Source organism: Phyllobates terribilis, unplaced genomic scaffold (assembly GCF_046119375.1).
Source record: "Phyllobates terribilis strain yellow unplaced genomic scaffold, ASM4611937v1 Scaffold_856__1_contigs__length_602872, whole genome shotgun sequence".
Taxonomy (NCBI): Eukaryota; Metazoa; Chordata; class Amphibia; order Anura; family Dendrobatidae; genus Phyllobates; species Phyllobates terribilis.
In genome coordinates, this window is record NW_027363616.1 from 285,060 (window position 1) to 429,238 (window position 144,179).

Here is a 144,179-nt window from a genome sequence, read left to right on the forward strand (position 1 = left end):
TAATCTTGAAAAGTAGGCAGTGTGTATAAAAAATACACAAAGATGATACAAACAATATGATATATACATTAACATAAAATCAAAAAGATAATAAAAGAAAAGTGTTAAACCTGTGTCAGAGAAATAGCTCAGAGCTTAGCGCAAGGAAGCACTCCTTAGAAGAACTCCTTAGGAAAACAGATACAACTACAGCAAGCTGTACCTTCCAGGACTGACCAATGACCAAAATCCAAGCTCTGATTTAATAAGATCACGGTTACACCCACATACCTTCTATTGGTGAGCTCATATGAGGACTTGTCATAGGTGTGCTAGATCTTTTAGAAGTTTATGAGTCCCCAACTTTCAGGATATCTTCGCCCATGGAGGTCTCGGGCGGGAAATATCATGGTCATGTTTTCTATCATGATTTTACCTTTCTATAGAGATGAAACATGGCATGGATAGCATTATCCATCTAAGCGATATTAAGTTGGGGGTGTTCGGCTGGCCTTACAATGATGTAAGTGAATGCGTTATGATCGTCCCTTTGCTACGATGTCGAAAATACATTTCCCATGAATATTGGATCGATGCAAACCCCAATATTCATCACTGACCACAGTCTTCAGAGTGTCTGAGACAAGTCCTTTGAAAAGAGGAAGCCCTTGCTTCGGAAATGTACTTATCCGCCTCTGAGTATGCAAATTCTAGACTTGTTGGCTGGTTCTCATCAGATTCTTTGTTGAATTTACCTGACCACTGCAGGAGGCCATACGTCAATAGAGGTTGAAGTGTCAGCTCTTTCTCATTTTTCTAGTTATAATCCTATATGTTCAATGTGAGGGTGATATGTCCCCTCTCCAGAGATGTCTTTTTGGATTTTACAATTTTTCTTTACCACAGGGTGCAAAATTACCCTCCCCACCCCCAACCAGGATCAAACTGGGGTGTCTGGGGGCCCAATAGGAATTGATTCTAGGGGCCCACACTACAGCTGTATATGAAAACCTGTTAGCCATTATCTCGATTATAGTGGAGCGTCGGCTGTAAAATACAGGAGGTTCCTGCACCTCTTACTGTGCGATACCATAACTGGGATGTACAATTACGGTAATTTGCAGTAAAGGACTTTGTTGGTGAAAACAAGTTATGACCATAGGATCCACAGGAGAAGTGATAACTCCATAGGATCCACAGGAGAGGTGATATCTTATTGGTCAGTGATTGATTGGTCTGACCATTTGGGACTGTACCGATTGGAAGAATGGGGAATTTTTATCCCTGACAGGGCACTTTTATTCCTATTGTAAAATGGAGCGGCAGATCGGGTGTGTCATCTTCTTTGCCAGAAAAAGCCAAGTGCAGTGCTCATATAAAATACATATAATACAGACTGTCTTTGATGTGAGCTCAGGAGCAATGATGGGAGTGTTACAGATTCCCCTTTAAAAAGGACCTTTTGCTGACAGCCACTTCACATGGAAGCTCTGTGCTTGGCTCCTGCTCTGCATCCTTTCTTTTCTACCTATTAGCAGTGAAATATTGATTCCTTCACACCAAAGGCTGGGTGAAAGTACACAGAGAAGCTTAAAGTGCACTCAGGCATGACCAGAAGCAAGCATCAGAAGGAGCAGAGTCCAGATAGTGGGCCTTCCAACATGGCGCCTCCTCCCCCACACCAGCCAGAGTGAGAGATGCTGAGGCTGCTGCAGCAAAGCTGGGGAGATTTGCTAGACTGACCTTAGATTCTGACCCTTCAGATGATTTACAACCTGATCAGGTATGCTCACAGAGGAAGAGAGATACAGAGACTGTGCAGGGGAGGCAATGTGGCACCACTCTCACAGCAACAGTTAAACAGAGAAGTGCAGGAAATGCAGAGCACTAACAACACCTATGGAGAAGTCAATGATTCTGGGCAAGAGCCTACACGACGAGATGTTTTCTCTGCTGGAAAATCCTGTAGCTTCTCATTAGAAATTCTCAACAAACACATGGGAGGGCTCAGAGAGGACATTAATCTCATCAGACAAAACATGAAGAAAATAAACAGCCGAGTCAATGAGTTGGAGGAAAGAGTGAGTTCTGTTGCGGACCAAATGCCTACTATACATAAATGTCTCAGGAGAGGTCTTCAGAATATCAATGCCCTTCTCAAGAAGGTTGATGACCTAGAGAATAGGCATCGGCGAAATAACATACGTTTAGTCGGGGTTCATGATAAAGCGGAGGGTCGTAATTCAGTTGATTTTTTTTTAATCCTGGCTGACTACAATGTTCGGCAAAGACACTCTCTCTCCATTTTTTGCAATTGAAAGAGCTCACAGAGTTCCTACACGTCCTTTGCCACCGGGTGCTCCACCAAGACCTGTACTCATCAAATTACAAAATTTTAAAGAGAGAGACCTTATCCTACGAAAGGCCAGGGACCACTCTTCACTTACCCTTGATGTAAGGAAAATATCTATTTATCCTGACTTTTCAACAGAAGTTCAGAAGAAGATGGTCAAGTTCTGGGATAGAAAAAGGAGGCTCTGTGAAAAGCAAATTTCCTATTCTATAATCTACCCTGCTCGGCTCAAGGTGGAGTTCATATGTTTGACTCCCAGATGCTTTATCATGAATGGATGCCAAAAAGAGATCTCTGCGAAGTGGAGCTGGATGAGAGACTCCTCCTTGAGGAGGTTTTCTCCAAGCACTTTTCATATACCATTATGAAAAAATGCCTATCCCTGAATCTATTCCGTTATTCTATTATGAGCGGGAAATGTTGAGCTATGATGAGTTATGTACCTCCCTTATTGTACATACAAAGTATTCTTATTTTGTGAGTGGAGCATCTGTGGAGAAAATCTCTTTTGACAGAAAACTTCATCCACTATACATTTACTTTCAATTATTTGGGTATTTTTCTTGTTTTTGGTTTCTCTTCATCAACTATAAGTTCATGCTCAAAACTTATAATTCTGCTCTCCACCCGGCTAAACAAGTCTACTTTACCACTCTCATCACATCTCTAGCCAACAATCCTAAACGACTCTTTGAAACCTGTAACGGGTCTGGGAGGTGGAACCTCTGAGCTACTATACAAAGGGGCAGTCCTTGTAAGGAAGCGGGTGACTCCCAGGGAAAGCGGGCAGGCAGTCACGTCAAGTGACAGGGACAGTCTCTGGGTAGAAGGGCAGGAGGTCACGGCGAGTGACAGGGACAGTCTCTTGACAGGCGGGTGGTCACGGCAAGTGACAGCAGGATAAGAGTCTCTAGACAGGCGGGTGGTCACGGCAAGTGACAGCAGGGTAAGAGTCTCTCGACAGGCAGGTGGTCACGGCAAGTGACAGCAGGATAAGAGTCTCTGGACAGGCAGGTGGTCACGGCAAGTGACAGCAGGGTACCCTCACCTACTGTATCCTCACCCATCCCTTGTAGACTGTGAGCCCTCGCGGGCAGGGTCCTCGCTCCTCCTGTACCAGTCGCTGACTCGTTTTGTTAAGATTATGTAAATGCTTTTGTTATGTATATCCCTATCACATGTAAAGCGCCACGGAATAAATGGCGCTATAATAATAAATAATAATAATAATAATAATAATAATAAGAGTCTCTGGACAGGCAGGTGGTCACAGCAAGTGACGGCTAAGCCTCCAGGTAGGCTAGCAGGCGGGTAGCAGGTGAGTGCTCCCAGGTGAGCGGGTAAGAGTCTCTGGACAGGCTGGCAGGCAGGCAGGTATCAGGCAGGTATCTGGCAGGTGCTTCCTGGTCCGCGGGCGGACTGATCCATAGACAGACTGGCAGGTGCTGGTAGGCAGACTGTTGACCGCAGGATTGCAAGCAGGTAGTCAGGTATCAGGCAGGTATCAGGCAGGTATCTGGCAGGTGCTTCCTGGTCCGCAGGCGGACTGATCCAAAGACAGACTGGCAGATGCTGGTAGGCAGACTGTCGGACCGTAGGATTGCAAGCAGGTAGACAGCACTGGAAAACAAGCTGGCAACGGGACCTGAGGGCTGAAGCCGAGTTGAAAGGCTTTGCAACAACAATGCTCGGGCACCTCCATTTTGGAGGAGGTGCCTTATATATGGTGAGATCCTCCGGCCATTGGCCGGGGACTCCTTAGGACGGCGCGCGCGGCCCCTTTAAGAGAGAGGGAGGGCGCGCACGCCCTAAGCAGAGTGACCGGGAAGCAGCGCGCGCTGCCATCAGAGCGGGAGGAGAACGCCAGGCACGGAGAGGTGAGGGGAACGGCGTCCCTGCCTAGCAGGAGGCAGGGACGCCGACGCTACAGTACCCCCCCCCCCTTTAGGCCCCCCCTTTTTTAGGCCAGAGAGAAATTTATCAAGGATGAGAGAGGCATGGATGTTCTCCCGGGGCTCCCACGTTCTCTCCTCAGGACCAAACCCCTTCCAATCCACTCGAAAAAAGGTCTTTCCTCTTACCCTTTTGGTGGCCAGAATGTTCTCTACCTCAAACTCGTTTTCAGCGGAGCAGGAGGCGTACCTGTAGACTTGGAAAAAGAGTTAAGTACAACGGGTTTGAGTAGAAATACATGGAAGGAGTTAGGGATCCGCAAGTTGGCCGGGAGTTTCAATTTATAGGCCACCGGGTTGATTTGTTTGATAACTTCCAGTGGGCCGATGAACCGAGGCCCTAACTTGTAGGAAGGAATCTTGAGCCGGACATATTTGGACGAGAGCCAGACTTTATCTCCAGGACGGAATTGTGGCGGATCCAGACGTCTTTTGTCAGCCTGTTTTTTCATCCGCTCGGATGACTGAAGAAGTGCGGATCTGGTACTTTCCCAAATGGAGGAAAATTCGCTAACAAGAGATTCCACAGCCGGATTGTCCACCGAGGTGGAGACGGGAAACGGGATCTGAGGATGCTGACCGTAGACTATAAAAAACGGGGATTTGGAGGAAGATTCGCTCTCGTGATTATTGTAGGATAATTCAGCCCACGGTAAAAGATCCACCCAGTCGGAATGGTGAGCATTAACAAAGTGCCGGAGGTAACTGGTTAAAATTTGGTTGATCCGCTCTACTTGACCATTGGACTGTGGGTGATAAGCATAAGAGAAGTCCAAGGTGACCCTCAGCAATTTACACATGGCTCGCCAGAAGCGAGAGGTGAACTGAACTCCTCGATCGGATACGATGTGGAGAGGAAGACCATGAAGACGGAAAATATGATGGATAAAGTCTTTAGCCAACTCAGATGCAGACGGGAGGCCCGGCAGGGGAATGAAGTGAGCCATCTTACAAAAGCGGTCAGCGACCACCCAAATGACCGTACAACCGGCAGAGACAGGGAGGTCCGTTATAAAGTCCATGGCTATATGCTGCCACGGGGCAGCAGGTACAGGAAGAGGCAGGAGGTGGCCGGCTGGCAGGTGTCTAGGAACCTTGTTGTGGGCGCAGGACGCACAGGCTGAAACAAAGTCTATTACGTCCTTGTGCAGGGTAGGCCACCAGTAATGCCGGGTAATAAGCTGGAGGGTCTTTTTCTGACCAGCATGGCCAGCTAGCTTAGACGAATGTCCCCAGTGTAGGACTTTCTCACGATCAGGTACTGTTACGAACGTCTTACCGGGTGGAAGACGATTTAGATTCACGGGGGCCACCTGCATTACTTTGGCGGGGTCAATGATGTGCTTAGGCTCCTCCTCTAGATCAGAGACCAAAAAGGATCGGGACAAGGCATCAGCTTTGATGTTTTTGTCTGCCGGGTGAAAATAAAGAATGAAATCAAAGCGGGCGAAGAACAAGGACCACCGGGCTTGGCGCGGGTTAAGTCTCTGGGCACTCTGGAGGTAAGCCAAGTTCTTGTGGTCCGTGTAAATTATTACCGGGTGAAGAGCCCCCTCGAGCAGGTAACGCCACTCCTCCAGTGCCAGCTTAATGGCTAATAATTCTCGGTCTTCTATAGAATAATTGCGCTCAGAAGAGGAGAAGAGTTTGGAGAAGAAGCCGCAGGTTACCATTCTTCCGGAAGACGACTTTTGGGTGAGTACCGCTCCGGCTCCGGAGGAGGAAGCGTCTACTTCTAGGAAGAATTGTTTGTTGCCGTCCGGACGATGCAGCACAGGGGCAGAGGAGAAAGCTTGTTTCAAGGAAAGGAAGGCCTCCAATGCTTCGGGCGGCCATTCTTTGGGATTAGCGCCCTTACGGGTGAGCGCAGAGATAGGGGCAGTCCGGGAAGAGAAGTGCGGAATGAAGAGGCGGTAGTAGTTGGCGAAGCCCAGGAACCGCTGAATAGCCTTCAACCCCTCCGGTCGGGGCCACTTCTGGATGGCAGACAGTTTCTCTGGATTCATTCGTAGGCCGGTCTGAGAGATTATGTAGCCCAGAAACGGAAGCGAGGTCTGCTCAAAGAGGCACTTCTCATATTTTGCATAGAGGTGGTTCTGCCTGAGCCTGAGCAGGACCTGACGAACGTCCCTCCGGTGTGTGGGAAGATCCGGAGAGAAGACCAAGATGTCGTCCAGGTACACCACCACGCAGGAGTAGAGAAGGTCACTGAAGATGTCATTGACCAACTCTTGAAAGACGACGGGAGCATTACAGAGACCGAAGGGCATTACGAGGTATTCATAGTGGCCGTCCCGGGTGTTGAATGCCGTCTTCCATTCATCCCCCTGACGGATACGGACCAGGTTATACGCCCCACGGAGATCCAGCTTGGTGAAGATTCTAGCACCCCTCAGACGGTCATATAATTCAGGAATGAGCGGAAGGGGGTATTTATTTTTCACAGTGATCTGGTTAAGGCCTCTATAGTCTATACAGGGACAGAGTGAGCCGTCTTTCTTTTTGACGAAGAAGAAGCCTGCTCCCGCCGGGGAGGTAGATTTCCGGATAAATCCCCGGGCCAGATTCTCCTCGATATATTCAGACATGGACCGGGTTTCAGCAGCGGACAAAGGGTAAATACGCCCACGGGGAGGAGTAGCGCCGGGTATCAGGTCGATTGGGCAATCGTATGGTCTATGAGGGGGTAATGTCTCTGCTTCTCTTTTGTTAAAGACGTCCGCATAAGACCAATAGGGAACCGGTAGGCCGGGTAGATTGGCTGGGGTAGGAGAAGGACGGGCAGGACGAACGGGAACTAAACAAGTCTTATGGCAGTCCTGCCCCCAGCGAAGGACTTCTCCGGTCTGCCAATCAAGCACGGGTGCATGTCTCTGGAGCCAAGGTAGGCCTAGCAAGAGGGCGTGAGAGAGTCCAGGCAGAACATGGAAGAATATGCTCTCAGAGTGCAGCATTCCCACCTGCAGAGTTATGGATTCTGTGATGAATCGGATGGGATGCGGTAAGAGACCCCCATCCACGGAGGCGACAGATAAGGGTACAGCCAGAGGTTTGGTGGGAATGCGGTATTTCTCTACCAGGGACTGAGAAATGAGATTTCCGGTAGCTCCAGAATCAAGTTGAGCAAGTTCAAAGTAACGGTTCTCCCCGCAGATGATAGAGACCGACAGCATCAGAGAAGGAGAGGATTTATTCTTGTCTAGGACGACCTCTCTGAGCGATCCTAGACACAGGCGTTTCCCGACCTCTCCGGACAGGAACGGATCCGGTGCTCCTAACTACCACAGTAGAAACAGCTCCCCTCGGCACGGCGAGACTCTTGACGGGTTTTGACCATCTTGGTTTGGTCGACCTGCATGGGCTCTGGCGAGTTCGCCCGGGGAGTTACAGAGGAAGAGACGGGATTCAGAAAAGTAGGAGCAAGGCATGGAAACCTCCTCTCACGGGTGACCTCTTTGGTGCACTCCTGGAACCGAATGTCAATCCGGGTGGCAAGTGTCACTAAGTCATCGAGAGTGGTAGGAATGTCCCGACCGGCAAGTTCATCTTTAATCCGGCCGGACAGGCCCTCCCAGAAGACGGAAACCAGTGCCTCATTATCCCAGGCAAGCTCGGAAGCAAGGGTACGGAACCATATGGCATATTGGCCCACGGTGAGACTCCCTTGACGGAGGTGTAGCAGAGATGAGGCGGATGAGGTCTTTCGTCCTGGTTCGTCTAAGACTTTCCGGAAGGCCGTGAGAAAGGCTGGCAGGTTGGATACCAGGGGGTCTCCTCTCTCCCATAGAGGATTTAGCCAAGCCAGTGCCTCCCCAGTGAGATGGGACATGATGAAGGCCACCTTGGCTCGGTCAGTGGTGAACTGGTATGCCAAAAGTTCAAAGTGCAGGGTGCACTGGTTAATGAAGCCCCGTGCCAGGCCGGGATCTCCACCAAAATGAGGCGGGGCGGAAAGGCGTGGATCGGGAAGGGATGCCATGGTGTTGATGGGCAGCGGCGCTGCCGGAGTAGTAGTTGTGCGGGTGGAAGCAGCTCCCGATGAGGCGGTCAGTGTGTCCATGCGGGAGTTAACACTACGCAGGTGGCCCACGATGGAGTCCTGTTGGGACCGCTGACGGGATAGTTCATGACATAGGTCCGAGAGCGAGGGAGCTTGGGTGCCACCGGGTTCCATGGCCCGAGCAAACTGTAACGGGTCTGGGAGGTGGAACCTCTGAGCTACTATACAAAGTGGCAGTCCTTGTAAGGAAGCGGGTGGCTCCCAGGGAAAGCGGGCAGGCAGTCACGTCAAGTGACATGGACAGTCTCTGGGTAGAAGGGCAGGAGGTCACGGCGAGTGACGGGGACAGTCTCTTGACAGGCGGGTGGTCACGGCAAGTGACAGCAGGATAAGAGTCTCTAGACAGGCGGGTGGTCACGGCAAGTGACAGCAGGGTAAGAGTCTCTCGACAGGCAGGTGGTCACGGCAAGTGACAGCAGGATAAGAGTCTCTGGACAGGCAGGTGGTCACGGCAAGTGACAGCAGGGTAAGAGTCTCTGGACAGGCAGGTGGTCACAGCAAGTGACGGCTAAGCCTCCAGGTAGGCTAGCAGGCGGGTAGCAGGTGAGCGCTCCCAGGTGAGCGGGTAAGAGTCTCTGGACAGGCTGGCAGGCAGGCAGGTATCAGGCAGGTATCTGGCAGGTGCTTTCTGGTCCGCGGGCGGACTGATCTATAGACAGACTGGCAGGTGCTGGTAGGCAGACTGTTGGACCGCAGGATTGCAAGCAGGTAGACAGGTATTAGGCAGGTATCTGGCAGGTGCTTCCTGGTCCGCAGGTGGACTGATCCATAGACAGACTGGCAGATGCTGTGTTAAATGGTTAATTATGGAAATTCATTTGGAATGTTAATCGATAATCATTTTTCTGAGTTCTATGCCTCAGCCATCGTGTCTAGTTGACATGCGCTATTTGTGTGTGTATTTTTGGTTCACTACCATATGTAGAACAGGTGTCCATACGACTGGCTATAAAAGCCCATGGTACAGAAAGGGGGGGCTCTCTTGCTCTTCCCACCCCACAAGAAGAATCTTCATGCTGAGAAGCAGATGACATGTAGGCCTGGACACGTGCTGGACAAAGACATGATTTACCAGCCAGGATCCAAGGAAAGATGGGTGAATCTCAACAATTAAGCTAATTATGGACAATTACTTTATAACTAATTATTATATGTACCTGCTGCAATCTGATTCTTTTTAATGGACAATCCAAGAATAAATAGATACATTTTTTTATAAGAATATCGTGATATTGATACTTTGAGAAGTCCTCAGTAGAAAAAATAATACAGAGAAGAGTATTATTTTACATGCTGGTAGGCAGACTGTCGGACCACAGGATTGCAAGCAGGTAGACAGCACTGGAAAACAAGCTGGCAACGGGACCTGAGGGCTGAAGCAGAGTTGAAAGGCTTTGCAACAACATTGCTCGGGCACCTCCATTTTGGAGGAGGTGCCTTATATATGGTGAGATCCTCCAATGGCCGGGGACTTCTTAGGACGGCGCGCGCGGCCCCTTTAAGAGAGAGGGAGCGCGCGCGTGCCCTAAGCACAGTGACCGGGAAGCAGCGCGCGCTGCCATCAGAGCGGGAGGAGGACGCCGGACACGGAGCGGAGAGGTGAGGGGAACGGCGTCCCTGCCACGCAGGAGGCAGGGACGCCGACGCTCCAAACTCCCTCCTGAGCTCTAAAGTACAGACCCCCGTCACCAACCTTAGCACTGATGATCTGGCCACTTATTTCCTGCAAAAATCAATCATATCTGTCAAGACATTTTTACACAATCCCCTCAGATTCTGGATTCCCTTCCCTCCCGCACCTCAAGTTCACTTTCCATCTTCGAGCTGGTCACAGAAGAAGTAGTGACCAGACTCCTCACTTCTTCCTGCCCTACAACCTGCAACAGTGACACTATTCCCTCACAGCTCATTCAGTTCCTTTCCCCAGCTGTCACTGTGGAGGTTTCACCAATTTAAGATACACTAGGTAACTGCTCTCCTCCTAATTAAAGATGTCCGAGTGAATGCAAATCAACCAAATTTGCTAATATGGTTGAAAAACTTCACTCAGAGACTAAACCACGCAAAATGACATACTTTATTATGTAGACATGGGGTTATATAGTATTCTACTTCTAGGTGGGATTAGTAAAATTCATTGCTCCTTCTGATAACTTGGCACACTGCAATTTGCTCATCCATGTATCTCCTGGCCTCAGTAACACCTTAGGAATTCTGATGGGAGGGGTGAAGTCGTGTCTCAGCAGCACGATCAATTATTTTGCGGAAGCGCTGCGTTTTCGCCGCCATTGACTTGCATTGGAACGCAAGGAATCCGCATCACTGGATCTGTACATGCGCATTCCATGCGTTTCAATGTGCGGATGGTACCCGGGTCTGGAGAAGAGGAGACTCTCCTCCGGACCCAGGTACCATAGTACCTGTAAAAAAAGAATAAAATAAAACATAAATATTATACTTAACTTCTGATGGCCCCCGGTGTGCTTGTCTTGGCTTGCCGGCAGATCGCGGTGGACTCAAGGACCTGCGCTGACGTCATTTAGTCATGTGACGGCAGGTCCTTCAGTGTACCGCGAATTGCCGGCAAGCTGAGACGCATCGGATAAAGACACCGGGGGCCATCAGAAGGTAAGTATGACATTTATTTTTTATTTTTTAACATTCTTTCTGACACACTATATAAATCCATGCCGTTTGCATGGATTTATATAGTGTGACCAAGTTGTCAAGCACTTTCCAAGTGATGTTAAAATCGCTTGGAAAGCGCTTTTCAATGCGCATGCGGAAATGCATGTGAAGAAAGCTTCACATCCGCTTGTCTCTGGCAGGAAAAACGCATGTAAAATCCGCATGTACAATCCACATGTAAAATCCGCATGTACAATCCGCACATACAATCCACATGTAAAATCCGCATGTACAATCCACATGTAAAATCCGCATGTACAATCCGCATACATTTTTTCTGCCAGGGAGATGCAGAAACGCTCAGGAAAAATCCGGAGCATTTCTGCATCGTGGGCACATAGCCTGAGAACAGAAACTGTTATATATCATTAACTATTAACATAATCAATGTGCATATACACATTTGCATACATACATACACATAGATTATTCCATCATCTCTATATTAATTCACACTGATTAGGTAATCTATTAAAATAAACAAATTGATTTTCTATAATATATATATTTTACCTTGACATCACTACCCACCTAACTAAAATATTTGACCTCTCTCTTTCTTCAGGTATCTTTCCCTCCTCACTTAAACATGCCATCATAACCCTTTTACTGAAAAAGCCATCCCTGGACCAGAACTGCACTGCTAACTACAGACCGGTCTCTAATCTTCCCTTCATCTCTAAACTCCAGGAACGCCTGGTCCATTCCCGCCTAATCCGCTATCTCTCAGATAACTCTCTTCTCGACCCTTTACAATCCGGTTTCCGCTCCTCACACTCTACTGAAACTGCCCTCACTAAAGTCTCTAATGATCTACTAACAGCTAAATCTAATGGTCACTACTCCCTGCTGTTTCTCCTGGATCTCTCTGCCGATTTTGACACTGTAGATCATCAGCTCCTCCTCACTATGCTCCGCTGTATAGGCCTCAAGGACACCGCTCCCTCCTGGTTCTTCTCCTACCTCTGACCACTCCTTCACGGTATCTTTTGCCGGCTCTTCTTCCTCTAATCTTCCTCTTACTATCGGGGTTCCACAAGGATCAGTCCTAGGTCCGCTCCTCTTCTCCTTGTATACAGCTCCTATTGGACAAACCATCAGCAGATTTGATTTCCAGTACCATCTCAATGCTGATGACACCCAACTATACACCTCTTCACCTGACATCACCCCCACTCTAATACAAAATACCAGTGATTGTCTGTCTGCTGTCTCTAACATCATGTCTTCCCTCTATCTGAAACTGAATCTCTCCAAAACTGAACTCCTTGTTTTTTCTCTCTCTACTAACCTACCTATACCTGACTTTTCAATTTTCTTGGGTTGCGCCACCATAACCCCCAAGCAGCAAGCTCGATGTCTTGGAGTCATATTTGACACAAAACTTTCCTTTATCCCCCATATACAATCATGTAATGCAGGTGCGGGAATACAACGCACAGAGACACAAGGCGAGAACAGTCTGAGATGAAAATAAACAATTTTATGCAACAGGTATTCTGAACAAGGGATTAGTAACAAGGGTAATGAACAGTAATTCAATATATCAGCAAAAGGCAAAATCTCTCAAAATAAGACGCAGTCTCTCAAAGTAAGGTGAAGCCTCTCAAAGTAAGGTGAAGTCTCTTAAGTAAGGTGCAGTCTCTTTAGTACGGTGAAGTCTCTTAAGTAAGGCGAAGTCTCTTAAGTAGGGTGATGCCCTCAGTCATGGGAGACACCACGTAAGTTCTTTAACTGTACATTTGGCCCTAGCGGGGGTCACCGGTTATTCCCGCTAGGCCGTGAGTCTCTTCCGCATAAATTCAATTAGATCATGTTGTGCTCCTTTAGTCCCAACCGTTCCCCTCCCAACAGTGAACAGTGGAAGTGACGGCCCTGTTCACGTATGCAGCTCCTCCGCTTCCGCTGGCGTGACTTTCCTGGGGCAACCATCTCTCAACTCATCTCTGCTTGGCTGTTGGAGGCAGTCTCTCGAGCCTTGGATAGGGGGGTCCAGGCCTCGTCTGTCGGCGGGCAACGTCGGGTTCCGCGAACTCACTCAGCACAGCAATCAGGTTCCTAGTCTCCTCAGCAGGCACAGCACTCAGGTAACATCCGCGAGATATCCGGAGCTCTTTTACCGGTGCCCGGCTGTGGCACCTCACAGGCATCTGGCTTAGGCCTGTCATGCAGGGTTTCTCAGGATGCAGGGAACACGTCTGCTCCTTTCTGCTGCTTGGCGCCAAAGACCCCGCAGGTTTTGCGCGCTGGCCTCTTATTTTCCGGAACTCCTTCCTGGAAGTCACCTGATCAGGTCCAGCGTCTGAACTTGCTCTCCCTGCAACTTCCCTTGAATATCTTGGTTCCGCTTGACTGCGTCTGGCCAGTAGATGGCAGTCTCTTTCCATCCTTGAAACATCATGTAGAAGTTCTTTTACAAGCTCTCTTGACTGGGCTACATTCCAACCTCCTTTTTGCTTGCCAGTCCTCGGGCGAGTGGGCTTCTCGCAGAACTGATGCCTCCTTCCAGGCAGTGCAAGCTCAGACAGGAGTTGGGCACACTCCTGCGTTTTCTGTTGGATTTGAGACCAGATGAACTCTTCCTGAGCATACCGGTTAGGAGGGATTCCGGCATTAGCCCGCTCAGTTCTGCGGAGCTCTTCTTGCGGAGTTGACTCCGGGAGATCCGAGGAATCAACCACTGGGGATTGCAAATCATTTCCCGACTCATTTGGAATTCCACTCGGGGTTGGCATCAACGGTTCTGACGGACCCAACTGCATTGTGGCCCATCCTTCTTCATCCCCTAAGGTTCCTGCATGTGGCACTTCAGCCAATACGTCTGGGGGCCCAACTCCGTTACAGACTTCTGCTTCAGAGGAGCAAGATCGCAGCATATTATGGTGCAACACCCTGGGTGTCGCGGCGTCATCCCCTTCGGGCCTAACCTCGTAGACTGGGTTGTCTGGGTGAACTTTCTCCACCACCCGATATGGTATCGCCTCCCAACGATGGTCCAGTTTACTTCCAAATCATTTAGCCCTCACCAGCACTCGGTCTCCTGGCTGAAGTGATCCACCTGTCGTTGGGGGCCGAACTGCATGCTCTACTTCCTGAAACTTCTGAGCAACCAGTCTTCTCACTGTATGGAGCCGACGCCGGTGTTCTCGAATCCAGGTACTTGGTCTACCGCCCGGGCCGGGGTCTACTGAGTCTAGCTCCAGTTCAGTGATTTCTCGGCCACTTCTTCCAAACAGCAACATGTAAGGGGTGTAGCCGGTGGTCGCATGAACTCGATTATTATACACCCACACCAGCTCGGACACATATTCGGGCCACTTCATCTTTTTGTCCACTTCCAGCGTTCGCAACATTTGCAACAGGGTTCGGTTAAAGCGCTCGCATGCGCCGTTCCCTTGCGGGTGGTAGGGCGTTGTTCGGGAACGGTCGATTCCATAGATGCGGTACAACTCATCCATCACTCGCCCTTGGAAGCAGGCCCCCTGGTCAGAATGTAGCATCCAAAAAAGGGGGAGCAGGAGAATCTATATCCAAAATGTCAGCCACATCTATATTGACACGAATTTCCAAAGAAGGGAGCCAGAGAAAGAGCTCTTAATGAAAATTTATATTTATTATTTTATAAATAGACAACCATAAAAGAGTTTACATAATATTAGTGGTGACTGGTGAAAGAAGCAGAACCAGATAGGCAGATGAAAGAAGCCAATAAAAGGAGACCATCCCCCCCATAGAAGAGTGTCACAGAAATCAGTAAATAATTATATATAGAGGTATCTATATATACCCAATGACAGATTGCCAACAGAATGATAATCTAGTAGTAAGATACTGTCAAATCCTGATCTATTCGACCATGGAGTATAATATAGTCAAGCGCTGATCTCATTAATGCAGAGTATATCAGTATTTGAAATGCAGTCTGCAAATAAGCAAGCAAATGTGTTAAGTTCCTATATAGAGGAAGTGGAAGAACTATCAGGGATAGACAGTCATGAGGCAATCGTTATGCAATTCACGTTTAGATGCATGCACTAGAACCATATGACTCTAATATAATACATAGATATAGTGATAATTTTTACCTTGTGACATGTTCTATGTGCTATGCACGCTCTGCCAGGAGGGGGCTTATAGCGCGCCTCGACGCGCGTTTCGCCTGCGTGGCTTCGTCAGGAGGCGTGGCTATGAGTGTGTGGGTGGGAGTATAAATATGATCCAACTATCCAGTCCAGCCAATCAGCGTCCTGCATTACAAATGCTCTGCCCTTTCCTGCAGCCGGGCGTGTTCTGGGCAAGCCATGCATAGCAGAGAGTGAATGACTCATCCTGCTGCCCTGGCAACCCAGGCCCGTCCCAGACGCTAGAGGTATGCAGGTGTAGAATGCTTAGAGGAACTGCCGATTAGAGGAAGCAAGTCTGACAGAAGCGGAGATCAAGGACATACATCCCAACAGCAGATGGGTGGCCAGTCCGGTGGTATTGGGGACATCCCTGGTCTCCCCTCTGTCAGGCTAGTCAGAAAGATAAATCCATAAGGGTAAGTAAGCTTCCAACTATCTAAAAAGATGTGTACAAGAATAGTATGGCATACTGATCTATTCTAATGGTTCAAATAGAGCCACAGGGTAATTGGCAGATCTAATACTGCTGCCTAGATTTATAAAAAATATCCTAAGGTAGCAGTAATACGTACAGATCATAGTAATAACAGTGCAGCTGCTGGCTATAGAAGTTGTAACTTGTAAAGTACTTACACCATGCAGTATGTGCAGATCATGGTAGTATCAATATAGCTGCCAGTTATAATAGTCATGATCTGTGAGGTGCTTACACAATACAGCATGTGCAGATGCCAGTAATACCAGCACAGCTGCCAGCCATAATAGTTACGATCTGTGAGGTACTCACACCATACAGTATGTGCAGATCACAGTAATACCAGCACAGCTGCCAGCTATGATAGTCATGATCTGTAAGGTATTTATACCATGCAGCATGTGCAGGTCACATTGATATCAACATAGCTGCCAGTCATAATAGTTATAGCCTGTAAAGTGCTTATACTCTGTGCATATACATACGGTGGTCTCTTATATAATCATTAAATATACATATAATAACATGTACATTCACAGGTTCTGCACAGTAGGTGGAGTTGTCTGATACATGCCAGGAGCCAATAGCAGTACAGTAGATTCTTGTATAACGATATTAGTATTAGATGTTGTAGATCGGCATATTCCCATCGTCTTTGAGGCCGGATAACATCAGATGAATCATAAGGTCTATGATGAAGAAGACAATGCAGTTAAAAAACATAGACTAGTATGTACAGTTTTATACCAAAACCCACTGTTAAAATAAAAATATTTGAACTCTTTAGACTAAGAAGGGCTTGAAACTCACGCTTTCGTTAAGTCCTCTATGGGCTATTGTATCCAATATTATTATTCATCGTGTTTCCCTCTGCAGTAGCTTTTGCTATAGATTACCTTCTCTAATTCCGAGAGATATGTGATCGATACCGCATACCACCGTGCCCTTGGGATTGCTTTGATGAACTTCATAATAATGTTTCGGGATGGTTTTCAATAGGAACGAATCCGAGCATGTACTTGCATTTTTAATATCTCGGATATGTTCCTGAATGCGAATTTTTAACGATCTTGTGGTCATCCCCACATAGATCAATCCACAAGGGCAGGTGAAGTGGTATACTACTGCTTCAGTATCACAGGATATATGATGTACAATCTTGTAGGTTTTATCACTACTGGAATTCTGGAATTCCATAGTTTTGGGAATATATTTACAGACTGAACATCTGCCGCAAGAGAAGCTACCCCATGGTGGGCCTCTGCTGCCGAAGATAAACCGATTTCCTGGGGGTATGTAATGACTGTTGCAAAGTAAGTCTCCCAGTGTTTGCGATTTCCGCCAGGTGATCAGTGGGCAACCTGCCAAGTTACTGCGCAGATCCTTATCAGTGAGGAGGATTGGCCAATGTTTCGAAAGGATGTCTCTGATTGAGCGCCAATTTGCATTAAATGTAGAGATAAATCTAGGCGTCATGTCTGATTGGCTATCCCTTGATCTATTATGTGGCCTAGGTGATGTACTGAGCAATATCTGTCTGGAAGTATTCTTGGCCCTGGTTAGCCCCTTATTGATGTCATGTTGTCTATATCCTCTATTGCGAAATCTCGTAGTAAGATCTTTTATTTGATCCTTAAATTTCTCCTCATTGGAACAGATCCTTCGTGCCCTCAGGAATTGTCCTATGGGTATAGAGCTTTTTAATTTAGGGGGGTGGGATGAAGTAAAGTGGAGTAATGAATTGGTCGATGTTTCCTTACGGAAAATATCTGTGTCGATAGTACCGTCTGAGTTTCTGGAAATGAGTAAATCCAGAAAGTCAGTCTTCACCTGACTATATTTCCATGTCAGCTTGATGTTAAACTCATTCATATTTAGACATGCCAAGAAGTTCTCCAACTGTGACGTGGAGCCCTGCCAGATGAAAAGCACATCATCAATGTATCTTGACCAGAGGATAACATCATCATGTCCTGGTGTGTTCAGGACCGTTTCCCTCTCCCACAGCCCCAGGAACAAATTCGCATATGAGGGCGCACAGGCCGCTCCCATTGCGGTGCCCTGGAGCTGTAGGAAGGGGCGGTCCTTGAACACAAAATAATTGTGAGTGAGAATAAATTTTAATAACCTCACTATGAATTTAATCAATTCTGGATCCAAATTAGTCATGCTTAAAAAGAATTCTGCAGCTGCTATCCCCTGATCATGCTGTATAGACGTATATAGGGACTCCACGTCACAGGTCACCAACCACATATCCTCCTCAAGTATAACCCCATCTAGTCTTCTAAGGACATCAGTAGTGTCCTTAAAAAATGAGGGAAGGGTCTCAACGCATTGTTGCAAATAGAAATCTACGAAACTACAAATAGGTCCACAAAGACCCCCCATGCCTGAGACTATGGGTCTACCAGGGGGGCAGAGGGGGTCCTTGTGGACCTTAGGCAGCAAATAAAAAGTGGGATTTACCGGAAAGTCGGGTACTAATGCCTCACCCATTTTTGGTGTAATAATGGATGATTCCATCCCGTCGTCAATCAAATCTTTAAGTTCTCTACGAAAGATATTCACTGGAATGTTTGCCAATTTTCTATATTTCTCAGTGCAGTGAAGTTGTTTGAAGGCCTCTGCCTCGTACATCTCCACCGGCCAGACAACAACATTGCCGCCCTTGTCTGCTCTCTTGATAACAATATTTTTCATTTTCTGTAATTCCTTTATTGCACGACGTAGGTGCGGCGACAGATTATCATAATAGATCTTATTGTCTAATTTTGAAAGGTCTTCTCGTACTAGTTTCACAAAAATTTCAATTTGTGAGCAGGCGGACAAGGGCGGGAAGGCGCTGGAGCGCCGGTGGAGGTGCACGGGAGTAGGTAAAGATGTCTGCATAGTTTGTTCCACCTCCAGTGACTCTAAATCTCTCAGGGCCTGTGCCTCTGTAGGTGAAAGACCCACTGGTGCCGAATTGAAGTGTTTTTTGAAAATTAGTTTTCTGGCAAATAATTCCAGGTCTTTAATTGTCGTAAAGTAGTCATATCTACTCACAGGTGAAAATGAGAGTCCTTTTGATAGTACCTCCGATTGTGCACTAGATAGAGAAATTTTAGAAAGGTTTATTACCTTCAGAATTTCTTGGTTCTTTTTTCTCTGAAGTTGTACGGACGATTTTTCATTTTTGTGGCTGGAGTTCTTATATATGGATGAGTTGGGATGGAAGTATCCTCTATATTTGTTAGAGGACGTTTGTCTAAAAAACGTCCTGCACCACCGCCACATTCTTCTTCAGATATATTAGAAGTACTGGAAATGGAGTAAGTGCGAGATCTAATTTTACTTTTAGATTTCCAGCGGTAAATATTATTGGATTGGTAGTCACTCAGGTCTCGAGTGTATTTTTTCGTTTTGGCATTTTGAATCTCAGTCTCCCACTTGTCAAGCTCTTCCTCGAGTGCTTGATTAAAATTTTTTACATTCGTCTGGTGTTAGTGACGCGCCCCCTGGGCCATATTCTTTTAGGGGGAATATCCGGAGCCGGATCAGATGGGGGTTGTAGTCTTCCGAGTGGCTGTGACCCGGTCCGTGCCCAGGGTGTCAAACTGAGTTGTATGTGGCAGTCCTACAGATGTTACTAAGTTCTTAATGTCGACTACGCCACCCGTTGTGTTGCGGTCACTATGGCCGCCGCTGCAGCAGGGTCCGCTGAGGCTGATGGTGCAGGTGCAGCTTGTGATGATATAACCCCCAACGGGTGGGGTATAGCCTCAGGGGGATCAGGTGCAGAGGATGGGGGTTGTGGTGATGCAGTGTAGACGGCAATCAGAGACAGAGTCGGGTTATGCAGTTTAGGATGTTTACTCACTGCTGATGTTCCGGTCACTCCAGCTTCGAGTGACCTCCCGAGCCGTGCTGCGTCCACCAGGTTCTGGATCCAGCCAACCCCCAAATAAGTCCGGAGCGTGACCCTGAGCTCTCCTTCTGTCCTTTCCTCTGGCCGTCCCCACTAGAGATCCACCCAGGTCCAGCTCCCTCGGGCCTTCTGTTGGGAGACCCTTGGCCTTGGGTTCCCTGACCCTCCACGTGGTGTGCCTTCGTGGTGGATGTGGTGGGTGGCCGTGGCAAACGCTGCCCACGGCCTCCGGTCTCTGGCTGGGGTGTGTTTTTGCCCCCACCAGCTTGGGTTCCGGTACCCTGTGCCGACTCTTCACCCGGGGATTTAAGTTGGGTTCTTGGAGTCCTTTTCTTCTGTTTCCCCCTCTGGGTCTCTCTTTCTCCTCTCTCACTCTGGGTCTCTCTTCTCCTCCGCTCGCTGACTTTCTCTCTGCAACTGACCCTGTTCTTAGTTGGTGCCCACCTTATATACACCCTCTATGTGTGAGCTCAGGTGACCAGCACCCAATGAGCTCCTATCTTTACCCAGGCTGCTCCCCCTATCTGCCCCTACACTACTTGGGATGTTCCACCCCCCTCCCACTCCAGCCAGGAACAGACTCGGTCGTACCTGCACATTTCTAAGTGGGAGTACCGTCGGTCTGCTCCTCGGAAATGGGATGTGTGTAGTGCATGCAGCCTACCTAGCTCAGGTCCACACTCCATCCTTACCCGGGAGTGGAATATCACACCTCTGGGTTGAGGTGCAATACCCCTGTAGCAGCCGAATCCTCAGGGTGCTACATTAGTGCTGTTTGCAATTTTTCACGGATACCATCTATCTCCTTCTCTAGCGGTTCAAGGGCCTTTTTATCTAGGCCAATAAGGAGCTCCAGAAGTGTTTTGGAACAATTTGAAAGTGTATCCTCCCATTTGGTGATAAACGTTGGGTCGTCAGTTTCCAGAGTGGGGAACAGTTGAATACGTAATCCTCTCGGTAGGATATCCTTCTGCAGGTAGTTTTCTAATGCGGCCTTATTCCACCATATTTTAATACGTTTTTTAAGTAATTCACGAATTTTAAGTTTCAAGTCCTTAATATCACAGGTCTCCTTTTCACTAGTCAGCCTCTCTCCAAAAACCACCCCGAGTTGATTAACCCGGCTTTGTCACGTTTCCTATAATCCATATACCCTGTTGAGGTTTCTGCAATCACAATAAGTATGACACCTATTAAATTATCTCTTAACTAAAACATAGCATCCAAAAAAGGGGAAGCAGGAGAATCTATATCCAAAATGTCAGCAACATCTATATTGACACGAATTTCCAAAGAAGGGAGCCAGAGAAAGAGCTCTTAATGAAAATTTCTATTTATTATTTTATAAATAGACAACCATAAAAGAGTTTACATAATATTAGTGGTGACTGGTAAAAGAAGCAGAACCAGATAGGCAGATGAAAGAAGCCAATAAAAGGAGACCATCCCCCCCATAGAAGAGTGTCACAGAAATCAGTAAATAATTATATATAGAGGTATCTATATATACCCAATGACAGATTGCCAACAGAATGATAATCTAGTAGTAAGATACTGTCAAATCCTGATCTATTCGACCATGGAGTATAATATAGTCAAGCGCTGATCTCATTAATGCAGAGTATATCAGTATTTGAAATGCAGTCTGCAAATAAGCAAGCAAATGTGTTAGTTCTTCCACTTCCTCTATATAGGAACTTATCAGGGATAGACAGTCATGAGGCAATCGTTATGCAATACATGTTTAGATGCATGCACTAGAACCATATGACTCTAATATAATACATAGATATAGTGATAATTTTTACCTTGTGACATGTTCTATGTGCTACGCACGCTCTGCCAGGAGGGGGCTGATAGCGCGCCTCGACGCGCGTTTCGCCTGCGTGGCTTCGTCAGGAGGCGTGGCTATGAGTGTGTGGGTGGGAGTATAAATATGATCCAACTATCCAGTCCAGCCAATCAGCGTCCTGCATTACAAATGCTCTGCCCTTTCCTGCAGCCGGGCGTGTTCTGGGCAAGCCGTGCATAGCAGAGAGTGAATGACTCATCCTGCTGCCCTGGCAACCCAGGCCCGTCCCAGACGCTAGAGGTATGCAGGTGTAGAATGCTTAGAGGAACTGCCGATTAGATGAAGCAAGTCTGACAGAAGCGGAGATCAGGGACATACATCCCAACAGCAGATGGGTGGCCAGTCCGGTGGTATTGGGGACATCCCTGGTCTCCCCTCTGTCAGGCTAGTCAGAAAGATAAATCCATAAGGGTAAGTAAGCTTCCAACTATCTAAAAAGATGTGTACAAGAATAGTATGGCATACTGATCTATTCTAATGGTTCAAATAGAGCCACAGGGTAATTGGCAGATCTAATACTGCTGCCTAGATTTATAAAAAATATCCTAAGGTAGCAGTAATACTAATACGTACAGATTATAGTAATAACAGTGCAGCTGCTGGCTATAGAAGTTGTAACTTGTAAAGTACTTACACCATGCAGTATGTGCAGATCATGGTAGTATCAATATAGCTGCCAGTTATAATAGTCATGATCTGTGAGGTGCTTACACAATACAGCATGTGCAGATGCCAGTAATACCAGCACAGCTGCCAGCCATAATAGTTACGATCTGTGAGGTACTCACACCATACAGTATGTGCAGATCACAGTAATACCAGCACAGCTGCCAGCTATGATAGTCATGATCTGTAAGGTATTTATACCATGCAGCATGTGCAGGTCACATTGATATCAACATAGCTGCCAGTCATAATAGTTATAGCCTGTAAAGTGCTTATACTCTGTGCATATACATACGGTGGTCTCTTATATAATCATTAAATATACATATAATAACATGTACATTCACAGGTTCTGCACAGTAGGTGGAGTTGTCTGATACATGCCAGGAGCCAATAGCAGTACAGTAGATTCTTGTATAACGATATTAGTATTAGATGTTGTAGATCGGCATATTCCCATCGTCTTTGAGGCCGGATAACATCAGATGAATCATAAGGTCTATGATGAAGAAGACAATGCAGTTAAAAAACATAGACTAGTATGTACAGTTTTATACCAAAACCCACTGTTAAAATAAAAATATTTGAACTCTTTAGACTAAGAAGGGCTTGAAACTCACGCTTTCGTTAAGTCCTCTATGGGCTATTGTATCCAATATTATTATTCATCGTGTTTCCCTCTGCAGTAGCTTTTGCTATAGATTACCTTCTCTAATTCCGAGAGATATGTGATCGATACCGCATACCACCGTGCCCTTGGGATTGCTTTGATGAACTTCATAATAATGTTTCGGGATGGTTTTCAATAGGAACGAATCCGAGCATGTACTTGCATTTTTAATATCTCGGATATGTTCCTGAATGCGAATTTTTAACGATCTTGTGGTCATCCCCACATAGATCAATCCACAAGGGCAGGTGAAGTGGTATACTACTGCTTCAGTATCACAGGATATATGATGTACAATCTTGTAGGTTTTATCACTACTGGAATTCTGGAATTCCATAGTTTTGGGAATATATTTACAGACTGAACATCTGCCGCAAGAGAAGCTACCCCATGGTGGGCCTCTGCTGCCGAAGATAAACCGATTTCCTGGGGGTATGTAATGACTGTTGCAAAGTAAGTCTCCCAGTGTTTGCGATTTCCGCCAGGTGATCAGTGGGCAACCTGCCAAGTTACTGCGCAGATCCTTATCAGTGAGGAGGATTGGCCAATGTTTCGAAAGGATGTCTCTGATTGAGCGCCAATTTGCATTAAATGTAGAGATAAATCTAGGCGTCATGTCTGATTGGCTATCCCTTGATCTATTATGTGGCCTAGGTGATGTACTGAGCAATATCTGTCTGGAAGTATTCTTGGCCCTGGTTAGCCCCTTATTGATGTCATGTTGTCTATATCCTCTATTGCGAAATCTCGTAGTAAGATCTTTTATTTGATCCTTAAATTTCTCCTCATTGGAACAGATCCTTCGTGCCCTCAGGAAATGTCCTATGGGTATAGAGCTTTTTAATTTAGGGGGGTGGGATGAAGTAAAGTGGAGTAATGAATTGGTCGATGTTTCCTTACGGAAAATATCTGTGTCGATAGTACCGTCTGAGTTTCTGGAAATGAGTAAATCCAGAAAGTCAATCTTCACCTGACTATATTTCCATGTCAGCTTGATGTTAAGCTCATTCATATTTAGACATGCCAAGAAGTTCTCCAACTGTGACGTGGAGCCCTGCCAGATGAAAAGCACATCATCAATGTATCTTGACCAGAGGATAACATCATCATGTCCTGGTGTGTTCAGGACCGTTTCCCTCTCCCACAGCGATCAGTTGATAGTCGGGGGTCAGGCAGTGAACACCCTCAGCAATCAGCTGTGTTTTGCTGGACGTAGTGGCCTCTCCAGGACACATGTGGTATTACATGGTGCTCTTTCAAAATAATATGTAATATGTAATACATGATATCTTGAAGTCTTCCAGAAGAAGATATTGGCAGACAGGTAATGACTTATTACCTACCAGCCATTGTCTCCTTTATCACTCGCTAGTTCTTATACACATTTAGATGATTTCACATCTTCGTTAGAAGCCGTATTAGGAACCTCCATCGCAGATTTTATCATATAGGACGAGTTCTCAACCAACAGCTATTTGGCCATTGTTCACATAAAGTAAACCTATGTTATATACAGCAATATGCAGCAGGATACACGAGATCCAGGGAAATATCCAATCGCCAGAAATGGGGTCAGGAATGGTATGTGTGGCCTCCTCATCCCCCCAATCCTGGTATGCATGGCCCCCTCATCCCCCAATCCTGGTATGCATAGCCCCCTCATCCCCCAATCTTGGTATGTATGTCCTCCTCACCCCCCAATCCTGGTATGTGTGGCCCCATCACTGCACACACAAAAAATAAACACTTATACTCACCTTCCTTCCTCACCTCTGCTCCAGAGCTGCTGTGTTCTGTCTGCCAGCATCTCATGTTGGTATCTGAGCAGCGCGCGCTCTCAGTTGCCTAGGTGAGCTGCTGCTGCTGACAGCATATTCACTCCTCTCCACGCCGGGACTATGAGCGTTGACAAGCGTGAATATGCATTCTCTTTGGTAGCGGGCACTGTAAGCAGGAGCCACGGCTCAGCGCTCCTCCGTGCCCGCTACTAAAGAGAATGAATATTCCCTCTTCTCCACGCCCATGGAAGTGGAGAAGAGGGAATATTCATGTCCCTTTAGCAGCAGGCACACGTGGTAGCTACAGCAGCCGCTACTGCGTGTGCCCGCTCCTCCGCCACCGCAACCTCCCACCCCCCCAATACTCACCTATCCTCCTCGCTCCCCCGAGGCTCACGGGCCCCATAGCAGTGGTGTGGCCTGCCACCATTGGCGGTACGCCACTGATTATGGCTTACAGACAATGAAATCACAAAAGTCATTATCTCAGTAAATTAAAATACTTCATAACATCAGCTTGAAAAATGTTTTTAAAATCCGAAATGTTGGCCTACTGAAATGTATGTTCAGTAAATGCACTCAATACTTGGTCAGGGCTCCTTTTGCATCAATTACTGCATAGTGCGGCGTGGCATGGAGGCGATCAGCCTGTGGCACTGCTGAGGTGTTATGGAAGCCCAGGTTGCTTTGATAGCAGCCTTCAGCTCGTCTTCTTTGTTGGGTTTGGTGTCTCTCATCTTCCTCTTGACAATACCCCATAGATTCTCTATAATAGATTCTCTATGGGGTTAAGGTCATGTGAGTTTGCTGACCAATTAAGCAGAGTGATACTGTTGTTTTTAAACCAGGTATTGGTACTTTTGGCAGTGTGGACAGGTGCCAAGTCCTGCTGGAGAATGAAATTTCCATTTCCAAAGAGCTTGTGGCAGAGGGAAGCATGAAGTGCTGTAAAATTTCCTGGTAGACGGCTGCGCTGACTTTAGTGTTGATAAAACACAGTGGACCTACACCAGCAGATGACATGGCTCCCCAAACCATCACTGATTGTGGAGACTTCACACTAGACCTCAAGCAGCTTGGATTGTGGCCTTTCCACTCTTCCTCCAGACTCTGGGACCTTGATTTCCAAAGGAAAATTGGAACTCTGGGACCTTGCGGATGGTGTCAATGACTGCCTTCTTGGCATTTGTCAAGTCAGCAGTCTTCCCCATAATTGTGGAACCTACTGAAACAGACTATGGGACAGTTTTAAACACTTAGGAAGCCGTTGCAGGTGTTTTTTGTTAATTATTCCAATTTACTGAGATAATGACTTTAGTGTTTTCATAGGCTGTAAGCCATAATCGTCAACATTAACAGAAATAAACACTTGAAATAGACCTCTCTGTGTGTAATGACTCTATATAATATATGAGTTTCACTTTTTGTTTTGAAGAACTGAAATAAATTAACTTTTTGATGATATTGTAATTTAGTGAGATGCACCTGCATATGATGACTGTTGCCCCCAGTGTAATATATGCGGTGTCTATTTTGGGATATTTTAGTATACCCATGATGATACTATAGACAACCATTATACCTGGAATGGCCCCTTCCTTGCGTGCCTTGCTTTTTTTTGCTTACATGTCTAACAATCACATATGTGTTGTGTCCCTTCCCCCATCATCCTATTGCTGAATAAATATTATAGATTTTATACTCACTGGCCTCCTTTGATGGTCTTTTACCCTACGGGGTTTTCTCTCATATATGGACTCACTGTGTGGTGGTGATGGTAGAGGACATTATGTAGCAGGATCATTTTGGCCTTGTATAGTAGTAATTTTGGTAATATTGGTCTTTGTATAGTGTATTTTAGATTAGTAACAGTGGTATACTGTAATTATATATGTATAAATCCTCTTTTAAGTGGCAGGGAGGTTATATGGGGAAAGATGTACTTTGGGGTTGGGGTCCCTGATCTCTTAGGACCCCAGCAACGCTCCTGCATTGGGGAAAAGCAGGGTCTGGAGGCCACTTTAATATCATTATTTTATGGATATGACACCAAAGAAACTAATTAAGTGCTTTGCAAAGTGCCATAATTTTCACAATTCTGGAAAAAAATTGTAAGTTTAGTTCCACTATAAGTGATGTTAATTCTGTTATGAGAGCTAACCTTCTGAAACAGTTTATCAATGCGGTGTGTGAATTGTCACATTAAGCTTTGCTACATCTATACATAGTGAAGTTCAGGGTCAAAATGCTGCAGGTCCCATCTCTTCTACAGAACAATCCCATGGAAATAAAGCTGATCATTTTATCAGATGGGATCATTAGAACTTACCTGGTTGGATCCTTTGTTTCTGGTGGTTTCTTTCCCAGGTCGTCATTAAGGCCCTTTACAATAAGCTCCAAAAACTCATCGGACTTTCTGAATCTTTCAAGCGTTTTCTCAATCACAGAAAGGAGGCGCTTATCCCGGCAGAAGAGAATCACAGATATATTGTTCTACATCTTCCAGATGTTTGGATTTATTACAGACTAATGATTAATCTCGCATGAAGAATGATAATATTATAACAGATCACAATTTTGGGGTAAAATTATTCAATTTAAAAAAAAAAAAAATATATATATATATATATAGCAATTACATTATTCTGACAAGACCAATTTTTTGTTTTTTTCCTCCCCTTTTTCCCAAAAAATATAACTTTGTTTTTTCATTAACATAGACGGAGGGCTTGTGTTTTGTGGGACTAGTTGTTGTTTGGAATGACAACATTCAATTTAGCACATGAAGTATTGAAAAATGGGGGAAAAAATCAAAGTAAGGTTATTATTATTTTTTTTATGAACATTTAAAAAAAAAAAAGTGGTTTGTGAGACCATTTTCATCTTGCGAAGACCTAATTTTATAAAATGATCCCATTGATGGAGTTGTCGGCTTTTTCTTGTGGAGCGATCAGTAGTTACAAGTTTCTGATTGCATTTTTGGGAGGGAAGTAGAGAGACCCAAAAACCACAACCACAACCATGGCGCTTTACTGTCCTTTACAGCATTGACCCGACGTGTAATAGATTTATATATAATGAAAGATTGTACTTATGTCAATGCAGAGGAAACAAATATTGTTTTACGCTTTTTCTTTTTTATAGTTGGCCAGAAAACCGCAGAACCTTAAGCAGAAAATGACATGAATAAGAACATCTGCCCGGCTTGTACCGGATCCGGGGGTGTTACGTACAAGGCGAAGTTCCCAGAATAAGGATTTGCTTCATTTTGGTGCAGAGTTTCTAGTAGTTTCTGGTTACTACTGTTACAGGCAGATGCCGTCTGCATAATACAGCCAGCAGCGCCTCAACCCCCTCCATGCATGTGGACCCCGGCACAAACACTCCGGTACATCCTTTTATGCTGAGACATTAATAATTCTACAATTATCACACACAACTTATATACAGAAACCTCCCAACCATCCCCGATCCAATGGGACTGTCCGGCTGTCGCTGGAGGTCGGGGCTATGTCCTGACGAGCTGTGTTCTGTCAGGACAGTCCGTGTAGTACAAGAATGTCTCATGCCGTGCACGCTGCTGTGATCGCTCCTGGAGAGGGGCAGCATCCGCTCCGTACGCCTCGTACACGACCGGCTCCGCTCCGTACACCTCGTACACGCCTGGCTCCGCTCCGCACACCTCTTACACGCGTGGCTCTGCTCCGTACACCTCGTACACGCCCGGCTCCGCACGCCTCGTACACGCCCGGCTCCGCTCCGTACACCTCGTACACGCGCGGCTCCGCTCCGTAGGCCTCGTACACGCCCGGCTCCGCTCCGTACGCCTCGTACACGCGCGGCTCCGCTCCGTACGCCTCGTACACGCGCGGCTCCGCTCCGTACGCCTCGTACACGCGCGGCTCCGCTCCGTACGCCTCGTACACGCGCGGCTCCGCTACGTACTCCTCGTACACGCGCGGCTCTGCTCCGTACACCTCGTACACACACGGCTCTGCTCCGTACACCCCGTACACACACGGCTCTGCTCCGTACACCCCGTACACACGCGGCTCTGCTCCGTACATACGCGGCTCCACTCCGTACACCTCATACACACACGGCTCCGCTCCGTACACCTCATACACACGCGGCTCCGCTCCGTACACCTCATACACACGCGGCTCTGCTCCGTACACCTCATACACACGCGGCTCTGCTCCGTACACCTCATACACACGCGGCTCTGCTCCGTACACCTCATACACACGCGGCTCTGCTCCGTACACCTCATACACACGCGGCTCTGCTCCGTACACCTCATACACACGCGGCTCTGCTCCGTACACCTCGTACACACGCGGCTCCGCTCCGTACACACGCGGCTCTGCTCCGTACACCTCGTACACACACGGCTCTGCTCCGTACACCTCGTACACACACGGCTCTGCTCCGTACACCTCATACACACACGGCTCTGCTCCGTACACCTCGTACACACACGGCTCTGCTCCGTACACCTCATACACACACGGCTCTGCTCCGTACACCTCGTACACACACGGCTCTGCTCCGTACACCTCGTACACACACGGCTCTGCTCCGTACACCTCGTACACACGCGGCTCTGCTCCGTACACCTCGTACACACGCGGCTCTGCTCCGTACACCTCGTACACACGCGGCTCCGCTCCGTACACCTCGTACACACGCGGCTCCGCTCCGTACACCTCGTACACACGCGGCTCTGCTCCATACACCTCGTACACACGCGGCTCTGCTCCGTACACCTCGTACACACGCGGCTCTGCTACATCCACACTGTAAACCCCTCCTGACCCCACACATAAACTTCAGCTCATCCAGCACCATGACAACCAGCACAGCAGAGTCCTGCATCCACTGAGGCCCCTGATCATGTGACCCCTGACTCCTCCCCTCCTGTGACCTCATCACAGCTCCTGTGCGCACAGAGCAGCCATATATGTGGTGGCGGCTCTGCAGGTGGAGGTATGTGGAGACCCCCATTACTGGGCGCAGGGGGCATTAACCCCTTCAGCACCGAGACTCTTTTGGGGTCTTGTGTTGCCCCTTTATAAGAATCATGAGGTTTTTGTTCTGTTTCCTGTAATAGATACATACGACCCAACTATGGAGACAGGAAGAGGGAGGAAACGTATTGTTCTCATAGTACAGGACCCCTTTACTGGCCCCACAGTGTAATGCCCCCATTATGCCCCTTATTCAGGATGTATGATGCCCCCACACAGTGTAATGCCCCCATTATACCCCTTATGCAGGATGTATGATGCCCCCACACAGTGTAATGCCCCCATTATGCCCCTTATGCAGGATGTATGATGCCCCCACAGTGTAATGCCCCCATTATGCCCCTTATGAAGTATGTATGATGCCCCCACACAGTGTAATGCCCCCATTATGCCCCTTATGCAGGATGTATGATGCCCTCACACAGTGTAATGCCCCCATTATGCCCCTTATGCAGGATGTATGATGCCCCCACACAGTGTAATGCCCCCGTTATGCCCCTTATGCAGGATGTATGATGCCCCCACACAGTGTAATGCCCCCATTATGCCCCTTATGCAGGATGTATGATGCCCCCACACAGTGTAATGCCCCCATTATGCCCCTTATGCAGGATGTATGATGCCCTCACACAGTGTAATGCCCCCATTATGCCCCTTATGCAGGATGTATGATGCCCCCACACAGTGTAATGCCCCCATTATGCCCCTTATGCAGGATGTATGATGTCCCCACACAGTGTAATGCCCCCATTATGCCCCTTATGCAGGATGTATGATGCCCCCACACAGTGTAATGCCCCCATTATGCCCCTTATGCAGGATGTATGATGCCCCCACACAGTGTGATGCCCCCATTATGCCCCTTATGCAGGATGTATGATGCGCCCCCACAGTGTAATGCCCCCATTATGCCCCTTACACAGTATGTATGATGCCCCCACACAGTGTAATGCCCCTTATGCAGGATGTATGATTCCCCACACAGTGTAATCCCCCCATCATACCCCTTATGCAGTATGTATGATGCCCTCACACAGTGTAATGCCCCCATTATGCCCCTTATGCAGGATGTATGATGCCCCCACACAGTGTAATGCCCCCATTATGCCCCTTCTGCAGGATGTATGATGCCCCCACACAGTGTAATGCCCCCATTATGCCCCTTATGCAGGATGTATGATGCCCCCACACAGTGTAATGCCCCCATTATGCCCCTTATGCAGGATGTATGATGCCCCCCACAGTGTAATGCCCCTTATGCAGGATGTATGATGCCCCCATTATGCCCCTTATGCAGTATGTGTAATGCCCCCATTATGCTCCTTATGCAGAATGTATGATGCCCCCCACAGTGTAATCCCCCCCATCATACCCCTTATGCAGTATGTATGATGCCCCCACAATGTAATGCCCCCATTATGCCCCTTATGCAGTATGTATGATGCCCCCACACAGTGTAATGCCCCCTTTATGCCCCTTATGCAGGATGTATGATGCCCCCACACAGTGTAATCCCCCCATTATACCCCTTATGCAGTATGTATAATGCCCCCATTATGCCCCTTATGCAGTATGTATGATGCCCCCCCCACAGTGTAATGCCCCCATTATGCCCCTTATGCAGGATGTATGATGCCCCCACAAAGTGTAATGCCCCCATTATGCCCCTTATGCAGTTTGTATGATGCCCCCATTATGCCCTTTATGCAGTATGTGTAATGCCCCCATTATGCTCCTTATGCAAAATGTATGATGCCCCCCACAGTGTAATGCCCCCCTTATGCCCCTTATGCAGTATGTATGATGCCCCCACACAGTGTAATGCCACCATTATGCCCCTTATGCAGTATGTATGATGCCCCCACACAGTGTAATGCCCCCATTATGCCCCTTATGCAGTATGTATGATGCCCCCACACAGTGTAATGCCCCCATTATGCCCCTTATGCAGTATGTATGATGCCCCTACACAGTGTAATGCCCCCATTATGGCTCTTATGTAGTATGTATGATGCCCCCCACACAGTGTAATGCCCCCATTATGCCCTTTATGCAGGATGTATGATGCCCCCACACAGTGTAATGCCCCTTATGCAGTGTGTATGATGTCCCCACACAGTGTAATGCCCCCATTATGCCCCTTATGCAGGATGTATGATGCCCCCACACAGTGTAATGCCCCCGTTATGCCCCTTATGCAGGATGTATGATGCCCCCACACAGTGTAATGCCCCCATTATGCCCCTTATGCAGGATGTATGATGCCCCCACACAGTGTAATGCCCCCATTATGCCCCTTATGCAGGATGTATGATGCCCTCACACAGTGTAATGCCCCCATTATGCCCCTTATGCAGGATGTATGATGCCCCCACACAGTGTAATGCCCCCATTATGCCCCTTATGCAGGATGTATGATGTCCCCACACAGTGTAATGCCCCCATTATGCCCCTTATGCAGGATGTATGATGCCCCCACACAGTGTAATGCCCCCATTATGCCCCTTATGCAGGATGTATGATGCCCCCACACAGTGTGATGCCCCCATTATGCCCCTTATGCAGGATGTATGATGCGCCCCCACAGTGTAATGCCCCCATTATGCCCCTTATGCCGGATGTATGATGCCCCCCACAGTGTAATGCCCCCATTATGCCCCTTATGCAGGATGTATGATGCCCCCCACAGTGTAATGCCCCCATTATGCCCCTTACACAGTATGTATGATGCCCCCACACAGTGTAATGCCCCTTATGCAGGATGTATGATTCCCCACACAGTGTAATCCCCCCATCATACCCCTTATGCAGTATGTATGATGCCCTCACACAGTGTAATGCCCCCATTATGCCCCTTATGCAGGATGTATGATGCCCCCACACAGTGTAATGCCCCCATTATGCCCCTTCTGCAGGATGTATGATGCCCCCACACAGTGTAATGCCCCCATTATGCCCCTTATGCAGGATGTATGATGCCCCCACACAGTGTAATGCCCCCATTATGCCCCTTATGCAGGATGTATGATGCCCCCCACAGTGTAATGCCCCTTATGCAGGATGTATGATGCCCCCATTATGCCCCTTATGCAGTATGTGTAATGCCCCCATTATGCTCCTTATGCAGAATGTATGATGCCCCCCACAGTGTAATCCCCCCCATCATACCCCTTATGCAGTATGTATGATGCCCCCACAATGTAATGCCCCCATTATGCCCCTTATGCAGTATGTATGATGCCCCCACACAGTGTAATGCCCCCTTTATGCCCCTTATGCAGGATGTATGATGCCCCCACACAGTGTAATCCCCCCATTATACCCCTTATGCAGTATGTATAATGCCCCCATTATGCCCCTTATGCAGTATGTATGATGCCCCCCCCACAGTGTAATGCCCCCATTATGCCCCTTATGCAGGATGTATGATGCCCCCACACAGTGTAATGCCCCCATTATGCCCCTTATGCAGGATGTATGATGCCCCCACACAGTGTAATGCCCCCATTATGCCCCTTATGCAGGATGTATGATGCCCTCACACAGTGTAATGCCCCCATTATGCCCCTTATGCAGGATGTATGATGCCCCCACACAGTGTAATGCCCCCATTATGCCCCTTATGCAGGATGTATGATGTCCCCACACAGTGTAATGCCCCCATTATGCCCCTTATGCAGGATGTATGATGCCCCCACACAGTGTAATGCCCCCATTATGCCCCTTATGCAGGATGTATGATGCCCCCACACAGTGTGATGCCCCCATTATGCCCCTTATGCAGGATGTATGATGCGCCCCCACAGTGTAATGCCCCCATTATGCCCCTTACACAGTATGTATGATGCCCCCACACAGTGTAATGCCCCTTATGCAGGATGTATGATTCCCCACACAGTGTAATCCCCCCATCATACCCCTTATGCAGTATGTATGATGCCCTCACACAGTGTAATGCCCCCATTATGCCCCTTATGCAGGATGTATGATGCCCCCACACAGTGTAATGCCCCCATTATGCCCCTTCTGCAGGATGTATGATGCCCCCACACAGTGTAATGCCCCCATTATGCCCCTTATGCAGGATGTATGATGCCCCCACACAGTGTAATGCCCCCATTATGCCCCTTATGCAGGATGTATGATGCCCCCCACAGTGTAATGCCCCTTATGCAGGATGTATGATGCCCCCATTATGCCCCTTATGCAGTATGTGTAATGCCCCCATTATGCTCCTTATGCAGAATGTATGATGCCCCCCACAGTGTAATCCCCCCCATCATACCCCTTATGCAGTATGTATGATGCCCCCACAATGTAATGCCCCCATTATGCCCCTTATGCAGTATGTATGATGCCCCCACACAGTGTAATGCCCCCTTTATGCCCCTTATGCAGGATGTATGATGCCCCCACACAGTGTAATCCCCCCATTATACCCCTTATGCAGTATGTATAATGCCCCCATTATGCCCCTTATGCAGTATGTATGATGCCCCCCCCACAGTGTAATGCCCCCATTATGCCCCTTATGCAGGATGTATGATGCCCCCACAAAGTGTAATGCCCCCATTATGCCCCTTATGCAGTTTGTATGATGCCCCCATTATGCCCTTTATGCAGTATGTGTAATGCCCCCATTATGCTCCTTATGCAAAATGTATGATGCCCCCCACAGTGTAATGCCCCCCTTATGCCCCTTATGCAGTATGTATGATGCCCCCACACAGTGTAATGCCACCATTATGCCCCTTATGCAGTATGTATGATGCCCCCACACAGTGTAATGCCCCCATTATGCCCCTTATGCAGTATGTATGATGCCCCCACACAGTGTAATGCCCCCATTATGCCCCTTATGCAGTATGTATGATGCCCCTACACAGTGTAATGCCCCCATTATGGCTCTTATGTAGTATGTATGATGCCCCCCACACAGTGTAATGCCCCCATTATGCCCTTTATGCAGGATGTATGATGCCCCCACACAGTGTAATGCCCCTTATGCAGTGTGTATGATGTCCCCACACAGTGTAATGCCCCCATTATGCCCCTTATGCAGGATGTATGATGCCCCCACACAGTGTAATGCCCCCGTTATGCCCCTTATGCAGGATGTATGATGCCCCCACACAGTGTAATGCCCCCATTATGCCCCTTATGCAGGATGTATGATGCCCCCACACAGTGTAATGCCCCCATTATGCCCCTTATGCAGGATGTATGATGCCCTCACACAGTGTAATGCCCCCATTATGCCCCTTATGCAGGATGTATGATGCCCCCACACAGTGTAATGCCCCCATTATGCCCCTTATGCAGGATGTATGATGTCCCCACACAGTGTAATGCCCCCATTATGCCCCTTATGCAGGATGTATGATGCCCCCACACAGTGTAATGCCCCCATTATGCCCCTTATGCAGGATGTATGATGCCCCCACACAGTGTGATGCCCCCATTATGCCCCTTATGCAGGATGTATGATGCGCCCCCACAGTGTAATGCCCCCATTATGCCCCTTATGCCGGATGTATGATGCCCCCCACAGTGTAATGCCCCCATTATGCCCCTTATGCAGGATGTATGATGCCCCCCACAGTGTAATGCCCCCATTATGCCCCTTACACAGTATGTATGATGCCCCCACACAGTGTAATGCCCCTTATGCAGGATGTATGATTCCCCACACAGTGTAATCCCCCCATCATACCCCTTATGCAGTATGTATGATGCCCTCACACAGTGTAATGCCCCCATTATGCCCCTTATGCAGGATGTATGATGCCCCCACACAGTGTAATGCCCCCATTATGCCCCTTCTGCAGGATGTATGATGCCCCCACACAGTGTAATGCCCCCATTATGCCCCTTATGCAGGATGTATGATGCCCCCACACAGTGTAATGCCCCCATTATGCCCCTTATGCAGGATGTATGATGCCCCCCACAGTGTAATGCCCCTTATGCAGGATGTATGATGCCCCCATTATGCCCCTTATGCAGTATGTGTAATGCCCCCATTATGCTCCTTATGCAGAATGTATGATGCCCCCCACAGTGTAATCCCCCCCATCATACCCCTTATGCAGTATGTATGATGCCCCCACAATGTAATGCCCCCATTATGCCCCTTATGCAGTATGTATGATGCCCCCACACAGTGTAATGCCCCCTTTATGCCCCTTATGCAGGATGTATGATGCCCCCACACAGTGTAATCCCCCCATTATACCCCTTATGCAGTATGTATAATGCCCCCATTATGCCCCTTATGCAGTATGTATGATGCCCCCCCCACAGTGTAATGCCCCCATTATGCCCCTTATGCAGGATGTATGATGCCCCCACAAAGTGTAATGCCCCCATTATGCCCCTTATGCAGTTTGTATGATGCCCCCATTATGCCCTTTATGCAGTATGTGTAATGCCCCCATTATGCTCCTTATGCAAAATGTATGATGCCCCCCACAGTGTAATGCCCCCCTTATGCCCCTTATGCAGTATGTATGATGCCCCCACACAGTGTAATGCCACCATTATGCCCCTTATGCAGTATGTATGATGCCCCCACACAGTGTAATGCCCCCATTATGCCCCTTATGCAGTATGTATGATGCCCCCACACAGTGTAATGCCCCCATTATGCCCCTTATGCAGTATGTATGATGCCCCTACACAGTGTAATGCCCCCATTATGGCTCTTATGTAGTATGTATGATGCCCCCCACACAGTGTAATGCCCCCATTATGCCCTTTATGCAGGATGTATGATGCCCCCACACAGTGTAATGCCCCTTATGCAGTGTGTATGATGTCCCCACACAGTGTAATGCCCCCATTATGCCCCTTATGCAGGATGTATGATGCCCCCACACAGAGTAATGCCCCCATTATGCCCCTGTAATCAGGTGACAGGATACAACACACAGGTAAACAGAAACCCTTTAATTGTATGTTACTTTACTGACAAGGATGTTGGTCCGGACACATATAGGCCATTATGGTCTCCGGCGTGGAACACATAACTACGGTCATGAGCAGTCACGGGTACGAGTGGCGCGGCGGCAATCAGTTTATTTGGTGTTTCAGTGTAAAGCGCGTCACTTCCGGACATTCACACTAGGGGGTGGATATTATTGTAGACAGACTGCATTCCATATATCTTATGACAATTCACCTCTAGGAATGGGAATGGGTCTCCTAGTCTGGGAAGGGGTTTTGGATGAAGTGGGATATTTATACATGGACACCTGGCTATTAGACGCACTATGCTGAATATCATGAATTATCATCCCTGTATCAAGCCTCCTGATGAACCTGTTGGGGAAACGCATCGAGGCGGATTATTGAACCGTTCTCTGATGACTATCATACCCTTTCCTTTATATATACCTGGAGACATATCTGATCCTATTTAATTTATCAGTGTATTTTTTATATGTATATCAGCATTAACTAGAGCTTCTGAGGTACAGCCACCAGTGACCGGGGGCACCATTGTTGAGGGTGCTAACCTCCGCAGCTAGGCAGTATCAGCTTTGTTTAGGTATGGGGTAGGGTAAGGTAGTGACTGTATCAATTATTCAGCAGCATCATTGTTTACATCTGTTTATATACATCCACAGAAAGCCATTGAGCTTGTAATTTTGCTAGCTTTAAGTATATATATATATATATATATATATATATATATATATATTAGTTCAGTTTTCAATGCATATATTTAAAAAGGGTTTAATATTTTATTTTAGGGGGGTTTTCCCACAGTATGGCCCCCTACACACACAACATGGTACCATCCACCCCACCAACTACCCCACAACTAATGAATGAATACTCACTGAGCCCCATTCTTGGTGCAGATACTAATGAACCCAGGATCTATGAGATATTATTTACCACACAATAGTTGGCAGGGGCGTATCATTCATAACGGAAGCCCTTGCGGCCTGTATGGTGCCCATGAATTGACACGGCTCAGCACTGAGCACACTCTCCTTATCCATCATCACAATTTCAGTCATATCCACGTTCCTATGACAATGATACCAGTGAATAGAATAGTAAATCAGGGAGTTGAAAGCTCCAAGATGCACCATTCATCCTTCACCTGTGAGTACTGAGGCTCCGTGCAGTGCAGGCGCAATGGCGTCACTACATCACACCTGTAGTACGGCGCCTCAGTACTCACACTGCACACACCGGAGCAGCGCACCTCAGGAAAGGGGTTGGTTGAATAGTGTGTGTGTTTTTTTTTTTATATATCAGTAATTGTGGGGGCATCATACTGTGTGGGAGCCCTCATTCTGGGCTAGATGGGCACACATGAGAACAATTTCCTGGTGATGAGTCAGATAAGGATAAGTGAGAAATACAGTCCATCTGGTTGCAGACTTGAATTGATGGTGTTGTGTGCCAGGAGTGGAGACATCAAATAGTATGTTCTGAAGGAAAGCAAAGATATAATGGCAGTGTGAATCTGGATTCCAGGCAGGAAGCATAGTGGAGACAAAGAGCAGGATAAGGTCCTTATCTCAGGCCAGGATGCCTGCTTAGATGGTACAGAACTTTGCCCTGAGTGAACAGTAGGTCTAATTAAAGGAGATTAACCCCATTACGTTCAGTGACGGGGATAGCCCATCATGGCCGGGTGCTAGTTCGTGCACCAGGATGGGTTATCCCCTCACAGCATGGTCTCACAAGTATTCTACAAAGGTATAATGTACTGCAATGCTAGTGCATTGCAATACATTATACCTGTGAAAAAAGTGAATTTACCTTATCGGGACTAAGTAAAAAAAATGTTAAAAAATAATAGCAAAATATATTACACTAATAAATACACATTTTTATGTAAAAAAAAACAAACAAAAAAAGTAAACATATTTGGTATCGCTGTGTCCAGAATGACCAGTGTCACACTAGTTAACCCCTTCAGTGAATAGCGTAAAAGCCTTTTCATCATACTGCTGGAATAAAACACGATCAAAAAGACAGATGTAAATAAAAATGGCACCGCTAAAAACGTCATCTTGTCCCGTAAAATTCAAGCTGCCATACAGCTCCATCAGCCGAAAGATTAAAAAGTTACAGCTCTCAGCATACAGCGATGTCAAGATAAAAACTTTTATAGAAAAAATAATTATGTAAAAGCGCAAAAACATAAAAATAATTACATAAATGAGGTATCTCTATAATCGTACTGACCCGAAGAATAAAGCTGCCTTATCAGTTTTACCACACAAGTAACGAAAAAAAAAACAATTCCTGAATTGTTGGTTTTAGTTCATTCTGCCTCCCCAAAAATCTGAATAGAAAGCAATAAAAAAATGTAATTTTCCCGAAAATTTTACCAATAAAAACATTAACTTGTCCCGCAAAAAACAAGCCCCTACATGACTCTGTCGGCAGAAATATGGAAAAATTATAGCTCTCAAAATATGGCAATGCAAAGACTAGTTTTTGCAAAAAAAAAACATTTTTTAGTGTGTGACAGCAGCCAATCATAAAACCCAATATAAGTCTGGTATCACTGTAATCACACCGACCAAAGAATAAAGTTGCCTAATTACTTACACTGCACAAGGAACAGCGTAAATAAAACCAATTATTCACCTGCTGTTGATTTGTTCATTCTGCCTCCCAAAGATCTCATTAAGGCTCAGTCATTCATTTATCCGGCACTCTGCGCTGAGCGCTTACACCGGGGTTTCCGTGTAAATCTCTGAAATAAATGATTCAGACTGAACCCCCGGTGGAAGATTCCCTGTAATGAGGCAAATGGAGGCACTGTGGACGTCGTCTGACCTATGATTTGGCGGTGTCCTTCTTTTTAGCCGTAGATAAAAGCGCGGTCAGCCACAGTTTTGTGCACCTCTGAAAAGAAGGACAACGCTGAATAGAAAAAAAATACAGTAATTCACCAGACGGAGTCCAGAGTAACTCTGCTGCCTCATCTCATTATAGTGAATGGATCTCTCGGGGATTTCATCTGAATAACATCATTCTGAGATTTAGATGGAAACACCAAAGTAAGTGCTCAGCGTAGAGTGCTGGATAAATGTTATCCAAAATGTTATGTAAAATATTCCCAATTAAAGCTTCACCTAAAAAGCCCCCACTCAGGTACGTCATGTATTAATGGAATTATAGGGGGCTTCCACGTTACTGGTAGTACAAAGGCTCTGGAGAAGCGAAATGGCTTCTCGCCCCCCTCCCCTCGCCAAAAGAAATTCAGCAAATTCTGCGCTCCCAAATCCCCCCTCCCTTCTGAGCACCACAGTGTGTCTTAACCTCATTTAGCGTCCACGTGTTTGGCAGGGGTATGATTTCCAAAATGGGGTCACTTGAGGGGGGATTCTGTCCTTTTAGCACTTAGGGGCTCTGTATATGGAGTCCGCAAACTATTTTAGGACAATCTGCCCTCCAGCAGGCAAATAGCTCTCTGTCCCTCCCGAGTCTCACTGTGTGGCTAAGCAGTACTGTACAGCCACATATGAGGTATTGCCACGTTGAGCAGAAATTGTGTGACACATTTTGGTGCCATTTTTTTTTTTACCAATTTCCCCATGCGAAAATGTAAAATCTGGGGCTAAAACAAAATATTTGTGGTAAAAATGTAATTATTTTTTCCTTCACTGCCCAATGGTATAAAATTCTGTGATATACCTGTGGTGTCAATATGATAACTGCACCCTTAGACGAATTCATTGAGAGGTGTAGTTTGTAAAATGGGGTCACTTATGGGGGATTCTGCTGTTTTGGCACCTCAGGGGCTCTGCCAATGTGACATGGCATACTCAAACCATTCCAGCAAAATTTGAACTCCAAAATGGCGCTTCTTCCCTTCTGAGTTTTGCACTGTGCCTCAAAGGTAGTTTTCGACCACACATTGTATATTGGTGAACTCAGGAGAAATTGCATAACAACTTTTGAGGTCCATTTTTTCATGTTACCCTTGTGATAGTAAAAAATTTGGGACTAAAAGATCATTTTTGTAGAAAAAAATAGACATTTCATTTTCACAGCTCTACGTTATAAACTTCTGTGAAGCACCTGGGGGTTCAAGGTGTTCACCACACATCTAAATATTCCTTGAGGGGTCTAGTTTCCACAATGGTGTCACTTGTGGTATGTTTCCACTGTTTAGGCACCTCTTTTAGAACTTTTGTTTTAACCCCTTAATGAACGCCGATGCGCATTAAAACTGCTGTCGTTAAGGGGCTTTATTCCCTCATTGCCGTTTTAAAACTGCAATTGGGAATAAAGGAATATTGCCACCCGGCGGTGGCAATTCGCGTGGGTGTCAGCTGTATGTGACAGCTGGCACCCTGCAGTATCGGCCCCGGACGGTTTTGCAACCGATCAGGGCCGAGTAAACCCTTAAATACAGCTGTCAATTGCGACAGCAGTATTTAAGTTGTTACAAGGGGGTCACAAGGCCCCCTTTGTAACCTTGAGACCCCCGCGATGAAAATTGCCGGTCACGATGGTTACCATGGTACCCTGAGGTCATGTGATGACCCCAGGGTACGGTGGCCTTTGAGATCCAGCTATAAGCTGACTACACTACACGAGTACTGCAGTGTATGAGACCAGTGATAAAAATAAAAATTATACATGTCCCACAGTGAAAAAAGAAAAAAACGCACACGTCACAAAAAGCTGTTTCGCCATTCAAAACACAGCGTTTATGATAAAACAAAAATAAACAAAAAAGTACACATAAAATTGGTATCGCCGCGTCCGGAACGGCCCGCTCTATAAAACTGGCACATTATTTATTCCTTATGGCAAACACCATACTGACTCACAAAAAATTGAATTAAAAGCAATCAAAAAGTTATGTAAAAAAAATGGTAAAAGTGAAAACGCCAAACTGCAAAAAACAAGCCCTAGAATAGCTAATTCGGCAAAAAAATAAAAGTTACAGCTCTCAGAATATAGCGACAAAAAAACTAGTATTTTATAAAAAAAAAACAAAAACATTTTTACTGTGTGATGGGGGCAAAAGCTTAAAAAATATATATACAGTATATATAAATCTGGTATTGCTGTAATCGCACCGACCCGAAGAATGATCTGCCCTATCACTTTTACCACACAGAAAACGGCGAAAAAATTAAAATAAGAACTATTCTTGTACTGCTGTCTATTTGTTCATTCTACATTACAAAAATCGGAATAAGGCTCAACTCACATTTCTCCTGCGCTCTCCACTGAGAGCTTACGTCTAGGTTTCTGTGTTAATTCCCCAATACCACGATTCAGACCAAACCCCAGACGGACCCACTTACTTATGAGGCTGATGGAGTCACTTTGGACTGGTCTCTGATCCAGGGTGTCCCATTATTTAGGACGTCTTTTTAGCACACAAGTGTGGGCAACCACAGATCTTTGCACGCCTAAAAAGATGGAGACCACCGGAGCAGATGCCAAACAGAGCCCAAAGTGTCTCCATCTGCGTCGTTATGGTGGGTGGGTCTATTGGGGGTTTCGTCTGTATCTCATTTTTGTGGAATTTACACGGAAACCCCACGGTAAGTGCTCAGCGTTGAACACGAATGTGATCCCAGCCTTATTCTGGAAGCGATCAAAAGATTTTATGCGTCCCAAAATGTTACCAATAAAAACCCCTAATTTATCCACACAAAACCAGGCTCAAGTCCGTCATCTGTCACTGAAACTATATGGGGTTCCCACGTTACTGGTAGAACAAACTGAAAAGCGACATGGCTCTCTTCCCCCTCAAATTAAATCCAGTGGCCAGATTCTGCTCTCCCAAATCAAAATGCCCCTCCTTCTGAGCCCCACTGTGCCTAAACCCCAATAAGCAGCCACATGTTTGGCATTGTTATAGTGGGAAGAGAGCACTTGACAGTTTACATGCCGCGTATCGCCAGAAGCACAAGCTGGGCACAATGTATGGGGGCGCTACAATATATGGGGGCGCTACACTGTATGGCGGCACATTGTGTGGGCACTAATCTGGCAGTTTTGCAATTCTCCAAAAAAAAAAAAAGCCTGGCATGGATGTTACAAAATAGTCACTGTAGCCGTAGATGAATTCATTGAGAGGTGCAATTTCTACAATGGGGTTACTTTTGGTTTTTTTTCTGTTGTTCTAACACCTTCAGAGGTCTGAAAATGTCGCCCGCAAACTATTCTAGCAAAATCTGTGCTCCAAAAGCCAAATAGCGCTCCTTCCTTCTCAACCCTGACGTGTGGCCTAAAAGTAATTTCTGACGACATAGGGGGCATCACCGCGTTCGGAAGAAATTGTGCAATAAATTATGGGGTCCAGTTTCACCTATTAACCCTTGTGTACCTGAAAATTTGCAACAAATACAATTATTATATTTTTACAATTAAAATGTCATATTTCCATGTTTCAGTGTTATAAAATTCTGTGAGGCACCTATGAGTTCAAAATACTCACTACACCCCTAGATGAATTCCTTAGGCAGTGAAGCTTCAAATATGGGTTCACCTGGGGGGTGGGGGGTTTCTGCTGTTTTCGCATGTCGGGTGCTTTCCAAATGCGACATGGCATTCACAATTTATTCCAGACAAATAGTTCTTTCCTTTCCTAGCCCTGCCATGTGCCCAGACAGAAATTTTTGACCACATATGCAGTATCATCGTGAAGTAGCGTAAGAAATTATGGTGTCCATTTTCACCTATTATCCATTGTGAAAATTACAAATTTGAAGCTAAAACAATATTTTGGTGAAAAAAAAATTAAAATTTTCCATATGATGACCTAATGTTATAAAATTCTGTGTAGTACCTGTGGGTTCAAAATGCTCACTACACCCCTGGATAAAATCCTTGAGGGGTCTAGTTTTCAAAATGGGATCACTTGTTGGGGGTTTCCACTGTTTAGGGCTCTCCAAACGCGACATGACACCCGCAGACCATTCCATCAAAGTCTGCATTCCAAAACGTCACTCCTTCCTTCTGAGCCCTGCTGAGCGCCCAAACAATAGTTTTCCTCTATATATGGGGTATCCGCGTACTCATATGAGATTGAACAACAAATTTTGGGCTCCAATTTCTCCTGTTACCCTTGTGAAAACAAAAAATTTGGGACTACAATTACATTTTTGTGGAAAAAATAGAATTTTTTATTTTCACTGCTCTACGCTCTAAACTTCTGTGAAGTACCTGGGGGTTAAATGTGATCCCCACATATCTAGATACAGTCCTTGAGGGGTGTAGTTTCCAAAATGGGGGCACTTGTGGGGGGTTTCCATAATTTAGGCACATCAAGGGCTTTCCAAACGCGACATGGTGTCCGCTCTTATTTCCAGACATTTTTGCTTTCAAAAAGTCAAACAATGTTCCTTCCCTTCCGAGCCCTGCCGTGCACCTAGACAGTGGTTTTCCCCCACATATGGGATATCGGCATGCTCAGCAGAAATTGCACAACAAATTTTGTGGTCCATTTTCTATTGTTACCCTTGTGAAAATAAAAAAATGTGGGTCTGAAGTAAAATTTTTGTGAAAAAAGTTAAATGTTTACTTTTTCCTTCCATGTTGCTTCAGTTCATTTGAAGCATGTGACATAATGCTCTGATTTAAGGGCATAAGAATTCAAAGTTTGAAAATTGCTAAATTTTCGCCAAGTTTTCATTTTTTTTTTTTTACAAATAAATGCAGATCATATCGAATAAATTTTCACTATCGTGAAGTACAATATGTCACTAAAAACAATCTCAGAATCAGTGGGATCCATTTAAGCGTTCCAGAGATATTGCCTCATAAGGTGACACTGGTCAGAATTGTAAAATTTGGCTTGATCATTAAGGTAAAAATTGGCTCCGTCATTAAGGGGTTAAACAACTCTCCTTAGTGCGATCATACAACATACAAGCCTCTGATTGCTCAGATGATGCGCTGTACTTCTGTAGTGCCGTATATTATCCCTGCTCATCAATGTAATACTAACGGCCCCATACACATGAGATAAGTGTTGGCTGAATGGTCATTTGGCAGACAGGTATCTCTTCCATCTTCTCCATACACACAAATATTCCAACTTTCCTGAGGTCTGTATGAGAGAGTCGCCTCTGTACTCCTCTATTGGAAGATTATCTACAGGAAGAACAAACGGATTAGCCTCTGAAATTCAGGATGCCAGATCCTTCTCTGCCCTGACATCATCTGTCGGGAGGCCCCCAAATACAACATATAGTCAACCAAACCCCCGAAATCAGTGCTTTCATGCAACTTTAGTCTAATGTGTATGTGGATGTTAAAAAATAACTTATTGGACGCTGCCTCTGGCCCGGCCTAATTGACTTTTGTACATTGCCGGCCCAGACACCATTATTGGTCATTTAAGTATCTTAGTAACTAGACAGCCCCATACTATCGAGTACTTGGGGGAGGAGGGGCATTCAGCTGAACTCTGTCACACCTTAGATGCCATGTTTGCTTTAACCCCTCCTTGCACATAGCGTGCTAGAGGAAACTTAATGGTTTTAATTCACTGACGCCAATAGCCTCAGGGAAACATATCTCCCGTCCAGCACTTTACCAGTGACTTTGTCACATATCCCCCTCCCCTGCACAAAGCCGGGGTTTTTGGCACCTTCACTTGCTAAACAGGGAAATCTGGACAGGGCATCTGCATTTCCATGTAGATTCCTGGGCCTGTGCTCTACATGAAAATTAAAGTCTTGGAGTGTTAGGAACCACCTAGTTACCTGGGCATTGATCCCCTTTCTTTCCCTCATCCATCTCAGGGGTGCATGGCCTGTAACTAGCCCGAATTTTCGGCCTAACATATAATATCTTAGGGTCTCAATGGCCCATTTGATGGCCAGGCACACCTTGTCTACGATGGCATAGTTCTTTTCACAGGAGGAGAGTTTCCTACTCCAGGAATAGGACTGGATGTTCGTCCCCATCTATTTCCTGGGACAACACGGCTCCCAAACCGACCTCGGAGGCATCAGTCTGAACCACGAACTCCTTAGTGAAGTCAGGTGCTACTAAGGCTGGCTGCTTACATAGGGCGAGCTTCAACTCCTGGAATGCCATCTCCGCTAGTGTTGAGCAAATTTGTTCGGCATTTCAGTTTCGGGTTCGTGTTCCGGCTTGTTCGCGCCAAAAATTCGGCTCCGCCCATTAACATCCCTGATTTGCCACGCTGTCACGCCAATAACATCTGCATGACAGCGTGGCAAATCAGGGATGTTCATGGGCGGAGCCTATTTTTTGGCGCGAACAAGAAACCCGAAATTGGAATGCTGAAAAAGTTTGCTCAACACTAATCTCCGCTTCAGGGGAACACTTGGCCATCGATATTTTCGTGCCTTTAAGAAGATCAGTCAGGGGGACGGTTATCATGGGGAAATTTGGGATTAATTGCCGATAATACCCCACAATTCCCAGAAACGAATGAACTTGCTTGCGGGCAGTTATGGATAGCCTCCATCTTCTTTACTTGCAGCTTTATTTCGCCCCTTCCGACAACGTAGCCCAAGTATTTTGCCTCTTTCTTCCCAATTGTGCACTTCTTTGGGTTTATCGTAAACCCTGCTTTCCTAAGCACATCCCGTACCAGCCTGGACCTTCTGTAAATGACTTCCTCAATCCTGGCTGAAGATTACGATGTCATCCAGGTAAGCTGCAGCATACTTCTTATGAGAGACTAGGATCCGGTCCATGGCCCTCTGTAAGGTAGCTGGGGCTCCCTGCAGACCGAACGGCATCCTGGTGTACTGAAAGCACCCTTAATGAGTAGAGAAGGCCGTTTTCTCCTTGGCACTTGGGGAAAAGAGAATCTGCCAGCACCCTTTCGTTAGGTCCAGGGTAGTGATATTGAGAGGCTAGGGACAGCCAGATATAAGATCATCGACGCAGGGCATCGGATACGCGTTGAACTTTGACACCTCATACAGCTTCCTGTAATCATTACAGAGCCGTAATTTTTCATCTGGCTTCGGCACCAGGACAATGGGGCTGGACCAACCGCTCTTTGACTCCTTGAATGACGCCCAGGCTCAACATTCTCCTCACCTCTTAATGAATGCGATACGACATTTGATTCACCCTTACATTAAGCTCTGTCAGGATTTCATGTTCGTCCACCTGTGTACAACCTGGCAGCTATGAAAACAGGTTCTGGTTCCGCTGAAGTAGCTCTCGGCACTATTGCTTCTGGGCCGGTGATAGTGTCTCTGCCACTGTGACATCGTCAACTTGGGCTTCAGGATGGGCCCCCAGGCACGTAGCTTCCACTGGCTCCCTGTCTCGCCAAGGTTTAAGCAGGTTAACGGGGATATACTGGATATGACTTCCTTCTTCCTGGTTGGTGGACCTTGTAGTTGATGTCACTCAATTTTTCCACCACCTCATATGGCCCTTGCCACTTGCCAGGAATTTACTTTCCACCGTAGGGATCAACGCCAACACCCGGTCTCCAGGGCTAACTTGCCTCAGTCTCGCCGACCGATTATAGACCCTTGCCTGGGCCTCTAGGGCTTAAAGGAGGCTTTCTCTTACAATTGGCATCACCCTCACGATCCGGTCTTGCATGTGGGCCACATGCTCGATGATGCTCCAATGGGGTGTTACCTCTGCTTTCCAGGTCTCTTTCGCAATGTCCAGTAGTCCCCGAGGGTGTCGTCCATAAATCAGCTCGAAGGTTGAGAACCCAGTAGAGGCCTGGGGAACTTCCCTAATGGAGAATAGAAGGTAGGGGAGTAGGCAATCCCAGGCTCATCCATCTTTCTCCATGACCTTTTTAAGCATGGACTTTAAGGTCTTGTTAAACCTCTCCACCAGGCCGTCCGTCTGCGGATGGTGCATTGCGTAATCTGTAGAGCCTTACACAACTCCCTCATCACCTTCAACATGAAACGGGTTCCCTGGCATGTCAGGATCTCCTTTGGCAGGCCCTCCTGGAGAAGATGTGTACCAGCTCTCGGGCTATACTCCTAGCAGAAGAGTTTCCCAATGGTACCGTCTTTGGGTACAGTGTTGCATAGTCCAGCACAACCAATATGTATTGGTGACCCCTGGCAGACTTAACTAAGGGCCTTACAAGGTCCATGGCAATTCGGTCAAACGGGATCTCTATAATGGGTAACGGAACCAGGGGACTCCAGAAGTCAGACACGGGAGCAGTTAGCTGACAATCAGGGTAAGACCGGCAGAAATTAACAATGTCTCGGTGACACCCAGGCCAGTAGAACCTCTGCAAGACCCGCTCTTGGGTTTTGCCTACTCCCAGATGCCCCCCTAAGACATTCGAATTGGACAAATCTAATATCCTATGTCTATAGGGACCCGGCACCAACAACTGCTCTATCACTTCCCATCTTGGTTTAGTGACCCGATAAAGCAGCTCGTCATTTAAGGTGAAATACGGGAACCTGGTGTCAGCCCCCGGGTCTTGGGCAACCCCATTTATTACAGTCACATTGTCAAATGCACCTTTTAACGTAAGATCCTGCATTTGTGCTGTACCAAAATTCACACAGGGGGAACTCATCTTACTCTGGCTGTAATGGTGATTCTTCGTGGACGAACCGGATCCGGTCTGAGCTAGTGGGCACCCCTACCTTTCCCCACAAGTCCCAGAACAGCCAGAATCCCACCCGATTATAACCGGGTGTAACAAGCCCTCAACCACCCCAACCTCACAGTTAGTTTTTATTGTCACTCGGGCAACGGGGTAGTCCTTGGCATCCCCGTAGATACAGCGGACGCGCACGTACTTCCCTGGGATCAACTGGTGGGGAAGTGTAGCCTTTACCAGGGTCACCAAACTTCCTGAGTCCAGGAGTCCCGACACTAACACACCATTTATTGTTACAATACACGACTGGGGCCCCTCACAGGGCTGATAGTCCACACTGCAGGTGGGGTAGGCATTGTATGAGCAGCGTCTTCCTATGCTGCAGTCCATCTGCTCAGAGGACAACTGGCAGTTATGTGTCCAGGAGTTCGACACCTCCAGCAGATCATGTCTTTCCCAGCGGCCTTTGGCAGCCCCTCAGCAACCCCTTGGGACATTGGACTCCCACCACTCGTGGCTCTAACCCCCCCTCCTCTTTTGGGACTCTGGCTCCCCCTGAGTACCCCAGTATGGGGATGCAGCACCACCCGGCTTCCTTGGGGTCCTCTCGACCACCTGGTATCTATCTACAAGACTGACCAGGTCATCCGCATTCCGGGGGTCTCCCTGGGCAACCCAGGTCTGCATGGGCCTAGGTAGGGAGTGCACAAATCTGTCCATGACAACCCGCTCGACTATCTGGGCTGGAGTGGAGGACTCCGGCTGCAACCACTTCTGCACGAGATGGAGGAGATCGAACATTTGGGAGTAAGGGGGTTTATCACCGCAATACGTCCAGTGGTAGACCCTTTTTTTGAGTTTAATATACTCCTGGGCATCCTGCAAGGCCAGGTCGTAATAAGCCTTTTGGGGCTCACCATTCAGATAGGGGGCCAACACCTCCGACCACTGCCCCGGTGGTAGCTTCTCCCGCTCTTTCACCCGCTCAAACACAGTCAAAAATGCCTCCACATCATCGCCCGGGGTGATTTTTTTTGCATGGCGCGCCTTACCACTTTCCGGATGCTCGAGTCATCACCTGGAGTTGGGGGAGGGGCTGTCGGCCTTCCACGAACCACCTCTGCGAGCAATTCCATCTGCTGCTGCTGTCAGAGCTGGTCCTGTTGGTGCTGCTTCTGCTGTTGGTGGATCTGCTGCAATAGTAGCTTGCTTGTCTCCTGCTGTGCTATCACAAGATGCTTGACCAGGTCCTCCATACTGTCGGTCTTCATTTCCTGATTTATGGCCGCCTTTACCCAGGACATGTGGTTTGTCCTCATCCGTTACACGTGCCTCCTGGGGATCTTGCCCGCACTTCTACCGCCACCTGTGGTAGATTACTTACTTGGCTGCACACGGAGGTAGACACAGATACGCCGTCTCTTTAAATCTTTGGTTGATTTATTATAATTCTGCATAAACCAAACTTTAGTCCATAAAAATAAACATAGCTGGCTGAGCAAAACAGGAAAACAAAGCAAAAATGGTAACACATAGGACATTGTCCTTGGAGTAACAGGGATTCGTCTGCTGAGAGTTCAGCAACTTTGCATGGTTCAAACACAAGCTTACTTCTCCAGACATTGAACTCTGAATGCCTCAGCTGGCCAAGTGTTTAAACCTCCCCCAGACCACACCCTGGGGAGGAGATATGGAGAACAACCCCCTGCCGCTCTATTGTGGTTCTCATAAAAACATGCCCTTTGGAAATGGAGATTTAACCCCTCCTTGCACATAGCGTGCTGGAGGAAACTTAATGGTTTTAATTCACTGATGCCAATAGCCTCAGGGAAACATATCTACCCTCCAGCACTTTACACAGTGTTAAAAAGTAACTTTTTGCATGCTTTTTTTTTCTTTTTACAAGAATTGTTGGTGCCAATTTTTTTTTTTTTTAATATATTCTTTTTTATGTATTTTTTTTGTAATATAAGAAAGCCTAAGCCCAGAAATAAACCCCATAAAACACTGTACATGGAGACTTTGGTATCAAATAACTCCTGTCTTGGTGTTCTTACAAACAAGCTTTTATAAATGCCTCAAACTTCTGAGTGTGAATCAGACCTGAGATCTAACGAGATAGAAGATTACAGTCCGGGGAAGACAAGAAACATATAGACGGCCGGAGGTGATGTAGTCAGTGACGGACTCTGGCCAAATACGTTTATAGAGCCTTAGTAGAAGATGAATATGTCGTCCTCATCATGAAGTAGTTATTTCTCATGTCGTGTAATGAATATCTCCTGCAGTATTACTAATGCTAATTCGGTAAATGAGAAGAGAATTAGCAATAAGGAAGATGAGTCTTTGAGAAAGGTATTCAGCTGCCGACTCCGAGGAAGAAACTGCTTGTTGTCTGTGGCCTAAAATATATAGTTTTTATTACTAGATGTAAAGAAGAAAACTAAATACTGTAAAAAAAAAAATCTCAAATGTTTCCCTTTATTTTCTCCAGTAATTGTATTATTACACAGGATTTTTATGACTTTACATTGGCTCATCATCTTCTCATTCAGGTCTCTACAATATCAGATCCTCTCAGTGAATATCTTCTACATAAGAGAATTTTCCTGATTTACCCATCAAACATGGATATGAACAGAGACAAGATGGCTGAGAAAATATTACACCTCACCCTAGAGATCCTCTTCCGTCTTACTGGAGAGGTGAGAGATTCTGATGATGTCACATTACATCATTCTTATCTATGGGAATAACAGATGGACAGAACTGGAGAGGTGAGGACTCTGGAAATGTCTGTAGTGAGATTTATTAATGTGTCTCTCCATAACCAGGATTACACAGTAGTGAAGAAGACCTCTAGTGAGCGCTGTCAGGACCCTGTGTCTGAGGGATGGGGAAGACCCCTGAGCCCAATCACAGGACCTCCATCTCACCCCCTGATACATGAGGACATCAATAACCAGAAGATCCTAGAACTCACCTACAAGATGATTGAGCTGCTGACTGGAGAGGTGACACTGCTGGGAATGCTGGGACATTATACAGTAATGCTATGGAGGGATCGGGGGGGTGACGGTATCATTGTATGTGTCAGGTTCCTATAAGATGTCAGGATGTCGCCGTCTATTTCTCCATGGAGGAGTGGAAGTATTTAGAAAGACACATAGATCTGTACAAGGACATCATGGTGGAGGTTCCCCAGCCCCTCACATCACCAGGTAATAGACAGGACTAAATACACACAGCCTATAATTATCTGTATGTAAAGAGTGAATTCAATCCCTGTATGTGTTTCCTCCAGATCTATCCAGTAAGATGACAACACCAGAGAGATGTCCCCGTCCTCTTCTTCCTCAGGACTGTAAACAAGAAGATCCCAATGTTCCTGAGGATCATCAGGTAGATGGAGAGAAGGTGTCATGAGATCTCCCCTATGATGTGTAGACGGCTGTGAAGGTCTTGTGCTCAGTCTTGTTTTATCCACCAGTATTATATGTTTTATACTTGTGTAACGAGAACGGTGGAGATGGCAGGATTATATTTATATAAATATTTGTTTCAGGGTGAAGATCTGACCCATATTAATACTACAGGGACATATGTGAGAGGTGATGAGCGGTGTAAAAAGGAGATTCCTACATATGACTACCCAGGTGAGTAGTAACCACTAAATGCAGAGAAGTCACAGATTCTTCTCAGTCACCGGCTGTGGCTGGTTTACCAATCATGTAGTCCGGCCATGTCACAAACGTGTGATCACCATTTTGTATCTAGACCAAAACATTCTCCTCCACGAAAAACTTTTTAAATGACTTTGGGCATTGAAACCCCTTTTCTATAGAACTTGCAACTTGGAAGATCCACCTACCCCCTGGGATTAGATGATGCTGACCGTTACCTGTCCAGATCTGTAAACTACAAAGCCAAAAGGCAGTGTACGTAGAAAGTGCTGACAAGTTAGAAAATCACTCACAGAAAAATATTATGATGGGACTGTAAGAGAAAGCGGAGGGTAATGATGCTGTTGGCTTCCTAGAACCCTGATAACTTATTACACTGTGTGCAGAATTATTAGGCAAATGCGTACTTTGCTCACATGATACTTTTTATACATGTTGTCCTACTCCAAGCTGCATAGGCTTGAGAGCCAACTACCAATTAAGTAAATCTGGTGATGTGCATCTCTGTAATGAGGAGGGGTGTTGACTAATGACATCAACACCCTATATAAGGTGTGCTTAATTATTAGGCAACTTCCTTTCCTTTGGCAAAATGGGTCAGAAGAGAGATTTGATTGGCTCTGAAAAGTCCAAAACTGTGAGATGTCTTGCAGAGGGATGCAGCAGTCTTGAAATTTCCAAACTTTTGAAGCGTGATCACAGAACAATCAAAGTTTCATGGCAAATAGCCAACAGGGTCACAAGAAGCAAAAAAAAAAAGGTGCAAAATAACTGCCCATGAATTGAGGAAAATCAAGCGTGAAGCTGCCAAGATGCCATTCGCCACAAGTTTTGCCATATTTCAGAGCTGCAACGTTACTGGAGTATCAAAAAGCACAAGGTGTGCGATACTCAGGGACATGGCCGAGGAAAGGAAGGCTGAAAAACGACCACCTTTGAACAAGAAACATAAAATAAAACGTCAAGAATGGGCCAAGAAATATCTTAAGACTGATTTTTCAAAGGTTTTATGGACTGATGAAATGAGAGTGACTCTTGATGGGCCAGATGGATGGGTCAGAGGCGTGATCAGTAAAGGGCAGAGAGCTCCACTCCGACTCAGACGCCAGCAAGGTGGAGGTGGGGTACTGGTATAGGCTGGTATGATCAAAGATGAACTTGTGGGACCTTTTCGGGTTGAGGATGGAGTGAAGCTCAACTCCCAGACCTACTGCCAGTTTCTGGAAGACCACTTCTTCAAGCAGTGGAACAGGAAGAAGTCGATATCGTTAAAGAAAAAGATGATTTTCATGCAGGACAATGCTCCATCACATGCATCCAACTACTCCACAGCGTGGCTGGCCAGTAAAGGTCTAAAAGAAGAAAAAATAATGACATGGCCCCCTTGTTCACCTGATCTGAACCCCATAGAGAACCTGTGGTCCATCATAAAATGTGAGATCTACATCGAGGGAAAACAGTACACCTCTCGGAACAGTGTCTGGGAGGCTGTGGTGGCTGCTGCACGCAATGTTGATCGAAAACAGATCAAGTAACTGACAGAATCTATGGATGGAGGCTGCTGAGTGTCATCATAAAGAAAGGTGGCTATATTCATCACTAATTATTTTTGTTTTTGCATGTCAGAAATGTTTATTTCTAAATTTTGTGCACTGATATTGGTTTACCTGGTGAAAATAAACAAGTGAGATGGGATTATATTTGGTTTTTATTAAGTTGCCTAATAATTCTGTACAGTAATAGTTACCTGCACAAACAGATATCCTCCTAAAATAGCCAAATCTAAAAAAAAAAACCACTCCAACTTCCAAAAATATTAAGCTTGGATATTTATGAGTCTTTTGGGTTGATTGAGAACATAGTTGTTGATCAATAATAAAAATAATCCTCTAAAATACAACTTGCCTAATAATTCTGCACACAGTTTAGATAAATCTGCTCATATGGTCCCTGCAAGACCAGGTCCAGTCTTTATGACCAAACCTCGCTATTATGACCGACAACATTTGTCCAAAATTTTGAAAATGTAGCAATTTTCAAGCTTTGAATCCTTGTGCCCTTAAATCGGAGAGTTAAAATCACAAAATAGTTAATAAATAACATTTTCCACATGTCTAATTTACATCAGCTCGATTTTTGAAGCTAAATCTTTTTTTCTGTTAGGGAGCTATAAGGGTTAAAAGTTAACCAAGTTCTAATTTTTCCACCAAAATTTACAAAACCATTTTTTAGGGACCACATCACATTTGAAGTCACTTTGAGGGGTCTATATGAAAGGAAATACCCAAAAGTGACACCATTCTAAAAACTGCACCCCTCAAGGTGCTCAAAACCACATACAAGAAGTTTATTAACCCTTCACATGCTTCACAGGAACTGAAGCAATGTGGAAGGAAAAAATGAACATTTAACTTTTCTTGATAAAATGCTTACTTCGGACGCAATTTTTTTATTTTCACAAGGGTAACAAGAAAAAATGGACCACAAAATTTGTTGTGCAATTTATCCTAAGCATGCCGATACTCCATATGTGGGGAAAACTACTGTTTGGGTGCACTTCAGAGCTCAGAAGGTAAGGCGTACAATTTTCTTTGGTGCAAAATTGGCTGGAATCGAGAGCGGACGCCATGTTCCGTTTGGAGAGTCCCTGATGTGCCTAAACACTGGAAACACCCCACAAACCACAAGTGACCTCCTTTTGGAAACTAGACCCCTCAAAGAATCTATCTATATGTGGGGTGAGCACCTTGAACCGCCAGGTGCTTCACAGAAGTTTATAACGTAGAGCCGTGAAAATGAATCAAATTTTTTTCCTACAAAAATTTACTTTTAGCTCCAATTTTTTTATTTTCACGAGGGTACCAGGAGAAAATGGACCCTTGAGTATGCTGATACCCCATATGTGGGGTAAAACTACGGTTTGGGCGCACAGCAGGGTTCGGAAGGGAAGGAGCACTGTTTGACTTTTTGAATGCAAAAATGGCTGTAATCGAGAGCATAAGTCATTTTGCGTTTGGAGAGCCCCTGGTGTGCCTTTTTGACGGTGTTCGCCAAATGGAATAAATAACGTGACCGTTTTATAGAGCGGGTCGTTCCGGATGTGGCGATACCAATTATGTGTACGTTTTTTGTTTAATTGCAAACGCTGCATTTTGAGTGGCGAAATGGATTTTAGTGATTTGTGTGCATTTTTTTGTGTTTTTTTTTTTACATATTTTATTTCACTTTTTTTTTACTTTTTCACTAAGTCCCACTGTGGGACATGTGTAATTTTTACTTTGATCACTGGTCTCATACACTGCAGTACTCCTGTACTGCTGTGTATGAGACCTATCAGTGAGTCATTGACTGCACCTGTGAGATCCCGCTTACTGCTGGATCTCACAGGCCACCGTACGCTGGGATCATCACATAATCTCAGGGTACCCTGGTAACCATCGAGACCAATGATTCACATCGCGGGGGTCCGATGGTTACTAAGGGGATCTTGCGACCCCCTTGTAACCACTTAAATATCGCTGTCACGATTGACAGCGGTATTTAAAGGGTTAATCGGCATCTAAACTGGCCGGGGCTGATACTACAGGATGTCAGCTGTCGTAGACCTGCACCGCTATAAACTTATGTCTCAGTGCAGTGAAAGAGCGGCACTGAGTCATAAGTACCCTTAACTTCTGCCGTAAAAATGTGTTAAAGCTGTTGTTAAGGGTTAAACCAAATAACTTCAAACAGAATCGTGATAAAGTATACAAAAAACATTACACCTGTGCCATGATATATCTCTAAGCTGTGCCTGGCTGATGGCTGTAATATACAGTACAGACCAAAAGTTTGGACACACCTTCTCATTTAAAGATTTTTCTGTATTTTCATGACTATGAAAATTGTACATTCACACTGAAGGCATCAAAACTATGAATTAACACATGTGGAATTATATACTTAACAAAAAAGTGTGAAACAACTGAAAATATGTCTTATATTCTAGGTTCTTCAAAGTAGCCACCTTTTGCTTTGATGACTGCTTTGCACACTCTTGGCATTCTCTTGATGAGCTTGTCGGCCCTTTTGCCTTCACTCTGCGTTCCAGCTCATCCCAAACCATCTCGATTGGGTTCAGGTCTGGTGACTGTGGAGGCCAGGTCATCTGGTGTAGCACCCCATCACTCTCCTTCTTGGCCAAAAAGCCCTTACACAGCCTGGAGGTGTGTTTGGGGTCATTGTCCTGTTGAAAAATAAATGATGGTCCAACTAAACGCAAACGGGATGGAATAGCATGCCGCTGCAAGATGCTGTGGTAGCCATGCTGGTTCAGTATGCTTTCAATTTTGAATAAATCCCCAACAGTGTCACCAGCAAAGCACCCCCACACCATCACACCTCCTCCTCCATGCTTCAAGGTGGGAACCAAGCATGTAGAGTCCATCCGTTCACCTTTTCTGCGCTGCACAAAGACACGGTGGTTGGAACCAAAGATCTCAAATTTGGACTCATCAGACCAAAGCACAGATTTCCACTGGTCTAATGTCCATTCCTTGCGTTCTTTAGCTCAAACAAGTCTCTTCTGCTCGTTGCCTGTCCTTAGCAGTGGTTTCCTAGCAGCTATTTTACCATGAAGGCCTGCTGCACAAAGTCTCCTCTTAACAGTTGTTGTAGAAATGTGTCTGCTGCTAGAACTCTGTGTGGCATTGACCTGGTCTCTAATCTGAGCTGCTGTTAACCTGCGATTTCTGAGGCTGGTGACTTGGATAAACTTATCCTCAGAAGCAGAGGTGACTCTTGGTCTTCCTTTCCTGGAGCGGTCCTCATGTGAGCCAGTTTCTTTGTAGCGCTTGATGGTGTTTGCAACTGCACTTGGGGACACTTTCAAAGTTTTCCCAATTTTTCGCACTGACTTACCTTCATTTCTTAAAGTAATGATGGCCACTCGTTTTTCTTTACTTAGCTGCTTTTTTCTTGCCATAATACAAATTCTAACAGTCTATTCAGTAGGACTATCAGCTGTGTATCCACCTGACTTCTGCACAACACAACTGATGGTCCCAACCCCATTTATAAGGCAAGAAATCCCACTTATTAAACCTGACAGGGCACACCTGTGAAGTGAAAACCATTTCCGGTGACTACCTCTTGAAGCTCCTCAAGAGAATGCCAAGAGTGTGCAAAGCAGTCATCAAAGCAAAAGGTGGCTACTTTGAAGAACCTAGAATATAAGACATATTTTCAGTTGTTTCACACTTTTTTGTTAAGTAGATAATTCCACATGTGTTATTTCATAGTTTTGATGCCTTCAGTGTGAATGTACAATTTTCATAGTCATGAAAATACAGAAAAATCTTTAAATGAGAAGGTGTGTCCAAACTTTTGGTCTGTACTGTACATTTATTCACGCCTGCAGGAGATGTATTGGAATTGCTCTAGCCCTGAATTCATGGATTCAATCCACGTCATAAATTATATTATATTATCGATCCTAAGGAATTCAGATACAATCTCTCCTGAAATGGGAAGCACTAATACTTTCTTTACTCTTCTGGTCAGGACTCATAGTAGCTCCAACGGTCCACCATAAATGAGTGCAACTCTGGTTTAGTGTTAGAGTTCTCCCCCAAAACATACATTCTTGTTGGGGATATAACGTGTTTTTTTTTTTATTTTCCTATCACCCATGACAGCACCACAACAAGAGAGGGGATCTGCCCTTCAAGAACAGGAAACCTACAGAATAAAAGGGTGGCGCCTCTCCACCACCTCAGTTGGTTCCCTGTCCTTGAGGGGGAATTTTGTTAAAATGACGGCAGAAGAAAGAAGAGAGGATTATTCCCACACCTGGGCCAGTCGGTTTGTAACAGGGCACAGTCTCTGCTGTGGCCTGCATCAGGGAAATGGAAGCGCCGCGGTGGGTCCAAGGGGGCCTGTTCTGTCAGACGGGCGTGAGCAGCAGCCGCACCATTAGCTTTGATGGCCTGGCGGCCACGCATCCCGTTTGCGCAGGCGCAGTACACTACCCAGGAAATCGCGCCCTAAGACGCACACTGGTAAAAAGGAAAAAGAAGTAGCGGAGACCAATGTCTTCTAGCATGTTTCCGGCTACCGTCTTGTACCAAGCTGCACATATGCAGGGCGCGCTAGAAAGCTGTGCCCTGATGACTAGCTTGCCAGAGGAGCGGAGGAGGTGTCCCTGAGCTGTAGCTCGTCCCCCATTTGAAATGGGGTCTGACTGCAGTATGAGTGTGGAACAGCAGCGGGCAGTCGCTTGAGCCTCCAGAAAGGAACAGTCTTGTGACTTGGTCCAGCCTCCGAATTTTGTACAGCTGGCGGTGAGTGATCTTCGTGAATGTTCACCTTGTTTATGGGGCCCTTTCTTTGTTATGGTTACTAGGAAAGGCTTAAGGAAGTTAGCGCAAAACTCAAAAATGGGTGAGTGTGCGCTCTGTAAGACCTCATCTGGTGCTTAAATTTGACTTCAGGACGGAAGCTGGACCTCTAGGCTAAAGTTAGCGACATGTCTGGGCTGCACAGAGTCTCATGATCGGGCTTCAGAGTTTACCACAAAAATGAGGATCAATTTGCTCAGTAAATGTTAAAGTAACACTCAGAGGTTTGGACTGTTGTCCTCCAGTCTGTTTACTCCATCCATAGGACGGCACATTGTGTTAATACAGGACATGGTTTCTGTGAAGGTCTGTTGTCCAGCTGCGTCTCATCAGTTGGCTCCTTCGGGTGGGGCTAGTCTGACAATTGAGAATTATCACCCAAAGTAAAGGTTTATCCTTCATTCAGATGGATTACTCTTTTAATGAAAATCTGAGCGCCTAATAGCGCTTCATAGTGTCTCATAGCACTTCACAATGCCGCATAGCGCTTCATAGCACATCATAGTGCCTCATGGCACATCATAGCATAGCACTTCATTTGCGCTTCATAGTGCTGCATAGCGCCTCATAGTGCTTCATAGTGCCTCGTGGCACATCATAGCATAGTGTATCATAGTGTTTCATGGCTCTTCATAGTGCCTCATGGCACTTCATAGTGCTTTATAGTGCCTCATGGCTATTCATAGCGCCTCATGGCTTTTCATAGCGCCTCATGGCTCTTCATAGCGCCTCATGGCATATCATAGCGCCGCATAGCATATCATAACATATAGTGCCTCATAGCATATAATAGTGCCTCAAGACACATCATAGTGCCTCATGGTGCCTAATAGTGCATTCATAGTGCCTCATAGCACCTGTTAGTACCTCATAGTGCCTCATAGCGCTTCACAGTGCCTGTTAGTACCTCACGGTGCTTCATAGTGCCCCTGTGCCTTGTAGTGCCTCGTTGCCTCATAGCTCATAGTCCCTCATTGTAAAGGTACTGGTTGCACAACTAAGTTTATGTCTGACAAAACCAAGTTCAGCCACTGTTAACTGTGCATGGCAAGCTTATAGAATTCAAGGGGAAAAATATTCTAGCCTCTATTTGAGACAGAGGGTGGCAGTATTCCTGGCTGATGCTCAGCTGACTCAGTGGAATGCTGGTTGGATGATGTCTTGGGAAAGGCAGGTGACAATAAGAGCGCTTCCTTAGTTTTGCAGGTCAATAATAAACCTTGTAGGGTTTCACTCTCAAAGGTAGGAGGCATCGCATAGTGCTCATACAGCCATTCTGGGTTTGGTCCAAACAAGTGCAGTTTTATTTCTTTTAGGCTGAGTTCACACGATGCGTTTTTCATGCGTTTCCGCGGCGTTTTTGCAGTTGCGTAAACGCCGTGGAAACGCATGAAAAACGCATGGTAGAAGGGCAGCAATGTTCCCCAATGGAAATCCGCATGTGCTGTGCTCATGATGCGGATTTTTCCGCAGCGTAAACGCTGCGGTCAAAAATCCGCAGCATGTCAATTAATTTTGCGGAAACGCTGCTCTTTTGCCGCCATTGACTTGCATTAGACCGCATGGAATCCGCATCACTGTATATGTTGATGCGCTTTTCATGCGGTCTAATGTGCGGATGGTACCCAGGTGTGGAGGAGAGGACTCTCATCCAGACCCAGGTACCATTAAAAAAAAAGAATAAAATAAAAAATATATATATTCTCACCTTCTGACGGCCCGCGCTGCGTCCTGCCGGCTTCCCGCGCACTTCGCGGTTGAATGAAGGACCTTCGCTGACGTCATTTTTTGACATCACACACTATATAAATCCATGCCGGTTGCATGGATTTATATAGTGTGAAGTTGACAAGCACTTTCCAAGTGATGCTAAAATCGCTTGGGAAGCGCTTGTCAACCCGCATGCGGAAATGAAAGTGAAGACCGCTTCATTTCCGCATGTCCCTGGCAGGAAACCGCATGTACAATCCGCATGCGTTTTTTCCTGCCAGAGAGATGCAGAAACGCTCAGGAAAAAATCCTGAGCATTTCTGCATCGTGTGCACATACCCTTACAGGTTGCACGGAAGTCATAAATATAATATTTCTGGCCTTGTACAAGCGCTGACTAAATAGGACAGACCCTGACTACTCATATACAGCTCAGCTAGCCCAGCTTGATCAAACAAAACAGCATTTATCCAGGGCAACCACTGATGCTTGCATACTCCGCTCAGGTGGAGCCTGGCCTGTATCTCTGTTTAGTTCCAAGACACATATAGTCTGCTCTGCTTTTCAGCAGTCTGACTAAGATGAATGCCTAGCCTGCTCTGGTGCTTAGCTCTTCAGGCGCCCTAATCAAGACCTGTAAAGCTATTATTTAACCCAGCTCTACCTGGGTTTACTACAACCGGAAAGGGCTGTACAGATTCTTGAGAGTTAGATCATTTGAAATTGACTCTATAAGATCTGCTATTAAATCTGTAGTGCCAGATTGCTATATAGTAGTCTAGCAGTTAAAGAAGGTATACAATCAGGTTCCAATTCACATGAAACATCAAATTTCCTGAGGATCCTGGCATAAAATGAGGATTTAGGCTTTCAGTTTGTGTCCTTCCCTTCAGATGTCAATGAGCCTTAAGGCTTTATCGAGACTTATAGTAGTTAGGACAACTCTCATATTGAAGGAAGAGGCATTGGCAATAGGTTACCTCAACTATTTTGGGATTATGGGCAGATCCATTGAGTGCTGCAGAACTCACTGGGCAGTGAGCCAGAGTTGTGGTCTCCCAAGGGAGAATAAGGAGTCCTGCTAAATGTCAAAATTAATAAGCAGTCTGGCCACAACTCTAAACAAGGCAATATTGCTGTTAATAACTCTAATCTCCTACATTCCATATGTAGCATGGTCACAGGTATATACCCGTGTGTTGCCTCTAAAGATCCGGTTCCTCTAACCTAAAGAAGCTTTAGGCAGTATATAAGAAAGCTCCATTCATCTATACATCGTCACCATGTAAAGATCTTGTCATACAACAGAGGAGCTTTAGCTTACATAAACCAGTATAGAGGAACTCGGCCAAGATCTCTAATGACACTGTCTAATCAGTTCGGATGGCGAAGTTTCACCTTTTATCTTTAACAGCACCTCATATAAAGGGGAAGAGAATTAAAAGTGGACATTTTGAGCTGTATACAGCTGAAACCGTGTCCAACCTTCAATGAAGTATGGAATTTGAAAGTGAGCTTTGGATCTAGGCCCATTTCCAGTCCAAAGATGGCACTCTGGGATCTGAATCCGGTGCTTACGGCTCTAACAAGCCTTCGCTTGAACACATGGATTCAAGGTCTTCACATTAAAGACTATTATCCCGGTGGCTCTGACTTGAGCATGGTAAGTTAGTGACATTCAAGCTTTTGTCGGTTAATCCTCTATTTATACAGATCCTAGAATATAGGCTGGTTCTGGAACCAGCCTATCTTCCCAAGATGGCTTCCAATTTCCAAAGAAATCAGGAAATTGTGCACCGGATGTCCCCATCAAGCAATATGTAAGGTTGTGATTCAGTCTTCACCTTGCACCTTCTAAAGACACTATAGGCTTGATCTGGAATCTTCTGCTGTCCTTTCCTTTAGGAAAAGGGTTCTACAGGCTGTGGTCCCACCCTAACGTTAAAGTTTCTCTGTAAATCTCTCGTTGTGGTGCTGTCATGGGTGATAGGATAACACTAAATTACTTACTGGTAATTTGTTTTTCCTGAGCCTATGACAGCATCCTTATATTCCCTTTCGTCACTGGTAGAGGATGATCACTTCATTTCCTTCGTGGTGTTTGATTCACGCGGTGTGTAGGAGGAAAAATCATGGGGTATATAACTATTAAGTAGTGTCCTCTCATACTCTGTAAACAACTGAGATGGTGGAGACATGCCGCCCTTTTATTCTGTAGGTTTCCTGTCCTTGAAGGGTGGATTCCCTCTCTCGTTGTGGGGCTGTCATGGGCTCAGGAAAACCACATTACCGATAAGTAATTAGTGAGACACATACTCCAATTACCCGAGAGAGGTTTCACCACTAGTTACTCTTTTTTTTTTTTCAATAGATGTGTTATTGCCTATTGTCAGGAAAACTTGCCGGCCGGTGGGTGCCGCTCTCTGGCGCCCTCTTACCTCTCAGGTCAGTCAAGGTACTGCACCTAGAGTAAGTAGTGCCAGGAAGCCGCCACCAGCGGGGGAAGACACTGTGGGGTGTTATCCCTTACACGTCACCAATCCGTGACGCCACAATACAGGCACAACTCTCTGGCGCCCCCTCGCCTCTCAGGTCAGTCAAGGTACTGCACCTAGAGCGAGTGGTCGCCGGAGAAGCTGTCCTGTAGCCCACTGGGTATTTGAAGCCCTCTGCAGTGAGGGCGGTATATATATATTTCGCTGGCTGCGCCAGTAATATATATCCACACCTCCGACCGTCACTGCCAGCCTTCCTCAAATCCCCCAGATGGTATGCTGCCACCAGTTCTGGTTTGATACAGCCCGGTGTCAATGGACTTGTATCGGGTCAGGAACCAACCCGGTAGCGTTTATGGCTTCGGGGAGGAGAACGATTACAGAACAAAAGAAACAGAACTATTAAATTTTATATTTGATCCAAAAGGGAGGCAGTGTTTAGGAAAAATATATACATAAGGATGTTACAAAGGGGGCATTAAAATACATAAGCAGATACATAAAATAAAACAAGATAAAGAGTGAAAATTACTTACACTACACGATCACGGAGACGATTCAGTATAGTGGGAGGGGGGGTTCTCCAGATTGCTGTTATTGAACAGGACCCTTTGCGTATAATTCGTATTCCCCCCAGCAATGAGTGCTTCTGTCTTCCCCCTAGATTACTTTATACCTAAGGAGAGACCTGGCCACACGCCCCTTGCGGTGACATCATGTGGGCCGGTCTTCAGCCTGTAGATTTTTATTAGAAATGCTGACTTTTGCGATAACTCATCACCCGTTAATCGCAGAAGCTCGCAACATACGCCATATTTTCCCTCATGATTTTATCTTTCTTTTGATATCACGTATCCCAGAGCTGCAGTCTACTATTCGGGTGTTTTTGCGCTGCAGCTCCCTGATTGTGATTACAGCCGTGGAAAAATACCTGCATATTCTGGGGCTGTTTTGGTCACTACCCATTTGGGTCTCATTATTGTCGGACCTATGGAACTCATATTATTTCATAACTAATATCGGAGTCAGTGAGTCAGCAAATTCCCTTTTGAAGCTCGGGGAAGACCCTTCACAGTTACACACAAATTAGGGAAATCTGCATTTTAAGTACCTCCTGAGTCTTTCAGGGACAAGAGGCCTGCTTCCTAACGAAGTTTTCACACTTCTTCCCTGGCCGTGTGTGAATAACTATTTATCAGTCGTGCATTAATTGGGGCTTTTGTGCTGAGCGGAAAGGGAATAAGGGAGGGGGTTGAACATGTGTGTCACGCAGATGGAGGGACATTTTCCTGATATTAATATTTTATAATATTCCTGACACCTATAGTCAAAGTTTTGCCCATCATCCTTTAATCCCTCTACTTGGATCAGGACTTACACCGAGGCCCCTAGGCTTGGACTACGGTGTTGCCTGCTGTTCTGTGGAGTTTGATGACAAGAAGAATTGTCAGGTAGCTGAGTCAGAACCAGGAGGGTAGAGAAGATACAAAATCAGAAGACACAAGAGTAGTCGGTAAACGGTCTGGGATCACAAGAAAAAACAAAATACACAAGCCAAAAGCTGAGTACAGAGGACTGAACCAGAGGAGAACAAGGCTGTATCTAAGAGCTTCCGGTAATATGCTTTGAGATTTAGTAGGGTGTGGTGCTTTCTGTTTGGGTTAAGTAAGTAGCTTATTTGACTTTGGAAGAGCAGATTTTTCTGGGTTGGTTCATGGAAGCCATGTTGCTTTTCAAGAGCCTAAGAGCCACTAATGATGTGGAAACCTTTGTTTTTCCATTGAAAGATGATGGACCTGAGTGAGGGCTTGCTTTTTGTGAGATGAATAGAAGGTTTTATTGGTATCATTTTTGTCTACATATCATTGTTTGGATTTTTATTCCATATTTGGGAGGCAGAATGAACAAACAGTTGAAAACCACGCTCTACTGGTTCATGCTATGAGGTTTTCTATTAGACTGTGCACTGTCATTGTCTTGGTGAATATTCATTATTTTTATATAACTTGCCATTTCTACCGATACTTTAAGTAAAAATGTTCAAAAATATAAATTTCAAGAATATTTTATTCAAAAATAATATATTTTTTTTACTTAGCAGATGACTGTGCCAGGAGATCAGAGGGACAGCTGACATCCTCAATTTTCAAATCAGATGATCTTGATATCCCACAGGATATAATTGAAGTGAATCCCATTACTCCAGATATACCATCATCCCTTCACAGCAAAGATCTGTCTCATCCTTTGAAACAGGTCCTAACTTTTGATTCATTACAGACTACTAAGGAAAATCAAAGTCACAAAATAAGCATTAAAAAACGAACTACTCCTAAAGCTAAGAAGCCATTTTCACTATCAGAATATGGAAATAGCTTTCTCCTCGAAAAATCTTTTCTTAAACATCAAAAAATTCACACAGCAGAGAAAATGTTTTCTTGTTTCAAGTGTAGGAAATGTTTTAACCAGAAATCAAATCTTGTTAGTCACCAGAGAACTCACACAGGGGAGAAGCCTTTTTCATGTTCAAAATGTGCAAAATGTTTTAACTGGAAATGGAGTCTTGTTCTACACCAGAGAACTCACACAGGGAAGATGCCTTTTTCATGTTCAGAATGTGGGAAATGTTTTAACCAGAAATCAAATTTTGTTAAGCACCAGAGAACTCACACAGGGGAAAAGCCTTTTTCCTGTTCAGAATGTGGAAAATGTTTTACACAGAAATCACATCTTGTTATACATCAGAGAACTCACACAGGGGAGAAGCCTTTTTCATGTTCAGAATGTGGGAAATGTTTTAACCGGAAATGGAGACTTGTTATACACCAGAGAACTCACACAGGGGAGAAGCCTTTTTCATGTTCAGAATGTGGGAAATGTTTTAACCGGAAATGGAGACTTGTTACACACCAAAGAACTCACACAGGGGAGAAGCTTTTTTCATGTTCAGAATGTGGGAAATGTTTTAACCAGAAATCAAATCTTGTTAGTCACCAGGGAACTCACACAGGGGAGAAGCCTTTTTCATGTTCAAAATGTGCGAAATGTTTTAACTGGAAATGGAGTCTTGTTCTACACCAGAGAACTCACACAGGGAAGATGCCTTTTTCATGTTCAGAATGTGGGAAATGTTTTAACCAGAGATCAAATTTTGTTAAGCACCAGAGAACTCACACGGGGGAAAAGCCTTTTTCATGTTCAGAATGTGGGAAATGTTTTAACCAGAAATCAGATGTGGTTAAGCACCAGCGAACTCACACAGGCGAAAAGCCTTTTTCCTGTTCAGAATGTGGAAAATGTTTTACACAGAAATCAACTCTTGTTATACATCAGAGAACTCACAAAGGGGAGAAGCCTTTTTCATGTTCAGAATGTGAAAAATGTTTTAGCCGGAAGTGGAGACTTGTTATACACCAGAGAACTCACACAGGGAAAATGCCTTTATCCTGTTCAGAATGTGGGAAATCTTTTAACCAGAAATCAATTCTTGTTACACATCAAAGAACTCACACAGGAGAGAAACCTTTCTCATGTTCAGAATGTGGGAAATGTTTTGCGACTACATCAAATCTTTTTAGTCACCAGAAAACTCACACAGGGGATAAGCCTTTTTCATGTTCAGAATGTGGGAAATGTTTTACAGAGAAGTCAAGTCTTATCAAACATCAGAGAATTCACACAGGGGAGAAGCCTTTTTCATGTTCAGTATGTGGGAAATGTTTTAACCAGAAAGCGCATCTTGATAGACATCAGAGAAGTCACACAGGAGAGAAGCCTTTTTTATATTCTTAATGTGGAAAAAGTTTTACTTGGAAAGACACACTTTTAGCAAGAAAAAAACTTGCTAATAAATGAGTGCGTCCTATAGACTGGAGGTAGCTTCCTATGACTGAGAACAATGAGACAATGTCCTTTCTGATCAGTGAGAGAACTGCTCTCTCGTCCGGCCCCACAGTTATCTAACTGATTGGTGCAGAGCAGGAAAGTAAGGTACCGGGACTTGCACAGAGGCTGCACATCCTTAGTGAGCAGCTGAAGAACCTTCCACCTGACTAGCTTAAAGACCTTTGAGATCATGTAACACTGTTTTACATATTTTCAAAATTGTCAGGTTCAGTTATGAAATGAGCCCTTTCTTAATGATTTTCACTTCCTGAATTCAAATTGCATGATAAAAAATTTTAGTTGTCTCTTGTTTCTATATCAAAGAGTTTTCCTTTTGTTGCTGCTTATTTATTTTTACTTTTATGCGTTATATATTATTAATGCATAAAACTATCAGTACTTTGAAATATTATTTTTTGTAAATATACAGATGCTGAATATTTTATGACAGTTTTCTGATATTTATTTAGAGGAAACTTAGCAACAATTTGGATAACTAAAACATGTCTAAACACTATTGCGAATTATAAACAGTTGCAGAAATTGCTCTACAAAAATTAGTCCTCATTCAATGACAGCTCTTTTTTGCTTGTTTCTTGTACTCCTGCATCGGATCATCTCTTACAATTGTGCAGCAGTAATCTGCAAGGATTGATGCATTCATTTTTCCTTGATATCTTTTCTCCATAGCCACAATATCTTGGTTAAATCTCTCACTGTGCTCGTCGTTCACTTCTCCTCCTTGTCCTACAACAAATGAAGAAACTCCTCATCTTGAAGAAGCTTACGAATCTGAGGTCCAATAAAGACGACTCCTTTTATCTTTGCTTCACTTAAAATTGGAAATTTATCGATGAGATGCATGAATGCTTTTACATTTTTATCCATTGCCTTTAGAAAGTGCTTCAACAGGCCCAACTTAATAAGATTTTGTTACCACCATTACCTAGGTGGATCAACAACTTCTGGATGCAGGACAGTTTTACTCCCTTGCTGAAGTGAATGTCAGAGAGGCCGGTCTCTTTTATTGTAGTGATATTTTTTGCGCGACTATCCCACTTACACAGAAAGCAGCAATACTTTTGTGTATCCGCCATGAAGACTAAGTAGGTGGGCAACCACCTTAACGGCATGTGAGAACAAGCAGATGGAGAAGCTCCTGTCGAGCATCTAGCTATTTATCAAATATAGGACCCGACGATCATCCTGAAAATAGCTATCTATCTACCGGATAACTTTGCTCCAGGGAAAAACAAAATAACCAGGAAAAGCCACAGAAAGACAGCGGGAGAAGCAGGCTTTCAGCTCCAAAATGACACCACGCTTGACATGCTGGAGACAGATGGAGGAGGGAAGTGGTGGCCAGGCTGGAGCAATTTGCCCGCACACAAATACAGGTCTCAGCAGATGACAGTGACCTTATAGCAGCTACCCCGCACCTGTGCATGGCCTCCAGAGCAGAGAAGTTGGATGAGGGGGAGATGGGAGAGGGATCCAGATTGATGGAGGGTCGAAAACTGCATGTGACAGAGTACTCGCTGCCCCACGGTCTAATTTGTGCCATTGGGACATACAGGTACCTGAGGAACCTACTTTAAAAGATGTTTTCATGGCAGAGGTACATGGAGAGGATTTACAATCTACTTTGAATGTACATTTTGGTGGTCTTAAAGCGCACCTGTCAACAGGATTGTGCTTAGTAAACCACATACACTGTAAGGTGGGCGCTGTTATAGTAAGTAAAATGATACCTTTGTTAATTAAATCCATCCAGCATTTTTTTTTTATAATCTTTACTTTCATTTATGACATAATGATATGCATGTGCTCTCATTATGTATTCATGTATGCCTATCTCTGCCTTGTGACAGGTCACTGTGCTTTCAGTGACCTGCCTACTATTTTACATACTGACTGTGTAATTTGTGTCACAAAGTGAAATTTACATTCCCCAAAATGGCCGCGGCGGCCAGCGCATGCGCAGTAGCATCTCTTGTTTGCCAAGAAATGCTACTGTGCATGCCAGGGCGCCATTTTGCTTTTGGAAAAATAATTTGGGTGCAGCAATATGGCACCGCACATGCGCAGTAGCATCTCTCGGCAACCGAGAAATGCTACTGCGGAAGAGCGGGGGCCATATTGCTGCAGGAAAATTTATTTTTCCTCTAGCAAAATGTTTTCGGGTACTGTCTGCAAATTGAGTTTTTGGTTCTGGCTTATATCCTAAGTTATGTGATAAGGCTCGTTAAAGGGTCACTATTGACTTTTAGAATTGCTACTTCCTGCAGGTGGCACTCGAGTTCTGGTCCTCTTCCTCTCTGAAGAGACAATTTGCACAGTCAGTACGTAAAATAGTAGGCAGATCACTGAAAGTACAGTGACCTGTCACAAGGCAGAGATAGGCATACATTAATAGGTAATGAGAGCACATGCATATCATTATGTCAGAAATGAAAGTAAAGATTATAAAAGAACCGCTGGACGGATTTCATCAACTGTACTCAGTATAACGGCACCCACCTGACAGTGTATGTGGTTTACTAAGCACAATCCTGCTGACAAGTGCGCTTTAAAGATGAGATAGCAGGTATACAACACAAACTGCAGAAAATAGAGCAGGGGCAGCGTCAGCGCCATTGAAGATCAGATTGCCTATAGAAGCAATGAGAGCAGCTTTGCAGCACAGCAAATATCAGCACTTCTGGCGAAAACAGATGACCTTGAAATAGATCCAGGCTCAGTAATATACCACTTATTGGTGTGCCTGAAAAACTAGAAGGCTCTTCTCCTACTGAATTCTTTGACAACTTGCTGAAATTAATAATAGGGCTTGAAACCTTAACCCACCCCTATAGGCTGTAGAATGAGTTCATAGTGTACCTGTAGCGCCCCGAGGGTTCGGTTGCTACAGGGGTATTGCCCCTCAACCAGAGGTGTGATATTCCACTCCCAGGTAAGGATGGAGTGTGGACCAGGGCTCAGTTAGCTGCATACACACACTCACCCCATTTCCGGGGGACAGCTCGACGGTGCTCCCATTTATGCAGGCACAACTGACCATGTCCCTGGCTGGAGTGGGGAGGGGGGAGAGAACCCAGTGATGTAGGAGCAGAAGGGGACGGTTTCTGGAGCATAGTAAGGAGCTCATTGGGTGCAGGTCACCTGAGCTCAGACACAGAGAAGCAGATAAAAGGTGGGAGCCATCTTAGTCAGGAAATAAGAAGTCGAGTCGGCTCAGCCTGAGCTCAGCTCCACGAAGCAGGCCTAGAGAGAAGGCCGGGGCCAGAGAGGAGAAAAGACAGAGGAGTAGAAAGGCTCCAGAAACAAGAAGGCAGAAGGGACCCTAAGAGAGCAGAAGGGACCCTAAGAGAGCAGAACGGACAGCAACCGTTGCAAACCCGCGTTATATCGGGTGAAGGGTCAGGCTGTGGAAGGGTACCGGATTCCCAAGTTGGTGGAGGTAAATCATCCCTCAGCCAAGAACCGGAGATCGTGATCATTTATTGGTGCGACCCCCCGCCAAACCTGCTAGAAAGGCACCATATAGGATAGCGGGAAGCGGAGGCTAACGCTTACCCGACACGGTCCACGGTAGTTGGACAGAAGTTTGGTCACTGGTGGGGCACGAGAGGCCAGAGAAAGGACAGATGGGGGTCCTGTGCCATACTCCTGAATTGCCTGGGGGTTGACCCAGCTCCTCACCTGGTGGACGCAGCACGGCTTGGGCAGTCATTGCTGACAGAAGTGACATGGATAACAACTGTGAGTAAAAACCCTGGACTGCTCCATTGGACTTAGTGTGATCTTTGCTGCGCCTGCACCATCACCCCCAGCATCCACCTATACTGCCCTGAGGCTACACTCTTCCCGTGGGGAAGCACCCCTGTGCTGCACACCAACACCAGCCTCAGCGGTCTGCCTTGCAGCGGCGGTTATCTCTGACTGCAATCCACGGGTGGCGTAGTCGGACATTCAAAACACTGATAAATAGACTGCCACAATTTGGTCTGACCACCCTGAGCCACGGGATCGGGTTGCCACTACTACCCCCATCAGCACCGTACACCAGAAGGCCCGGTTCCGGGTACCCCACGGCCCAGGGGGCGAGTCATACCGACCCGTCCTCTTCCTCCTGGGCTTCCACCAAGACTTGTGCTGGCTAAAATTGTACACTACCGGGACAAATATATTATCCTGCGGCAGGCAAGGGATCACCCAGCTCTAACGATTAATAGATCCAAAATCTAGATCTTTCCAGATTATTCTATAGAAGGGCCGAAACAAAGAGGCAGATTCCTTGATATCAAAAACATCTGAGAGATCTGCACGTTCTATATTCAATGATATACCCTGCCAAGTTAAGGGTGGTAGCCGGAGGTACTGCACACTTTTTTTCAAGATTCAAAAGAAGTCCTTCGCTAGCTGGATTTGAATGAGAGGCAAATACACCGGGATCAAATTTGGGATGCTACAAGTTGAAGATCCTTTGGTACAAACCCTAATTCTTTAAAAACACGATGATTCGTGAGTATATGGGAAGAAGTGTGTTGCTGCTTGTTGGACAGTTCTTTACAAATGTTTTTTTCCTCAGGTTCTATTATGATTATATCGCAGTTTTTATGCCTAATTGGGGTTGAATTATCCCCGAGGAGCCTTACATTCTAGGCGGGATTCTCCCATACGTTCAAAAGTGACCGAGCCACCATTTTTTCTACTTTAAAAGAGACCGCTATGGAAATACTTTGCCCAGTCTCTCACCTGGAAAAAAGGTGTTTTATATCTGCCTTTTGGGGTTGGGGTTTTATGGGGGTGGGGGGTCTCTTTTTTTTTTTTTTTTTTGGGTATGTTTTATATTGTTGACACTAGCTATGTAAAACGTAAATGCTCTGCTAATAGGATATTGGAAACAACATATGTACTACATTAAATATGGCGGGGTTGGTGAAATGAATTAGTTAGAATGTGAGGGGTCTTTCTTCTAGTGTTAAAAACGGCAATCTTTCAGTATCTTTAAACAGCAAAACCTGCTCTGATTTGTCTGCAAAAAACACATCTTACCTCTGAGAAACTTCATCTGCTAAACAAGAAGTGGTTACAGCCGACTATCACTCCACGCACTCTACTAGATATGTCACTAGATATGTTTGTTCTGTAAGTTACTTACTAAATCTCTATTAATAATCTCTATCTACATACCACCACTATATTCCAGGATAATCATACATAAAATTCTCACTATTATTTCCGGCTTCTCGCAAACCCCCCTATATTATAATAGGGGACTTTAATAATATACTGGACTCTCAATGGGATAGAGGGAGGCATGAAGCTAAGAGGGTAGAAAGCAATTGTACCCCTTTTGGTCACTTACTTAAGGAGACAGTCATAATTGCTCTTTGGAGAGCCCGTCCTCCTAATGTATACCAATACTCCTGCTTCTCATCCACGTTCTCCTCTTTGTGGAGAATGGATTTGTCTCTTGGAAATGAACTGATGCAGGGTCTTATATCTGACATCAGCTCCTGCCCAGAGTCCTATCCCATCATTCTCCTCTGTGTCTCCCTAAGCTTAATCTCCCAATGCAGTACAGACCCACAGGGAAATTAAACCCCTTTTGGTTGCAAGTTATAGACCTTGAGAAAATTGATGGAAAACTAAAGGAGTATCTTGTGATTAATAAAAATACAACTTCTATCTTTATATGTATGGGAAGCCATGAAGGTGAACCTTTAGAGGTATTTTTATTAAATAAATTTCAGCAGCTAAATCCCGAACTAAGCAGCAGGATCCATGTTTCAGGAATTGGGAGATGCAGAGAGTGCGATGATTACAGATCCAACGCCGGCTGCGCAAAACAGGCTGAAAGCAGCTCAGGACCTGCTGAATCAGGGAACATTGCAGCTGCAGGAAGGAAGAAGATGTTTCCCAAGATGCAATATTGTGAAGAGGGGGATAAAACAGGTCACTTATCTGTGATAGCTGCTGCCCAGAGGGACTCCGCCTTTATATACAGTCTGCAGACTAGGAGGATAATGTGGTACAGTCCACAGTGGACATACTGAAAGTGTTGGAGGAATACTATGCAAAGCTGTATACTTCTCAGGTTCAACCCTCAGAAGAACAGACCCAGACCTTCCTAGATAAAACTGAGCTCCCGGTCCTTTCCTTAAACTCTCGGAATTTATTAGATGAACTGCTTGATGTACAAGAACTAGAATGGGCACTGAGATCAATAGCCAACGATAAAGCACCGGGAATGGACGGTCTTCCAGTGGAAGTATATGAAAGATATAAGGAAGAATTACTACCAGTGTTATTGGAGGTATACAATTCCTGTTTTGGAGGAGGATCATTGCCCACGTCCATGCAGGAAAGCCATAATTATTGTGTTGCCTAAACAAGGCAAAGACCCCAGCTTGCTGGCATCCTATAGACCCATCTCACTTTTAACAGTAGACGTCAAACTTCTTGCTAACAGACTTTCAAAAGTAATCTCAATAATACACCCAGATTAGTCTGGGTTTATGTCCATTAAGTCCACCACGATCAATCTCCGAAAGCTTTATTTAATATGCAAGCTAGGGCTGATAATATTGGTCATTGAGTGATCCTGTCTTTGGACGCCGCTAAGGCCTTTGACAGTGTAGAATGACAATATTTGTGGTCTATGTTACAGCAGATGGGCTTTGGTGACAAATTTATAAAATGGTTGCAATTGCTTTATTCGATGCCAAAGGCCAAAATAAGAGCTAATGGCTGTCTAATCAATTTTTATTTCACAGAGGTACAAGACAAGGGGCCCCCTGTCTCCCTTATTGTTTGTAATAGTAATTGAACCTCTTGTGACAGTAATTAGTAAAACGTCTGAGATAAATAGATTTAAATATGGGATCAATATAGTGAAGTGAAGAAAACTGGAAAGGATAAAAATCGCAAATAGGGTCTTATCTGGTTAAAATTGTAGAGAGAACATGCGCAGCGGAGCTCACCTGGTTTGTTGTGTGCACACAACCACTGATAGAGCTGAAGGCTGCTGCAGACCCACGAGATTCAGAAGATAAAAACTGGAAACAAAGGGGTTAATCTGCTCTGCCGTTGAAGAAAAGTGAAGAGATGTAGAATCCAATGTGAGCGGTTTATTCGTCAACGCGTTTCAACGTTTTACAACTTTTTCATCAGGACAAACCACGATATAGTCACAATCAGCAGAAGCAGGAATATATAGACAAGACGTCAAATAAAGGCGCTAAAAATGGGGCCAACAAGATCATATGACCACGACGTCACATTTATCCTGCAGGTCAAGAGTTGCCATTTACATGTTTATATAATATTGTAAAAATGATGACAAAACACATTGTTACAGATGGTAGTAAATATGAGACAAACAACTAATGAAGTGAAGAAAGAAATATATAATAAAAATAAAATAAATGGAATTGAACTTGTCTTGGAGCTTTCTTTGACAATGAGGAGATATATGAATGGTCATGTGAAGCCACGCAAGTGTTTGGAATTTCTATTCGTACAAAAAACAATAAAAGAACATATAGAAATGTATTTATATAATGAGCATGATAATTATAGTTATAAATTAGGTATATATGAATACACATGAAAAACTGGAGAGAACGCGCCTATAATCATAGTATAAATAAATATAGTCTATGGAGAAGCGACGAACTAGGATATTCACACACAAAAGCATGTGGTAACACTCCTAGCTGTATGTTCTGTACCATTAGTTCAGTATAAATACACTGCTCAAAAAAATAAAGGGAACACTCAAATAGCACATCCTAGATCTGAATGAATGAAATATTCTCATTGAATACTTTGTTCTGTACAAAGTGGAATGTGCTGACAACAAAATCACACAAAAATCATCAATGGAAATCAAATTTATTAACCAATGGAGGCCTGGATTTGGAGTCACCCCCAAAATTAAAGTGGAAAAACACACTACAGGCTGATCCAACTTTGATGTAATGTCCTTAAAACAAGTCAAAATGAGGCTGAGTATTGTGTGTGGCCTCCACGTGCCTGTATGACCTCCCTACAACGCCTGAGCATACTACTGATGAGATTGCGGATGGTCTCCTGTGGGATCTCCTCCCAGACCTGGACTAAAGCATCCGCCAACTCCTGGACAGTCTGTGGTGCAACGTGACGTTGGTGGATGGAGTGAGACATGATGTCCCAGATGTGCTCAATCGGATTCAGGTTTGGTGAACTGGCGGGCCAGTCCATAGCTTCAATGCCTCCATCTTGCAGGAACTACATGGAGGGCTGTGCGGCCCTTCAAAGAAAAGCCACCCCACACCATTACTGACCAACTGCCAAACCGGTCATGCTGAAGGATGTTGCAGGCAGCATATCGCTCTCCACGGCGTCTCCAGACTCTGTCACGTCTGTCACATGTGCTCAGTGTGAACCTGCTTTCATCTGTGACGAGCACAGGGCGCCAGTGGCGACTTTGCCAATTCTGGTGTTCTGTGGCAAATGCCAAGCGTCCTGCACGGTGTTGGGCTGTGAGTTATATTCTGTTGTTTAAGTGTTCCCTTTATGTTTTTGAGCAGTGTATATTTGTAAAATGACAATTGATGGGACGCACAAGTCAGTGGAGTACAGGAACCCCGGCTACTAGAGGATGATTAACAGCAGAGAGATGCTCGTGTAGAGGAGGTGAGATATAATGGAGGCTATGGTGGGAAAAATAATTCCCCCGGTCATCAGAGATCACTAGCGTGAGAAATCATACATGAGTGATTTTTATGATTTACTCCAAATAAATCCACAAGTTTTAACCTATTGTGTTTCACTCAACCCCTGATCGCACGAAACATCTGAACTTTTACCAGTGATTTGGGAACTCGCCCTCCAACGGGAGCGCCTCTAGGAACCATTTGCCATTTTAGACCCAAACTGCTGGAATTGATCCAGGTAATAAAGTTATGTACATCAGTACTAGAGTTATCCCAGATGATGAACAGGTCATTGATATAGCGTTTATAGAAAATATTATTATTAAAATTAGTATAATTAAAAATATTCTCAAAAATCCCCATAAATAAATTAGCTTAAGTTGGTGCTACTTATGAGCCCATCACTGTACCATGAATCTGATTATATGTTTTTTCTAGGAAAGTAAAATAATTTTTTTCTGGATAAAAGAAAGCCCCATAAGAAAGTCAGGAGTGGGTGAAAAATTCTGAAGTAGTGCACGTGTTTCTATTATACTTTTCTTCTGACTGTTCCACTCCTTGGCTTGGCTTACAAATACCGAGGTAAAAAACTCACCAAGTACTCAACATGTGCACGTGGCCTTAGAGGCGAACTCAGTAAGAAGTAAGAATGAAGACCAGTCCTCCTGCTGAGCCGCAACAAAACACCTTAAAGTTTGTTCCAAAGATTGACTTGTCCTTTCTGTCTGACCGGTTTCAGGGTGGTAGGCACAGGAAAATGACAAGTCAATCTCCAGTTTTTTACAAAAAGCTCTCCAGAATTTGGAAACAAATTGCACTCTACTATCAGACAATATGTTAGGAGCAATTCCATGCAATCTCACAACATGCCAAACAACCTGAGTGTCTCGGCATTAGGTAACCCTGACAAGGGAACAAAATGAGCCTGTTTACTGAATCAGCCAACCACCATCCAAATAACCATGTTCCCACCAGAAAGAGGCAAATCCGTGATGAAATTCAAGGACAGATGAGTCCACTGTCTTTCTGGAATTGGCAATGGAGCCAATTTCCCGGCCGGCCGATTATGATAGACTTTAGCGTGTGCACAAACTTCACAGGCGGATACAAAATCTTCAAGATCATTATTCATAAATAGCCACCAAAAAACCTAGTAATAGCATTCCACATAGCTGTGACCTCAGGATGACCACTCAAGATGCAATAATGCAACTCCTGAAACAGATCCAATATTAGGTACACAGCTACAAATAATTTGGACCCAGAAGTGGTGGAAGGAGCCAACGATTGGACTTTAAGGATCTCAGCTTCCAAATCCGAGGATACAGCAGAAACCACAATATCCTTAGGAATAATGGAGGATGAAAGAGAAACTGAACTAAAACTGCGATATAGTATGTCAGCCTTCACATTCTTAGATCCTGGCCTAAAAGTGATAGAGAAGTTGAATCTAGTGAAAAATAAGGACCCTCTGGCCTGTCTAGGAGTTAGCTGTTTAGCTGAATATACGATCAATAAATGTTAAATTCTTCTGGTCAGTGACCACAGTGACTTTATGAACTGCCCCCTCGAGAAAATGTCTCCATTCCTTAAAGGCTAATTTAACAGAGAGTAACTCACAATTCCCAACAGCATACGAAAATGTTCTCGAGAAAAAAGCACATGGCCGCAAATTAGTCAGAGTTTGGCAACACCTGAGATAAAACAGCCCCGACCTCCGAATCATCCACCTCCAGAATGAATGGTTCTTGGAGATGGGGTTGGATTAGAACAGGAGCAGACATAAAACACTCTTTCAATTTTTCAAAAGCCCCAATAGCATCCGGTGGCAAAACCTTTAAATCCGCCCCCTTCTTCATTCGTTCTCAAAAGTCTTCCCCACTTTCTCTGGTCAGATCATGCTCGATGTAGCATAGTGTTCGGGTGTTGGCAGTCACATACTGTTACTTTACATGATGTGTCCCTCTCACATCTCCAGCCTTTGCTTTAGTCAAAGCTTCTAAATCTCTCCAGGTACAGTTATAGGTCACTCGTATCTCCTGTAGGGATCTGACAAATGCTGCCAGACTCTTTTCAGGGTTTGTGAGCTGTTTTAGCATGGAAAGCTGGACCCCTGGGCTCCATGTACGGTATTCAGTCACCCTAACCTCCCTTGTGTCACCCCTATCCCACACCAGTTTCAGTGTCTCAAAAGATGTCGAGGTCTCGCCCTACATCGTCTCCTGTATGTCCTGTCTGATCCAGGGTAGTAATTTTTGCAGCAGTGGTGGAGGAAGCGTCTAGTCCACGCTGTGGGGAATCTGTTTTTATGACACGGGTCTGGGTGTACAGTGGGTACATGTGGACAGTACGTCCAATATTTGTCGGGTATTCACCTTTTGCTGTCTTATGTCGAGGAGCACCACAGGCAAAGCAAGTGTCTCTACAGTCTGGTTTCTGTTGTCCACAGTTCCAACATGTCCATCCTACAGGTCCATTGAACGAAGGAGGCACCTGAGGAGTAGCTCTGGCAACAAGACTACTCAGAGTGGTAGTCGGCTGAATTGTTTGGGGGTCATACACATGATAACAATACTTATTGCCTGTCTTAACTTCTTTGCAACCACCAATCAGCACATCCTTTGAAACTATCAACTAATTCTTGGCGGTGCCCTCCAAACCGTGATCTTTCAACCAACCACTATTCTCTATAAACCTTTCCCATTTAACTTCACTTATAACACCACTTGAAGGCATTCTGCTCCGTACACCTCGTACACACATGGCTCCGCTCCGTACACCTCTTACACACACGGCTTCGCTCCATACACGCACGGCTCCGCTCCGTACACCTCGTACACACCCGGCTCTGCTCCGTACACCTCGTACACGCGCGGCTCTGCTCCGTACACCTCGTACACGCGCTGCTCTGCTCCGTACACCTCGTACACGCGCGGCTCTGCTCCGTACACCTCGTACACACACGGCTCCCCTGCGTACACCTCGTACACACACGGCTCTGCTCCGTACGCCTCAGACACACACGGCTCTGCTCCGTACAGCTCGTACACACACGGCTCCGCTTCATACACACGCGGCTCCGCTCTGTACACCTCGTACACACACGGCTCCGCTCCGTACACCTCGTACACGTGCGGCTCCGCTCCGTACACACACGGCTCTGCTCTGTACACCTCGCACACACCCGGCTCTGCTTCGTACACCTCGTACACACGCGGCTCTGCTCCGTACGCCTCGTACACACGCGGCTCCGCTCCGTACACCTCGTACATACGTGGCTCCGCTCCGTACGCCTCGTACACACGCGGCTCCGCTCCGTACACCTCGTACATACGCGGCTCCGCTCCGTACACCTCGTACACACGCGGCTCCGCTCCATACACCTCGTACACACACGGCTCCGCTCCGTACACCTCGTACACGCGGCTCCGCTCCGTACACCTCGTACACACACGGCTCCGCTCCGTACACCTCGTACACACACGGCTCCGCTCCGTACACCTCGTACACGTGGCTCCGCTCTGTACACCTCGTACACGCGCGGCTCCGCTCTGTACACGCACGGCTCCGCTCCGTACGCCTCATACACACGCGGCTCTGCTCTGTACACCTCGTACACACGCGGCTCCGCTCCGTACACCTCGTACACACGCGGCTCTGCCCCGTACACCTCGTACACACGCGGCTCCGCTCCGTACACCTCGTACACACGCGGCTCGGCTCCGTACACCTCGTACACACGCGGCTCGGCTCCGTACACCTCGTACACACGCGGCTCTGCTCCGTACACCTCGTACACACGCGGCTCTGCTCCGTACACCTCGTACACACGCGGCTCTGCTCCGTACACCTCGTACACACGCGGCTCTGCTCCATACACCTCGTACACACGCGGCTCCGCTCCGTACGCCTCCTACACGCTCGGCTCCGCTCCGTACGCCTCGTACACACGCGCCTCTGCTCCGTACACCTCGTACACACGCGGCTCTGCTCTGTACACCTCGCACACACGCAGCTCTGCTCCGTACACCTCGTACACACGCGGCTCTGCTCCGTACACCTCGTACACACGCGGCTCTGCTCCGTACACCTCGTACACACGCGGCTCTGCTACATCCACACTGTAAACCCCTCCTGACCCCACACATAAACGTCAGCTCATCCAGCACCATGACAACCAGCACAGCAGAGTCCTGCATCCACTGAGGCCCCTGATCATGTGACCCCTGACTCCTCCCCTCCTGTGACCTCATCACAGCTCCTGTGCGCACAGAGCAGCCATATATGTGGTGGCGGCTCTGCAGGTGGAGGTATGTGGAGACCCCATTACGTATTGTTCTCATTAGTGATGAGCGAGCGTGTATTGTTAACCCTTCGGTGAGCACGCTCGGGTGCTCGGCATCTATGTTAGTGCCGCTGAGGCTGCATGTGTCAGGGTTGTTAGACAGCTGTGACACATGCAGGGATTTCCTAACAAACAGACAATTCATCAGACATGGTTCCATTAACAGACACCTTGGCTGAGGGTATTGTATAAAGGGCTCTAATGAAGTGAATAATTGGACCCAGAAACCCAAACCTATTTAACATCGAGAAGACAAACGACCAATTGAGTTGGTCAAACACCTTCTCAGCGTCAATTAAATGACATTTTATTGCATGAAATAAGTAATTGATCACCTACCAACCCGCAAGAATTCTGCCTCTCACAGACCTGTTAGTTTTTCTTTAGGAAGCCCTCCTACTCTGCACTCATTGTCTGTATTAATTGCATCTTGTTACATGTATAGAAGACATCTGTCCACACACTCAATCAATCACACTCCAACCTCTCCACCATGGCCAAGTCCAAAGAGCTGTGTAAGGACATCAGGGACAAAATTGTAGACCTGCACAAGGCTGGGATGGTGTCATGGGTGTGTCAGATGTGACAGTCACCCTGCAGGTGGTTGCAGGAGATATATTAATTTAGCATTACATACACCTTCTTAGATCTGTCTCACTCTAGGACCCAGCGGCTACCTCCCTCTTGCTAATTAACACCCTGGCCTGGGTGTTTAAATACTTTCAGTCTGCAATAGGGAGGCGCCGGTGATATTCACATGTTTCCTTGTGAAAGCTTGGAGCAGGTGCAGTCTGCTTACTTCCTCTCTGGAGCAAAGAGGACATGTGTGTTATCTCTCTGAAGTCGGCTCAAGCCAAGTTATTTTCCCCCATATCTGTCTACCTTGTTGTCTTTAGTGTTTAGTGGGGACTGACTAGTGCTCACCCCCCCCCCCCCCCATTCCCTAGCCAGGGCCAAGCGCTAGGTAAATACAGGGGTAGATTCCTGTGCGGCGATTGGCGAACAACCAATATAGGGACAGTAGGGGAGACAGGGTGATGTCAGATCAGTCTAGGAGGTCTCCACTCCCCCCTTCCCCTAATCCCTTCGTGTTGTATTTAGTCTTTCCCTCACCTTGCGTGATATTATCACTGGCTGTGCACATTTAGAGACAAAAAATAACAACTGACATTTGGGTTTAATTGTGTGTTGTTTTTTTTCGTGTGTGGGTTTTTTTCCTTTCTCCTTAGTATGGGTTCTGTTGCAGAGCTCACAGAGTGGCTGCACGGTCTGTCTCTGGAGGTGAATGACCTCCGTTGTGAGGTTCAGCAACAGCATCAGCGGCTACAGGTCGCTAATGTGGGGGTCTCTTCAGGTAGGCCTGTCCAGCCTGAACCCAAGGTTGCCCTCTTGGACAGGTTTTCAAGAAGTAGGGACAAGTTTTTTTGTATTCAAGGAGGCCTGGAAACTGTATTTTATACTTCGTCCTTACTCCTCCGGAAGTGAGGAGCAACGAGTAGGAATTGTGATCTCACTGTTGCAGGTCCACGATCCTGGGCTTTTTCTTTACCGCAGGTTTCGGTTTGTCTCCAGTCTGTGGAGGTTTTTTTTGGGGCCCTGGCCCTCATCTGTGATGACCCTGACTGAGTCGCCTTTGCTGAGTCTAGGCTACGTCGCCTTTAGCAGGGCAATCGGTCAGTGGAGATGTTTAGTTCTGAATTCCGTAGATGGGCAACGGATTCTAAATGGAATGACTCAGCCCTTAGAAGCCAATTTTGTGAAGGTCTTACTGAAAGATTGAAAGATGCCTTGGCAGTATATGAAACCCCTCAGTCCTTGGAGGCTACCATGTCATTGGCCATACTTCTTGATAGATGCCTTCGGGATAGATGGGTGAGACCACCTTCTTTTTTTTGTGGGAAAAAGGGACATTTTATTGGGACCTGTCCTTCAATTCCTAAACAAAAGGACATCTCACAGCAGAGAGGATTCTCTTAAAACATAACCTTTACTTATAAAACTTTATATCCTATATAGTCATTACTGACTCAACATAATCCCTTTTAAACTCGGGACACAAAAAGACTTGTTACAGATATTTACAGGATACAGTCTCCTGATGAATATATCCAGTCCTGACTGTTAAATAACATTAATCATAATCTAAAATGCTATTGTGCAATATAGAAAGAAAATGTGTGGATCTCACCCATTTTGCATGTAGACTCCATCCGGGATTTTCTATCTGTCTCAGTTGATCTTTTTCTGAGGACTGATGCTGTCCCGTCGTGCCCGTGGTGTTAGCTCACGCCCTAACAAGGGCAGTACCCAAGTGCACCTTCTAACATATCCCACAAAAATCCCTCCCGACACATTTCTTTTTTCTTACAGAGAGTTCATCAGAGGAGTATGTTTAGAATTTTGGGGAAGGCACAAATAATGCAAAGAGAGAAGGTGATTCTGTGCCAATAAAGTGTCAAAGTGAGTAAAACAAAAAATTCAATGAGCCTCACAATGGTGAGTGTTCATTACAGTGGTGCAGAGTGCTGCCACCACTATTGTTCCAAAAAATGTATGGGGAGATAATCCCACACACTCACTTCCTGTATGTAAATAGGTTTACTTTCCCTCCTTTCCAGGGAGTCCTATGTCACTTCCTGGGCGGGCTTATATCTCTTTTATATTTTGGTTGCTATAATTCCAGGGTTTTTCTATATAAAACCCAGTGCTTTTTCAAATACATTATCCCATAATAGTGCTCTCATCAGACTCATTCCATTTTGTCCACCTTATATGTATTCCCACTCTTTCAAAACATGTAATTTCCTGCAGCGCGGAGTCTCGCAATCACATGACACGGCTGGGTCACATGACAAAATCCCCACGATCACAGGCTGTGACTCACCCGATCGAATAATTTCCACCGATTGGCAAGCCGCGGCCACATCTGGCCTCGCAAAGATGCCATCCACCCCCTAGACCTTTGTTGCCTGCTGCCCACAGCTTCTGGGACCCGAGGAGCCCGACAAAGAAAGCTGCAGAAGCCTTACCGCTCGCCCCAGGTGGGTTTGCATTGTGACCCCCCCCCACCGCCCCTCGCCATCTTGACCTGGCGTGCACGCAGTCTTGCTCCCTGAGAGGAGCGCGGCCTGGACGACACATCCGCATCTGCCTCCGGCTCCAACAACCGGCTGATCGCGCGGCTTGCTCGGCGGGAGTGACGGAGAGACGGGAGGGGCGACGCCATTGAAGAGCGGTGAGAGCTCCGGAGATCACGGAGGCCTGAGATTCCCTTCAGCCCCGTCGCCAGAGCAAAGGGAACCAGACTGGGGGCGTGGGACTTAAGCAGTGCTGGGGAGAAGTGGAGACTCCTGCGACTGAGGCTGCAGCTCTTCTATTAAAATTAGCACTACAGACTCTGGCCAAATCTGAGCAGGGCTGAAGAATAATTAAGGACACAGAGGCTGAGGCTACTACTTTTATATATAAAACAATACAGCAGGCCCCAGTGTCACCTGGACACCCACTGATATTCTATCACCAGCCCACTGTTCTAGCCCCAATTGAGCCTGCAAGCTATGTCCTGGGACTGATGTCTTGTGCATCTTAGAGGCAATAGAGAGGCTGTGCATAGAGCTTTATTGCACACTAATATAATCTCTCACCCTAGTGGATTGTACAGCTTTTTATTCTCTATTTCTGGTGTACTACAACTCCCACCAGTAGGATCTACCAGTAATATATTCGGATTCTGACCATATAACACTGCCTGATAAGATATGTCGTATTAAACACCCCTAAGCCAGCAGGTGGAGCCATCGCACCATAACTTGACAATATTCTCCTCTACAGAGCTTTCCAGTAACACTATGGGGAAGTCCAGTGTTAAGCCCCCTAAAAATGCATCTAAAGCTGTGAAATCCGTCACCCAAGCTGATGTTGACCAATTCTTAAGGAAACAGGGCACTACAACAGAATCAACAAAGACCGCCAAGTTCTTAGTTATGACAAACATAGACAATTCTGACTCTGAGGTGGAAAGTGACTCGGATGGAGAATGCTCAGATAAGGATTCCACGGTTACTCGCTCTTTCATAAAGCGAATATTGGCTAAAACCCTTGAACCAATTAGTCGAGAATTGGCAGAGATAAAAAATGACCTTACCCAACAGGGCCACAGGATGGAGACGCTTGAACAATCCCAAACTGCACTCTCACAACAAGCCAATGCGCTGCTTGACAACTTAAATGCTCATGAACGACAACTACATCTGATCCATAATACCCTGGAAGATCACGAGAATCAGGAGCGACGCAGCAATATTAGAATTAAAGGCCTTCCCGAATCTGTGGCATTTGAAGCTCTGGGCAAAGCTGCAGTAGAGATCTTCAGGGGCATACTTGCTGATGATGACCCCCGAGAAATCGAACTAATCCGGGTCCATAGGGCCCTCTGACCCAAACCGCCCCAAGGAGAGGCACCCCAAAATGTATTATGTCGCTTTTTGGATTACCGAGTTAAAGATCTGATCCTCCGCAGAGCAAGGGAACAACAGGAGATCTCCTATGAAGACACACGGATCCAGCTCTTTCAAGATCTGTCGACTATCACTTTGAAAAAACGAAGGTTGTTGAAACCTTTCACGGATGCTATACTGCAGAGGGGTCACCGTTTCCGTTGGTTATTCCCCTTCGGAGTCCACGTGACAGCAAGAGACATGAAGATCGTCGCCAGATCATCTGCCGATGTTAAAGCTGCCTGCAAAACCCTTGACATAACTCTTGCATCCTACCGTGATCTGGAGACATTTCATTCTGCGACGCTGATTCAACCCTTTCCGAGCCCAATCCCTTGGCAACAAGCGACCCCGAAAACACAACGCGCGAGGAGAAAGTCAGCTAAATCTCCGACTCCTAAAAGGCCTGATGATATCACCTGAGCGGTTTTGACACTCGCTGCTGTCCCATCTCTTCGTCGGTCCTTTTCGGGACAATTGAGAAAGAGTAAACTGTTTTGTTTCTTTCTCCTGGACTCTGTTGGTCTCGGTCAAGGAATTCGGAAACAGGCTTCGACCTCTCCCCTTTTTTGAATTCCTAAGTATGTGGTTTGACTCATCATACCATTCCCCCCTTCAGGTCTTGGCCTCGCTATTTGTTACTCCACGTAACTCTTGTTATGCCATGCTCTACAAGGATGTTTTCGTTGAATATAAATTTGTAAGTTGGGCATGCTCCCCTAAACTGGCTACTAATGCCAATCATTATATATGTGGTTTGAATTTGAATCTGGAATTGTTATATATTGTTTTCAATCAACTAAACTAATACTTACCTTTTTCCATTTCTCTTTGATCTCTAGTCTTTCCTCCCCTCCTTCCCCTCTTCCTATTCCCTTCCATCTCCTAATCCCTATAGGCACAAATAGCTTCTTTCCACGGGAAGCGCCACCTGAGAAAGACCTATACCACCATGACAGACGCCGATAAGGTAATTACTTTTGCATCCTTAAACGCCCATGGTCTAAACTCGCCGAGCTCCAGACACCCAACACTGCATAGACTTAAAAAACAAAACGCGGATGTGCTATTCATCCAAGAGACCCATTTTAAACCCAACAGATTGCCAAACTTTGAGCGTTCACTCTATGACACATGGTACCATGCCACATCAACTCAATCTGGCTCGAGAGGAGTCTCCATTGCTATGCTGCGGGGAGTCCCATTCCAGTTCAGAGAATCCCTCGTAGATCCTCAAGGGCGCTACATATGTGTTAAGGGGTTACTCAGTGGGTCATTGGTAACCCTATGTAGCCTGTACACACCCAACAAAAAATTGGTTAAATGGTTAATATCGATTCTAAAAAAGATAGAGAGCTTTAGAGAGGGTGTTCTCTTGATTGGAGGAGACCTCAACATTGCTCTGGAACCTATGCTGGACACTTCCAAACAAAAAAGCGCCATCTCTTCTAGAGATCTAGTGAGACTGCGTACCACTCTTAATTCTATGCAGCTAATTGACTCATGGAGATACTTAAATCCCTCCGTACGAGATTACACTTTCTATTCCAATCCTCATAAATCCTACCACCGTATAGATTACATTTTTGTACCAAGATCGCTCCTGCCTAGACTTTCTACTTCAAATATAACCCCGAACGTTTATTCAGACCACGCCACTGTATTACTTTCAATAATTACAGCCGGAATGCGCTCAGGTCCCAGATCTTGGCAGATAAATGAAGCACTACTGGGCTTACCTGCTATCCAGGCGCGACTGAGTAATAAACTTCACCAATACTTCCAACAAAACGAAATAGAGGGGACCTCCCCCCAGACCCTTTGGGAAGCACATACAACTGTGCTAAGAGGCGAACTTATCTCCATTGCATCTTATTATAACAAAAGGAGACATCAAGAAGTCCAAAACTTATACGACGATATAGCATAGCTGGAGCTGAACCACAAAAAAACCAATGACAATATAACTTTGGCCACCATCACTAGTAAGAGACAAAAATTGAAAGATATTCTTAATGTCAGTTCGGTGAAAATGTATGCGTTGTGGAAAAACAGGACGTTTGTACATGGAGATAAGGCCTCCAAATTTATTTTATCCCGGCTCCGCAAAAGACAAGCCCGCACCCACATCCACTCCATTGTGAACTCCAGCGGTGTTACAGCACAGAACCCCACTCACATTGAGACGGCCTTTCTGGAATACTATTCACAGCTATATAATCTTCGCCCAAATGACACAGAAGCTCATGAGATACAGAGAAAGTCAGATACTGCTCACTTTCTGCGAACACTGAATCTCCCTGTATTAACAACATCTAAACAAAACAAACTATCTAAACCCTTCACACTAGAGGAACTTCAGTCCACCCTGTCGAGGTGCCCGAAAGGCAAAGCCCCTGGTCCAGATGGGTTCTCTGCGCAATACTACAAAACTTTCGCCCCTCTCCTCTTGCCCCATCTTCTGAAGATTTTTAATGAAACATTAGAGGGTCAACCCTTTCCACAAGAAATGCTCGAAGCCAAAATATCATTAATACATAAAGATGGCAAGGACCCGACCCTATGTGGCAGCTACTGACCTATATCCCTATTGAATGTTGACCTGAAACTGCTGGCCAGTATGTTTGCACGTAGAATTGCCGAGTTCTTGCCAAATCTTAATTCATTGAATCAAACTGGATTTGTGGACAGGAGAGAGGGAAAGGACAATACTCACAAAATTTTGCACCTTCTTCAATATGCCAAAGCCCACAAGATCCCTTTGGTACTACTGGGTACAGATGCTGAGAAAGCCTTCCACACGATGAACTGGATCTACTTGGAGGAGACACTTCTACGCTTCAGCTTACCACCTGCACTGGTTACTGCCATTATGGCTATGTATCATAACCCGACTGCACGCATCAAAATCAACGATTCCTTGTCAAACACATTCACCATACGCAATGGGACCAGACAAGGCTGCCCGTTGTCTCCACTGTTGTTTGTCTTGGCAATGGAACCTTTATTGATCTCAATACAAGAAAATCAGGGGATAGAGGGCATCAGAATACACAACTCACATTTTAAAACAGCAGCTTTTGCTGATGACCTTCTGGTCCTCTTAACCAATCCTCTAAAGGGTCTCCCTGCCTTGATGGCGCTGGTGGAGCAATATGGCAGTCTCTCTAATTTCAAAATAAACCTCTCCAAATCGGAAGCTCTGGACTTTCATGTCCCCACACACTCCCTAGCAAAACTGGAAAACTTATACCCATTCACTTGGCCTAAGACCCATATCACATACCTTGGGGTGAAGATAGGCAGAAGGGAGATTTATTTAAATTGAACTTTCCCCCTCTGCTTGACTCCACAGTAAATCTCATTAAGCAGTGGAGAGACTCTTATCTATCGTGGATGGGGAGGAAAATTATATATATATTGATTGATATATATCCCACAGGACACCATCCGCAACCTCATCAGGAGCATGCCCAGGCGTTCTAGGGAGTTCATACAGGCACGGGGAGGCAACACACAATGCTGATCCTCATTTTGACTTGTTTTAAGGACTTTACATCAAAGTTTGATCAGCCTGTAGTGTGTTTTTCCACTTTAATTTTGGGGGTGACTCACTAAAAAAACACACTACAGGCTGATCCAACTTTGATGTAATGTCCTTAAAACAAGTCAAAATGAGGCTCAGTATTGTGTGTGGCCTCCACGTGCCTGTATGGCCTCCCTACAACGCCTGGGCATGTTCCTGATGAGGTTGCGGATGGTCTCCTGTGGGATCACCTCCCAGACCTGGACTAAAGCATCCGCCATCTCCTGGACAGTCTGTGGTGCAACGTGACGTTTGTGGATGGAGCGAGACATGATGTCCCAGATGTGCTCAATCGGATTCAGGTCTGGGGAACGGGCGGGCCAGTCCATAGCTTCAATGCCTTCATCTTGCAGCAACTGCTGACACACTCCAGCCACATGAGGTCTGGCATTGTCCTGCATTAGGAGGAACCCAGGGCCAACCGCACCAGCATCAGGTCTCACAAGGGGTCTGAGGATCTCATTTCGGTACCTAATGGCAGTCGGGCTACCTCTGGCGAGCACATGGAGGGCTGTGCGGCCCTCCAAAGAAATGCCACCCCACACCGTTACTGACCCACTGCCAAACGGGTCATGCTGAAGGATGTTGCAGGCAGCAGATCGCTCTCCACGGCGTCTCCAGACTCTGTCACGTCTGTCACATGTGCTCAGTGAACCTGCTTTCATCTGTGAAGAGCACAGGGCGCGAGTGGCGACTTTGCCAATCCTGGTGTTCTGTGGCAAATGCAAAGCGTCTTGCATGGTGTTGGGCTGTGAGCACAACCCCCATCTGTGGACGTCGGGCCCTCATACCACCCTCATGGAGTCGGTTTCTAACCGTTTGTGCGGACACATGCACATTTGTGGCCTGCTGGAGGTCATTTTGCAGGGCTCTGGCAGTGCTCCTCCTGTTCCTCCTTGAACAAAGGCAGAGGTAGCGGTCCTGCTGCTGGGTTGTTGCCCTCCTACGGCCCCCTCCATGTCTCCTGGTGTACTGGCCTGTCTCCTGGTAGCGCCTCCAGCCTTTGGACACTACGCTGACAGACACAGCAAACCTTCTTGCCACACCTCGCATTGATGTGCCATCCCGGATGAGCTGCACTACCTGAGCAACTTCTGTGGGTTGTAGAGTCCGTCTCATGCTACCACGAGTGTGAAAGCACAACCAACATTCAAAAGTGACCAAAACATCAGCCAGAAAGCATTGGTACTGAGATGTGGTCTGTGGTCCCCACCTCCAGAACCACTCCTTTATTGAGGGTGTCCTTATAATTGCCAATAATTTCCATCTATTGTCTATTCCATTTGCACAACAGCATGTGAAATTGATTGTCAATCAGTGTTGCTTCCTAAGTGGACAGTTTGATTTCACAGAAGTCTGATTTACTTGGAGTTATATTCTCTTGTTTAAGTGTTCCCTTTATGTTTTTGAGCAGTGTATATTTTTTCGAGGGGCTCAATTTCAGCTATTGCTGTTGGATCTGTGATTTCTATCTACGTCACAGTGTATATGATGTGTATAGGATAACTGAGTATAAGAAAGTTGTTATGGACGTGACTTAACTAACATTGTGCAGTGAGTCTGGTCTCCGTATAGTGACAGATATTTCTTGTTGCAAAATCTGTGATATTTTTTCACTTTAAATCTTTTTTTAAACAACTCTCCTTCGTGCGATCACACAACTTACAAGCCTCTGATTGCTCAGTTGATACACCTCCGTACAGAAGAACAGTGCATCATCACTGCCTGTCAGTATAATACTAACGGCCCCATACACATGAGATAATTGTTGACTGATCAGTCATTTGGCAGACGGTTATCTCTCCCGACTCCCCCATACACACAAATATTCCAGCTTCCCTGTGGTCTGGATGAGCGAGTCGCCAGGATTATCTACAGGAAGAACAAAAGGATTCGTTTCTGAAATTCAGGATACCAGATCCTTCTCTGCCCTGACATCATCTGTCGATCGGCCCCAAAATACTTCATATAGTCGACCAAGCCCCCCGAAATCAGTGCTTTCATGCAACTTTAGTCTGGGTATGTGGGCGTTAAAATGTAACTTATTGGGTGCTGACTCCGGCCTAATAGACTTTCATACATTGCAGGCCCAGACACCATTATTAGTCATTTAAGTATCGTAGTAACTAGGCAGCCACATAATATCAAGTACTTGGGGGAGGAGGGGCACTGAGCCGGACTCTGTCACACCTTCTTAGATGCCATATTTGCTTTTGTCAGCAGCAAGTGGTTAAACTGCCAGGATTTTGTTGCAGCCGAACCTGTGCCATCTCTGCGGTGAACATCTATGTTCTGGTGCCTAAAAGTTGTTTGTTTGTTTTTTAAACAAATTAAAGTGTTAAAAAATAGCAATGTGTCTTACGCTTTTTGTATGGCTTCTTTTTACCAGAATTGTTGATGCCAATTTTCTTTTGAAACATTTTAATATCTGCTTTTTTCTTGTAATATTGGAAAGCCTAATGCCAGAAATAAACCCCATAAAACACTGCACATGGAGACCTTGGTATCAAATAAGAACTGTCTGCGGTGTTTGTGCAAACAAAAAAGCTTTTATAAAAGCCTCAAACATCTGTGTCTTAATCAGACATGAGATCTAACGTGATAGAAGATTACAGTCCGGGGAAGACGGGAAACATTTATATAGACGGCCGGTGGTGATGTAGTCAGTCACTCTCTGGCCAAATATGTTTCTAGAGCCATAGTAGAAGATGAAGAAGTCGTCCTCCTCATGAAGTAGTTATTTCTCATGTCACGTGTAATGAATATCTCCTGCAGTATTACCAATGCCGATTCCAGTGTCGGTAAATGAGACAAGAATTAGCGTCACCAAAGATGAGTCTATGAGAAAACATATTCAGCTGCAGACTCTGAGGAAGAAACTACTTGTTGTCTGTGGTCTAAAATATGTAGATTTTATTACTAGATGTAAAGAATAAAACTAAGCACTGCAAAATAATAAATCTCATATTTTTTCCCTTATTATCTCCAGTAATTGTATTATTACACAGGATTTTTATTATGTTACATTGGCTCATCATCTTCTCATTCAGATCTCTACAATATCATATTCTCTCAGTGAAGATCTTCAATACAAGAGAATTTTCCTTATTGATCCATCAAAGATGGATATGGACAGAGACAAGATGGCGGAGAGGATATTACACCTCACCCTAGAGATCCTCTTCCGGCTTACTGGAGAGGTGAGAGATTCTGATGACGTCACATTACATCATTCTTATCTATGGGAATAACAGATGGACAGAACTGGAGAGGTGAGGACTCTGGAAATGTCTGGAGGGAGATTTATTAATATGTCTCTCCATAACCAGGATTACACAGTAGTGAAGGAGACCTCTAGTGAGCGCTGTCAGGACCCTGTGTCTGAGGGATGGAGAAGACCCCTGAGCCCAATCACAGGGCCTCCACCTCTTTCCCTGATGCATGAAGACATCAATGACTGGAAGATCCTAGAACTCACCTACAAGATGATTGAGCTGCTGACTGGAGAGGTGACACTGCTGGGAATGCTGGGACATTAAACAGTATCGCTATGAAGGGATCAGGGGGATGATGGTATCATTGTATGTGTTAGGTTCCTATAAGGTGTCAGGATGTCGCCGTCTATTTCTCCATGGAGGAGTGGGAGTATTTAGAAGGACACAAAGATCTGTACAAGGACGTCATGATGGAGGTTCCCCAGCCCCTCACATCACCAGGTAATAGACAGGACTAAATACACACGGCCTATAATTATCTGTATGTAAAGAATGAATTCAGTCCCTGTATGTGTTTCCTCCAGATATATCCAGTAAGAGGACAACACCAGAGAGATGTCCCCGTCCTCTTCTTCCACAGGACTGTAAACAAGAAGATCCCAATGTTCCTCAGGATCATCAGGTACATGGAGATAAGGTGTCATGAGATCTCCCCTATGATGTGTAGATGGCTGTGAAGGTCTTGTGTTCAGTCTTGTTTTATCCACCAGTATTATATGTTTTCTATTTGTGTAATGAGAACGGTGGAGATGGCTGGATTAGATTTGATCATAGATGGGACTTCTCCATCTGTCTGTGACTTTCACAATATTTGTTTCAGGGTGAAGATCTGACCCATATTAATACTACAGAGACATATGTGAGGGGTGATGAGTGGTGTAAAGAGGAGATTCCTACATATGACTACCCAGGTGAGTAGTAACCACTAAATACAGAGAAGTCACAGATTTTTCTCTGTCACCGGCTGTGGCTGTTTTTTCGGTAGTGTAGTCCGGCTGTATCACAATCTTTTGCCTCTAGACCACAACATTCTCCTCCACCCAAAACTGTTCAAATGAATTTGGACATTGAAAACCCTTTTCTAGAGACCTTTAAAACCTGGAGGATCCACCTACCCCCTGGGATTAGTCTCTTACCTGCTGACTCTTACTTGCCCATATCTGTAAATTACAAAGCTAAATGACAGCGTACGTAGAATGTGCTGACAAGTTAGAAAAAAGTAGAAAATTACTTGAAGAAAAATATTATTGGACGTCTTAGAGAAAGCGGAGGGTAATGATGCTGTTGGCTTCCTAGGACTCTGCTATCTTATTGGATTAATCTACCTTCTGTCACTTCTGTGCTGCTGAATGTGCTCATATGGTCCCTACAAGACCAGGTCCAGTCTTTCTGGCCAAATTTTGCATTTAGGATCGACAATATTCAATGTGCAGTGAGGGCCAAGTGTTAATTTCTGTACAATAAGAACAGTCTCCTTTTTTTCTGACTTTTCAATTTCTCTTAAAAACCGACTAACTTCAAACAGGATTGTGATAAACTAAACAAAAAACATTACACCTGAGCCATGATATATCTCTAAGCTGTGCGTGGCTGATGGCTGTAATATACATTTATTCACGCCTGCAGGAGATGTGGTGGCTCCAGCCCTGGTTTCATGGATTCACTCCACGTCATAAATTACATTATGTTTTCATCCTAAGGAATTCAGATTACTGCACAATCTCTCCTGAAATGGGGGCGCTAATACTTTCTCTATTCTTCTGGTCAGCACTCATCATAGCTCCACTGGTCCACCACAAATGAGTACAACTCCGGTTTAGTGTTGTACATACGTTGGTGTTTGGGATGTAACATATATTTTTATTCTTGTATTTTATTTACATGTTCATTCTGTATGATAGTTCATTTGTGGCGGGATTGGCCTGCCTAAATTATGTGAGTCTGTAACTACCTGGTAGTTACAGACTGAAGTTTTTTTTTTTATGGAAGAATACTGTTCAGCTTGATCATTTCAGTCGGTGTTATTATCTATAGTCACAGTTTTGCCCATTACCCTTTAACCCCTCCTAATGGATCTGGACTTACACAGAGACCCCTAGGCTTGGGCCACGGTGTTACCTGCTGTTCTGTGGAGTGAGATGGGAAGAAGAATAGTCAGGTAGCCGGGTCAGAACCAGGAGGGCAGAGAAAATACAAAATCAGAAGACACAAGAGTAGTCAGTAAACGGCCGAGGTAACAACAGAAACAAATACACAAGCCGGGAGCTGAGCACAGAGGACTGACCCAGAGGAGAACAAGGCTGTATCTGGCAGCTTCCGGCAATATGCTTCCAGCTTTAGTAGGGTGCGGTGCTTTCCAAATGGCTGAAGCAGGGAGCAGATTACTCCAGCTGGACAGCACACACCCACACTGCCAGACTGGATGGTACTACAGGTCCCAGGCACCCTTATCTTAGTGTCAGGACAGCGCCTGCACCGCGCAAAGTGAAAATTACAAATATGCCATTTTATTACCCAACACATAGTGCCCAGATTGTGCTCCAGGAGACCCACACCGTAAATTAAATGGGTTCTTCTCACTATAGAAATGCCAAATACATGGCTGCTAAATGTGGTTTGGGCGCACTGCAAGGCTCAGAAGCGAAGGGGAGATTTGACTTTGGGAGAGTGGATACTGCTGGATTGGTTTATGGAAGCCATGTTGCTTTTCAAGAGCCTTTGAGCCACTAATAATGTGGAAACCTCTGTTTTTCCACTGACAGATGATGGACCTGAGTGGGGACTTGTTTTTTGTGAGATGAGTAGAAGTTTTTATTGGTATTAGTTTTGCCTACATAACATTGTTTGGTGGCTTCTTATTCCATATTTGGGAGGGAGAATGAACAATCAGTTGGACACCATGCTCCACTGGTTCATCCTATGAGGTTTTCTATTAGACTGTGAACGGTCATTTTGTTGGTGAATAATTCAATATTTTACATAAATTGCTATTTTTACATTTTGAGTAGAAATGTTAAAAAATATATAATTCGAGGATATTTTATTCAAAAATAATAATTGATTTTCTTCTTGGCAGATGACTGTACCAGGAGATCAGAGGGACAGCTGACATCTTCAATTTCTAAATCTAATGATCTTGAGATCCCACAGAATACAATTGAAGTGAATGCCATTACTCCAGATATACCGTCATCCCTTCACAGCAAAGATCTGTCATCTGATCCTTTGAAACACGTCCTGTCTTCTGATACATTGCAGACTACTAAGGAAAATCATAGTCACAAAATAAGCATTAAAAAACAAACTACTCCTAATTCAAAGAAGCCATTTTCACATTCAGAATATGGAAATGGTTTTCCCCTCGAAAAGTCTTTTCTTAAACATCAAAACGTTCACACATCAGAGAATAGATTTTTTTGTTTCAAGTGTGGGAAATGTTTTAACCAGAAATCAAATCTTGTTAATCACCAGAGAAGTCACACAGGGGAGAAGCCATTTTCTTGTTCAGAATGTGGAAGATGCTTTACAGAGAAATCAGGTTTTATCGCACACCAGAGAACTCACTCAGGGGAGAAGCCTTTTCCATGCTCAGAATGTGGGAAATGTTTTCAACAGAAAGTGCATCTTGATAACCACCAGACAACCCACACAGGCGAGAAGCCATTTTCTTGTTCAAAATGTGGAAAATGTTTTACATTTAAATCAAGTTTTATCAGACATCAGAGAATTCACACAGGGGAGAAGCCTTTTTCCTGTTCTGAATGTGGGAAATGTTTTAACCAGACATCAGTTTTGATCAATCACCAGAGAACTCACACAGGGGAGAAGCCTTTTTCCTGTTCTGAATGTGGGAAATGTTTTAACCAGACATCAGTTTTGGTCAATCACCAGAGAACTCACACAAGGGAGAAGCCTTTTTCTTGTTCAGAATGTGGGAAATGTTTTACCCGTAAAGCGATTCTTGATAGCCATCAGAGAACCCACACAGGGGAGAAGCCTTTTTCCTGTTCAAAATGTGGGAAATGTTTTAACCAGAAATCAAATTTGGTCAATCACCAGAGAACTCACACAGGGGAGAAGCCTTTTTCCTGTTCAGAATGTGGAAAATGTTTTAACCAGAAATCAGATCTGGTTAAGCACCAGAGAGCTCACACAGGGTTGAAGCCTTTTTCTTGTTCAGAATGTGGGAAATGTTTTACCCATAAATCAGATGTTGTTATACACCAGAGAACCCACACAGGGGAGAAGCCTTTTTTTTGTTCAGAATGTGGGAAATGTTTTACCCGTAAAGCGATTCTTGATGGCCACCAGAGAATCCACACAGGGGAGAAGCCTTTTTCATGTTCAAAATGTGGGAAATGTTTTAACCAGAAATCAAATTTGGTCAATCACCAGAGAACTCACACAGGGAAGAAACCTTTTCCTGTTCAGAATGTGGAAAATGTTTTAATCAGAAATCAGATCTGGTTAAGCACCAGAGAACTCACACAGGGTTGAAGCCTTTTTCCTGTTCAGAATGTGGAAAATGTTTTGTGAACAAATTCTCACTTCTTCGTCACCAAAGTACTCACACAAGTGAGAAGTAGTGATGAGCGAGCATGCTTTCCACTGCTCGGTACTCGCCCGAGCATCTCAGTAACGAGATGCTCGGAGCTCGCCGAGTACTTGCACGATGCTCGGACGGATGCTCGGGTCCCCGTCCTGCATGTTTGGCGCTATTTAGAGTGCCAAACAACATGCAGGGAATGCCTGCCACTAACTGTAATGCCGCAGCCATGTTGGTTTGGGCATTACAGTGATTGCCCAAATCGATAGGAACAGTGCTCACAGTGAAACATGAAAAGCCGGCAATTCATCAGCGGCAGATATCGGTACCCGACAATTTAGAACAGAAAGAATAAAGCATCACTCATTGATTAGATAGATAGAAACATGTCAGTCACATATATATGAAGTACAGTGACAGTGTTGGTTACTGTATTTGTCATTTAGTTTTAAAATAAAGGATTTATAAAAAAAAAATTGTTGTGGGGTCCCCCGTAATTCTAGTCTCTAGCGGAGGTTAAGCAGATGGCTGGGGCAGATGTTTGAAGCCTGGGAAGGGGGTAATACCCACGGAGCTTCCCAGGCTACTAATATCAGCTCCCAGCTGAATACTTAGCCTTTACTGGCTATTAAAATGGGGGACCGAAAAAAAAATGACGTGGGGTCCCCCTATTTTAATAGTTAGCAAAGGCTAGGCAGACAGCTGGGGCTGATATTAATAGCCCAGGAACGGTGCCATAAATATTGGCCCCCTCCCAGCCTAGAAACACCAGCCCTCAGCCGCCCCAGAAATGGCGCATCCATAGGATGTGCCAATTCTGGCACTTAGCCTCGCTCTTCCCACTGCCCTGTAGTGGTGGCAGTGGGGTAATAGGGCTGGGGTTGATGTCAGCTTATAATGTTAGCTGACATCAAGCCCAGGTTAGTAATGGGGAGGCGTCTATAAGGCAAATGTAAGGCAAATGTAAAATAAAAACACCAACACCCAGAATAAAATCTTTTAATTGAAATAAACACACAATACTTTAATATTCTAAATTAAACTCTACTTACCATCGCACACATTCCAGCTGAATCCCATGTCTCCTGCAATAAAAGTAAAATAATAAACCAACCTCATCCTTACCTTTCCATGGTTCCCACGACGGCTCCAGCTCTGCTACATTCACATGACAGGCTGGATCGCAGCCGAACGCTGCTATCCAGCTTGTCATCCTTCAGAGACACTGCAGAGCGGAGGCATGCTTGCGCTCCACAGTGTCTCGCTGCGACGGCATCCAGATGAGCTGAGTTCATGTCCAATGAACTCGGCTCACCTCATGCACGTCACTGACAGCGTGGGAGAATTCTCCTGCACATGCGGTGCCAGCAAATGACATCATCCTATGGATGCGCCATTTCTGGGGCGGCTGAGGGCTGGTGTTTCTAGCCTGGGAGGGGGCCAATATTTATGGCACCCTTCCTGGGCTATTAATATCAGCCCCCAGCTGTCTGCCTAGCCTTTGCTAGCTATTAAAATAGGGGGACCCCATGTCATTTTTTTGGGGGGTCCCCCATTTTAATAGCCAGTAAAGGCTAGGTATTCAGCTGGGGGCTGATATTAGTAGCCTGGGAAGCTCCGTGGGTATTACCCCCTTTCCAGGCTTCAAACATCTGCCCCAGTCATCTGCTTAACCTCCGCTAGAGACTAGAATTACGGGGGACCCCACGCTAATTTTTTTTTATAAATCCTTTATTTTAAAACTAAATGACAAGTACAGTAACCAACACTATCACTGTACTCATTATATATATATGACTGACATGTTTCTTTCTATCTAATCTATGTGTGATGCTCTATTCTTTCTGTTCTAAATTGTCAGGTACCGATGTTATAACTGTATGCAGCTGCTGAATTGCCGGCTTTTTTAAAGAGAAGGGTGCGTGAAAATTGGAGGGCGCTAGTGTGTTCCGAGTGCCCTGCTATGTTTTTCATGCACCCTCCTATATACCCTGCCTGCCTGTCTGCCTATATATTCTGCCTGCCTGCCTGACATGTTTCATTGAGCACTGTTCCCATCAATTTTGGCAATTTTTTACCTTCTGCAGACCGCAGGGGGAACTGCCAGAAAAATGCTCGAGTTTCCCATAGACTTATATTGGGCTCGTTGCTCGGGTCGAGCACCCGAGTATCGCGATGTGCTCGGCCCGAGCTTCAAGCATCCGAGCATTTTAGTGCTCGCTCATCACTAGCGAGAAGCCATTTTCATGTTCTTAATGTGGGAAATGTTTTACACGGAAATCAACTCTTAATAAACTTCACAAAAGTCACATAGAGGGGAGAAGCCTTTTTCATTTTTAACCGAAAATTGTATCTTTTTAAAAAGGTTTTCCACTACTAGGACAGCTCCTTCTCATTCTTCATGTTTGGCCTTGTTAAAATAAAAACACTTATATGCACCTCCCGTTCTGGCTCCATTCCATTGGTGTCACAACTCACTTTCCTGGGGCTCACATAAGGTTGTTACATCACACAATCCTGTCCCCAATCAACACCACCTTTGGATGTATTGAACATCAACAGGAAGGACATGGCCTGGACATAACACCGAGAGAACGCACACACTGAGAGTACTCTCTTCAGACCGTGTTCCTGGGGGAATTATAAGCAATTTACAGCCTCAAACATGACGTCTGATATGAGAAAGAAACACGAGATTAGAGGTCATCTGAGGTCCTCCACCTCTGTCAGCATGTCTGGTATGCAGCGTTTCTTATGGAAGGTCTTATCTTCTTGCTCCGGAGCCATTACTGCCTCACCTCAGCGTGGAAAAAGAAGCAGTCTTAACCCTCATGATGCCAGACAGCTCCAGCCTGTAAGTCCTGCTCCAACTTCTCTCTTAGGCTGAGTTCTCACGATGCGTTTTTCATGCGTTTCCGCGGCGTTTTTGCAGTTGCGTAAACGCCGCGGAAACGCATGAAAAACGCATGGTAGAAGGGCAGCAATGTTCCCCAATGGAAATCCGCATGTGCTGTGCCCATGATGCGGATTTTTCCGCAGCGTAAACGCTGCGGTCAAAAATCCGCAGCATGTCAATTAATTTTGCGGAAACGCTGCTCTTTTGCCGCCATTGACTTGCATTAGACCGCATGGAATCCGCATCACTGTATATGTTGATGCGCTTTTCATGCGGTCTAATGTGCGGATGGTACCCGGGTGTGGATGAGAGGACTCTCATCCAGACCCAGGTACCATTAAAAAAAAAAAGAAGAAAATAAAAAATATATATATTCTCACCTTCTGACGGCCCGCGCTGCGTCCTGCCGGCTTCCCGCGCACTTCGCGGTTGAATGAAGGACCTTCGCTGACGTCAGAGTCATGTGACGGGTCACGTGACGCTGACGTCGGAAGGTCCTACAGTCTTCACTGCCGGCAGCCGGGACCGATGAAGCAGGACACCGGGGGCCATCAGATGGTAACGTATAGATTTATTTTTTATTTTTTGACATCACACACTATATAAATCCATGCCGGTTGCATGGATTTATATAGTGTGAAGTTGACAAGCACTTTCCAAGTGATGCTAAAATCGCTTGGGAAGCGCTTGTCAACCCGCATGCGGAAATGAAAGTGAAGACCGCTTCATTTCCGCATGTCCCTGGCAGGAAACTGCATGTACAATCCGCATGCGTTTTTTCCTGCCAGAGAGATGCAGAAACGCTCAGGAAAAAATCCTGAGCATTTCTGCATCGTGTGCACATACCCTTAATGTAGACTTCACAAGAAAACATCTCCACAAATCTCCCTGTACTCTCACCAAAGCCCCCATGCTGAGCAGCGCTTGCTTCACAGGGACATTTACCCCCCAGCCACAGGTTATTCTGATATGGGGAACAACATAACTTATTTGTATGTCAGATTACGTCTATCCCTACTAAAGAAGATATGGAGCAATATATTCAGAGGCTGGAGACCACATACAATACTGAAATACGTCCCCTCGCTTCTATCCTGTCACAGCTTACTGACAAGGTACAGAGATTAGAGGATAATGTCGTCCAAGTTAGAGGCCATCATAATGCTCAGAAACTAACACTGGATCTTCACAGCCAGTAAATAAACCATCTGTTTAATATGGTTGATGATCAAGAAAATCACAATAATATCTGGATAAAGGGTGTACCTGAAAGCATCAATGCACAAGCGATCATGCCAACATTATGGATATTATTCAATAATGTCCTTGGTGACCCTATTGATAAGGAGCTGAAGATCGACAGGGTGCACCATATTAGGCAATCATGGCTCAGATCTGTCATTTACATCTTTTTCAATGTAAAAGAGGCCATTGTGATGAAAGCAGAGGAGTTGGATCCTGGTGATTTCAATGGAAAACGTATACAATTGCTCATAGACCTATCCTGAATGACACTTGCTAAAAGAAGGGTATTGAAACCACTACTTGATGCTCTATTGTAAAATGGCCTGATATACTCCTGTAGTACCCTTTCCAGCTACAGGTCCAAAAAAATGGAACTTTGAATACTTTGAAAGATCAAAGTGACGAGACCTTTCTGTGATGCCCTGGACATTCCATATATCTGACTGGCCACCTGCTCCACCATTGCCACAGAGAGTTCCAGCACGTCACAGAAGGCGTTCAATGGATCAGGAACTTGATGGTGATGCAGCCAGACGGGAAAGGAACCTGCCAATCATATGAGCTCCTGAAATGAATCTTGTCTTCCCTGATGAGAGACAGTTTGCAGATGCTTAGTTATTTCTTTAAGCATATAATTAGATATATCTAAATAGAGCATTAGGTGACACTCTTCCACTATATAGAATGTCTAAGTTCATATAAGATCTTAGACCGGCATATAAGTTGAGTTCACATGATACTACTGTAATATCAGGCTGTATTACTTTACTCGCTATATATTCCATGGTTCCCCCTAATAGGAATCCTAGAACTGAAAGTTTGACTTACGCCTGTAAAGACAACCCCCAGTTAGGGACTTGCATTGGGATCTGCTTGTTTTGCAATTTCCTACTGTTTTGATATATTCATTATCTATACTTCTTAGACACTGAGAGGTAGACGTTACTATCTACCGTCTATACTTCCTCCTTGCTCTTAATCTTTCTATCCTTGTTTCCCCCACCACCACCACTTCTTTTCATATAATATGGCACAACGCAAAACTTATTTATTAAATGTCAGAGGACTTAATGTTCCAGAGAAAAGAGCTCAAGTGTTTTATCATAGGCATAAACAGCACGTACATTTTCTTTTTCTTCAAGAGCACCACTTTAGATGCGATCATACACTTCAGTTTACTAACAGATATTATTCATTTTGGCGTCACAGTACAAATGCAGTTTTGAAGTCTAAGGTGCTGAGTATAGGCCGCCACAGATCACTGCCGCGTACTATTGTAGAAACACTGTCTGACACGGAGGGTACTGTATGTGTTTGTTAAGATTTCGATCTATTCCAAAATTTTGACTTTGGCAAACTTCTAGCTGCCTAATTGTGACCTAATTAAGACATGTCGTCATTACTTAAACAAACTACAACATTTTGCGGAGGACCTTATCATCATTGGAGGTGACTAATTTTTTCTTGGATCCTTCTTTAGACGCTTTCTTGGGCTGGAGTCACCAATCTAAATCACAATAAAAAGCTTTGCTAAATGTGCTCCGTTCTCTCCAACTGGTCGATGTATGAAGCTACATCCAGACTTAAAGGATTATATGTATTTGGGTATGTGCACACGATGCAGAAATGAAGCAGAAAATTTCTGCATCATTTCTGCATCTCCCTGGCAGAAAAAACGCATGCAGATTGTGCATGCGTTTTTCCTGCAGAATACATGCGGATCCACATGCAGATTCACATGCGTTTCCGCATGCAGATTGACAAGCGCTTTCCAGGCGATGTTAGCATCACCTGAAAAGTGCTTGACAACTAGGTCACACTATATAAATCCATGCAAACAGCATGGATTTATACAGTGTGAACCGAGAGAGTGTATATACTTACCTCCGATGGCCCGCGCTGTCCTGCTCACTCCGTTCTCCCGGCTGCCGGCAACTTTGAATTGAAAGACCTGCCGACGTCAGCGTCACGTGACCCGTCACATGACTCTGACGTCACCGCAGGTCCTACAACTCACTGCAAGTGCCGGGAACCAAGCGGGAGCGCTGCGCGGGCCGACAGATGGTAAGTATATATATATATTTTATTTTATTCTTCTTTTTACAGCTTTTTTAATGGTACCTGGGTGTGGATGAGACTCTCCTCTCCTCCACACCCGGGTACCATCCGCACATTAGAACGCACCAATTACGCAAGTACAAATGCTGTCTTGCGGAATTGGCGCGTTCTAATGCAAGTCAATGGCGGCGAAATCGCCGCGTTTCCGCAAAATTAATTGACATGCTGCGGATTTTTGACCGCAGCGTTAACGCTGCGGAAAAATCCGCATCATGGGCACAGCACATGCGGATTTCCATTGGGGAACATTGCTGCCCTTCTACCATGCGTTTTTCATGCGTTTCCGCGGCGTTTACGCAACTGCAAAAACGCCGCGGAAACGCATGAAATACGCATCGTGTGAACACAGCCTTATTCTTCTTTACACAATATGCACAGCCGTAGAGACTTTTCCTTAAAGAAGTTGCCTACTACTTTCACATTGATGTCCTCTCCACAGGGTAGGGCATCAATGTATGATCGGCCGGGGTCCTGTACACGGCACCCCCACCAATCAGTTGTTATGTGTGCCGGCGTCGGCCGGAAGTGCTTACCTGCGGCGCTTGGCAATCCATCTGTAGTAGCCACCGCGGGGTACTGTACATCCACCTCCCATTCAATTGAATGGGAGGTGGATGTGCAGTAACCAGCGCCGGCCACTACAACTTGACGGCCAAGCTCCGCAGATAAGGACTTCCCGCCAGCGGCCGCCGGCACCGATAACAGCTGATCGGCGGGGGTGCTGCGATACAGATAGGGCATCAATGTGAAAGTAGTGGACATCCCCTTTAATTAGCCATCACTTGCTTACATGGCAGCCTATATCTCTGATAGGGACTGCTATATGGTCAGATCATGGTCCTGTATATTGTAATCTGACTATACCTGACTCCACCAAGGCTTCAGCTGTTGGAACTTAAATGATAATCTGCTCAAAGACTGACTGTGTCTCAGACCTTCTTGAGACTATAGACTCCTTCAAATATATGAGCATGATGAAAACGCCTTACCATTTCAATTGGAAGCACTCAAATGCGTCCTCAAAGGGATAATAATAAAACATGGATCCAGGCTAAAAAGAGAAAGCAGCTAAAGTCTCCCATTTGCTTGAGTGGATTGATCTCCTTGACAAACAACATAAACGATCTGCTTCCCTCCAGGTATACGCAGATTTGCTTAACACTAGAATGGAGCTAAAGTGGTTTCATGGATGAGGTATTTGTAAATATTGTGTAATTTCAGGGCACCTACTTATGGAAGGAACCAAGTGAAAGCTTCCATTCTCAGTACTAGATATGGGGCCTCCTCGAGAAAATGACTTAAAATGTCCTACACTAAAGTTAATATATAAGGTGTGGGATAGGGATAAAAATAGTCTAGGGATTGGAAAGTACACAGACTATACTCCTTTATGGCACAACTCTAACTTACCAGAGCTACAGAAACTAAAAGATGTTAGTAAGTGGGAGGATATGGGTATATGTTTGGTGTCACAACTCTTGAGGGATGGATTATTCAAGAACTTTGAACAAATAAAGGTAGATTTTAACCTTCTGCATAGGGTGTTTTATCAACATCTGCAGATACGTCATGAGTATAGTACACAACTAGAATAAACACCATACTGATTGACATCACCCAATAGATACCATTACTACATCGTTGGATACAAAAGGTCTAATATCCCTTATTTATAGGCTGTTACTGGCCCTACATTTGGATAAATATTCTTTAATAGTTAAGACAAAATGAGAAGAGGATGTGGGCCCCTTATCTGAGGAGCAATAGGGGAAATACTGGATTTGACACCGAAATTTTCATTGTCGGAGTCACAAGATTGTCCCGAATTCTTCTCATTCATAGGGTATATAGATCCCCAAGTATTTTATTTAAAATTGAAATACAAACGAATGACACATGTCCTAGATATGGTCAAAATGACGCCCACCTGATACATATGATGTGGGAATATTGGCGACTACTGGAAGGGGGTGATCACTCTTGTACTATCTGTATTTGGGATACAACTTCAGTTGGAACCTAAAATCTGTATCCTAGGACTCCTGGGAGAGGACGTAGATCCAGACTCCCATATGGCAGTAGATAGCTCAGGAATATTATTCCAAGCCAGAAAGTTGGCACTACATTGGATAGAAAATTCTCCCCCAACGATAACAGAACTAAAATCCAGGATAAATAACACTCTATGCTTGGAAAGTGGATCTTATATTAAAGGAAAGCTCTCAAGAAATCTATACACATATGGGAACAATGGTTAATTACCCCAGATATTGCTTCAGAAAACCTTCTCAGAAATACTATACTGGATCGTTTGTCCATTTCCTTACAGTAAACCAGGAATTTATATCCTTATACCCAAGGTGTCAGCAAATAATAATTGTCTCAGTCCACACAATTGCCCCTTCTTAGATATATGCTTTTTCTTTTGATGTCTCAATAGGGGAAAAAATTAAACAGTCAGGAATATTTCAGATATTTATGTACAAATGTAAAATTACTATTCCAAAATATTGTACTATAGAGCGATATTGGGATTTATATCATTGTAAACCGGTTCTTGTATTGTTTACTGGTTTTTCTTTCTTTTTATTGTTTTTATCACAATGTTTGTATAAGAAAAAAGAAATGTTGGTAATTCTTTGTTTTGTTCAATAAAAACAATCTGATCAAAAAAGAAAGGAGTGAAGGTCTTTACTAGATCAAACGTATACAAAATGCCAAGATCACATGTGAAGGTTCTCGTACGAATTCGAAGATAAATGTGGTCGCTCATTGGCAAGGAGGTTACACCCACTTGTCTAATGGACATATGTATCCAACATAAAAGGGGCACCCGGGCCAGAAATTCATAACCCCACTGACAGAGCTAAAGCATTTCGTTGCTGTTATAGCTCACTATATAGTATTCATGGACAATACCACGACATGCCACCTAATATTCTTGAAACAAAAATTGACAAATATATTAAGGACACTGCCGTTCCTTCCTTACAGACCCCTGAGCAGGAGGTACTAGACAAAACTTTCACTGAACAAGAGATAGGAGAGGACATTAAATCATTCCCTATCGGGAAGAGCCCTGGGCCAGATGGATTCAATAATAGATTTTATAAGATGTTTGCACCTCTGTCATTACAATTTTTAGGCAAAGTGTTCAATAATATCTCAGAAGACTCCCCCTTTTGCCCCAATCACTTAAGGCTCATGTAACGGTTTTATCAAAGCCTGGAAAAGGACCAAATACCTGCCCTAATATTCATCCAATATCATTCATTAATATAGACGTCAAAATATTTTCTAAAATAATTACAACATGGTTCTCCCACTATATACATTCAATTGTTAGCAACGATCAGGTTGGCTTTGTTAGGGTAGAGAAGCTTGTGATAATACAGAGAAAACGTTGTTGATTTCACATGCAAAAAAACAGGGGATCCCAATGTGCCTTGTTTCTGTCAATGCTAAAAAAGTGTTCGACACAGTGCATTGGACTTTCTTGAAGAGCACCCTACCACAAATTGGGTTAGGCTCTTTCTTGTTATCTAAAATTCGATCCTTATACGCTGACCCTAAAGCGATAGGGTAAACGGCCTTCTATCTGACACATTTTCTATTAAAAAAGAGACAAAGCAAGGGTGTCCCTTATCACCTCTGCTATACACATTGGTGATGGAACATTTAGCGGTAGCATTACACACAAATCCAGATATTAGTGAAGTTACTATAGGCTCACATCACTATAAACTATCTCTATACGCAGATGACTTGTTGCTCTATGTTTCAAATCCAATTATCTCATTTCTTCTATACTAAAGGATTTAAAAGAATTCGGCCATGAAAGCAATTTTAAAGCCAACTACTCTAAATCAGAAGCCATAAACATAACTTTTAACGCTGAACCGACACAATAACTAATTTCTAACTTCCCCTTAAAGTGGCAGAAAGATGCTATTAAGTACCTGGATATACAAATTCTGGGGAACTTGGATGATCCGTATCATTTAAATTATATCCTCCATCCTTGAACAAACGATTCAAAATCGAATTAATTAGAACTTAAAACCCTTGTCCTGGTTTGGTCGTTTTAATGTGATCAAAATTGGCATTTTACCAAATCTTCTTTATATATTCCAGACCGTTCCTGTCTGCGTTCCTCAGACCTTTTTCTCCCATCTAACAGCAAGTTTGTATGGGGAACATCGAGGCTTAGAATGTGTGTTACAATATTTTGTCGTCCCAAAGAATAAAATGGGGTACTAATCTGCCAGATCTAAAAAAAAATCCCATCAATCTTCGATTCTTATGAGAACAATGGACTGATTTAGGTCTATGGAAAATAAGCAGTGGATGAAACTGGAAGAGGACCTCTCTCTCTGGACACTCCCATCTCAACCTTGGATTGGTAAAATACATGGAGAAACTAAACTATTAATAACACTCACTTTTTGCATACATGGGAGCAAGTCCTAATCTCATCATCTATATCACGTAGGTTGGGTCCATTAACACCCTTGTTTGACAACCCAGATTTCCCACCTGCTTCAGGTGTGGCCTCATTTCTAATCTGGGCCAAATTTGATGGGGTTAGATTGAGACACGTTCTTATGGGATCAGGCTCTTTTCCATCCTTTACAAAACTTGGTGGCTCCTGACCAGGTAGGGGTCTATCCTGACCAGGTAGGGGTCTATCCTGTTTGGATTATTTCCAGCTCAGGTCATTTAGAAATTCTCACATATTTCTGACTAGTATAAAGGATGAACTCACTCCGATTGAACCCTTAATCACTCAAGTAGGTCCTTGTACTAAACTTCTATCTTATATACACAAAACAACACAAATGGACACCAGTAATGACCTTCTACTCTTTACAGGGGTTGGGAGAAGGAATTGGGTAGTTAAATTTCAGAGGAGGATTGGCAAAAAGCATTCATACTCTGCCACAAATTATCTATTGCCGTTCTCAGAAGAAAAACTAAAAGATTCTATCTACATGATACCGCTGTCCCACTATGCTACATAGGATGTTCCTCTCTGTGTCGGACTTGTTCTGGCGGTGTGCTGGTGAAGCTGAGTCTGTGTTAAACATTAGGAGGAGGATTTTAATAAATTAGTGAACCAGGAAAAATGTCGGTGAGTGTTTATTCAAATTAAATATTTTTTTGTGTTTTTATTTTTGGTTACTGGGTCAGTAATGGGGTTGTCTGATGGACACCTCTCCATTACTAATACCAGGGCTTGATGCCAGCTGTGATTTTTGACAAATCACAGCTGTCATCAACTCCAAGATGCATTACACTGATTGTCAACGCATCAGGGCAATTGGGAAGAGCAAAGGCAAAAAGCCATATTTGGTGCATCTCATGTGCTGCTCCACTTCTGGTGCTGCTCCACTTCTGGTATGGCTAAGGGCTGGTATTTTTAGGCTGGGGATGGCCCCAATCTCCAGGGACCTTCCCAACCTGATAATATCAGCTCTCAGCTGTCTGCTCTCCCTTTGCTGGTTACAAAAAATAGGGGGACCCCATGCCGTTTTTTAAATTATTTATTAGGTTAAACAAGGCTAAACACCCTTTAGTTCCACATGAAAGGCTCTAAAGGCTGCAGATTTATGATATATAGGGGGTTGTGAGATTTTATATCTGCAGGACATCTATCTATTATCTATCATATATCGATATCTGTATATAAGATTGTTTTCTTAGTTTTGTAATCAGATTAAAGTTACATAGAGGATTATAGTAAGTAAAAGACGATGTTAATAACGTATTGTATATGGATGCAGGAGAGAAAAACATCGCACACTCGTCTAACTCTTCGGGATGAACATTAGCCGGACTCTTGGGTATGTGCACACGATGCAGAAATGAAGCAGAAAATTTCTGCATCATTTCTGCATCTCCCTGGCAGAAAAAACGCATGCAGATTGTGCATGCGTTTTTCCTGCAGAATACATGCGGATCCACATGCAGATTCACATGCATTTCCGCATGCAGATTGACAAGCGCTTTCCAGGCGATTTTAGCATCACCTGGAAAGTGCTTGACAACTAGGTCACACTATATAAATCCATGCAAACAGCATGGATTTATATAGTGTGACCCGAGAGAGTGTATATACTTACCTCTGATGGCCCGCGCTGTCCTGCTTTACAAAGTTCCCGGCTGCCGGCAACTTTGAATTGAAAGACCTGCCGACGTCAGCGTCACGTGACCCGTCACATGACTCTGACGTCACCGCAGGTCCTACAACTCACTGCAAGTGCCGGGAACCAAGCGGGAGCGCTGCGCGGGCCGACAGATGGTAAGAATACATTTATTTTTTATTTTATTCTTTTTTTTACAGCTTTTTTAATGGTACCTGGGTGTGGATGAGACTCTCCTCTCCTCCACACTCGGGTACCATCCGCATATTAGAACGCGCCAATAACGCAAGTACAAATGCTGTCTTGCGGAATTGGCGCGTTCTAATGCAAGTCAATGGCGGCGAAATCGCCGCGTTTCCGCAAAATTAATTGACATGCTGCGGATTTTTGACCGCAGCGTTCACGCTGCGGAAAAATCCGCATCATGGGCACAGCACATGCGGATTTCCATTGGGGAACATTGCTTCCCTTCTACCATGCGTTTTTCATGCGTTTCCGCGGCGTTTACGCAACTGCAAAAACGCCGCGGAAACGCATGAAATACGCATCGTGTGAACTCAGCCTTAAAGTTACATAGAGGATTATAGTAAGTAAAAGACGATGTTAATAACGTATTGTATATGGATGCAGGAGAGAAAAACATCGCACACTCGTCTAACTCTTCGGGATGAACATTAGCCGGACTCTTGTTTGCATTCTGTGCAATTTAAGGGTGTGGCATCCCCTTTGTTGAGCTGATTAGTATATATGTAGCTTACCACGGGCCTAGGTGGTCTGGAGTTGGGACCCGGTCCTATTTGTCTACCCTTTTATATGCATTACTTCAACTTTGATATACAGTAAGGTTTTTAATATAGACAGTATAGGTACCGTCCCAATTTAGGGTCACCTTGCCGCTGGTGGGACGGCTTGTATACTTTTTTTGATCAAAAATAGTTCACTAAGTACCCTATATTTAATATGCAACTTTGCTTTACATTTATATATAATGATGGTAGGGTATGAGATATATTTTTGTCTTTTGTAGGTTTTGCTTCTTTTTGCTAGTGTGAACATGCTCCTATTTCTTGCATGTCTACCATCTTAGACCTCAGTTCACATTGCTTGGTTTTTTGTCTTGTTTGCATTCTGTGCAATTTAAGGGTGTGGCATCCCCTTTGTTGAGCTGATTAGTATATATGTAGCTTACCACGGGCCTAGGTGGTCTGGAGTTGGGACCCGGTCCTATTTGTCTACCCTTTTATATGCATTACTTCAACTTTGATATACAGTAAGGTTTTTAATATAGACAGTATAGGTACCGTCCCAATTTAGGGTCACCTTGCCGCTGGTGGGACGGCTTGTATACTTTTTTTGATCAAAAATAGTTCACTAAGTACCCTATATTTATTATGCAACTTTGCTTTACATTTATATATAATGATGGTAGGGTATGAGATATATTTTTGTCTTTTGTAGGTTTTGGACTCTGAACATAGTCTATCAAGGCCGCCCTCCCTGGAAGGAGTTAAACACTCCTGGTATGAAGTGGATAGCACAATCATATGCCGCCATATAGTAGACGTCCGGTAACTGGTGATAATCACCTCATGTGTCGCCTATTTGTCTCCAAGCAGGAAAATTCCACGTTACATTCCTCATATAAAACTGTAGAAAAGGCGGCGAGGGGTAATTGTGCCAGTGGTGAGGGGCAAATAATGCCGGAAATATCACTGACTGCGGAGACATCTCCATGTAGCGTCTTCACTCTGGATATCACTGTACAGGAGCCGCACAGTTCACACTGTGCATCCACTGAGGCCCCTGATCATGTGACCCCTGACCCCTCCCCTCCTGTGACCTCATCACAGCTCCTGTGCGCACAGAACAGCCATATATGTGGTGGCGGCTCTGCAGGTGGAGGTATGTGGAGATCCCATTACTGGGCGCAGGGGGCATTAAACCCTTCAGCACGGAGGCTCTTTTGGGGTCTCTGTGTGGTGTGAACAGTGAGGTAACAGCTGTGGACAGAATGCGGCTTAGCTGGTTCCCGTCCACATTAGATCCATTCAGACGACTGCAGGATGAAGGACAGAAGCCCAGAGAAGTCCTCACACAACGCCATTATTCCTCTCCTAGTTCCAGCACAGTAATGTAGATAGTAGTGATAACTGTCCACATATCCTCTTTATAACCTGCGGGACGATGGATTTGGCCTCAGTGTCCAGGAAGCTTCACGGTTCAGCAATGCCCCTCTGCCATCTCCCCTCCACCTGAACTATTTACCCTTTCTCCAGGTTCTCGTTATGTGTTTCTCTTGCGATTAAACCAGGAGACAGGAGTTGTGAAAGGGTCGGGGCCAAGAACAACCAACCATCTCGTAAAACCATCAAACAACCATCTTGTGAGAAACTTTTTCAGCTGCAGACTGCGGAGAAGTAACTACTTGGTGTCTGTGGCCTAAAATATAAAGGTTTTATAAGTAGATGTCGAGGAAAAAAACTAAATACTGTAAAATAATAAATATCATATGTTTCCCTTATTATCTCCAGTAATTGTATTATTACACAGGATATTTATGATGTTACATCTGCTCATCATCTTCTCATTCAGGTCTCTACAATATCAGATCCTCGCAGTGAAGATCTTCTATATAAGAGAATTTTCCTGATTTACCAATCAAAGATGGATATGGACAGAGACAAGATGGCGGAGAGGATATTACACCTCACCCTAGAGATCCTCTTCCGGATAACTGGAGAGGTGAGAGATTCTGATGACGTCACATTACATCATTCTTATCTATGGGAATAACAGATGGACAGAACTGGAGAGGTGAGGACTCTGGAAATGTCTGTAGTGAGATTTATTAATGTGTCTCTCCATAATCAGGATTACACAGTAGTGAAGAAGACCTCTAGTGAGCACTGTCAGGACCCTGTGTCTGAGGGGTGGGGAAGACCCCTGTGCCCAATCACGGGGCCTCCTCCTCACCCCCTGATGCATGAGGACATCAATGACCTGAAGATCCTAGAACTCACCTACAAGATGATTGAGCTGCTGACTGGAGAGGTGACACTGCTGGGAATGCTGGGACATTATACAATAATGCTATGAAGGGATCAGGGGATGACGGTATCATTGTATGTGTCAGGTTCCTATAAGGTGTCAGGATGTCGCTGTCTATTTCTCCATGGAGGAGTGGGAGTATTTAGAAGGACTCATAGATCTGTACAAGGACATCATGATGGAGGTTCCTCAGCCCCTCACATCACCAGGTAATAGACAGGACTAAATACACATGGCCTATAATTATCTGTATGTAAAGAATGAATTCAGTCCCTGTATGTGTTTCCTCCAGATCTGTCCAGTAAGAGGACAACACCAGAGAGATGTCCCCATCCTCTTCTTCCACATGACTGTAAACAAGAAGATCCCAATGTTCCTCAGGATCATCAGGTAGATGGAGATAAGGTGTCATGAGATCTCCCCTATGATGTGTAGACGGCTGTGAAGGTCTTGTGTTCAGTCTTGTTTTATCCACCAGTATTATATGGTTTATACTTGTGTAATGAGATCGGTGGAGATGGCAGGATTAGAGCTGATCATAGATGTGACTTCTCCATCTGTCTGTGACTTTTACAATATTTGTTTCAGGGTGAAGATCTGACCCATATTAATACTACAGAGACATATGTGAGGGGTGATGAGCGGTGTAAAGAGGAGATTCCTACATATGACTACCCAGGTGAGTAGTGACCACTAAATGCTGAGAAGTCACAGATTCTTCTCAGTCACCGGCTGTGGCTGCTTTATCAGTGGTTTAGTCCGGCCGTATCACAATCGTGTGATCACTATTTTGCCTCTAGACCACAACATTCTCCTCCGTCCGAAAATGTTCAAATGACTTTGGGCGTTGAAAGTCCTTTTCTATAGAATTTACAATCAGTAAGATCCACCTTCCCCCTGGGATTAGAAGACGCTGACCCTTACCTCCTTACCTGCCCAGATCTGTAAACTACAAAGCCAAATGACAGCGTACGTAGAATGTGCTGACAAGTGAGAAAATCACTTTAAGAAAAATATTATGATGGGCCTGTAAGAGAAAGTGGAGGGTAATGATGCTGTTGCTTTCCTAGATCCCTGATATCTTATTGGATGAATCTACCTTCTCTCCCTTCTGTGCTGCTGAATGTGCTCATATGGTCCCTACAAGACCAGGTCCAGTCTTTCTGGCCAAACTTCACTTTTATGATCGACAACATTAAATGTGCAGTGAGGGCCAAGTGTGAATTTCTGTACAATAACAACAGTTTCCCTTTATCCTGAGTTTTCAGTTTCTTTTAAAACCAACTAACTTCAAACAGGATTGTGACAAACTATACAGAAAACATTACACCTGTGCCATGATATATCTCTAAGCTGTGCGTGGCTGATGGCTGTAATATACATTTATTCATGCCTGCAGGAGATGTGTTGGCACGAGCCCTGGTTTCATGGATTCACTCCACGTCATAAATTCCATTATGTTTTCGATCCTAAGGAATTCAGATTACTGCACAATCTCTCCTGAAATGGGGGCGCTAATACATTCTCTACTCTTCTGCTCAGGACTCCGTAGCTCCAATGGCTCCACCATAAATGAGTGTGTTGGAATTCTCCCCTCATACATACTTTGTTGTTGCGGATGTAACATTTTTTATTCTATGTCTTTTTTTACAGCTTCATTCTGTATGATAGTTTGATTGTGGTGGGATCGGCCTCACTTATGTGAATCTATAACTCCTTGGTGGTCTTTAAAAAAATGCCTCTTCCCAATGCCTGAGGTCCAAATTTAAGACACCTCAGCTCTGCAGTATTATAAAAAGTTCTCTTTGATCGTCTAATATTTCTTTTTAAAACTCATCTGACAGAAAATATTGTCCCTTACGATAGTTTACATTGTCAAGAGCCCCCGAGCCCCATACTCCAATTACCACAGAGAGGTTTCACCACTAGTTACTCATTTATTACTGATGGAGACTGTTGAGTTTGATCATTTCAGTAGATGTGTTATTGTCTATACTCACAGTTTTGACGACAGCAGTTAAATATTTAGCTATTTGAATGCAGATTTTGCTGGGATAGTTTGCAGACACAGCGTATTGGGGATACTGTTCATGGTCACCTGGCAGCTCAAAAGATGGCCACCACAAACCGGCTTGGCGCTATCTACTCCATTTTCCAGATCCCATGGATTACTTTATCACCCTTTAACCCCACTACATGGATCTGTTCTTACACAGAGACCCCTAGGCTTGGGCCATGGTGCTATCTGCTGTTCTGTGGAGTGAGATGGGAAGAAGAATAGTCAGGTAGCCGGGTGAGAACCTGGAGGGCAGAGAAAATACAAAATCAGAAGACACAAGAGTAGTCAGTAAACGGGCCGAGGTCACAACAGGAAACAAATACACAAGCCGGGAGCTGAGCACAGAGGACTGAACCAGAGGAGGACAAGGCTGTATCTGGCAGCTACCGGCAATATGCTTCCAGCTTTAGTAGGGTGCGGTGCTTTCCAAATGGCTGAAGCAGAGAGCAGATTACTTCAGCTGGACAGCACACACACCCATACTGTCAGACTGGATGGTACTACTGGTCCCAGCAATCCTGATCTTAGTGGCTGGACAGAGCCTGCGCCGCCCAGAGCTTCTGGTTCTGACGTCTCTTCCATCACCAGCACCGCCTGCAGGATGAATAAGGCGGCTCCTGCTGAGAGAAGCAGACGTCCCAGGAGCAGATCCCGGAGGAGATGGGACCCACCATTTGCAGAAGCCCTAATATGACAAAATGTCAGAAAACCAGAGCAGTGGAAATCCCCATAAAGTGAATACATTTTATAACCCTCAGTGAATTAATCTGTAGGAGTAGTGATTATTTTGACTCCTCAGGCACTTCCCGGAAATTAGCAAACAGTGGAAATCACAAATATGCCATTTTATTACCCAACACATAGTGCCCAGATTGTGCTCCAGGAGACACACACCATCAATTAAGTGGGTTCTTCTCAGTATAGTAATGTCATATACATGGATGCTGAGTGTGGTTTGGGCGCACTGCAAGGCTCAGAAGGGGGAGATCTGACTTTGGTAGAGCTTATATTGCTGGATTGGTTTATGGAAGCCATGTTGCTCTTCAAGAGCTTTTGAGCCACTAATAATGTGGAAACCTCTGTTTTTCCACTGACAGATGATGGACCTGAGTGGGGACTTGTTTTTTGTGAGATGAGTAGAAGTTTTTATTGGTATTATTTTCACCTACATAACATTGTTTGGTGGCTTTTTATTCCATATTTGGGAGGCAGAATGAACAAACAGTTGAACACCACGGTCTACTGCTCCATCCTATGAGGTTTTCTATTAAACAGTGAACTGTCATTGTCTTGGTGAATAAATCAATATTTTTTAAATAACTTGCCATTTTTATAGACAGTAGAAATGTTAAAAAATATAAAATTCAAGGATATTTTTATTGAAAAATAATAATTGATTTTCTTCTTGGCAGATGACTGTACCAGGAGATCAGAGGGACAGCTGACATCTTCAATTTTTAAATCAGATGATCTTGAGATCACACAGGATACAATTGAAGTTAATGTCATTACTCCAGATATACCATCATCCCTTCACAGCAAAGATCTGTCATCTGATCCTTTGAAACACGTCCTGTCTTCTGATACATTGCAGACTACTAAGGAAAGTCAGAGTCACAACATAAGCATTAAAAAACAAATTGCTCCTAAAGCAAAGAAGCCATTTTCATGTTCAGAATATGGAAATAGTTTTCCCCTACAGAAGTCTTTTCCTAAACATCAAAAAATTCACACTGCAGAGAATAGATTTTCTTGTTCCAAGTGTGGGAAATGTTTTAACAAGAAATCAAATTTTGTTAGTCACCAGAGAATTCACACAGGGGAGAAGCCTTTTTCATGTTCAGAATGTGGGAAGCGTTTTACACAGATATCAAGTTTTATCAGACATCAGAGAACTCACACAGGGGAGAAGCCTTTTTCATGTTCAGAATGTAGAAAATGTTTTACACAGATGTCAACTTTTATCAGACATCAGAGAACTCACACAGGGGAGAAACCTTTTTCATGTTCAGAATGTGGGAAATGTTTTACCAGGAAAGCTTATCTTGATACCCACCAGAGAACCCACACAGGAGAGAAGCCTTTTTCATGTTCAGAATGTGGAAGATGTTTTGTGAATAAATCATCTTTTCTTAGTCACCAGAGAATTCACAAAGGGGAGAGGCCTTTTTCATGTTCAGAATGTGGGAAATGTTTTAATCAGAAATCACATTTTGTTAAGCACCAGAGAATTCACACTGGGGAGAAGCCTTTTTCATGTTCAGAATGTGGGAAATGTTTTACACAGATATCAAGTTTTGTTATACACCAGAGAACGCACACAGGGGAGAAGCCATTTTCATGTTCAGAATGTGGGAAATGTTTTACACAGATATCAAGTTTTGTTACACACCAGAGAACCCACACAGGGGAGAAGCCTTTTTCATGTTCAGAATGTGGGAAATGTTTTACCAGGAAATCCTATCTTGATAGCCACCAGAGAACCCACACAGGGGAGAAGCCTTATTCATGTTCAGAATGCGGGAAATGTTTTAACCAGAAATCACATTTTGTTAAGCACCAGAGAATTCACACTGGGGAGAAACCTTTTTCATGTTCAGAATGTAGAAAATGTTTTACACAGATATCAAGTTTTGTTATACACCAGAGAACCCACACAGGGGAGAAGCCTTTTTCATGTTCAGAATGTGGGAAACATTTTTACCGGAAATCAGATGTTGTTATACACCAAAGAACCCACACAGGGGAGAAGCCTTTTTCATGTTCAGAATGTGGGAAATGTTTTAATCAGAAAGTTCATCTTAATATCCACCATAGAACCCACACAGGGGAGAAGCCTTTTTCATGTTCAGAATGTGGAAAATGTTTTGTGAAGAGATCATCTCTTCTTACTCACCAGAGAAGTCACACAGGGTAGATGCCTTTTTTATATTCTTAATGTAGGAAATGTTTTCCTTGAAAATCAACTCTTAATAAACTTTAGAGAATTCACACAGGGGAAAAGCCCTTTTCATGTTCAGAACGTTGGAAATTTTTTAATCGAAAATTGTATCTTCTTAAAGAGGTTGTCCAATACTAGGACAACCCCTTGTCATTCCTCAAGTTTGTACTCGTTAAAATAAAAACATTCATACTCAGCTCCCGTGGCGGCACTGTTCCTGCGGTGTCGGGACTTGGGGTTGTTACATCACATGAACCCTGCGCCCAGTCAGTGCCCCTGCCTGTCCCTGCCTTCGGACATATTGAACATCAACAGGAAGCCAGGGCTACGGCTGCTCTCAGATTTCCTTGTGATGCTCGATTTTTCTGAAGGCGAGGACAGTGATTCTAGCGCTTATTGGGCTCACAAGACTTAAAAATCTCAAATGAGCCCCGGGAACTCACGTACCGACACCACTGGAACGACATCTTGGGTATTTGCTGGGACTGTTCTATCTGTTTATTGCCTCTTTTGTGGTTCAATAAAGTATTGCCACACTGTTTTACCCTCACCCTGTGTTGTCTGAGTAGTGTTCTGCCCACTGAAGACTCCGGGTCTTCATATTTTGGTGGCAATGGTGGGATACTACTCAGCCCAGCAGATTTGGGGGAGCTGCAAGGGTACTGGTGTTAGCACACACCGTCCAAAGGGCTCCAAAGCCAGGGAGACATATAAGTAGACCACAAGTATACACAGCGGGTTTTGGATGCTCCCATGTTCAACCCCACCAGCCCGGCCTTGGGAGGAGGACCATGAGGATATACAGCAGCAACAAGAAACGGCAACTACAGGAGCTGTGCCAGCTTCAACGGATTGAATACCAGGCCACTGACACTCATCGGATTTAATTCAGGAACTACGGAATGCTGAGGAAGGCTTGTCTGGACGCAATGAATACAAGTGTGTTCTCGTCAATTACGTGAGGAGTTTATTCTCAAGGAAGACACGGAATATGCTCTGAGGGAACTGGATGATACAAAATTTTGTTCTCATGAAGGTGAGACCTCTTACATTCATGGCTGTGCTTAAAGACATGCTGATGGACTGTCTCCAATAAGTGGAGAAGGATGATTGGGATCCTAGCTTGTCTGGCTGATTTAAGATGGGAGAGCAATGTGACAAAACAGCTTCTTATAGACGTATAGATTTGTGAAGCCAAGAGAAATACACTACTGTGTTTATGTTGACTTGTGAATGTATGTGTATTTCTGTGGCTGGTCAAGAAGGACAGTGACTTGGTGTTTGGGAACAATGATGTTTGTTCCTATGCTTACTGCATATTGTACTAAACCAGCTAGTTTATTTACAAAAGCAGGGGGATTAGCTCAAACAATGAGACCTGAGTGAGCCCTGCCATTACTCCTAATGCATGGGGGGCCCGAACATCCAGTGTTTGCCACGCTATCATGTGCATGACAATGCAGCAAACACTACCTCTGATCAGTGGTAAGGTTAATACCACCAGACAGAGAGCTGCGGTTCCCACACTGTCAGATGACAGTGTGAGCCCGCAGCTGTGACCAGAGGTAAAATGTTAACCTCCTGTCACAGGGGTCAGCAGATGGGATTACTACACCCACCAGCCCACGCCTGCTGTCACTGTTAACAGCAAGAGTGGGTGCCGCTGATGGGTGTATTCATCTGCCAGCACCTGTGCTATAAATAAAAAAATGGCGTGGGTTCCCCTGTATTTTTGATAACCAGCCAGACAAAACTGAAAGCTTCGGGCTGCAACCCAGCTGTCAGCTTTAGCAAGGCTGGTTATCAAGAATAGAGGGGTCCCATGACATTTTTATTTTAATTATTTAACTAAATAATTTAAAAAAATGTCATGGGGTCCCCCCCATTTTTGACAACCAGCCAAACTAAAGCAGACAGTTGGGGGCTGGTATTCTCAGGCTGGTAAGGGGCCATAGATATTGGCCTAAAAATAGCCCGCAGCTGCCTCAGAAAAGGCGCATCTATTAGATTAGCCTATTCTGGCACCTTGCTCTTTCCACTTGCCCTGTAGCGGTCTATCACCTTTGTATTGTCCGGTGACATCAAACACACGGGTTAATAATGGAGCAGCATCTATAAGACGCCTATCCATTGCTAATCCTATAGTTATATTGTAAATAAAGACACAGCCAGAAAAAAATCCTTTATTTGAAATAACAAGACAATTCTTTATTAATAATTCTTAGTTTAACAAAAAAAATACTTACCTAACGCCCATTGCATTGAAGCCCTCGTCTCCTGTAACAAAAATAAAATAAAGAAAAATACTCACCTAACACCTAATCCGCTGAAGCATTGTCACCTGTAAGAAAAAAACAAACAAAAAAAACAACCATATCCCTCACCTGTCTGACGTGATGACATAATCCAGAGTGTCCCACGAAGATCTGGGTCACCTCTAGAGCAGTCACATCAGCAATTACTGATGTGACTGTTCTTGAGGACAGCACTGTATACACTGACACAAGAATGTAATCACTCCTGTGTCAATGTATAACGCTTAGCTGCCAGGACAGAGGTTACTTGAGTTCATGAGCTGATGATCAGCTGATGAACTTAGGTCACCTCCCTTACTGCATTGGTGCTGCGTGAGAAAATTTCCACACAGCACTGATGCTGTAAATGAGGTCACTGGGGCTCATCAGCTGATCATTAGCTAATGAACTCAAGTAACTTCAGTCCTGGCAGTTCAGTGCTATACACTGCCGGGAGCGATCGGGCTCCTGTCAGTGTATCACCGGCTGCCGGGTGATCGAATCGCCATGTCACATAGGCTTAGAGCGGACAGGTGAGTATAACGTGTTCATTTATTTCAACATTTATTTTAAAAAAAAATTTACACTATGAGCACAGACGCTGGCTGATGAGATTACTCTTCCCATCAGCCGCATCTGCTCTTACTGTTGTCAGAGGGAGTGGCCGTAGGCTGATGGGAGGAGTAGTCCCTCATCAACTGACACCTGTCACCCGCTGTCAATTCTTTGTGCGTCTTGCCGCATTTTTCACTCATTGACTGTAATTGGGTCAAATATGCAGCAAAACTTTGCAGCAAATGCGCAAATATTTTTATACCAGCGTTTCTCCTGCGGATTTGACTGGCACAATTGAAGCCAATGGGTGAAAAACGCTGCAGAAACGCACAAAGAATTGACATGCTGCAGATTTAAACGCAATGACAAACCTGACAGGAAAATTCCTGATCATATGCAAAGCACTTCAGGATTGTCATTGCTGGCACACGGAGTCCCTAGCATTTTTGGCCCATTTCCGCAAGGAAAAAACGTCACGAAAACGCACCAGAAACGCACCGTGTGCACATAGCCTTAGTCTTTTTGTTGTCTCTTTTGTTGAAAATTTCAGGATATCTCTGTGTTCCCTTGTTGCCGCTCTAGTGTATGGATAGTGATCCTAAGTGGTCTCAGACTCACTACTAGAAGTGCTACTTTCGGACACCGGGGTATTGCTGGGAGTGGCTTGATGGCTGAATGTAGCATTCTGTAATGATTTCCTTTTTGGATTTTGCCACTTAAAGATACAATCATTTTCATCATCCTTAAGATTTCTTTGGTATTTGTAATATTTAATTTGGCTAGTGTCGTTCTCCCATTTATCCACATCTTTTTCTATCGTTTTCAGGTGTGTTTCTAGGATGTCAGGTTGAACATCCTTTTTTAGTGTCTTCTGTAATTCCTCAGTTTCTCTATCCATATTCTTAAGTGTGGCTGTATTTTTGTCCACGATTATTTTGATAAACTCCAATGAGCAGGTGGTAGCTGCCAATTTCCATCTTTGAACCAAATCCAAGTCCTCAAGTTCAAAGGAGGAAAAATCCTGCACTCATAATCCTCTTGGGATAATCTTTTGATCCATATCATTTTCCAAAGAGGTCCTATTCCCCCTCCTCTGACTTTCTTCTGTAGTGCTGCTTTGTATTGTTGTATCAGATCCCTATCATTGGAGACGATATCCTGGGGGGCGCCATTGGCTTCCTGCTTAAATAGATCTAAGGACTTTGTACGCCAAGAAATCTCAATGGCTTCTAAATTCATTTAATGGATTTTATGTGGACAATCTGTATGATAAAACATTAATAAATAGTAATTAGCACATGTCCAAGTGTCAAAATCGGTGCATACCACATCAAATCAAATAAAACAACACAGCCCAAGATATTCTCCTCATACACAGAAGAACTGATGTTTAATCTATATTCCATCTTTAATTAATGGTGACAACAATCTCTGTGTCGCTGCTGATTTCCATCAGATACAGACTCCTCCCCTTTGTATAATGCACTTCTCAGGTTAGTGCCATCCATACCATTGTCCTGAGACTGTGCGCACATCTCTGTGTCACTGCTGATTTCCATCAGATACAGACTCCTCCCCTTTGTATACTGCACTGCTCAGGTTAGCCCCATCCATACCATTGTCCTGAGACTGTGCGCACATCTCTGTGTCACTGCTGATTTCCATCAGATACAGACTCCTCCCCTTTGTATAATGCACTGCTCAGGTTAGTCCCATCCATACCATTGTCCTGAGACTGTGCGCACATCTCTGTGTCACTGCTGATTTCCATCAGATACAGACTCCTCCCCTTTGTATACTGCAGTGCACAGGTTAGTCCCATCCATACCATTGTCCTGAGACTGTGCGCACATCTCTGTGTCACTGCTGATTTCCATCAGATACAGACTCCTCCCCTTTGTATACTGTACTGTTCAGGTTAGTCCCATCCATACCATTGTCCTGAGACTGTGCGCATATCTCTGTGTCACTGCTGATTTCCATCAGATACAGACTCCTCCCCTTTGTATACCGCACTGCTCAGGTTAGCCCCATCCATACCATTGTCCTGAGACTGTGCGCACATCTCTGTGTCACTGCTGATTTCCATCAGATACAGACTCCTCCCCTTTGTATACTGCACTGCTCAGGTTAGTCCCATCCATACCATTGTCCTGAGACTGTGCGCACATCTCTGTGTCACTGCTGATTTCCATCAGATACAGACTCCTCCCCTTTGTATAATGCACTGCTCAGGTTAGTGCCATCCATACCATTGTCCTGAGACTGTGCGCACATCTCTGTGTCACTGCTGATTTCCATCAGATACAGACTCCTCCCCTTTGTATACTGCTCTGTTCAGGTTAGTCCAATCCATACCATTGTCCTGAGACTGTGTGCACATCTCTGTGTCACTGCTGATTTCCATCAGATACAGACTCCTCCCCTTTGTATACTGCACTGCTCAGGTTAGTTCCATCCATACCATTGTCCTGAGACTGTGCGCACATCTCTGTGTCACTGCTGATTTCCATCAGATACAGACTCCTCCCCTTTGTATACCGCACTGCTCAGGTTAGTCCCATCCATACCATTGTCCTGAGACTGTGCGCACATCTCTGTGTCACTGCTGATTTCCATCAGATACAGACTCCTCCCCTTTGTATACCGCACTGCTCAGGTTAGTCCCATCCATACCATTGTCCTGAGACTGTGCGCATATCTCTGTGTCACTGCTGATTTCCATCAGATACAGACTCCTCCCCTTTGTATACCGCACTGCTCAGGTTAGCCCCATCCATACCATTGTCCTGAGACTGTGCGCACATCTCTGTGTCACTGCTGATTTCCATCAGATACAGACTCCTCCCCTTTGTATAATGCACTGCTCAGGTTAGTCCCATCCATACCATTGTCCTGAGACTGTGCGCACATCTCTGTGTCACTGCTGATTTCCATCAGATACAGACTCCTCCCCTTTGTATACTGCAGTGCACAGGTTAGTCCCATCCATACCATTGTCCTGAGACTGTGCGCACATCTCTGTGTCACTGCTGATTTCCATCAGATACAGACTCCTCCCCTTTGTATACTGTACTGTTCAGGTTAGTCCCATCCATACCATTGTCCTGAGACTGTGTGCACATCTCTGTGTCACTGCTGATTTCCATCAGATACAGACTCCTCCCCTTTGTATACCGCACTGCTCAGGTTAGCCCCATCCATACCATTGTCCTGAGACTGTGTGCACATCTCTGTGTCACTGCTGATTTCCATCAGATACAGACTCCTCCCCTTTGTATACTGCACTGCTCAGGTTAGTCCCATCCATACCATTGTCCTGAGACTGTGTGCACATCTCTGTGTCACTGCTGATTTCCATCAGATACAGACTCCTCCCCTTTGTATAACGCACTGCTTAGGTTAGTCCCATCCATACCATTGTCCTGAGACTGTGCGCACATCTCTGTGTCACTGCTGATTTCCATCAGATACAGACTCCTCCCCTTTGTATACCGCACTGCTCAGGTTAGTCCCATCCATACCATTGTCCTGAGACTGTGTGCACATCTCTGTGTCACTGCTGATTTCCATCAGATACAGACTCCTCCCCTTTGTATAACGCACTGCTCAGGTTAGTCCCATCCATACCATTGTCCTGAGACTGTGTGCACATCTCTGTGTCACTGCTGATTTCCATCAGATACAGACTCCTCCCCTTTGTATAACGCACTGCTCAGGTTAGTCCCATCCATACCATTGTCCTGAGACTGTGCGCACATCTCTGTGTCACTGCTGATTTCCATCAGATACAGACTCCTCCCCTTTGTATACTGCACTGCTCAGGTTAGTCCCATCCATACCATTGTCCTGAGACTGTGCGCACATCTCTGTGTCACTGGTGATTTCCATCAGATACAGACTCCGCCCCTTTGTATAACGCACTGCTCAGATTAGTCCCATCCATACCATTGTCCTGAGACTGTGTGCACATCTCTGTGTCACTGCTGATTTCCATCAGATATAGACTCCTCCCCTTTGTATACTGCACTGCTCAGGTTAGTCCCATCCATACCATTGTCCTGAGACTGTGCGCACATCTCTGTGTCACTGCTGATTTCCATCAGATACAGACTCCTCCCCTTTGTATAATGCACTGTTCAGGTTAGTCCCATCCATACCATTGTCCTGAGACTGTGCGCACATCTCTGTGTCACTGCTGATTTCCATCAGATACAGACTCCTCCCCTTTGTATAATGCACTGCTCAGGTTAGTCCCATCCATACCATTGTCCTGAGACTGTGCGCACATCTCTGTGTCACTGCTGATTTCCATCAGATACAGACTCCTCCCCTTTGTATACTGCACTGCTCAGGTTAGTCCCATCCATACCATTGTCCTGAGACTGTGCGCACATCTCTGTGTCACTGCTGATTTCCATCAGATACAGACTCCTCCCCTTTGTATACTGCACTGTTCAGGTTAGTCCAATCCATACCATTGTCCTGAGACTGTGTGCACATCTCTGTGTCACTGCTGATTTCCATCAGACACAGACTCCTCCCCTTTGTATACTGCACTGCTCAGGTTAGTCCCATCCATACCATTGTCCTGAGACTGTGCGCACATCTCTGTGTCACTGCTGATTTCCATCAGATACAGACTCCTCCCCTTTGTATACTGCACTGTTCAGGTTAGTCCAATCCATACCATTGTCCTGAGACTGTGTGCACATCTCTGTGTCACTGCTGATTTCCATCAGATACAGACTCCTCCCCTTTGTATACTGCACTGCTCAGGTTAGTCCCATCCATACCATTGTCCTGAGACTGTGCGCACATCTCTGTGTCACTGCTGATTTCCATCAGATACAGACTCCTCCCCTTTGTATACTGCACTGCTCAGGTTAGTCCCATCCATACCATTGTCCTGAGACTGTGCGCACATCTCTGTGTCACTGCTGATTTCCATCAGATACAGACTCCTCCCCTTTGTATACTGCACTGTTCAGGTTAGTCCAATCCATACCATTGTCCTGAGACTGTGTGCACATCTCTGTGTCACTGCTGATTTCCATCAGATACAGACTCCTCCCCTTTGTATACTGCACTGCTCAGGTTAGTCCCATCCATACCATTGTCCTGAGACTGTGCGCACATCTCTGTGTCACTGCTGATTTCCATCAGATACAGACTCCTCCCCTTTGTATACTGCACTGTTCAGGTTAGTCCAATCCATACCATTGTCCTGAGACTGTGCGCACATCTCTGTGTCACTGCTGATTTCCATCAGATACAGACTCCTCCCCTTTGTATACCACACTGCTCAGGTTAGTCCCATCCATACCATTGTCCTGAGACTGTGTGCACATCTCTGTGTCACTGCTGATTTCCATCAGATACAGACTTCTCCCCTTTGTATACTGCACTGTTCAGGTTAGTCCCATCCATACCATTGTCCTGAGACTGTGCGCACATCTCTGTGTCACTGCTGATTTCCATCAGATACAGACTCCTCCCCTTTGTATACTGCACTGTTCAGGTTAGTCCAATCCATACCATTGTCCTGAGACTGTGTGCACATCTCTGTGTCACTGCTGATTTCCATCAGATACAGACTCCTCCCCTTTGTATACTGCACTGCTCAGGTTAGTCCCATCCATACCATTGTCCTGAGACTGTGCGCACATCTCTGTGTCACTGCTGATTTCCATCAGATACAGACTCCTCCCCTTTGTATACCGCACTGTTCAGGTTAGTCCCATCCATACCATTGTCCTGAGACTGTGTGCACATCTCTGTGTCACTGCTGATTTCCATCAGATACAGACTCCTCCCCTTTGTATACTGCACTGTTCAGGTTAGTCCAATCCATACCATTGTCCTGAGACTGTGTGCACATCTCTGTGTCACTGCTGATTTCCATCAGATACAGACTCCTCCCCTTTGTATACTGCACTGCTCAGGTTAGTCCCATCCATAACATTGTCCTGAGACTGTGAGCACATCTCTGTGTCACTGCTGATTTCCATCAGATACAGACTCCTCCCCTTTGTATACCGCACTGCTCAGGTTAGTCCCATCCATACCATTGTCCTGAGACTGTGTGCACATCTCTGTGTCACTGCTGATTTCCATCAGATACAGACTCCTCCCCTTTGTATACCGCACTGCTCAGGTTAGTCCCATCCATACCATTGTCCTGAGACTGTGCGCACATCTCTGTGTCACTGCTGATTTCCATCAGATACAGACTCCTCCCCTTTGTATACCGCACTGTTCAGGTTAGTCCCATCCATACCATTGTCCTGAGACTGTGTGCACATCTCTGTGTCACTGCTGATTTCCATCAGATACAGACTCCTCCCCTTTGTATACCGCACTGCTCAGGTTAGTCCCATCCATACCATTGTCCTGAGACTGTGTGCACATCTCTGTGTCACTGCTGATTTCAATCAGATACAGACTCCTCCCCTTTGTATACTGCACTGCTCAGGTTAGTCCCATCCATACCATTGTCCTGAGACTGTGCGCACATCTCTGTGTCACTGCTGATTTCCATCAGATACAGACTCCTCCCCTTTGTATACTGCACCGTTCAGGTTAGTCCCATCCATACCATTGTCCTGAGACTGTGCGCACATCTCTGTGTCACTGCTGATTTCCATCAGATACAGACTCCTCCCCTTTGTATACTACACTGCTCAGGTTAGCCCCATCCATACCATTGTCCTGAGACTGTGCGCACATCTCTGTGTCACTGCTGATTTCCATCAGATACAGACTCCTCCCCTTTGTATACTGCACTGTTCAGGTTAGCCCCATACATACCATTGTCCTGAGACTGTGCGCACATCTCTGTGTCACTGCTGATTTCCATCAGATACAGACTCCTCCCCTTTGTATACCGCACTGCTCAGGTTAGTCCCATCCATACCATTGTCCTGAGACTGTGCGCACATCTCTGTGTCACTGCTGATTTCCATCAGATACAGACTCCTCCCCTTTGTATACCGCACTGCTCAGGTTAGTCCCATCCATACCATTGTCCTGAGACTGTGCTCACATCTCTGTGTCACTGCTGATTTCCATCAGATACAGACTCCTCCCCTTTGTATACCGCACTGCTCAGGTTAGTCCCATCCATACCATTGTCCTGAAACTGTGTGCACATCTCTATGTCACTGCTGATTTCCATCAGATACAGACTCCTCCCCTTTGTATACTGCACTGCTCAGGTTAGTCCCATCCATACCATTGTCCTGAGACTGTGCGCACATCTCTGTGTCACTGCTGATTTCCATCAGATACAGACTCCTCCCCTTTGTATACCGCACTGCTCAGGTTAGTCCCATCCATACCATTGTCCTGAGACTGTGTGCACATCTCTGTGTCACTGTGATTTCCATCAGATACAGACTCCTCCCCTTTGTATACTGCACTGCTCAGGTTAGTCCCATCCATACCATTGTCCTGAGACTGTGCGCACATCTCTGTGTCACTGCTGATTTCCATCAGATACAGACTCCTCCCCTTTGTATACTGCACTGCTCAGGTTAGTCCCATCCATACCATTGTCCTGAGACTGTGTGCACATCTCTGTGTCACTGCTGATTTCCATCAGATACAGACTCCTCCCCTTTGTATACCGCACTGCTCAGGTTAGTCCCATCCATACCATTGTCCTGAGACTGTGTGCACATCTCTGTGTCACTGCTGATTTCCATCAGATACAGACTCCTCCCCTTTGTATACCGCACTGTTCAGGTTAGTCCCATCCATACCATTGTCCTGAGACTGTGTGCACATCTCTGTGTCACTGCTGATTTCCATCAGATACAGACTCCTCCCCTTTGTATACTGCACTGCTCAGGTTAGCCCCATCCATACCATTGTCCTGAGACTGTGCGCACATCTCTGTGTCACTGCTGATTTCCATCAGATACAGACTCCTCCCCTTTGTATACTGCACTGCTCAGGTTAGCCCCATCCATACCATTGTCCTGAGACTGTGCGCACATCTCTGTGTCACTGCTGATTTCCATCAGATACAGACTCCTCCCCTTTGTATACCGCACTGCTCAGGTTAGTCCCATCCATACCATTGTCCTGAGACTGTGTGCACATCTCTGTGTCACTGCTGATTTCCATCAGATACAGACTCCTCCCCTTTGTACACTGCACTGCTCAGGTTAGCCCCATCCATACCATTGTCCTGAGACTGTGCACACATCTCTGTGTCACTGCTGATTTCCATCAGATACAGACTCCTCCCCTTTGTATACCGCACTGCTCAGGTTAGCCCCATCCATACCATTGTCCTGATACTGTGCGCACATCTCTGTGTCACTGCTGATTTCCATCAGATACAGACTCCTCCCCTTTGTATACTGCACTGCTCAGGTTAGCCCCATCCATACCATTGTCCTGAGACTGTGTGCACATCTCTGTGTTGCTGCTGATTTCCATCAGATACAGACTCCTCCCCTTTGTATACTGCACTGCTCAGGTTAGTCCCATCCATACCACTGTCCTGAGACTGTGCGCACATCTCTGTGTCACTGCTGATTTCCATCAGATACAGACTCCTCCCCTTTGATACTGCACTGTTCAGGTTAGTCCCATCCATACCATTGTCCTGAGACTGTGCGCACATCTCTGTGTCACTGCTGATTTCCATCAGATACAGACTCCTTCCCTTTGTATACCGCACTGCTCAGGTTAGTCCCATCCATACCATTGTCCTGAGACTGTGTGCACATCTCTGTGTCACTGCTGATTTCCATCAGATACAGACTCCTCCCCTTTGTATACCGCACTGCTCACGTTAGTCCCATCCATACCATTGTCCTGAGACTGTGTGCACATCTCTGTGTCACTGCTGATTTCCATCAGATACAGACTCCTCCCCTTTGTATACCGCACTGTTCAGGTTAGTCCCATCCATACCATTGTCCTGAGACTGTGTGCACATCTCTGTGTCACTGCTGATTTCCATCAGATACAGACTCCTCCCATTTGTATACTGCACTGCTCAGGTTAGCCCCATCCATACCATTGTCCTGAGACTGTGCGCACATCTCTGTGTCACTGCTGATTTCCATCAGATACAGACTCCTCCCCTTTGTATACTGCACTGCTCAGGTTAGTCCCATCCATACCATTGTCCTGAGACTGTGCACACATCTCTGTGTCACTGCTGATTTCCATCAGATACAGACTCCTCCCCTTTGTATACCGCACTGCTCAGGTTAGCCCCATCCATACCATTGTCCTGAGACTGTGTGCACATCTCTGTGTCACTGCTGATTTCCATCAGATACAGACTCCTCCCCTTTGTATACCGCACTGCTCAGGTTAGTCCCATCCATACCATTGTCCTGAAACTGTGTGCACATCTCTATGTCACTGCTGATTTCCATCAGATACAGACTCCTCCCCTTTGTATACTGCACTGCTCAGGTTAGTCCCATCCATACCATTGTCCTGAGACTGTGCGCACATCTCTGTGTCACTGCTGATTTCCATCAGATACAGACTCCTCCCCTTTGTATACCGCACTGCTCAGGTTAGTCCCATCCATACCATTGTCCTGAGACTGTGTGCACATCTCTGTGTCACTGTGATTTCCATCAGATACAGACTCCTCCCCTTTGTATACTGCACTGCTCAGGTTAGTCCCATCCATACCATTGTCCTGAGAGTGTGCGCACATCTCTGTGTCACTGCTGATTTCCATCAGATACAGACTCCTCCCCTTTGTATACTGCACTGCTCAGGTTAGTCCCATCCATACCATTGTCCTGAGACTGTGTGCACATCTCTGTGTCACTGCTGATTTCCATCAGATACAGACTCCTCCCCTTTGTATACCGCACTGCTCAGGTTAGTCCCATCCATACCATTGTCCTGAGACTGTGTGCACATCTCTGTGTCACTGCTGATTTCCATCAGATACAGACTCCTCCCCTTTGTATACCGCACTGTTCAGGTTAGTCCCATCCATACCATTGTCCTGAGACTGTGTGCACATCTCTGTGTCACTGCTGATTTCCATCAGATACAGACTCCTCCCCTTTGTATACTGCACTGCTCAGGTTAGCCCCATCCATACCATTGTCCTGAGACTGTGTGCACATCTCTGTGTCACTGCTGATTTCCATCAGATACAGACTCCTCCCCTTTGTATACCGCGCTGCTCAGGTTAGCCCCATCCATACCATTGTCCTGATACTGTGCGCACATCTCTGTGTCACTGCTGATTTCCATCAGATACAGACTCCTCCCCTTTGATACTGCACTGCTCAGGTTAGTCCCATCCATACCATTGTCCTGAGACTGTGTGCACATCTCTGTGTTGCTGCTGATTTCCATCAGATACAGACTCCTCCCCTTTGTATACTGCACTGCTCAGGTTAGTCCCATCCATACCACTGTCCTGAGACTGTGCGCACATCTCTGTGTCACTGCTGATTTCCATCAGATACAGACTCCTCCCCTTTGATACTGCACTGTTCAGGTTAGTCCCATCCATACCATTGTCCTGAGACTGTGCGCACATCTCTGTGTCACTGCTGATTTCCATCAGATACAGACTCCTCCCCTTTGTATACCGCACTGCTCAGGTTAGTCCCATCCATACCATTGTCCTGAGACTGTGTGCACATCTCTGTGTCACTGCTGATTTCCATCAGATACAGACTCCTCCCCTTTGTATACTGCACTGCTCAGGTTAGTCCCATCCATACCATTGTCCTGAGACTGTGCGCACATCTCTGTGTCACTGCTGATTTCCATCAGATACAGACTCCTCCCCTTTGTATACCGCACTGCTCACGTTAGTCCCATCCATACCATTGTCCTGAGACTGTGTGCACATCTCTGTGTCACTGCTGATTTCCATCAGATACAGACTCCTCCCCTTTGTATACCGCACTGTTCAGGTTAGTCCCATCCATACCATTGTCCTGAGACTGTGTGCACATCTCTGTGTCACTGCTGATTTCCATCAGATACAGACTCCTCCCCTTTGAATACTGCACTGCTCAGGTTAGTCCCATCCATACCATTGTCCTGAGACTGTGCGCACATCTCTGTGTCACTGCTGATTTCCATCAGATACAGACTCCTCCCCTTTGTATACTGCACTGCTCAGGTTAGTCCCATCCATACCATTGTCCTGAGACTGTGCACACATCTCTGTGTCACTGCTGATTTCCATCAGATACAGACTCCTCCCCTTTGTATACCGCACTGCTCAGGTTAGCCCCATCCATACCATTGTCCTGAGACTGTGTGCACATCTCTGTGTCACTGCTGATTTCCATCAGATACAGACTCCTCCCCTTTGTATACCGCACTGCTCAGGTTAGTCCCATCCATACCATTGTCCTGAGACTGTGCGCACATCTCTGTGTCACTGCTGATTTCCATCAGATACAGACTCCTCCCCTTTGTATACTGCACTGCTCAGGTTAGTCCCATCCATACCATTGTCCTGAGACTGTGCGCACATCTCTGTGTCACTGCTGATTTCCATCAGATACAGACTCCTCCCCTTTGTATACTGCACTGCTCAGGTTAGTCCCATCCATACCATTGTCCTGAGACTGTGCGCATATCTCTGTGTCACTGCTGATTTCCATCAGATACAGACTCCTCCCCTTTGTATACCGCACTGCTCAGGTTAGCCCCATCCATACCATTGTCCTGAGACTGTGCGCACATCTCTGTGTCACTGCTGATTTCCATCAGATACAGACTCCTCCCCTTTGTATAATGCACTGCTCAGGTTAGTCCCATCCATACCATTGTCCTGAGACTGTGTGCACATCTCTGTGTCACTGCTGATTTCCATCAGATACAGACTCCTCCCCTTTGTATATTGCACTGCACAGGTTAGTCCCATCCATACCATTGTCCTGAGACTGTGCGCACATCTCTGTGTCACTGCTGATTTCCATCAGATACAGACTCCTCCCCTTTGTATACTGTACTGTTCAGGTTAGTCCCATCCATACCATTGTCCTGAGACTGTGTGCACATCTCTGTGTCACTGCTGATTTCCATCAGATACAGACTCCTCCCCTTTGTATACCGCACTGCTCAGGTTAGCCCCATCCATACCATTGTCCTGAGACTGTGTGCACATCTCTGTGTCACTGCTGATTTCCATCAGATACAGACTCCTCCCCTTTGTATACTGCACTGCTCAGGTTAGTCCCATCCATACCATTGTCCTGAGACTGTGTGCACATCTCTGTGTCACTGCTGATTTCCATCAGATACAGACTCCTCCCCTTTGTATAACGCACTGCTTAGGTTAGTCCCATCCATACCATTGTCCTGAGACTGTGCGCACATCTCTGTGTCACTGCTGATTTCCATCAGATACAGACTCCTCCCCTTTGTATACCGCACTGCTCAGGTTAGTCCCATCCATACCATTGTCCTGAGACTGTGTGCACATCTCTGTGTCACTGCTGATTTCCATCAGATACAGACTCCTCCCCTTTGTATAACGCACTGCTCAGGTTAGTCCCATCCATACCATTGTCCTGAGACTGTGTGCACATCTCTGTGTCACTGCTGATTTCCATCAGATACAGACTCCTCCCCTTTGTATAACGCACTGCTCAGGTTAGTCCCATCCATACCATTGTCCTGAGACTGTGCGCACATCTCTGTGTCACTGCTGATTTCCATCAGATACAGACTCCTCCCCTTTGTATACTGCACTGCTCAGGTTAGTCCCATCCATACCATTGTCCTGAGACTGTGCGCACATCTCTGTGTCACTGGTGATTTCCATCAGATACAGACTCCTCCCCTTTGTATAATGCACTGCTCAGGTTAGTCCCATCCATACCATTGTCCTGAGACTGTGCGCACATCTCTGTGTCACTGCTGATTTCCATCAGATACAGACTCCTCCCCTTTGTATACTGCACTGCTCAGGTTAGTCCCATCCATACCATTGTCCTGAGACTGTGCGCACATCTCTGTGTCACTGCTGATTTCCATCAGATACAGACTCCTCCCCTTTGTATAATGCACTGTTCAGGTTAGTCCCATCCATACCATTGTCCTGAGACTGTGCGCACATCTCTGTGTCACTGCTGATTTCCATCAGATACAGACTCCTCCCCTTTGTATACTGCACTGTTCAGGTTAGTCCAATCCATACCATTGTCCTGAGACTGTGCGCACATCTCTGTGTCACTGCTGATTTCCATCAGACACAGACTCCTCCCCTTTGTATACTGCACTGCTCAGGTTAGTCCCATCCATACCATTGTCCTGAGACTGTGCGCACATCTCTGTGTCACTGCTGATTTCCATCAGATACAGACTCCTCCCCTTTGTATACTGCACTGTTCAGGTTAGTCCAATCCATACCATTGTCCTGAGACTGTGTGCACATCTCTGTGTCACTGCTGATTTCCATCAGATACAGACTCCTCCCCTTTGTATACTGCACTGCTCAGGTTAGTCCCATCCATACCATTGTCCTGAGACTGTGCGCACATCTCTGTGTCACTGCTGATTTCCATCAGATACAGACTCCTCCCCTTTGTATACTGCACTGCTCAGGTTAGTCCCATCCATACCATTGTCCTGAGACTGTGCGCACATCTCTGTGTCACTGCTGATTTCCATCAGATACAGACTCCTCCCCTTTGTATACTGCACTGTTCAGGTTAGTCCAATCCATACCATTGTCCTGAGACTGTGTGCACATCTCTGTGTCACTGCTGATTTCCATCAGATACAGACTCCTCCCCTTTGTATACTGCACTGCTCAGGTTAGTCCCATCCATACCATTGTCCTGAGACTGTGCGCACATCTCTGTGTCACTGCTGATTTCCATCAGATACAGACTCCTCCCCTTTGTATACTGCACTGTTCAGGTTAGTCCAATCCATACCATTGTCCTGAGACTGTGTGCACATCTCTGTGTCACTGCTGATTTCCATCAGATACAGACTCCTCCCCTTTGTATACTGCACTGCTCAGGTTAGTCCCATCCATACCATTGTCCTGAGACTGTGCGCACATCTCTGTGTCACTGCTGATTTCCATCAGATACAGACTCCTCCCCTTTGTATACCGCACTGTTCAGGTTAGTCCCATCCATACCATTGTCCTGAGACTGTGTGCACATCTCTGTGTCACTGCTGATTTCCATCAGATACAGACTCCTCCCCTTTGTATACTGCACTGTTCAGGTTAGTCCAATCCATACCATTGTCCTGAGACTGTGTGCACATCTCTGTGTCACTGCTGATTTCCATCAGATACAGACTCCTCCCCTTTGTATACTGCACTGCTCAGGTTAGTCCCATCCATAACATTGTCCTGAGACTGTGTGCACATCTCTGTGTCACTGCTGATTTCCATCAGATACAGACTCCTCCCCTTTGTATACCGCACTGCTCAGGTTAGTCCCATCCATACCATTGTCCTGAGACTGTGTGCACATCTCTGTGTCACTGCTGATTTCCATCAGATACAGACTCCTCCCCTTTGTATACCGCACTGCTCAGGTTAGTCCCATCCATACCATTGTCCTGAGACTGTGCGCACATCTCTGTGTCACTGCTGATTTCCATCAGATACAGACTCCTCCCCTTTGTATACCGCACTGTTCAGGTTAGTCCCATCCATACCATTGTCCTGAGACTGTGTGCACATCTCTGTGTCACTGCTGATTTCCATCAGATACAGACTCCTCCCCTTTGTATACCGCACTGCTCAGGTTAGTCCCATCCATACCATTGTCCTGAGACTGTGTGCACATCTCTGTGTCACTGCTGATTTCAATCAGATACAGACTCCTCCCCTTTGTATACTGCACTGCTCAGGTTAGTCCCATCCATACCATTGTCCTGAGACTGTGCGCACATCTCTGTGTCACTGCTGATTTCCATCAGATACAGACTCCTCCCCTTTGTATACTGCACCGTTCAGGTTAGTCCCATCCATACCATTGTCCTGAGACTGTGCACACATCTCTGTGTCACTGCTGATTTCCATCAGATACAGACTCCTCCCCTTTGTATACTGCACTGCTCAGGTTAGCCCCATCCATACCATTGTCCTGAGACTGTGCGCACATCTCTGTGTCACTGTTGATTTCCATCAGATACAGACTCCTCCCCTTTGTATACTGCACTGTTCAGGTTAGCCCCATCCATACCATTGTCCTGAGACTGTGCGCACATCTCTGTGTCACTGCTGATTTCCATCAGATACAGACTCCTCCCCTTTGTATACTGCACTGTTCAGGTTAGCCCCATCCATACCATTGTCCTGAGACTGTGTGCACATCTCTGTGTCACTGCTGATTTCCATCAGATACAGACTCCTCCCCTTTGTATACTGCACTGCTCAGGTTAGCCCCATCCATACCATTGTCCTGAGACTGTGCGCACATCTCTGTGTCACTGCTGATTTCCATCAGATACAGACTCCTCCCCTTTGTATACTGCACTGTTCAGGTTAGCCCCATCCATACCATTGTCCTGAGACTGTGCGCACATCTCTGTGTCACTGCTGATTTCCATCAGATACAGACTCCTCCCCTTTGTATACTGCACTGCTCAGGTTAGTCCCATCCATACCATTGTCCTGAGACTGTGCGCACATCTCTGTGTCACTGCTGATTTCCATCAGATACAGACCCCTCCCCTTTGTATACCGCACTGCTCAGGTTAGTCCCATCCATACCATTGTCCTGAGACTGTGCGCACATCTCTGTGTCACTGCTGAGTTCCATCAGATACAGACTCCTCCCCTTTGTATACCGCACTGCTCAGGTTAGTCCCATCCATACCATTGTCCTGAAACTGTGTGCACATCTCTATGTCACTGCTGATTTCCATCAGATACAGACTCCTCCCCTTTGTATACTGCACTGCTCAGGTTAGTCCCATCCATACCATTGTCCTGAGACTGTGCGCACATCTCTGTGTCACTGCTGATTTCCATCAGATACAGACTCCTCCCCTTTGTATACCGCACTGCTCAGGTTAGTCCCATCCATACCATTGTCCTGAGACTGTGTGCACATCTCTGTGTCACTGTGATTTCCATCAGATACAGACTCCTCCCCTTTGTATACTGCACTGCTCAGGTTAGTCCCATCCATACCATTGTCCTGAGACTGTGCGCACATCTCTGTGTCACTGCTGATTTCCATCAGATACAGACTCCTCCCCTTTGTATACTGCACTGCTCAGGTTAGTCCCATCCATACCATTGTCCTGAGACTGTGTGCACATCTCTGTGTCACTGCTGATTTCCATCAGATACAGACTCCTCCCCTTTGTATACCGCACTGCTCAGGTTAGTCCCATCCATGCCATTGTCCTGAGACTGTGTGCACATCTCTGTGTCACTGCTGATTTCCATCAGATACAGACTCCTCCCCTTTGTATACCGCACTGTTCAGGTTAGTCCCATCCATACCATTGTCCTGAGACTGTGTGCACATCTCTGTGTCACTGCTGATTTCCATCAGATACAGACTCCTCCCCTTTGTATACTGCACTGCTCAGGTTAGCCCCATCCATACCATTGTCCTGAGACTGTGTGCACATCTCTGTGTCACTGCTGATTTCCATCAGATACAGACTCCTCCCCTTTGTATACTGCACCGTTCAGGTTAGTCCCATCCATACCATTGTCCTGAGACTGTGCACACATCTCTGTGTCACTGCTGATTTCCATCAGATACAGACTCCTCCCCTTTGTATACTGCACTGCTCAGGTTAGCCCCATCCATACCATTGTCCTGAGACTGTGCGCACATCTCTGTGTCACTGTTGATTTCCATCAGATACAGACTCCTCCCCTTTGTATACTGCACTGTTCAGGTTAGCCCCATCCATACCATTGTCCTGAGACTGTGCGCACATCTCTGTGTCACTGCTGATTTCCATCAGATACAGACTCCTCCCCTTTGTATACTGCACTGTTCAGGTTAGCCCCATCCATACCATTGTCCTGAGACTGTGTGCACATCTCTGTGTCACTGCTGATTTCCATCAGATACAGACTCCTCCCCTTTGTATACTGCACTGCTCAGGTTAGCCCCATCCATACCATTGTCCTGAGACTGTGCGCACATCTCTGTGTCACTGCTGATTTCCATCAGATACAGACTCCTCCCCTTTGTATACTGCACTGTTCAGGTTAGCCCCATCCATACCATTGTCCTGAGACTGTGCGCACATCTCTGTGTCACTGCTGATTTCCATCAGATACAGACTCCTCCCCTTTGTATACTGCACTGCTCAGGTTAGTCCCATCCATACCATTGTCCTGAGACTGTGCGCACATCTCTGTGTCACTGCTGATTTCCATCTGATACAGACCCCTCCCCTTTGTATACCGCACTGCTCAGGTTAGTCCCATCCATACCATTGTCCTGAGACTGTGCGCACATCTCTGTGTCACTGCTGATTTCCATCAGATACAGACTCCTCCCCTTTGTATACCGCACTGCTCAGGTTAGTCCCATCCATACCATTGTCCTGAGACTGTGCGCAAATCTCTGTGTCACTGCTGATTTCCATCAGATACAGACTCCTCCCCTTTGTATACCGCACTGCTCAGGTTAGTCCCATCCATACCATTGTCCTGAAACTGTGTGCACATCTCTATGTCACTGCTGATTTCCACCAGATACAGACTCCTCCCCTTTGTATACTGCACTGCTCAGGTTAGTCCCATCCATACCATTGTCCTGAGACTGTGCGCACATCTCTGTGTCACTGCTGATTTCCATCAGATACAGACTCCTCCCCTTTGTATACCGCACTGCTCAGGTTAGTCCCATCCATACCATTGTCCTGAGACTGTGTGCACATCTCTGTGTCACTGTGATTTCCATCAGATACAGACTCCTCCCCTTTGTATACTGCACTGCTCAGGTTAGTCCCATCCATACCATTGTCCTGAGACTGTGCGCACATCTCTGTGTCACTGCTGATTTCCATCAGATACAGACTCCTCCCCTTTGTATACTGCACTGCTCAGGTTAGTCCCATCCATACCATTGTCCTGAGACTGTGTGCACATCTCTGTGTCACTGCTGATTTCCATCAGATACAGACTCCTCCCCTTTGTATACCGCACTGCTCAGGTTAGTCCCATCCATACCATTGTCCTGAGACTGTGTGCACATCTCTGTGTCACTGCTGATTTCCATCAGATACAGACTCCTCCCCTTTGTATACCGCACTGTTCAGGTTAGTCCCATCCATACCATTGTCCTGAGACTGTGTGCACATCTCTGTGTCACTGCTGATTTCCATCAGATACAGACTCCTCCCCTTTGTATACTGCACTGCTCAGGTTAGCCCCATCCATACCATTGTCCTGAGACTGTGCGCACATCTCTGTGTCACTGCTGATTTCCATCAGATACAGACTCCTCCCCTTTGTATACTGCACTGCTCAGGTTAGCCCCATCCATACCATTGTCCTGAGACTGTGCGCACATCTCTGTGTCACTGCTGATTTCCATCAGATACAGACTCCTCCCCTTTGTATACCGCACTGCTCAGGTTAGTCCCATCCATACCATTGTCCTGAGACTGTGTGCACATCTCTGTGTCACTGCTGATTTCCATCAGATACAGACTCCTCCCCTTTGTATACTGCACTGCTCAGGTTAGTCCCATCCATACCATTGTCCTGAGACTGTGCACACATCTCTGTGTCACTGCTGATTTCCATCAGATACAGACTCCTCCCCTTTGTATACCGCACTGCTCAGGTTAGCCCCATCCATACCATTGTCCTGATACTGTGCGCACATCTCTGTGTCACTGCTGATTTCCATCAGATACAGACTCCTCCCCTTTGTATACTGCACTGCTCAGGTTAGCCCCATCCATACCATTGTCCTGAGACTGTGTGCACATCTCTGTGTCGCTGCTGATTTCCATCACATACAGACTCCTCCCCTTTGTATACTGCACTGCTCAGGTTAGTCCCATCCATACCATTGTCCTGAGACTGTGTGCACATCTCTGTGTCACTGCTGATTTCCATCAGATACAGACTCCTCCCCTTTGTATACTGCACTGCTCAGGTTAGTCCCATCCATACCATTGTCCTGAGACTGTGTGCACATCTCTGTGTCACTGCTGATTTCCATCAGATACAGACTCCTCCCCTTTGTATACTGCACTGCTCAGGTTAGTCCCATCCATACCACTGTCCTGAGACTGTGCGCACATCTCTGTGTCACTGCTGATTTCCATCAGATACAGACTCCTCCCCTTTGTATACCACACTGCTCAGGTTAGTCCCATCCATACCATTGTCCTGAGACTGTGCGCACATCTCTGTGTCACTGCTGATTTCCATCAGATACAGACTCCTCCCCTTTGTATACCGCACTGCTCAGGTTAGTCCCATCCATACCATTGTCCTGAGACTGTGTGCACATCTCTGTGTCACTGCTGATTTCCATCAGATACAGACTCCTCCCCTTTGTATACCGCACTGCTCAGGTTAGTCCCATCCATACCATTGTCCTGAAACTGTGTGCACATCTCTATGTCACTGCTGATTTCCATCAGATACAGACTCCTCCCCTTTGTATACTGCACTGCTCAGGTTAGTCCCATCCATACCATTGTCCTGAGACTGTGCGCACATCTCTGTGTCACTGCTGATTTCCATCAGATACAGACTCCTCCCCTTTGTATACCGCACTGCTCAGGTTAGTCCCATCCATACCATTGTCCTGCGACTGTGTGCACATCTCTGTGTCACTGCTGATTTCCATCAGATACAGACTCCTCCCCTTTGTATACTGCACTGTTCAGGTTAGTCCCATCCATACCATTGTCCTGAGACTGTGCGCACATCTCTGTGTCACTGCTGATTTCCATCAGATACAGACTCCTCCCCTTTGTATACTGCACTGCTCAGGTTAGTCCCATCCATACCATTGTCCTGAGACTGTGTGCACATCTCTGTGTCACTGCTGATTTCCATCAGATACAGACTCCTCCCCTTTGTATACTGCACTGCTCAGGTTAGTCCCATCCATACCATTGTCCTGAGACTGTGCACACATCTCTGTGTCACTGCTGATTTCCATCAGATACAGACTCCTCCCCTTTGTATACCGCACTGCTCAGGTTAGCCCCATCCATACCATTGTCCTGATACTGTGCGCACATCTCTGTGTCACTGCTGATTTCCATCAGATACAGACTCCTCCCCTTTGTATACTGCACTGCTCAGGTTAGCCCCATCCATACCATTGTCCTGAGACTGTGTGCACATCTCTGTGTCGCTGCTGATTTCCATCACATACAGACTCCTCCCCTTTGTATACTGCACTGCTCAGGTTAGTCCCATCCATACCATTGTCCTGAGACTGTGTGCACATCTCTGTGTCACTGCTGATTTCCATCAGATACAGACTCCTCCCCTTTGTATACTGCACTGCTCAGGTTAGTCCCATCCATACCACTGTCCTGAGACTGTGCGCACATCTCTGTGTCACTGCTGATTTCCATCAGATACAGACTCCTCCCCTTTGTATACCACACTGCTCAGGTTAGTCCCATCCATACCATTGTCCTGAGACTGTGCGCACATCTCTGTGTCACTGCTGATTTCCATCAGATACAGACTCCTCCCCTTTGTATACCGCACTGCTCAGGTTAGTCCCATCCATACCATTGTCCTGAGACTGTGTGCACATCTCTGTGTCACTGCTGATTTCCATCAGATACAGACTCCTCCCCTTTGTATACCGCACTGCTCAGGTTAGTCCCATCCATACCATTGTCCTGAAACTGTGTGCACATCTCTATGTCACTGCTGATTTCCATCAGATACAGACTCCTCCCCTTTGTATACTGCACTGCTCAGGTTAGTCCCATCCATACCATTGTCCTGAGACTGTGCGCACATCTCTGTGTCACTGCTGATTTCCATCAGATACAGACTCCTCCCCTTTGTATACCGCACTGCTCAGGTTAGTCCCATCCATACCATTGTCCTGAGACTGTGTGCACATCTCTGTGTCACTGCTGATTTCCATCAGATACAGACTCCTCCCCTTTGTATACTGCACTGCTCAGGTTAGTCCCATCCATACCATTGTCCTGAGACTGTGCGCACATCTCTGTGTCACTGCTGATTTCCATCAGATACAGACTCCTCCCCTTTGTATACTGCACTGCTCAGGTTAGTCCCATCCATACCATTGTCCTGAGACTGTGTGCACATCTCTGTGTCACTGCTGATTTCCATCAGATACAGACTCCTCCCCTTTGTATACCGCTCTGCTCACGTTAGTCCCATCCATACCATTGTCCTGAGACTGTGTGCACATCTCTGTGTCACTGCTGATTTCCATCAGATACAGACTCCTCCCCTTTGTATACCGCACTGTTCAGGTTAGTCCCATCCATACCATTGTCCTGAGACTGTGTGCACATCTCTGTGTCACTGCTGATTTCCATCAGATACAGACTCCTCCCCTTTGTATACTGCACTGCTCAGGTTAGCCCCATCCATACCATTGTCCTGAGACTGTGCGCACATCTCTGTGTCACTGCTGATTTCCATCAGATACAGACTCCTCCCCTTTGTATACTGCACTGCTCAGGTTAGTGCCATCCATACCATTGTCCTGAGACTGTGCACACATCTCTGTGTCACTGCTGATTTCCATCAGATACAGACTCCTCCCCTTTGTATACCGCACTGCTCAGGTTAGCCCCATCCATACCATTGTCCTGAGACTGTGTGCACATCTCTGTGTCGCTGCTGATTTCCATCAGATACAGACTCCTCCCCTTTGTATACTGCACTGCTCAGGTTAGTCCCATCCATACCACTGTCCTGAGACTGTGCGCACATCTCTGTGTCACTGCTGATTTCCATCAGATACAGACTCCTCCCCTTTGTATACTGCACTGTTCAGGTTAGTCCCATCCATACCATTGTCCTGAGACTGTGCGCACATCTCTGTGTCACTGCTGATTTCCATCAGATACAGACTCCTCCCCTTTGTATACCGCACTGCTCAGGTTAGTCCCATCCATACCATTGTCCTGAGACTGTGTGCACATCTCTGTGTCACTGCTGATTTCCATCAGATACAGACTCCTCCCCTTTGTATACCGCACTGCTCAGGTTAGTCCCATCCATACCATTGTCCTGAGACTGTGTGCACATCTCTGTGTCACTGCTGATTTCCATCAGATACAGACTCCTCCCCTTTGTATACCGCACTGTTCAGGTTAGTCCCATCCATACCATTGTCCTGAGACTGTGTGCACATCTCTGTGTCACTGCTGATTTCCATCAGATACAGACTCCTCCTCTTTGTATACCGCACTGCTCAGGTTAGTCCCATCCATACCATTGTCCTGAGACTGTGTGCACATCTCTGTGTCACTGCTGATTTCCATCAGATACAGACTCCTCCCCTTTGTATACCACACTGCTCAGGTTAGCCCCATCCATACCATTGTCCTGAGACTGTGTGCACATCTCTGTGTCACTGCTGATTTCCATAAGATACAGACTCCTCCCCTTTGTATACTGCACTGCTCAGGTTAGTCCCATCCATACCATTGTCCTGAGACTGTGTGCACATCTCTGTGTCACTGCTGATTTCCATCAGATACAGACTCCTCCCCTTTGTATACCGCACTGCTCAGGTTAGTCCCATCCATACCATTGTCCTGAGACTGTGTGCACATCTCTGTGTCACTGCTGATTTCCATCAGATACAGACTCCTCCCCTTTGTATACCGCACTGCTCAGGTTAGTCCCATCCATACCATTGTCCTGAGACTGTGTGCACATCTCTGTGTCACTGCTGATTTCCATCAGATACAGACTCCTCCCCTTTGTATACCGCACTGCTCAGGTTAGCCCCATCCATACCATTGTCCTGAGACTGTGCGCACATCTCTGTGTCACTGCTGATTTCCATCAGATACAGACTCCTCCCCTTTGTATACTGCACTGCTCAGGTTAGTCCCATCCATACCATTGTCCTGAGACTGTGCGCACATCTCTGTGTCACTGCTGATTTCCATCAGATACAGACTCCTCCCCTTTGTATACCGCACTGCTCAGGTTAGTCCCATCCATACCATTGTCCTGAGACTGTGTGCACATCTCTGTGTCACTGCTGATTTCCATCAGATACAGACTCCTCCCCTTTGTATACCACACTGCTCAGGTTAGCCCCATCCATACCATTGTCCTGAGACTGTGTGCACATCTCTGTGTCACTGCTAATTTCCATCAGATACAGACTCCTCCCCTTTGTATACTGCACTGCTCAGGTTAGTCCCATCCATACCATTGTCCTGAGACTGTGTGCACATCTCTGTGTCACTGCTGATTTCCATCAGATACAGACTCCTCCCCTTTGTATACCGCACTGTTCAGGTTAGTCCCATCCATACCATTGTCCTGAGACTGTGTGCACATCTCTGTGTCGCTGCTGATTTCCATCAGATACAGACTCCTCCCCTTTGTATACCGCACTGCTCAGGTTAGTCCCATCCATACCATTGTCCTGAGACTGTGTGCACATCTCTGTGTCACTGCTGATTTCCATCAGATACAGACTCCTCCCCTTTGTATACCGCACTGCTCAGGTTAGTCCCATCCATACCATTGTCCTGAGACTGTGTGCACATCTCTGTGTCACTGCTGATTTCCATCAGATACAGACTCCTCCCCTTTGTATACTGCACTGCTCAGGTTAGTCCCATCCATACCATTGTCCTGAGACTGTGCGCACATCTCTGTGTCACTGCTGATTTCCATCAGATACAGACTCCTCCCCTTTGTATACTGCACTGCTCAGGTTAGTCCCATCCATACCATTGTCCTGAGACTGTGCGCACATCTCTGTGTCACTGCTGATTTCCATCAGATACAGACTCCTCCCCTTTGTATACCGCACTGTTCAGGTTAGTCCCATCCATACCATTGTCCTGAGACTGTGTGCACATCTCTGTGTCACTGCTGATTTCCATCAGATACAGACTCCTCCCCTTTGTATACCGCAGTGCTCAGGTTAGTCCCATCCATACTATTGTCCTGAGACTGTGTGCACATCTCTGTGTCACTGCTGATTTCCATCAGATACAGACTCCTCCCCTTTGTATACCGCAGTGCTCAAGTTAGTCCCATCCATACCATTGTCCTGAGACTGTGCGCACATCTCTGTGTCACTGCTGATTTCCATCAGATACAGACTCCTCCCCTTTGTATACCGCACTGCTCAGGTTAGTCCCATCCATACCATTGTCCTGAGACTGTGTGCACATCTCTGTGTCACTGCTGATTTCCATCAGATACAGACTCCTCCCCTTTGTATACCGCAGTGCTCAGGTTAGTCCCATCCATACCATTGTCCTGAGACTGTGTGCACATCTCTGTGTCACTGCTGATTTCCATCAGATACAGACTCCTCCCCTTTGTATACTGCACTGCTCAGGTTAGTCCCATCCATACCACTGTCCTGAGACTGTGTGCACATCTCTGTGTCGCTGCTGATTTCCATCAGATACAGACTCCTCCCCTTTGTATACCGCACTGTTCAGGTTAGTCCCATCCATACCATTGTCCTGAGACTGTGCGCACATCTCTGTGTCACTGCTGATTTCCATCAGAAACAGACTCCTCCCCTTTGTATACTGCACTGCTCAGGTTAGTCCCATCCATACCATTGTCCTGAGACTGTGTGCACATCTCTGTGTCACTGCTGATTTCCATCAGATACAGACTCCTCCCCTTTATATACTACACTGCTCAGGTTAGTCCCATCCATACCATTGTCCTGAGACTGTGTGCACATCTCTGTGTCACTGCTGATTTCCATCAGATACAGACTCCTCCCCTTTGTATACCGCACTGCTCAGGTTAGTCCCATCCATACCATTGTGCTGAGACTGTGCGCACATCTCTGTGTCACTGCTGATTTCCATCAGATACAGACTCCTCCCCTTTGTATACCGCACTGCTCAGGTTAGTCCTATCCATACCATTGTCCTGAGACTGTGTGCACATCTCTGTGTCACTGCTGATTTCCATCAGATACAGACTCCTCCCCTTTGTATACTGCACTGTTCAGGTTAGTCCCATCCATACCATTGTCCTGAGACTGTGCGCACATCTCTGTGTCACTGCTGATTTCCATCAGATACAGACTCCTCCCCTTTGTATACCGCACTGCTCAGGTTAGTCCCATCCATACCATTGTCCTGAGACTGTGTGCACATCTCTGTGTCACTGCTGATTTCCATCAGATACAGACTCCTCCCCTTTGTATACTGCACTGTTCAGGTTAGTCCCATCCATACCATTGTCCTGAGACTGTGCGCACATCTCTGTGTCACTGCTGATTTCCATCAGATACAGACTCCTCCCCTTTGTATACCGCACTGCTCAGGTTAGTCCCATCCATACCATTGTCCTGAGACTGTGTGCACATCTCTGTGTCACTGCTGATTTCCATCAGATACAGACTCCTCCCCTTTGTATACCGCACTGTTCAGGTTAGTCCCATCCATACCATTGTCCTGAGACTGTGCGCACATCTCTGTGTCACTGCTGATTTCCATCAGATACAGACTCCTCCCCTTTGTATACCGCACTGCTCAGGTTAGTCCCATCCATACCATTGTCCTGAGACTGTGTGCACATCTCTGTGTC

At 45.5% G+C, this 144,179-nt stretch overlaps 2 protein-coding genes across 2 annotated transcripts; both read left to right on the plus strand.

Annotated features, from left to right (window-relative positions):
- The first annotated feature begins 21,635 nt into the window (after positions 1 to 21,635).
- Positions 21,636 to 115,677, plus strand: LOC141240577 (uncharacterized). Its single transcript, XM_073668667.1, has 9 exons — positions 21,636 to 21,804; positions 50,628 to 50,777; positions 50,907 to 51,086; positions 51,170 to 51,293; positions 51,377 to 51,474; positions 51,638 to 51,728; positions 64,439 to 65,742; positions 94,413 to 94,841; positions 114,972 to 115,677. The coding sequence occupies exons 2-9, from the start codon at positions 50,700 to 50,702 to the stop codon at positions 115,599 to 115,601; spliced, it is 2,934 nt and encodes a 977-aa protein (XP_073524768.1). The 5' UTR covers positions 21,636 to 21,804; positions 50,628 to 50,699; the 3' UTR covers positions 115,602 to 115,677.
- LOC141240579 (gastrula zinc finger protein XlCGF66.1-like) lies at positions 84,609 to 93,895 on the plus strand. The gene is made up of 5 exons (XM_073668668.1): positions 84,609 to 84,738; positions 90,405 to 90,554; positions 90,684 to 90,863; positions 90,947 to 91,070; positions 93,888 to 93,895. Exons 1-5 carry the CDS (start codon positions 84,721 to 84,723, stop codon positions 93,893 to 93,895), a joined length of 480 nt encoding a protein of 159 aa, XP_073524769.1. The 5' UTR covers positions 84,609 to 84,720.
- Positions 115,678 to 144,179: the final 28,502 nt, after the last annotated feature.

What these genes read in the sequence shown, in the direction of transcription:
- LOC141240577 (XM_073668667.1), top strand. Translation starts at nt 50,700, where the DNA reads ATGGATATGAACAGAGACAAGATGGCTGAGAAAATATTACACCTCACC. An exon ending in CCAGCCCCTCACATCACCAG is followed by an intron (nt 51,294 to 51,376) that starts GTAATAGACAGG and finishes TGTTTCCTCCAG; the next exon opens with ATCTATCCAGTAAGATGACA. An exon ending in ATGTTCCTGAGGATCATCAG is followed by an intron (nt 51,475 to 51,637) that starts GTAGATGGAGAG and finishes TATTTGTTTCAG; the next exon opens with GGTGAAGATCTGACCCATAT.
- LOC141240579 (XM_073668668.1), top strand. An exon ending in TCTTCCGGCTTACTGGAGAG is followed by an intron (nt 90,555 to 90,683) that starts GTGAGAGATTCT and finishes CTCCATAACCAG; the next exon opens with GATTACACAGTAGTGAAGGA. An exon ending in TTGAGCTGCTGACTGGAGAG is followed by an intron (nt 90,864 to 90,946) that starts GTGACACTGCTG and finishes TGTATGTGTTAG; the next exon opens with GTTCCTATAAGGTGTCAGGA.